The 136,806-nt window shown below is 42.1% G+C and overlaps 2 protein-coding genes across 2 annotated transcripts in view; one reads left to right on the forward strand and one right to left on the reverse strand.

Annotated features, from left to right (window-relative positions):
- The window catches only part of LOC308299728 (transmembrane protein 132C), a gene marked incomplete at both ends in the record, with an annotated part of 240,674 nt that extends 239,363 nt beyond the window's left edge, over positions 1-1,311 (forward strand). Inside the window, one exon of the mRNA XM_080743518.1 lies at positions 229-1,311. Within this exon, the coding sequence (XP_080599644.1) occupies positions 229-1,311 (1,083 nt within the window). The remainder of the gene's footprint in view (positions 1-228) is intronic.
- A 69,845-nt stretch (positions 1,312-71,156) lies between these two features.
- On the reverse strand, positions 71,157-110,311 carry LOC308299729 (transmembrane protein 132D; the record flags this gene model as incomplete). The annotated part of the gene is made up of 10 exons (XM_080743519.1): positions 71,157-72,674; positions 74,782-74,973; positions 75,414-75,527; positions 76,911-77,091; positions 80,937-81,145; positions 86,031-86,174; positions 91,179-91,350; positions 95,629-95,772; positions 105,926-106,850; positions 110,236-110,311. 10 exons carry the CDS (start codon positions 110,309-110,311, stop codon positions 71,157-71,159), a joined length of 3,675 nt encoding a protein of 1,224 aa, XP_080599645.1.
- Positions 110,312-136,806: the final 26,495 nt, after the last annotated feature.

Raw genomic sequence — 136,806 nt, forward strand, 5'->3', positions numbered from 1 at the left:
CTGGTACCCCCCGTCACTTTGTCTCAGACGTATTGGATCGTTAGTGCAACGTAGGTGTGGACCTCTAGCATACAGTATAGAGCATAAGAATATTATTTATTTTATATTATTGCTATTTATATATATATATGCTATTTATTTGTATTCATCCGTACAGGAGGAATACAAATAAATAGCAGGCGCAACAATCATAACTTCTTTGTGTTTGTGTGTTTCTTGTTTACTTAGGAGTCCCTCCTCAGTGCATGGCTCCAGTTCAGTGATGGCTCTATGACTCCTCTGGACAGTTACAACCCGGCCCACTTTGTTCTCTCAGCAACGTCGTTGGATGAGCAGGTGGTGGTGGTGCGACGTGACATGGCGTGGAAGTGGCCCGTCATCGTCGCCAAGGGAGAAGGTCAGGGACTGCTGGTCCGCGTGGAGATGAGTCAGTCTGAGGTGTGTCAGAAGGGAAAGCGCCGAACTGTCTTGGCTGCCGGTGTAGGGAACGTACGGGTGAGGGTCGGCCGACACGAGGAGCCTTTCAAGCGGCCGGGAGACCGCCAAACTCACCCTGACTCCCCTTACTATGGTGGATCTTTCTCTGACATGGAAGCGGGAATAATGAACCGGGGGGCCACAACCGTCAAGGGCCACATGCCAGTGAGGCCTAATGGGGGCCGCCTCTCGGCTGACAGTGGGGTCGGGGTCCCAGGGGAATTCTCTGAATACCCAAAGCAGGCAGAGGTCCCTCCGGGTCAGAGTACCGAGGAGGACGTGTCGTCCCGCCGGGGCCTGACAGACCTGGAGATCGGCATGTATGCCCTGCTCGGCGTCTTCTGCCTGGCCATCCTAGTCTTTCTCATAAACTGTATCTCCTATGCCTATAAATACAGGAGCAAGCATCTTTCCATAGAGACCCCTGAGGCTATGCCACATGCCCATGACTGGGTTTGGTTGGGTCAGGAAGAGGGTTTATGCCTCCAGCAGCAACAGCAAGATGAGCTGGGTGGCTCTTTGGAAGAAGGCAGCCAACTACTCAATGGCGGGGGCCTGCGCAGCAACGCCAGCGGCCAGGGAGGCTGCAGCTCAGCGGGAAGGGATCATAGGAATGAGACGCTTAACTCGCCCACCACCAAGAGGAAGAGGGTCAAGTTCAGCACCTTTGCTAATGTCAAGCCCAGCAATGGATGCCCCGTACTGAGCCCACTAGCACTGGTGCAGACCAGTGATATAAAATGGGTGTGTCCGGATATCCAGCTGGGGGACTCACAGGAGCTCCGGAATTACATGGAGAGACTGAATGAGAATGCTACCAAGAACATTGTGTAGGGAGAAGTGTATATTATGCGTTTTCACTGAACTAAAGAGAAACTCACCTGAATGCCTTCAGAGTACGAAGGGAATGAGGAAGGAGGGGGGATGATGATGATGTGTGGAGTAAAATGGATGGAACATGTAGCCTGGAGCTGGTTGCAAACTGTACCTTGACAACAGACCATGACAACAGGATAGAACATTCTGCCTATGTTGTTTCCATGGAAATTGTCATAAAAGGATGAGCATCAGACTTAAAGTAATTTGCCATGACACCACTTCATACACAGTAAGATGGGGGAATGTGAACTTGATATCGTTGCTTAACTTAAATGTATGTTCCTTGTGTTTAAGTTGACTATTCTTTGTTACGCTCCATTACATTGATATGTTTCCTTCTCTGTATCATCATGTTTTGCTGTTTCATTATTTATATGATATTGTTTGCTTTTCTAGAATTACAGTATGCCCTGTGCCACCCTAAAGCAATTATAGATTCTAGGAGTGTTGAAAGCAAACTGTATATAAAATGCACAGAGCTTGATTTGGAGATACTATATGTATAGTGGTATTTTGTAGTGTTTTTTGCTTTTCCAAGACCAGATCCATGCATGCTGTTACTGAAGACGAGACACGTGTGTCTGATCTGGTACCTTGAAAAGAAAGCGTGTAGATATTGCAAATGCCCACTTAAGCCTGATTTATACCTGTCTTGTACTAAAAATAGCAGATCTGCAAGCTCAAGTGAGCTTGTAGATGTACTATTTTCAAAGCAGGACACCGTCATCGATGGCGAATAAATTAGGCATTAGAGTCATTGTGGATCTGAGCTTTGGGTTGTTTTCTGTTGTTTTATATTGGTGAAGGAATATTCTATTGTTTCATCCTGAAGAAACGCCCTCGTAACTTGAATGTTAACATCTGTTATGTGGACCCCCACCCATCGACTCTGCATTTGATTTGATCAGATTACGTTAAATAGAATTTCTGCCATTCTGATGACATACTGGTTATTGCAAAACATGGGTGACAAGATGCATTTGACTACACAAAGAAATTATCATCATCAAGAGAATTAATAGACAATCGCCTTTCATTTAAAATGTGCTATAGACCTCAGACCTCAGATATTTTGGTATTGGTATGGCTTGTTTTAGGATGCTGATTGTTTCTTTATTGAACCAAATTAAACATTTTAAGTAATGTATATGGATTTATGATTTTCAACAAAGTGTCACAACAGATTACTGATTACTTGAAAACAATTACAGTGTGAGCCACAACTAACAAAAAAATTAAAACCTAAATTCTGACTTCCTCATTCTTCATGCTATTTGTCAATATGAGTCACACCCACCCCTCTCTATGCCTCTTTTTTTTAACTGGTCATTGACGTAATTAAACCTGAAGGTGACACTTCTCCATCTTGCTGCAGTGTGATTCATCTGCCTGACTGTTCTATTTATTTCCCAGTCTTGATTTGCCCGTCTAACCTGTAGTGTGAGCAAAGAGAGAGAGAGGTTTCATAAAACATAAGAATGGGCCACCTGTCATCTGTAGTTGTCTTTGTCCTGGGCGACGGACAAACAAGTCATAATTTAATCCTGGTCTCTATAATGCCTCCCCCTGGGGGAAGCAACTTGGACTCCTCATCCATAGAAGGAAGCATGAGGTCAGTCCGTTGTCTCCCCAGGCGGCAGAGGTAGAGCAAAGCCCAGGATTACATAGGCAATTGGCACTGGGTGAAAATGGGTTACAAAATCGTGGGATAAAAAATCATATAATTTACATCCTACCACTGTGTGCATTGCATTCATTTCAGACCTACACAGAACAGATTATGTTACATAATACTGTTTTATTATGTTTACAGTTTAACAACACATTGGACGCCAATATTAAATGCATTAAACTTACCGGCGAGCGTGCATGTGCATTGTGCTCGCGAACAGTGGTGTGCATGACGGGCGGACATGTGATCTTTAGTGCGGTGAAGTAAAATCCCGACCGGGAGCAAAAATGCCAGTCCCACGGCGCTATAAGATGGTTCCTGTTTACAACGGAGCATCTATGGAGGTTTGAACCAGTGCAGTGTATCGTGCGCAGAACCACCGATCTGAATGAGTAAATGCACTCGGCTGGATTGGCCGCTAAAGTTGATGGGAAATGTAGTGTTTTGCTCACCTGTTGCCAAAACAGCCCCTATTTGGCATCCTATTTCAGTTAACCTGGTAACCATGGCAGGCAGAAACTACATCTGGGGAAGTCTTAAGGATTGTATGGCGCTCATTCTGTTTTAATAACCACTGACTATTTGGGGAAGTCAATTACGGGCAAACAGTATGGAATATCGAAAAGCTGGTTGAAGCTCATTGTCACATGTCTCCCGAGGAGATCATGAGTAACTCATTTTGTAAAAGAAAAAGAAAAGCCAGTTGCATTGCAAACAAATTGAGACACACACTCACTCCCTCATCAATAAATGGTTGCTTTTACACTTACAGCTACATAACTGAGATGTGTTCATTTCATAAGCTTTTGTTAGCTTGGTTTGTACAGTCAGGTTAATTGTTTCCCCAATTTCCAATCACAATCAATTATGTGATATTCAGTCTCTCAAGAACAGCCTAACTGAGCTCGAGTTACAACTGAGCTCCAGTCAAGTGTAAAGGATCGACCTTTTCTTTGACGATGGCTAGTCAGATTGTGTGATAGTTAACTGGCTCCTGGCTTTAGTTTGCCCACATCTTAAAGTTAACATCTTAGGCTGTTTGTGGTAGAGATGCAGGAGGCCGAGGAAACAGGGGGTAATAGCTGGAAAGTTGCAACATCACATAATGTATTACATTTTTGTAAAATGACACGAGGGACCCCTAAAAAAGTTCCCCATCAAAAATCTGCACACACGCTTTCTGTGTCGTGGGTGTATTTGTGTGTGCGTACTTTCTGCATGGTGAAAAATCATTGGTTAATCAAAACATGCATAAAGTACATGTTTTTAACTGCCTGGTAGTATTTAGATTACAAATGCTGGATTTGAACAAACAGAAGGTTTGGGGTTCAAGAGCATCTTTAGACATGTTTTATATATATATATATATATATATATATATATATATATATATATATAATCTATTCAGCGGTTTCCAAAATTGGCCCTACAGACCCATCCTTTGGCCTGGCAGAGATCTGATAAAACAGATCATCCATGTGTACTACTACTACTACTACTGATGGTGGACCCTGTGCCCCCAAAAACATAAAAACAACTCTTGTAATCCCATTTAACCGTTACCATGTCCACCATCACAGTGGAGAGATGAGGTGTGTGAGAGAGTGATATAGTTTAGGCCAATTACTCAACCCTAAAAATCAAGGAGAGGGGGAGGGGCATAATGTGTAAGGATAATAAGAAAACACCAGTCATTATTGCAAGCATGAAGCACATAGTAGTACAGTAATTACAACATAGCAATGGACATTTTGAGGCCACGTTGGTTACACAGTGCAAAAGGTGATCACTTGTACGATTCTCATATAGTCTATCTTCGGGATAGGACCAACAGTGCTCTCCTTTGTAAAAGGGCAACCCAATTAATGATTGCTGAGATGAATTTCATTACATGTTAATGTGACATTTTCTATGCAGCCTTTACAAGTCAAATTATTGTACCCATTTAACCACCTAGATGTCAGCGATGTCCTAATTAAAGGCTAGTTGAAACACCTGTAGATACAGTCCCTTACAGGAAATAGGGTCGCCACAGGTATCTGTAGGTACCTCTGGATACCCACCGGTCTCTCTGGAGATGGGTGTGTCTAAAAATAGGAGGCCGTCCTTTCAGCTTATCTTCTGCAATACAGTCAAGTGACACTAGATGGCATAGCAGAGCAATTAGTTTAACTATTTTGCTGGGGATTGAAATGAACCACAGAAGAGACTACTGTAGATACTAGAGAGTAATTATACTTTAAATGGTGTAAAAATACATTTTGGCATAGGACTTTTTCATTAAATGTTAATTAAATATCTCATTTGTATTTGTAAGGGTCCATTTAAAAATAAACACTGGGTAATTTTTGTTCTACACAAATTCAAATCATTACCAATAATTTCATGAAGAAACTAAGATTTTATTATATTTTAACTCTTGCTTGGCAATGTAAAAATATGTTTTCTCATGTCAATAAGCCAATAAATCACCTTTGAATTGAAATTAAATTGTGTGCCATTACTTTTTGCATAGCTTTTCGGTGTAAGCCTTTCTCAGCGTGGGAGGAACTTATCAAGATAATATCAAATATAATAATAAAACAAAGCTTTCGATTGTTTTGCTAATATTCAGGGAATTTTAATAAAACCCTGGGAATAAATTCCTTACCATACAATGTCTTCACCAATGTGTTCGTAAAGGTGTCTTGTAGGGCTGTCACGATATGACATTTTACAAGACGATTAATTGTCACTCAAATAATTGGCGACTAACGATTTAATTGTGTATTTGTCGTTGACAATTACATTTCTGTTTGGATTTTAGGCTTTGAAGTTGCATATGGTATATGACACATAACCTAAATATACAAATACATTACTGACATATTTGACAACTTACTACTTAAAAATAACATTGATAGTGGAAATAACCGATCTACAAGCTCACAACGCGTCGCGATGCGACGCGTTGTGAGCTTGTAGATCTGCTATTTCCACTATTTCTGACATTTTTCAACATTCACGATTATGACGATTATGACAAAATAATTGCGATAATGTCAAATAATCACGATTAGACGATTATGTAATAATTGTGACAGCCCTAGTGTCTTGTAACATATCTAACAAAGATTGAAATTCAACATCCCTAGCAAAATGTTTGACAGCTAGGGTAATTCTGTTACATCTCACTGGCGGCCCTGAATGGAATTTACTTACTTACTCTATAATGTTTCATGAAACATGATTATAGAAGTTTATAATTGAAAACTGGCTATGGGACTAAAACGGATAATTATAATCAAAGAGAGCATGTTTCATTATGGAAAAGCTCTGCTGTTCGCTTGTCTGTCTTTGTTTCCTTGTTGGTTATGATGGCACTGGCCAAACTGCATTCCTGGCACTCAGCCGATATCACACGTCGGCTTTGTCCCTTTCAATGTGAGCAGGGCGTCACCCAGCGTCAAAGCCCGCCTCCACATCCTGGCTGTATGCAAAGGCTGTCTACTCTGTGTGTGATGTAGCTCAGTATTCTACCCCCACCTCCAAAATAATAAAAAAAAAAATCTCAACTGAACTGTTGTTATTGTATTTTATCATGCCAGTAAAGCTCCTTTGAATTAAATATAATTGATGTAGCCTCTAAAGCCTAGCTTTTCCTTTTTGTAGGCTTTTTATTTTATACCAATACTTTTGGACTTTTACTCAAGTAAGCATGCCAGCATTTTTAATTCAGGACTTATATTTGTAACAGAGTATTTCTATATTGTAACTGAGTAAATGTACTTGAGTACTTTTACTTTTTTTTGTACTTCAAGTAGCTTAAAAGCATGTACAGTGTGGTAAATAATAGTTTGACATTTTAACTTGACCTTTCACTCTGTAATTAGAAAGGGACCCTTTCGCAAAAGCGATTGGTCATGTCAGAGGCTTGGTTCTCAAAAACCTCCTCGCTGTCACATGTTCTTCTGAGACGTTGAAATTTACCAGAAGAGGAGGAATGGAGACAGGCATTAGGCCTACATTTATGACCATGATGCCATTACATTATTATTATTAAACCACAATCAAATGTTTGTCCAGGTGTCTGGGACAACTAATACATCTTTATGAACAACTTTATGAGGCTATTGGAAAAATGTTGCCTACTGCCTTGTTTCCAAATAAAGAACAAATTCAATTGAACATGTGAACAAAAGTTGTGTCTTTTTCGTTTCCTTATATTTAGCTTATTATTATGTCACGTTTGTGTTGTTTTGGGACAGTGTGTGAACCAATTATTTTGTAATTGTTTGTGTCACAACGTTCTGTCATTTGATGAGACTTCTCCGCCTCTCTCTCTCTCTCTCTCTCTCTCTCTCTCTCTCTCTCTCTCTCTCTCTGCAGCTGAGTGCAGTGCACGCATGCACGTTTCTCTCTGTGTGTGTGTCATTTATCGTTGCAGGATTAGTAACTATAGGTCAGTCCATGAGCAGCTCCTGTCTCACACTGCACCGGTAACACAGGGAACATTTCTTCCTCCTCTGCCTCCTCCCAGGGGTCTTCAACGTTGTCAGGCCGAGGACCCCTTAGCTGAGAGAGAGAGATGAAGCAGGGAGGGAGCCCTCCACACTCTTATCATAGATTTCATATAGTTTCATTGTTTGAAAAAGTGAAAGCAAAAGCCACAAGTACATTTTAAATGTTCCTGAGGCACAAACTATATTTATAGACTTTAGGCTTGTCCTGGTGTCTGGGACAACTAATAAATCTTTATGAACAAGTTAATTAAAAATTGACTTGACACTGGGTGAAAAATGGGTTATAAAATCATGGGATAAAGGTGGGATAAAGGCTGATTCAATTCTGACAATCCCTCCCCCGCGCATAAGTGAAACCGGTTTTACCAAGTATTTGCATTTACTGGTGTGACTACAAGCCGCTTTGTATTTTCACAAGTGGCACATGAAACATCTGGTAGAATATAAATAATTTTAGGAGCACAATGAAACGTTATCAAATAATGTTTTCTTTAATCAAGTGATAAGAGGAGACTATACAAAAAATGTATACTAAGTCTTATTTGCACTGCATTTTTTATTAATTATGTTCTACAGTAGTGCTTCTCAAACTTCCAAATGTCAAGGTCTCTCTCCCCTTAACTCTGACTGTGTACAAATGACCACCCCCCTAAATGAACCCACAGAGTCTCTGGAAATTAGACATTTTCCCAGGAAACAAACTGGTGAAAACAGCTGATCTACAAGCTCACAAAACTGAACCAAAATAGGAGTATAGGCTACGGTTGACCTGAAAGTTCTCTTAAAGTTTATAAAGAAAAGTGTATGTGCTCAGAGACTAAAAGCAAACATGATATCTGTGGTGAGACATGAGCCTTTTAAAGTGAAATAGCGATTTAACAGTGTTGTTTGACACAGATAGACAGCGTGTTGTGTTCTGAAGCAAATGATTCAATGCAAAGAGAGACCCAGCTATGAGGTGTGAAGAGGGGGAAGGGTAGTCTCGGGAGACACCTTAAGCTACTGTGGAATCATGTGGGGAAAAAAAGTTCAATAAGAAAAATACACTAATACAGGGGTCTTCAACGTTTTCAGATCAAGGACCTCTTAGTTGAGAGAGAGATGAAGCAGGGGCCCCCACAACCTTTTGTACCTCAACCTCTGTGCTTACTGCTTAGTATGCTCTTTTTTCCCCTCCACACCTAAAGTATTTGCCGAAAATAGCCAATCTGCAAGCTCACAACACTTTGCAGTGTGAGGTGTTGTGAGCTTGTAGATCTGCTATTTTTGACCAAAGTTCTCAGAATATGGATGCTAGGATTCAAGTGGTTAATATAAAGTTTTCTATCACACAAAGATTTAGAGGACCCCTTAGAGTAACTCTGAGGACCCCGGGACCCCCTGTTGAAGACCCCTGCACTAATACAAGTTAACAAGGGGAGCAGCTGTCCAAAAAAAGGAGAAAAAACAGGCTATTTCACTTCACTGGCTCACTATCTGAAATACAAAGGTGTCCACTGCAATCCCCTCCCCCCAACTCTCTTCTCTCCTTTTCTGTCAAACTAAGCGGACATAGACACATGATAACTTAAGTAAAATACAAACATCTCTCTCTCTCTCTCTCTCTCTCTCTCTCTCTCTCTCTCTCTCTCTCTCTCTCTCTCTCTCTCTCTCTCTCTCTCTCTCTCAAACTTGAGACTTTAAGAGACACATGTTTACTTGTACTTTTACTCAAGTACATTTTTAATTCCAGAATTCTACTTGTAACAGAGTGTTTCTGTTTCATTGTGGTATTGATACTTTTATTTAAGTAATACATTTGATTACTTTTTCCACCACTGATTTTAAGAGATGTTTACTTTGAACTAATTTAGCCTCAGTAAAAGTAGCGTTTTGACCGCAAAAAGTATCATTGGATTATCATGACCTATGGTGATATACTGTGGACTCTGTGGCCTAGTGGATAATGTTTTGTCTTTTCAATCCATGCGCCCCGGGTTCGCGTCCCGCTTAGCCACTACTTTCTGCCACCACAGACAAGATAACCTCAAGACAACAATACTGATGTAAAATCACCCAGTGGATAGCGGTAGCCTATAACATGATCCTATAATCCTTTTTTGCGGTCAAACGCTACTTTTACTGAGGATAAGGTTAGGAATAACTATAAGTTTAGGTTTTAATTTAGGCATAATTTTACTGTAGTAAATGTCATGTTTTTAGGGGAGGGTAAATATATTTTTTTATGCTTTTACTCCACTATTTGTACAACTTAAGTTACTAGTTACTTTGTAGATTTAGAATATTATCATAAAACATAGGCCTACATTAATCTATTCAGCCCTGTCAAACTAAGCGGACAAGATAACATAAGAATAAAATACACAACATTTTCTTTCTCTTTCTCTCTCAAAATTGATACTACAGGAACAGTTTATAATGTATTTTATATTTGTGGCCTGTGGAAATGGAAATACTTATAATATAATACTTACATTATACGGGGGCCAGGGCTCATCCCTTTATTTTAAGTTCAGTTGATTTTGAGGGTTGTGGATTCATTTGGCTCTGATTTCAACAATATATACAAACAATCTCCATTTAAGCAAGGCAATTTTATTAACATTTAACTCTCAAATACCTGGAACGCGCCCAAGTCGCGTTAGCTTTGAACCACTTTAACCATTATTTCATGCTTTAACTTTAGAAAAATAGCAGATATACAAGCTCACAACGCGGCACAGAGTGCCGCGCTGCGAGCTTGTAGATCTGCTATTTTTGAAAAATTGTGAAAATGAGTGCAAGTCTTTGAATATCTTTGACCCGATCTTTGACCCGATTTCTAAATCCTTCCTCTAAAATCGAAATCATGCTGTTCTCAAACCTTTTCATGTGAAGGACCCCCAAAATTACAGGTATTTGGCCACGGACCCCCCATCTCAAAATATGTTGTTCCAGGGACCCCCCAGAAGCAAATATTTGAGTTACAAATGTTCGCTTTTAAGTAGATATATTCAAAGACTTGCAAAAAAAAAAATAGCAGATCTACATGTGAGCTTGTATATTTGCTATTTTTCAATAGTTAAAGCAGTCACTAATCCTAGGCCTAAATGGGTTAAACAAATAATTACAATTTGAGTGCAAAAATAACTCATAGAAAAGAAAAGAAACTATTTACAAGCTCACAATGCAGGTAGAGATAACAAGTAACCAACAAGTAATAGACTGGAATAGTCGACTCATATTGAAGAATCGCCACCCCGTGGCTGAACAGCCACACTACACGTTGAAATAAAATATCACATTTCTAGGGGGCGCGGTTAAGAATTTGGAGGCGTGTTTGACAGAGGTACCTCTAGGTGTCTAGAGGTGTCTACTGGTGTCATTTTAGACTTGGCGACGCTAAATGTTGTAACCCACTGTAGGAGCTGGGCCCTATTGTTTTTTTTTCACTTGTGATAAATCTTTATAAAAGAGATTAGAATTTGCAAAACGTTACAGAGAACTATAGTGACTAACTTGCCCGCTGCTTACCAATATGGTGAAAATGATAAAGACCTGTACCCACGCATGAACCCATATTATACAAAAAAATATGGGAACAATGCTGATTTTAAGATTTGCTCTTCTATCTGCACACCACCCATGACAATTCCAAAGATTGGTGTTTTAATTTACCAAAACCAATGCTTACAAGCAGGTCTGGATATAGAGACCAATATATAGCCTGGCATTTGTGGTCCCAATTGAGGGTATGCTCATGCATAAAGTGAATGGCATATCGAGTGGCAAAGTGAGTGGTGAAGTGAGTTTAACGTCATTTAACGTTGTTTAATGCAATCAGATAGGACTTTTCTTTTCTGTTTGGATGTGTGGCCTGTCAAGGCCAGAAAGTAGTTTTTTGCCACTCGGCGTTCCCGCATAACTTCTGGGTATGAGGCTATATATGTGCGTATCACGCACATATATAGCCTCTATTGAGTCATGACTTTACTATATAACCACACACCCATGAATTGAAAATAAAAAATAAATCCCCATTAACATTTTCCATAGGCTTATGTTATGGACATTGTTTAAATCACTTAAATGAGAACTATCCAAATGTAAAAACATAATAATAATAACGTGGGTTAGTTTTAGGTTTAGGGTTAGGGTTAGTTTTTAGTTATCAGTTATTCGAGTGGGAAAGTTACCTCGATTGAGGGAGAGCAAATGAGAACGCGTCTGTCTCAGACATTGCCTCAGTCATCCCGGAAGTCCAAGTTTATACATTTAAAATAGGATGGTGAGTATGTAAATGAATTGACAGCATGTTTTTAAAATACAGTATAAAACACAGCAAAAAAGGATCAAGAATGCCACCGGAAAGTGTGACTAGATGCATTTAGGTTGTGTGGTAAAACGCATAACCTCTGTGGTGGAAAAAGTGCTCAAATGTTTTGCTTAAAGTTATACTGTGTAAGTTGCTAAACTAGTGGTCAGTCGCGGTATTGCTTTTTACGGCCGTTTTTCGCCCGGAGTCGCCGCGGACCACCGCCGCGGCGGACCACCGGAGCGGCGCCGCAACCGATACGAATCCGTGGAGGGGTATAACGTAATTTTCCAAGAGCGTATGTATGCATTTGGAGAGTGAGAGGTTAAGAATCCTTCACCATCGTAAACACTGGTTGCTGAGGGAAGCTACTTCCTGAAGAGACGCGGATTGGCCAGTAGTGTATCACGTGTGTATGATCTGCGATGTGATTGGCCAACGTATACACAACGTATACAGATGATGCAAATGACGTAATTTTGCCGGGAAAGCCCGCCCCTGTCACGGTTAGGTAGAAAACATATAAAGAAAAGGCTTTTGGGGCTGAAATGAACGGAGTGGGGGTTCTAAAACTTTAGCGATTTAATAGTTAGGACAATTTTAAGATATGTTTTATAAAAAAAGTTACATAGTATAACTTTAAGTAAAAGTATCAATACTGCAATGTAGAAATACTCTGTTACAAGCAGAAGTACTGAATTCAAAATGTACTTGAGTAAAAGTACAAAGGTATTAGTATCAAAACGTACGTAAAGTACAAAAATTTAAAGTATACTCATTATGCAGAATGTCCCATTTCAAGTTTTCAAATGTGTGCAAATATTTTGAAAATGACAGATCTACAAGCTCACAATGTGTCACATCGCGACGCATTGTGAGCTTGTTGATCAGTTATTTTCAAATGGCTGAATTGTACAGTATATATAGGGTTGAAGTTGTTAATGTAAGTTTTGTAATAATAATCCAAATCTACAAAGTAACTACAGTATAATAACCTGACTGCTCCAGATGGTGGCAGCAGTGCGTATGCCTGCATAACGCTCTGCCTTACAATCTGGGATCGCTCGGGGAGACCCGATGTAAGGGGCGGGCCATTTTTTCAAGGAATCTGACCATGCCTTTACCATCTGAGGAATCTCAGATGGTAAAGGCAGAGCGTTATCCAGGCATACGCACTGCTGCCACCATCTGGCGCAGTCAGGTTAACAGAATAACTAACACTGGGCAAAAAGACCAAGAATCCCTAGATATCGTTGCCCGAATATTACCAGATACAAGTCATGTATGATGATATCCGGATTGGATACTCTCCGAACAGCAAGTGAAATACATTTCATGTTCGGAGCATATCGAACCCCCATTATGGGACCACTTTATTCTTGCTAGAATATGGAGTTAATCTTTATCCCGGATACTGTATACGACCACATGCCATATTCGGAAAATAACTCTAATCCCTGTCTAAAATATCTCATCAGAAATGGACAGCTGTCATTTCTGGAAATGATTCTTAACTCATATCCAATGTCAAGATATTGTACATATATGACCACTATCCATATTTCAAGTCCAAACACCAGAAGTATCTTAAATCCATATATTGTATTGATATGACCTGTAACTATATATGTGCTGATATCCAGATTGGATACTCTCCGAACAGCAAGTGAAATACATTTCATGTTCGGAGCATATCGAACCCCCGATATGGGACCACTTTATTCTTGCTAGAATATGGAGTTAATCTTTTCCCAGATACTGTATACGACCACATGCCATATTCTGAAAATAACTCCAGGCAGTGTCTAAAATATCTCATCAGAAATGGACAGTTGTCATTTCTGGAGATGAGTCATAACTCATATCCAATGTATTGATACAACCTCTAACCATATTTTAAGTTCAAACGCCAGGTGTATTTTAGCTCAGGATACTGTATTGATACGACCTGTGACCATGTTTCAAGTCCAAACACTGGGTGTATTTTAGCTCAGGATACTGTCTTGATACGACCTGTGACCATATTTCAAGTCCAAACACCAGATATATTTTAGCTCAGGATACTGTATTGATATGACCTGTGACCATATTTCAAATCCAAACACTTGGTGTATTTTAGCTCAGGATTCTGTATTGATACAACCTGTAACCATATATGAAGTCCAAACACAGGGTGTATTTTAGCTCAGGATACTTTATTGATACGGCCTGTAACCATATATGAAGTCCAAACACAGGGTGTATTTTAGCTCAGGATTCTGTACTGATACGACCTATAACCATATATGACGTCCAAACACAGGGTGTATTTTAGCTCAGGATACTTTATTGATACGGCCAGTAACCATATATGAAGTCCAAACACAGGGTGTATTTTAGCTCAGGATTCTGTACTGATACGACCTATAACCATATATGAAGTACAAACACAGGGTGTATTTTAGCTCAGGATACTTTATTGATACGGCTTGTAACCATATATGAAGTCCAAACACAGGGTGTATTTTAGCTCAGGATTCTGTACTGATACGACCTATAACCATATATGAAGTCCAAACACGGGGTGTATTTTAGCTCAGGATTCTGTACTGATACGGCCTATAACCATACATGAAGTCCAAACACGGGGTGTATTTTAGCTCAGGATTCTGTACTGATACGGCCTATAACCATACATGAAGTCCAAACACGGGGTGTATTTTAGCTCAGGATTCTGTACTGATACGGCCTGTGACCATATATGAAGTCCAAACACGGGGTGTATTTATCTCAGGATTCTGTACTGATACGACCTGTAACCATATATTAAGTCCTCTTCAAATATAAAATAGGGGCTAAAACCCTCCTAAGAGCACCTAAATTATGGAAAAACAAGTGTACAAATGGTAAAAGTAAAATGAGCTAAAACCTCCTTAAAAGAAACATTTCTCAATTACTGAAAAACAAGGGTGCATGTGGTAAAACTTTTGAACACTGGTGGTTGAAAGAGTGGAAAAAAGAAAAAGGACGAGGAGAACAAAAAATAAAATAATAAAAATAAAAAACACCAGAACACCCTTGATTGGCTGTGTTCAAAACTGCAATCCCAGGTTTTTCATTTACTCTGGCAGCCAAATCCAGCATGAATCAGATCTGGGCCACATCCAGATTGGAATCCAATTGGTTTTAATGGTCACATGATGTTAATACCGATTGGATTCCAATCTGGATGTGGCACAGATCTGATTAAGGACAGTGTAAAACAAAAGGGTACAGGTGGTAAATACTGTAAAATAAATAGAACACATCCAATTCTTACTTAACACACTCCAGGTAGGTAAGAACACTATTTGAAACAGGTCAGTGTTGGACAGAATAAACATATCAGAACCAAAAGCATGAACAGAACACCACCGTTAATTGGCACTGTGCAAACTATAATCCCATGTTTCCAGAAGATGGCATGAATGGTTCCCGTTCTTCCATAGCTTGTTCTGGTTATTCTGGTTCAAATCTGCTGCTGAGCCAATGAAACAAAGCCATGGGAATCTGAACAGGAAACATTTATGCCCCTTCTAAAAACCCAAGAGTACAGTTGTACACAGAGCCTATAACAAGCCTTACTAAGTCCCAGAGGTGTCCTCCTCACTCTGCTGCAGGTAGATCTGCTTGCCCTCGGCAGGAGGGGGGCTCTTCTTGTGAACTGTCCACGATAGGTGTGAACATGGGTGGACCTGGGCTGCACAACCTTCTTCCCATTGTCATCCAGGACCTTCTGACAGTCCGCCATTTTTGGACAGCCGTGATGAGCGCCACTTTTGTGATTTGATTTTGAAAACAGTTTTGTCCTTGTCACTGACGAAATTGGCGACTGCACCGCTGAGGTATAGCTGGTCCTCTTTGGACAGTATCTTCTGTCCAACACCGACCTGTTTCTTGAAGAGCTGTGTAACAGATGGGAAGAGGAGGTTAGACTCAACATGTTCTATTCACCCATTCTGGTCAAAAGGAAAACCTTTGATATGGGGCCCCCAGTTTTGCCTTGTCTGCTTATGATAAGCAATTTTAGGCTTGTTGCCTCAACCAGGCCGAAGGCATAGGGAGACAATGTTTTTGCTACTGGTTGTCCGTTTTCACTATAACTCCACTGAATAAACATTGTTCAAACATACTACCTAGAGGCCAAGGAAAAACCCTTGCCCTGGATTGTGTAAAATATTTGCCATTGATTTCTGTCTAGACCAGAGCTCCATTCTAAAGTTAGTTGGTGTTACAAAAAACATTGTGCAGCAGGTTGTACATGTAAAGACAAAACAGACCTACAATGAAAATAATTTTACTTGGCAAAAACTATATATTTTTTTTAAATTTGCATACTGTGTGTGTTTGTGCCATCGTGTGACCTTCATGCGTGACAGCATATTGGGTTGTGCATATATTTTACAGTAGTCTCTGAACATCAAAACCACTGAGGACATCCCTAAAGCCCCTTTTCCCACCAAACATATTTTAAAACGCAGCGTTGGAACAAGTGGAAAAGCGCCAAAAAGCTGCCTTTGGGAGCCTTTCAGCAATGAGGAAGTATATACTCTAGTTCTGTGGACCTCTAGTCTGCAACAGAAACAAGCCTAAATAAGCCAGGGACATTTTCCCATTGCACATTTGAACCAATACCATATTACTGTATCTATTTCAACATAAATCGATCAATTCCTAAGCAAAGCTTGAATAATAAAATGTGGGTTTGATTGTTTGGTGTTGCCACATATATTCTGTGAGTGAAACATGGGGAACAGGTCTATGTACTTAAAAGCAAGCCCAAATAAGCAACCACACTTAAGAAAACAAGTCCAAACTAAGCAACCCGCAACTATGAATATTTACAAGCGACTATACAGGAAAACAAGTCCAAAGTCTCTTATTATGAGCAGACCTGGCAACACACATCAGTACAAAAACATGTTCTTTCAGACGACTAAAGTTTGTGCTTAGTCTGTGCAAACTAAAGCGACAGACTGCCAGTCTGAAGGAGCTGGAAAGAGTCTCTTGTAGTCTGTTTGGTGGAAAGTTACCTTAATGATGTGACTTGGCCTACATCATTGAGCACCATGTCGGCCAGATAAAGAGGGGAATGCTGCCTTTCCATCCTCATTTGTTAAAATCAACTTAATATATATCAAACAGCTAACCATATTTTGAGCACACTCTGAGCAACAGCTGTGGGCCAGCATAGATAGGAGGAGACGTGACCAGGTTAACTGCACACATAGATGGTTAACAAACCTTATAGATCTGCCATTTTCAAATAGCCGGTGTACTTTAGAGTGGTCAAACTTAGCCTAGTTCTTTTGTGCTTGTTTTACTTATACCAAGTCCCTTGTTTCTCTTGTCAAACCTGGCAATAAAGCGATTACCTGCATTAAACTTGCTGCCCACTAAGGAGGAAGTTGAATGAAACAGATAAGGGCAATAATCAATGCTGGCGACTAGAGAAGGACCAGGAACAAGTTAATGTCAACCCTTTCCAAACTCCAAACCAACTAGGATCTTAAAGAATAGGGATTATTCTGGTCCAGATGAAACACTTATTCAAGGTCACAAAATGAATCTGACCCTGTTCTTGGCAACACAATGTAACAATGAAATAGGCATTAAAGCCCTGGAAAACCAGAGATTACTTTCATCCAATATGAACTGTATGACAATACTCTACATGTTACAGATGGGAAGAAAAAGTAGTTATTAGTTACTACTTCAATTGGTTTACAGATGCATTAACTTCAGCTCAACAGCTTGTCACAGGCATCATCCAACTCACTGCTACAAGCAGCCCTTACTGCCAGCTTCCATCAAAAATGACTGTATGGGGGCTATATTATGTCTAGAAAAAAAATAACAATCATACTTGAACTGGGGATGCCCACCCTGACAAGGACTTGGACTTGCAGGAGTTGATTTATTACATTTAGTTGACTGTTCCACTGATAACTATTGTTAAAATCTACAAGCTCACAATGAAAGCAGTTAAAAAAATATGCTGAATGTTGATATGTTTACAGTTGGGTGAGAAAACAATGTTGCATTAGTTACTCATCAGTGGACCCCCATTTGGGAATCATCAACACTTGAGTAAACAGTTTGATATTTACTGACTCGAAGGCAGTTTCATGATACCATCATGAAAGCCTGTGGTAGGAAGCCTCTCAGAACCCCACCTTTTGGGTAAAATCCACCTTTGGCCAGGAAATAGAATATGCCCACCAGACAGAATCTTTGATTCACTCAAGTGTGCCACGGTCTGCCACCTATTAATTCTATTGCCCAGACCTGTAGAATAAACTTAAGATCATAAACCTGCCTTTGTTTTTGTGAGTAGTGAAACCATTTCTCAGCAATGACCACCTCACTGTTATATCCCTTACATAAGGTAATTGAAGTTACATGATCAAACAAATGCAACCATAATACAACAGGGCAATACCTCACCCGATCTCTCTTGCTGGTAATCATCTTCCTCCTCTTCACGTCCTCTATGGGCCCATCCAGCTCCATCTTCTTGCTGGCCTTTAGGTTTTCATAGCTCTATTGCAAACTTCTAGTGAATTAAACAACAAATACAACTAAATTAACTCTAAATATGAAATAAATGCATCTAAAAAGGATGATAACTCGAAGAAATAAGCAGACCAAATGTACAAATCTGCAATCTATTCTAGAGCTGCACCACTAACCATTGACAGCCCGTACATCCAAACAAACAGTCCTAACTGACAGTATAACTCACCTTTTGTTTTCTGATTTCTGTTTAGATGTATGGCCTGCCAAAGGTTTTTGTTGCAGCTCTAGATTCAACATATTTAAAAATAATCAAGTTGCAGTGATGGGAGACCCCTGTTATTTAATTTAGCAAACATTATAGAAATCACTAATGTTTGAATAGAAAACAAACCTTTTCAAACAAATCACTTGCACCAATATTACATTTTTCTTCTACTGTGTAAAATCATATTTACAATTTAGGTATTTAGCTGAAGCTTTTAATTCAGAGCAACTTACAGTGAGCAAAGTTAACACATACATAGCATGCAGAGAGACAGTGTAGTAACTCAGTAAACTAGGATCACAAGTATGCCAGGACAGCCTATAGTTAAAATTACAACCAATGTAAGGGCATATGTCCCCAAATTAATGCAATATCATACTTACTTCTGATGAGGCAGGTGGACCATTGGGAGTCGCTGTCTTTTATGGCCTGCACCTCAGCCTGCGTCACAGACTCATTGTGTGCGGTACGGAATCTATGGGGGGAAAAAAACACTTTTAAGATAGCACTCATTCAGCATAGCATTATACAAATTGACATCTCACCAAGCAAGGCATTTTCAGAAGGAAAAATAATAAAAATGTAAAAATGCCATCTAAGATCCTCTCCAAGGCCTCTGTAGATTTGCTTGACTGAGGACTGCAGGGACATTAAAACAGTGGTGTCAAATCATGTGCCATGGAGAAGGCAGAGTGCCAGAACACAGCTGTGGAGACCACCACATGCAGCTCAGCTGGTCCAGTGAAATTACTGATAGCAGAAAGGATAGAGTTGAATGCGTACTGGGGATGCAGTGATACTTAATTTATTGTGTCCTTTATTAAACATATGTGTCAGGGACGCAGGATGCAGGGCTAGCAGCATCATTGGGAGTTATCACTTTGCACAGAATGCAGCAGACATTTGACTATGTACCTGTTTCAACACTAGAGGGCACTGTTTACCAATATATGGAGTCAACATCGATGCAATTTTAGTACACAATTGTACACAATTGTATACACTACACACAATTGTATACACTATATGTAATGGGGGGTTCCTGCTTGATATTTCTCAGATAAGGGGTCCTTGGCCTGAACAATGTTAAAGTACTTACAGAAAACTCTGATGGGATTTTGGATGAGGAAGTCCTTGTGTCCACCCCATCAATATTCTCCATGATGGCATCCCATTTTGAATGTAGGTTTTCTGCCAGGTCACCAACCCTGCCTGTTATTGAGCAATTATAGTTCTCTAAAAATGTGGGAGAAAATAATATATAGTTGTGAATTTAGAATTACTGTCTTACTTGTTGGTGAACTCACTTAAGTAGCCTAATACTAGTAGATTTTCTGTTGAAATGATTTTGACTGGGCAGAAGCATAATTGCCTTGATGCAGATTCAAACTAGTGTCAGCTGGTGGCTGGACAAACACACCTGCCCTCTGCAGTGGTCTAATTTGAATGTATCTTTCTCAAAAGCCCTTGAATATGATGGAATATTATTAAGGATTACTGAGATTATGGTAAGATCACATTTCATGACACACACACACACACACACACACACACACACACACACACACACACACACACACACACGCAGTATGAACTCCTGTAAATCAGCTCCCACTCCCACTTTGAGAACCATGGCAAATCTGTGTTTGTCAACCTTTTTGATATCAATTATTTATGCATTTGAGCCATGGACCACCATTTAGTGACATTTAGCCTCTCAGTCTCATACCCAATACTTAAGGAATACAGATCATGTGTAACAATAATTTAGCTTGTCCATTTGGTTTGATTTTACAATAATTAAAAGATCTATAGGGGTCCATTTGGTTATCAACTCCCCATCATTTAGCTGGGGACCACCTGGAAGGCTGGAACCACCTCACGGACCACTTGTGCAGTGGTTCTCAACCTAACATGTTACTAAACAAATACTCTATAGCAATGATTACTGTCACAATAACGCTATTTAACTGCTGAATAAATAATTGACCTTGGAAACATTATATAATGGAAACATTTTAACAGGAATGAGGGTTCCTGTCACATATTAAAAGGGGTCTGCAGCCATAGTCTACATTTTGGATTTTGGGGTCCTTGACATGAAAAGGGCTGAAAACACTGAAGCATGAATTCTAAATAGTGAAGTTGTAAAATAAATAAAATAATAATAATGGAAGCAAAAGCAATCAATTGAAATAGCTTTACATACCATCTCCCTGCTCCAAAACTCCTTCTCTGTGTGCCAAAAGTCTCCATAATGTAGATTTTATCCCACAAATAGATTGGCAGCAACCTATCTTCCTGTTCAACAATCAACAGTGATTTTATTTAGTTTAGCTTTATCCTAAATCACTTTTACACAAGCAGCTCTCATGCTTGCTGTTGGTGACAAATGTAACTGCTGCTGGCTGTTTGGATTTCAAAGTGGGGGTGTGCTCTCAGCAGAGCCAATGGTAGCTGGCCACGTCACAGTCACATGACACACAGCTAATCAGGCATTTGCAATTGCATTGTGGGCAGTGTAGTTGACTTTCAAACTGTTTTCCATAAACACACATATACTCTGTTCCTCCCTTCATATTTCATATGTTTCCTCCAAACTATAATATCCCAAAAGATAGGCATTAAAATGTGTTTTAATCAGATTTAATTACAGATGATAATTTGCTTGTATAACCTTGTATGTTGTGTCTGTTGTATGATGATGTTTTTATTGTATTATACTCATTTCAAGCAGGATAGTTTTATATTAAGCTTCTGAAGCATTGAGGAATACAGTATGGTAGTGGAAGAAGAAACATTTCCATTAGAGAAGATTTTGAGTCTAGCAGTGATTCTCAACTATTTTAATTGCAAGAACCCCAGTTTGACATGCATTGGTCTAAGTACGGACCCCCATTTTATGGCATTCTATCTGAGACCCCAATTTATTGTAAAATCAATGTTAATGGGTCCATTTTGGTTCCATTTGTACACTCTATGAGTTACCCATAAGGGTCCATTTCATTCCTTTAGCCGGGGACTCCCTGGAACTCCCTCAAGGACCCCACTTCGAGAAATAATGCAGTTAATATCAGGTTGCCATTCCATATATCTTTACTGTTTTTTTTTAACCCATTAAGACCTAAGGTCGATACCTTCTAAAGCCTGACCTAAGTTTTCAGAAAAACAACACAACATTTTTTTCCCCACCTGAGGGATAAAACAGGGGTTCCCGTCCACAATGGGTTGTGTACATGTATGTTGGGCTGAGTTGTACACTTTGTAACAAGTTCTATGTCAAATCTATAATGTTTTACATTGATAAACCTCATAGTTAATAGTATGCAGTATTAAACTGTGGATATACCCCAGGCAGGGTTCATCGTCATGCTGGCTTGGGGTGGACATTTTTGTCTGAACGATATTTTTGCCATGGAGTGAACAATAATGTTACCAGAAGCACACAAAGTGCCAGTCTCAAATGTATACTAGCACAGTGGTTCTCAAAGCGGGTTGAGAGGGACCTCAAAGTTCCTTGAATGTGGTCCAAATCGAACATTACAGGTAACTCTGAGAGTGTATGGAACCAAATGGACCCATAAACACTCTCAGAGTTATGGGTCCTTAACAATAATAATAATAATACAAATAAATTGAGAACCACTGTACTAGTGGACTATAGTGTCATACATATCCTGAAGAAACCCTGGAGACTTGGACAGAAATTTAGTCTCATGATCAAAATGTCAACATTGTTAAGTAAAATCTAAAATCTACCATGGACAAAGACAAGTCTCGCCACGTGTCAATGTACAGACATTGATGATCCCTGTGCCAGGAGATATGATGGGATATGTTGTTTTTGTGTGAGTTTTATTTTTTATTTATTTTTTTATCTTTAAATGGGTATACCCCATTTGATGGTGTCCCATAGATGTTCAACAATGACCTATGACAGCTGAGGTCAAGACCTTTCCATTAACAGTTAGCCATTTCTAGCCTATGTACTGTAAGCCCTTCTGTGGCTGAATGATATGCCTTTAATCATGGACTCTAGGGTTCAAGATTCAGAGGTCATTATCAAAGCAGTGCTGCTGTGTACTGTTAGATAAGCATCATTGTGTGCCTGTCTGTCTGTCTGTCTGTCTGTCTGTCTGTCTGTCTGTCTGTCTGTCTGTCTGTCTGTCTGTCTGTCTGTCTGTCTGTCTGTCTGTTTGTCTGTCTGTCTGTCTCTCTTTATCGCCCGAGTTCAGGCCACAATGCATTTTGTTATACCCTCACTGAAGAAATATAGGCCTACTTGTCCTCTAAGTTCCTGTCATTTCAGATTAGATAGACTAGCTCTTATTTAGGATTCAAAACATTGAAATTTAAATGGTCTTGGACTTTAAGGACAACCCACATTCGTTTATAATCGGCATTGTTGCGGCCTATCTTTAGTTTTTTTGTTGAGCCAATGTAATGGTATGCTGGACCAATGAAGTGGCTAGTGTCCTCAGGGGTTGCTTATCAAGGAACTTTGACATTCTTGCTAGATACCTTGTTCACTATGTCAATGCCAATAAACTCCCCAGTTATACTCGTCTTGTTCACTTCCAAGATTAACGTAATGCTCATGCTTACCTGTAACTACCATTACATTCAAGAGAGACGCTGATAGTCCAATGAATGCTATGATCCTAATTAATTTAATTTCATAAACATTCAGATGTCCCTAACTGTAATGACACCTTACTGTCCCTTAAACTGCATACTTTATGTGGTCTTTACCCAGACATGTTCTGTTTTTATCCCCAGCAAAGCATAATCCTTTGCAATGCATACAGAAATAAGGACATTTACAAGCTGACTCAATTTGTTTATTAAAGGTATAAAAACAGACTGATTATGCTTAGCTTCTCTGGTAAGGTCTTTGGAATCTATAGGCCCAATCCCATTTTGACCTGTGAGACAGTCTGTATCCACTTAAAGCTCTTGAGCTCGACCCATTTCTTTTGTAACTTGCATCAGTTAGATATTTTACATAATATGAACCCAAGATAGACTGTAATTGTGACACACAAAGATATGCCATAGATGTAATCGGTATTATACAATACTGATACATATGAGCACTCTTTGGGTTATGCACTCACTGTGTGCACAGTATATGATTAGTTAAACTTCAGGAGTGGAGGCTGATCATTTGATCATGGCTGTGTGTCATTTACCTGATGTTGAGTAAGTCGTTACCACAACCATGAATAGTGCATGATTTTGCTCTATAAATTCACAGTTCAGAATGAAAGAGAGGAGCAGAGAAGTCAGTTTGGGAAATATATAATAGTTTATCAATTGCTTGTACTAGACAAAGTTTAAAATCTATTTAGCATGAACACCTGCAGATCATGTCTGTCTGTCTGTCTGTCTGTCTGTCTGTCTGTCTGTCTGTCTGTCCGTCTGTGCGTGTGTCAGTTATGCCTTATATCAATCTCCATATATTGCCAAGATCCCTGTTGTCATAAATATTGTGTCAGTCTCACGATAACCAGTGTGGTCGATCCCTGAGTGATCAATATTAAGCCCATATCTGGGAATGCCAATATGGACATGAACTTGTGACCGGGGAAATCACGCTCTTTCGAACGACCATCATTTCGACCGAAGGGTTAGCGACTCACTCCACGGAGGTTAGCGTTAGGGTGAGGGTTAGAGTCGGGTGTCGAAAAGATGACATGTAGTAACAGCGACACGCTCCCCCTGTGACCTAACATACCACCAGATAAACCCAAGCCAGCCATCTACTATGATGGCCTGGTGTGTTTCATTTTTATTAAACTAGCAGTCATCTGTGTCTCACCTGTCTTGATTAGGGGTGATTAGGGAGCATCACATAATTAAGGATTGCCTACAGGAAAGGTCAACCCACTACACTTACATTGTTTTGGGCTGCTAGGTTATACCGGTATGTGCAAACAACAATGTGCAAATAACAAGGTTTAACATTGCTCCTGTGAATAAACATTGTTCTATGGACATGCTATCCAAAGCTATGCTCATAAATGCGGTCTTGTGTGGACACAGCTCCACAAGTCCTTTATAAGACCTTTTAGTAGCTGTCGCTACTGCTTTCTTGTCTGTTTCTTGTCTGTGTGACAGACTCGATTGTGTGTACTGCATCCTGTAGCTATAATTCCATCCACTGCATGGGGCTGTATCTGTGACAACAGAGCTGATCCCATAACCTGGGGGACATAACCTTGATAACAGAACCTGTGGCCGCATTTGCTAATAACTTCCAAACTTCACAAAACGCTAATACAGTGAAAAATGACATATGTCACTGTCTTCCAAGGTTCCAAGGTAATAGAAAACTAAGAATAAGAAATGGTCCGTATTCCATAGAAACGTTGAGGAATTCACCCAGTAAAAATGACCAGATTCAGTCACTTTTCATGAAATATCAGTTTGGACTGTCACCCAAAACTCTCACCCTAAACAGGCCCAATATATGGCAAAAGGTGATCATATGCTACATACAGTATAGGCCCTATTGTCATCTTCTCAAAATAGGTTATCAACATTCCAGACAGTATACTGCATTAAGCCATATTCATACTTCATCCATATTTGATTAGATATGGGTTATGCCAAGAAAATCGAACCATCGAAAATGGGACACCTTCAGATATGCCATAGATTTGATCTGTATTCTAGAAAAGGATAGTGCTCGTCAGAATGTCCAGATAGGACATACGGTCATATTTGAAATACACATGACAAAAATAAGATATAAAGTGATATTTAGAACACACACAACAAAGATAAGATGTAACTGGTTTCCGTATATAATATCCTCATGATGTATATTGGGTTCATATTTGACCAAATATGAAACACCAATGACACTGGTCTGTTTTGCCCAGTATAAATCACCCAATTCTGTGAATTTCCATGACCTATTAATATCATTTAAATGCCTCACCCAAAACAGGCCCAATGGCAAAATCTGTAGTAGCAATACTCCAATACCTCATATTCATACTTCTTATATGAGAAGGAGATGAATACTTCCATATTCCATATTTGATTAGATATGGGATGGGCCAAGTGAATATTGAATATCGGAATTGGTAGTAATTCTAGTGTCAATTCCAGAGTAAATATATGACTTTAAGTGATATATGAATGTAATATAGGCTGTATTTGTGACACATTCATATACATACCATAGATTTGATGCGTATTCTAGAAAAGTTGTTGAGCTCAGATATGTCCAGATAGGACATAAGGTGATATTTGGAACATACACATGACAGAAGAAAGATGTAACTGTATCCTTCTATAAAATATGTCCTCATGATGTATATTAGGTTCATATTTGACCAGATATGACATATCAATGAAATGTAGGATATATATCAGAAATGTTCTGTTTTGTGACCTATCAATATCAGTTAAAAATCTCACCCAAAACAGGCCCAATGGCAAAATATGTAGTTAGTATATTTCATATGAGAATATTTGATGATATATGCTACAGATATTATCATTATTCTACCCAAAATAGGTGTCAGTATATTCCTATATACTGCAATAGGTCATATTTATATGTTGTAAATGACAAGGAGATGAATACTTCATCCATATTTGATAAGATATGGTTGATGTCAACAAAACCTTAAATATGCATTAGAAATGGTCTGTATTCGGAAGTGGTTATGCTGTAAATATATGACTTTAAGTGATATATGAAGTCAAAGTCTGATACATCAAGATTTACCAGAGACTTAAAGGTATTCTAGACAAAATAATGTGATCAGATATTTTCAGATATGACCAAAGGTCATTTACGGAACACATACATGACAAAATTAAACAGCTGCTTGTATTCATGAACATTCATGATGTATATTGGGTTCACATTTGGCAATATGGTGCATATCAACAAAACTCAGGATATTTATCAGAAATGTCGGTATTCCAGAGAGAATCCAAAATCAGATATTTGGGGATTCTGGATATTTTAGCCCAAAGGTAATTTACGGACCACGTACATGACACATTTTAAATTTTGCTTGTATCCTAGTATGATATATTGTTTTCATGATGTATATTGGGTTCATGTTTGACCAGATATGTTGCATATCAACACAACTCAGGATATGCATCAGAAATGTCCGTATCTATAGGGAATCCAAAATCTGATATTTGGGGATTCTAGATCTTTTCGTCCATTGAATATGCCTCAGAAATGGTCAATATTCTCTAGCAGATCCACTGCAAAGATATGACTTGAGGTCATATATGAACTCACTATCTGACATATGAAGTATTCTAACAAAATATTGTGATCAGATATTTCCAGATATGACCTAAAGCCATTTACAGAACATATACATGACAAAAATAAAATGTTGCTTGTATCCTAGTACAACATATCGTCTTTATGATGTATATTGGGTTCATATTTGACCAGATCTAGCATTTCCATGGAACTCAGAATATGCATAAAAATGTACTGTTTCATGACCTATCAATATCAGTTAAATATCTTGTCCAAAACAGGCATAATGGTAAAATCTGTAGTACGTATATTTGATGTGTAAATCGTTGATGATATATGCTACAGATATTCTCATTATTTTAATCAAAATAGGGTGTCAGTATATTCATATATACTGCATTACGTATATTCATACTTTGTATATGGCAAGGAAATGTATACTCTGTCCATATTTGATAAGATATGGTTGATGTCAACAAAACCTTAAATATGCCTCAGAAATGGTCAGTATTCTCTAGCAGATCCACTGTAAAGATATGACTTGAGGTCATATATGAACTCACTACTTGACACAACAAATATTTTAGAAAAAATATTATGATCAGATATTTCCAGATATGACATGAGGTAATTTATGGAACATATACTTGACAAAATTAAAATTACGCCTGTATCCTAGTACAACATTTGTCTCCATGATATATATTTGGTTCATATTTGACCAGATATGGCATTTCCATGAAAGTCAGGATATGCATCAGAAATGTTCTGTTTCATGAACTATCAATATCAGTTAAATATCTCACCCAAAAAATGCCAAATGGCAAAATCTGTAGTAAGTATATTTGATATGAAAACCGTTGATGATATATGCTACAGATATTGCCATTATTCTTAACAAAATATGCTGTCAGTATATTCATATATACTGCATTACGTATATTCATACTTTGTAAATGACAAGGAGATGTATACTTTGTCCATATTTGATAAGATATGGTTGATGTCAACAAAACCTTAAACATGCCCCAGAAATGGTCATTATTCTCTAGCAGATCCACTGTAAAGATATGACTTTAGGTCATATATGAACTCAGTATTTGATACATCAAGTATTCTAGAAAAAATATTATGATCAGATATTTCCAGATATGACCTGAGGTAATTTATGGAACATATACTTGACAAAATTAAAATTACGCCTGTATCCTAGTACAACATTTGTCTCCATGATATATATTGGGTTCATATTTGACCAGATCTAGCATTTCCATGAAAGTCAGGATATGCATTAGAAATGTTCTGTTTCATGACCTATCAATATCAGTTAAATATCTCACCCAAAACATGCCAAATGGCTAAATCTGTAGTAAGTATATTTGATATGAAAATCGTTGATGATATATTGCCATTATTCTTATCAAAATATGCTGTCAGTATATTCATATACACTGCGTTGCGTATATTCATACTTTGTATATGGCAAGGAGATGTATACTTCATCCATATTTGATGAGATATGGTTGATGTCAACAAATACTTAAATATGCCTCAGAAATGGTCAGTATTCTCTAGCAGATCCACTGTAAAGATATGACTTTAGGTCATATATGAACTCACTATTTGACACATCAAGTATTCTCGAAAAAATATTATGATCAGATATTTCTAGATATGACCTGAGGTAATTTACAGGACATATACTTGACAAAATTAAAATTACGCCTGTATCTTAGTACAACATTTGTCTCCATGATATATATTTGGTTCATATTTGACCAGATATGGCATTTTTATGGAACTCATATATGCATCAGAAACGTTCTGTTTCATGACCAATCAATATCAGTTAAATATCTCACCCAAAACATGCCAAATGGCAAAATCTGTGGTAAGCATATTTGATATGAAAATCGTTGATGATATATGTGCTACAGATATTGTCATTATTCTTGTCAAAATATGACAAGGAGATGTATACTTTGTCCATATTTGATAAGATATGGTTGATGTCAACAAAACCTTAAATATGCCTCATAAATGGTCAGTATTCTCTAGCAGATCCACTGTAAAGATATGCCTTTAGGTCATATATGAATCAATATTTGACACATCAAGTATTCTAGAAAGAATATTGTGATCAGATATTTACAGATATGACCTAAGGTCATTTACGGAACATATATATGACAAAAATAAAATATTTGCTTGTATCCTAGTACACCATATTGTCTTCATGATGTATATTTGGTTCATATTTGACCAGATATGGTGCATATCAAAAAAAGTCAGGATATGTGACGGAAATGTCCGTATTCCAGAAAGAATCAAAATTCGATATTTTGGGATTCTTGCTCTTTTCGCCCAGTGTAAACCTTTCAAATAATTGTAGTGGAGTAAAAGTATAATATTTGGATCCGATATGTAGTGGAGTAGAAGTAAAAGTATTGGAAATTGGAAATAATCAAGTAAAGTACAAATACCTCAAAATTGTACAGTATTTAAAACCCATTTAGAACGGGTACACATTATTGTGTATCATTATGTTATGCTTTAACTATTGAAAAATAGCAGATATACAAGCTCACAGCGCGGCGCTGTGAGCTTGTAGATCTGCTATTTTTGAAAAATAGTGGTTCTCAAACCTTTTCATGTGAAGGACCCCCAAAATGATATTTATTTATATTTATATTATATTTATTTTTATCTCAAAATATTTCATTCTGGGGACCCCCCCCCCCCCCAGAAGCTAAATTTTAGTTACAAACTACAGCTTTGAAAAATACATATATTAAAAGATTTGCACACATTTTCACGACTTTTTCAAAAATAGCAGATCTACAAGCTCGCAGCGCGGCACTCGGTGCCGCGCTGTGAGCTTGTCTATCTGCTATTTTTCACTGGTTAAAGCATTCAATAATTCTAGGCCTAAATGGGTTAAGTAAATATACTTAGTTACTTTACACCTTTGGCCTGGTGGAGATGATCATGGGTGACAAAAGGAAGCGAGGCCTTGTTGCACGTCGGGCGATGTTTCTGCCTCTTACATGCACTTCCTATTGATCCTATGGCTCTATATTTAATGGAAGTCCAAGGACAGATTAAACTCTCTCCACTTTGACACCCCACCGGTCCATTAATTTCCAGCGCTGTGTGCAAGTGTGCGCGCGCGCGTGCGTGCGTGCGTGCGTGCGTGCGTGCGTGCGTGCGTGTTTGTGTGTGTATGTGAGAAGAAACATCACGATGAACGATTGCTGGTCTGATCTTTTTTTTCTCTTTAAGTTGATTTAAATTGCATTTCTATCAGTGGAAGGATTTGTGTTGGAAGCCACCAGAATCCAATGTGAAGATAATTGGTTCTGGCAGGCCTCTGATTCTCCGTTGTTGCTTTCTTCTGAGTGTGTGTGTGCGTGCGTGCGTGCGTGTGCGTGCGTGTGTGTGTGTGTGTGTGTGTGTTTGTGTGTGTGTGTGTGCGCGCGCGCGCATGCGCGCATGCATGCATGTGTATGGCACGTTGGGTGCTACGTCTTGCTCAACTCCCATGGCCCTTATCAAGATGAATACTTGATAGATATTAATAATGTTGCTATGAATACCGTATAATGAGCTTGGCTGGTGTAAGTCAGTCCCCTTCATGCAGTGGTGGAAGTACATTTACCTGATTACTGTTCTTCAGTAAATGTTTTGAGTATTTTTGGATACTCCACTCTCTCCACTGCATTTCAAAGACAAATGTTGTCCCTTTTGACTACAGTATATTTCAAGGAAGAGAAAAGGGCACATTATGAATTAACCACCAGATCTACAAGCTGCAACACGTTGCATTGTGACACTGACGTCCTGTGTGTGAGTGTGTGTGTGTGTGTGTGTGTGTGTGTGTGTGTGTGTGTGTGTGTGTGTGTGTGTGTGTGTGTGTGTGTGTGTGTGTGTGTGCGTGCGTGCGTGCATGTCTGCTGCACCATGATGATAATCCACCATAATTGCAGGATATGGATTTTGTCCAAATATTAATAAACAAGGAACTGGTTGGAATAACGCGTTCCTTCCACGCGCTACGTCCAACCGGGGTACCTCCCCCTGTCAGGTGATAAGAAGCGGCCTTCTCACTCTTCATGCACTGAAGGAAGCATGAGCTCAGTTCGGGACCCTCCCCAGGTTGGCAGAGGGAGAGCAGAGCCCAGGATTACAGCTTAGGCAATTGGCACTAGGTGAAAAATGGGTTACAAAATCGTGGGATAAAATTTTAAACAAAAAAAAAGTAGGCAAGATAAACGGAAGAAATCACATGTTTATTAAATTGTCTGAATAACCCCAAATGCCTTCAATAAAGGTTACCTCTCTAGTCTCTACTTAACCTCGCGTAGCCAGGCTTACTCATCTGCGAAGAGAAAAGCATGGGCGCAATACGAGGCAGAGAGTGTATAGAAAGGTGGAATTACTTTTGGCAATGGTGAGTACAGTACACTCTGTGTGTTGATGGAGGCGAGTGTGTGAAAGAATGCGACTAGGGGCGTAGCCATGCAAGGGTGGGCCACTGAGCCTGGATAGGCCTGGGCCCACCCATTTCGTTTTTGTGCCCACCCAAAAAGAACTAAAAAGGCAGCTATCTAGGAAGCAAAGAAAGACACCACAGTTTGAATTGATATACCGGTAGCTCAGTCAATTATGAAGGGTTTTCTAAAATTAAAACGTCTCCATATTGCTTGGGAAGTCCACTACTCCACTGCCATGACAAATGACTGTATTGTGTCCCTGTAAATATTTGAATGTTCGCTATTTTAAAATAGCCGATGTACAAGCTCGCATCTGTGCCCACCCACATTGTGCCAGGCCTAGCCAGTTGGTAAATCATGGCTATGCTACGACAAGGAAGGAATATCCAGTTCAGGATGTTTACCTGGCAGAACGGCAGGTTTACAGCACTCACTCTTCGACGGGTCGGCAATAATAACAGCAGTACAGGTTGGCTCTCAATAACTCACACATACCACAACACACTGTCACACAGTAGTTTGGCTGTCAGTTTGCAGTCCCTGGCACAGACGGAGGAAGGCTGAGGCTCACTCACACGTCCATACACTTTGGGATCCAGAAGATAACTAACTCACTAGGTGGGCTGAACAAAGACACATGGGAACCCGCTGTGCCCGAGAGCCAATAAGGACACATTACATTGAGTTTGTTTGGAGTAAACACACAGACAGTGACAATACTGTAGCTGGGAACAGGCGCGTCACCACCATTCATTGTGAGTACGACGGGACACCCCCACTTTCATAAAAACGTAATCTCATCCCCCCCACCTTTTTTGCCAGCCGGGGTGTTTTTTTTTCCTCCCCTGCGCTGCAAACTGGCTCATCAACACAGACGTAACCTCTCAGTGGCATGTAGGTGCTATTTGGCTACTATTTTCCAGGACAATTTCAAAATAAACATGTTAAAAATAAAATAAAGACTCTTGTTTTGAAATGCGCTTCTGTGCAGAGAGGAAATGGCTTTCATAGGAAGAGCCTTTAACTGTCGTCCACTCTGTCGTCAGTGCGTATCTTTCTTGCGTCATGATGGACTCGTGGTGAAATTAACAACGGAATATAAACAGAACACCAAGACAAGACCATGTAGGCTATAAAGGCATTAAACATCGTCCTGCTCGTCTCGTCACTCAGTCAGCCAGCCAGCAATTGGTGAGTGAGTCGTGGAGTAGAGTTGGAGTAATGATGGATGCTATGCTGCTAGCTAACACTGTTTTGGCTAGCGTTGTGGACACATTGTATGGGTCTTGAAAATAGCCGATCTAGAAGTTCACAACGCAGCGCGAAGCGACTCGTTGTGAGCTTGTAGATCGGGTAGATCGGCTATTTTCACTTCTACTTGTTTTGGGTTTCTCTTGGTTCACGGGCTAAAACGTTTGGGAACCAATACCATCATGCTTGCTGTAGTAGACAGTGTTGTAAAATTAAGTGAAAAGCTTTTGGAACTGAATGATGATATGATACTGGTGTGTGGTGTTGTCTGTCTGTTGGAGTGTTGGTACCAAGAATTCCATCTACTATAACTAGTATAGACTATCTTGCTGGCTGGTGCATGTGGAGAGAGGCAAAGGGAAAGTGTAGTGTGCCGTTCCCGATTGTTTAGCAAAAAATAAACCGCGGAAATCCGAATAAAACGCGATCAAAACCGCGAAAAACCGCCAATGGCATTTGTTCAAACGATACAATACAGAATACAATGCTATGATCTAAATACACAATACTATATTACCTCAACAGTCCAGGACAGGTCTGTGTGTGGAGTGGAGAGGCACCTGACACCTTCCACAATGGCAGGAGTACACAAGCCTAGAAGTAGAATTCTGTTAGAATATTTACAAAGACAACATTATTACATGTACCTCGGGTTAGGTGAGGTTTGGCCTTAACATATGGCCTACAAACAGCCACTTGGCATTGGTCACCTGAGGAACATAGGAACATTATAACTAAACACAATGGTCTAAAATGGTTCTAAAGCAAAAAACAACAATCCATTGCCTACATTGCTCAGACAAGCCAGAGCATACAGATAGGGCCAAAGCAGGAAAGAGTGAATGTGCACCAGGCTTTGTAGAGGAGGAGGGTAACAGTGACTACTTACCTTGTGTCACCTTTCCACCACACAGTTATAAGCCAGGTTCATTCTAAAACTGAGCCGTGTGATCCGGTTTCAAAAAAAGGGGGAAAAATGTTGGGTTCTGGTAGTGGATTGACGTCGCAGAATCACTACATAACCAGTGGTGTAAAGAAACTAAGTATATTTACCTAACCCTGCTTTTTCTTGAAAAACGGATGCTAAAATAAAAATAATGTTTCGAAAATATTTTATAAAAGAATATGCTTCAGATATGTGTTTTCTGTACAAAAACGTCCACAAAAAGCGTAAAATAATCATTTTGGCCTTTGTCAGACCGACACTTTGTTTACATCCTAGTCCATTCTTTTATGGATTGATAAGATGTAAACGTGTATAAGATGTATTGTTATTTTACGTTTTTTTGTGGACATTTTTGAACAGAAACACATATACGAAGCATGTTTTTTTTATAAAATAATTTCGAAATTTATTTTTAATTTAACATCCGTTTTTCAAGAAAAAGTTGACTATAGCTCCTTTAATTGCATTTTTTAGGCATTTGTTCTTTACTTGAGTATTTCCAATTTCAAATACTTTTACTTCTACTCCGCTAGGCTACATCTTGGATCCAAATATTGTACTTTTATATACCTTATACCCTAAGTCTATTTGAAAATAGACCGCCACACATTTTCAGGTGTGAGTGACATCTTTGTGCTCACTAGCTAGTGGATTTCTGATACGCAGAGATTTTTCCTGGAGAACAACTGCTGTAGCTATCAGCCGTGCTAGCTGAAATCCACAATGACTCAGCATTTAATGGACTCAGTAATTGAGGGCAGAGAGTAAATGCCTTGCCAATTCAATTAACCCTATAACAGTGGGCAAGGTGTATTTGTTGTAGTTTTTTCCCCCCTGTGTGTGTATGTGTATTGTGGGGTGGGGTTGTTAGGAATATCAAGAGTCAGCAGCACTACCATATGTCAGCTTCCCACTGAAACCCTCACAGACCTGTCATTGGCCTTGAAATTTAGATGAACCGCCATGAAAGCGGCAGCTATACTGCCACGGATGGGAAAAGTCTTTCTATCTTGAGACAGACGTTGGCTCACACAATTTTCGAATGCTTCCTAATACAGTGAAAATGAGTTGAAAATAAAGTGGAAAAGGCTTTTGTTAACTAATCCAGCCTAGTCAGTCTATCTGGCTGCATGGCCATCCAACCACCTAACTAGCTTGACCATCATCATCTTACCAGCCGAGCATTGTTGGTTAGTCCAGCAGACCAGCAGACTCTAGGTTTGCCTGCCTGGGTGACCAACTACACTGACAAACCAGCAAAACCAGCCTGGCCCCAGTGGCCCAGCTTGTACCACCTGGTAAAAAAAATAAAAGAAAAGAGAAAAGAAAAGAACATTACATCAGCTAAAATCAGCAACCATCTTAAGCTATTCTATGTTGTTTTTCTTTTCTTCGTATCAGCAGGGAGAACAGCAGGCATCTCTTAAACTCATACAGTGCCGCCGGCCACAAGGGGCGCTAGAGTGCCAGAAATTTCTCTATAGACCTTCGCTCTAGCTTCCGTCGACACTGTCCCAAGTGCCTTGGGATTTCACTCCAGCCAATGCTATGGGTGACTAGAGGAGGAAGCTAGCTGACACGTAGCCAAAATGCTAACCCATTTAGAAGCTATTTCAGTCGCAAAAAACGTTCTCTTTGGGTCTGGGAACACAATCCGGAGAAAATCCTGTCTAAAGATGTGATTTATTATTGGAGTGGGCGGCGCGATCCGGCGCGACTACGGCCCGTGGATGGCCGAGTCTAAGTCCCGGCCATGGATGGACGTTTAGACCGGGGCTTCGTTGAGGCCTCCGATTAAATAATTCATTTTATTAAATATCCCGGACTAGTTCGGGATAGGCACCCTGGAATACGTCGCGCCGCCGACAGTATAGATTGAGTTTTTTTGGGGGGGCTCTAAACTTTATTTTAAACCATTTTCAATGGAATAAATCGTCGGACCATCTAGCGTCTCTCGTTGGCAAGTGCTGGACGAGCAAGGACCACCCACGTTGCTCCAAGCAGCTCGGGGTAAGTAAAATAGCAAATAAAATATTGTATTGGATTGAAATAAAGACGAATTTGTTCGGGATAGGCACTAATAGGGTTATAGGTGGTGTATATAGCAGCAAATTGCAAGAAGGTAGAAGTACATAAATAAAATTAAAAAAAACAGTTTCCTGTTCTAAATCTTTACAGGGCAGAATTACAGACATTTCTGTATCCATTCAATGATTATGGAAGAGATAGTCTGGCTTGAGAGACTATGGAGCACTTCGCTGCTCAAGCGCAAAATGTGGAGATAATTCTCAGTGCCATTTCACTAGATGCCTTGGGGAAAGCAGCGGTGGAGAAATGTCATTTTACTAATACAGCTAATGAGAGTGCGAGTGTCTCAAGAGACTCAAGAGGCCATAACAAACCAGTGTCTACTGTCTAGTCTGCTGAACAAAACAATCAGAAGACCCATAATGGCTCTAAGAGCCCTATTTCCTATTAGTGATATTTAGCGCCGCACTCTTGAAGTACTTAATAACTAGGCTGCATTGCTATGGATATTAATGCTAGAGTCCTAAGTACTTGTAGACTGTAACTGTAACTCCTTTGGAAAGTATATGATATGCCCACTCCACATTTCTCTGGCTGTTCTGGAGGGATTTATTTGTGGGTTCAGACCAGAGTTACTTAAGGCTCGTGAACACATTCAGCACGTAAGACTTTGTTTTGCGTCTCATATAAATAGCCCTCACACCACTGTCCATGTTAGGGGCAAATAACCAATCAGAACAGGGAGCAGAGCTACTGTAAGTAACTCAAGGATCAACTGAGACTCGGTTGTTACAGAGTCCACTGAGGCGACTCATGATTCTGTATGACAAACTGTTCCAAAGTTATGGCAAAAATAGGAACTATAAGAGAAGGTCAGGATAGAGTCCGCAACACTGGTAATACTCAGCTCTGTTTTATTGCTTCAACGTTTCGATCCGTTTGGATCTTCTTCAGGAATAATGATTCCTGAAGAAGATTATTCCTGAAGAAGATCCAAACGGATCGAAACGTTGAAGCAATAAAACAGAGCTGAGTATTACCAGCGTTGCGGACTCTATCCTTCTCTTGTATTGCCGTTTGTCCAGCACCTGGGCTAGAGTGGATTTGTGCATGCACTATCACCCCTAAAAATAGGAACTATCAAATGTCAACCAATGAAGAACAAGGACTGGGATCTGAGTCCAATGACATCACCCACATTAGTCTGTATGGCAATCAGCTCAAAGGTTACATGGAAAAGGGAAGAAACCTCACTCTGTAGTTCGGCTATTTTTACTTCCTGTTTAGCTGTGAAACATGGAAGTTTAACATTCGCCATGGTCACCTCGTTTAACCTCACGCTTTTGATAACATATCATCGTTAAGATCTTTTGTAAATGCTGAGCAAGTCTGAGGTGGATTTCACCATCCCGTGACACCCCACAATAAATGCCAAAATAAACTCAAAATGGCTGACCTCCTGTTGGGTTTAGGTCATGGCTCCAGGAGACCTTTTAGTAAGTCGGGACATGATACAGGTGTGTACCAATTTATTATACATCTAGGTGAAACCGTATTGTGGGGCTTCAACTTTGACATTTTGTAGGGGCGCTACTGAGCCAATAGGCTAAGCCCCTTTTTGAGACCATTAAAATGCGTAATTGTTCGTCGTTTAGGCCTTCAAAAACGCGTTTCAAGAATCTTGCACTGCACTGGTGCAGTGCTCTGATCAGCTGACCAGTCGCCCTGGTTGTGCCCACAACTACAGAGGTGACTGAATCATGCAGCAGCCTGCAAGGGACACTTTTCCCCTAGACATTTGTTCTGTTCATTCATTAGAGGTTTTTTAAATCTTTACTAAAGGCAAAAAAAAAATCTCCCCGGGATTTAAGTAGGTTAAACTGTGTAAACCCTAGCCCTTGCTTTAATAATTCTATAAGGGTGTTTTAGCCCTATTATTTTTGTCCTGTTGTGTAATGTGTTATTTGTTTTGCCTATTTAATTCTTGTTTTAATCTTTTTTTCATTTTTTTTTTGACCTTGTATAGCACTTTGGTCGACCTTTGGTCGTTGTAAATGTGCTTTATAAATAACATTTGAGTATCCCTAGGGAGATGCCAGCCTGTGTGTTGCTCTTTTACCTTTACTTGTTCTTTAAACTTTAAAAGGACTTGGTAACCTTGTTTGGAAAAGTGCTATACAAATGAATTAATTATAATTATATTCATTACCCTCCTGAGAAAACTAGTTTCGGCCACTGTATATCTTGTTCTTTCGGTCATGACCCACATTTCCATAGCTGAGAGTAGGGATGAAGTAGGGATAATTTTGCTTTAAGGCATACCTTCAATGTATTGAATGTGTTAAAAACGTAAGGTAAGTGGAGAGGGTGCAGCGTTGTTAAATGCATAAGCATGTGTCCATTGACACAGATGAACTGGGGTTGCTTCTTCCAGCCTGAAAGCCAGTAGCTTTACTGCAAGTGCAAATGCTGTGTTTTTAAATCACAGGATTTCAACCTGCAAGCAAGCCGTAACACCAGAGATTAATCTCCCTCTCTCTCTCTCTTTCTTGTGTGCTCTCTCTCTCTCTCTCTCTCTTTCTCTCTCTCTCTCTCTCTCTCTCTCTCTCTCTCTCTCTCTCTCTCTCTCTCTCTCTCTGTTTTTTCATCTACCATCTTTCCTCTCTCTCTCCCGGCTCCAGGAGAAATCTGCCTCAAACCATCTGTCTCCCAGTCCAACACATGACCATGGTAGTCAGCAGAGAGGAGAAGAGCATGCAGGGACAAAATAGGCCCATTACAAGAGTATAGGCCTACATTCTCCTCCCCTCTCTCTCTCTCTCTCTCTCTCTCTCTCTCTCTCTCTAGCCGATCTAGAAGCTCACAATGCAGCGCACAACCAAACATAAACCTTTATTTTTTGCTTAAGTTGGTTTAGTTGGTTTATCTTATATACAGCAGTCGTTCTCAACCTGTGGGTCGGGACCCCCAGGGGGGTCCCCAGATGATTAACTTAATGTGTAACATTGTTCGCTCACTCAACAGTGAACAAACCAACATGAAGTTTATGTGTATAGAGCATACATGGGCAACTGGCGGCCCGGGGGCCACATGCGGCCCCAACCTTCACTTAATGCGGCCCTCAGGTTAATATCGGAATACTGATATATTATTGATTTCAGCTGTTACAATTCCAAACATGACCTGCTTTAATTCCATCAGTCTATATTAATAATAGCTTAATGACTAGTATAGTAGTATTAAAATGTATTTTTGTCCAATGTATTTGTATTTAGGTTCATAAAGTTAACATGAGTAAATGCATTTGAAATTAGATAAAAATGTTACATTTCAGGATTCCAATTAAAAAATAACAAAATAATTCACGATTCCAATTCAAAACTGCGATGCGTTTTGAGCTTGTAGATCTGCTATTTTTGCTTCTTTTGTATGAGATATGACAAAGTAGGACGTAGCAATATGCAATGTGGCCCTCTGGAGTGAAGGTGGAAATATAGTGGCCCTCGCCATCATCAAAGTTGCCCACCCCTGGTATAGAGGGTATCTGCACATTTCTAAAGTGACAATTTTAGGACTTTTGAATACATCTAAAATGACAAATTATACATCAAACGTCAAATTGTCAAGTATTAGAGGCTGAAATTGTGAAAATAGCCGATCTACATGCTCACAACGCCTCGCAACGCAAGGCGTCGTGAGCATGTAGATCGGCTATTTTCACAATAGAACAACCGTGTTATACAAAATGTAATGCCTCAACTCTTAGTGCTCGTGAAGGTTGGGGGTCCCCAGTTAAAATATGATAATTTTGGGGGTCGCGGACTGAAAAGGTTGAGGACCACTGATAGACAAAACATAGCTCAGTCAACCCAGTCCTCTCCATCCTTCCCTCGGCTTCATTTAGCCCGACAGGCGGCGGGTTCAAATGCTGGGCAGAGCGGCAGCATCATACCAGGAGAGGTGCAGTGGTGGTGGGCATGCAGGTACACACAAGGAAACTAAGAACATCAGAGAGAAAACTGAGAATTAGGAGCTGGAGGGAGAGGTGTGCGTGTGTGTGTGTGTGTGTGTGCGTGTGCGTGTGCGTGTGCGTGTGCGTGTGCGCGTGCGCGTGTGTGCGCGTGTGCGTGCGTGTGTGTGTGTGTGCAACTGTGCATGCGTGCGTTCAAATGTGTTTTTTTGTTTTTGTTTTTGTCTTTTTCTGTTTTTTGTGGAGTTTCTGTGTTTTTACTTCTTTATTGCACAGCTGCTCTGACATAACTTATATATTGTATTTGTTCCTAGTGAACTTGATTTGTTAAATGAATGACCTTTCATTAAGGAAAGGATTCTAAATAAGCCTTTTGGCTTCTTCCTCTCCTTGCACAGTATTTTGTATCCTCAATATGTATTGTTCTATTTTTTATAATGTGCTAATAAACTAAACTAAACTAAACTGTACGTGCGTGCGTGCGTGCGTGCGTGCGTGCGTGCGTGCGTGCGTGCGTGCGTGTGTGTGCAATGCATGCATTTAAGGTCAGGAAAAGGCATAAATCAATAGCTTGTGCATGTAGGTACAATAATATATTGGTAGAATCATTACACAGGTGAAGCATGTGTCCCGGGTGTATCAGTCTTATGCAATAGCTGTAGTTGCTATGGGTCATCATAGACCTCTACGTGCTTTGGCTGTGAGTGCCCCCACTCAGTCCGTTCTCTACTGCATTTAATTGACTGGCAAATGAAACTTGTGAGATATTAGACGCATGAGTGAGCTCCACTTCTTCACTCAAGTGTGCGTGCGTGCGTGCGTGCGTGCGTGCGTGCGTGCGTGCGCCATACACATGCATTGCATTATGTGATTAAAGAGCAAGCCTTCGTTCTCTGCAGTGTGGAGGAGCAGTCGGTGAGACAGAATGAGAGCAAAGGAGAGACGGCAAATTAGTTCGACAACTTCTCCCCAGAAGGCCTAATGAGCCCAAAACAACAGCAGATAAAACAAAGTATTTGGGGGTCATTCAACCCACTCTGTGCAAAGGCCTCAGGCTACCAATTACAAACAACTTAGCCAGCAAAACATTCATGAATGTATCCTCATGAATAAGTGATCCTCAGTTTGACAATTTTAACAAGACACACACTGAGGTCCCCTTCAATGGCTCTCCACCTCCACAGGGGTGTTGCTCCCCACAAAGATAATAAGTCTCTCTCATTTCTCTCTCTCTCTGCCTTTTCTTTCCTGTCTGTCTGTTTCCTGCCTAATATTTCAGGCTGCACAATGCAAGAAAATGTCCCAGTAGTAAAGAGCGTTATTGATTCCGTAACCCATAACCCAGACTCCCTGTGTTTGTGAAGACATTAGACTCTGACTGTGTCAGCCCACACGCACCCCGCTGATTCCTCCAACACATGTCAATCCTTGATCTATAAATCCAGTCCCATATATTTGACATGTAGAAATATAGACAATCAAAGCCCCATATATATTTTTCCCCCCATAAATTAACACGCCATTTTATACGTTATATCACATTAGTTGTACTGAAGAAAAGGGGGGAGGGTAGAGTAAAGGCCTTATCATAGTACAGTCTGGGGTGATAAGCTTTCAGCACCGCAGTGTAGTATTTTAAAGTCAGAAAACTACAACATTACGTAATTCGCCACGGTGAAGGGCTATTACCGTGACTATGATGGCCTCCACTTGTTGTCTAATTTTTAGGTGATAACGTATCACCTAAAAGTTGAGGTGATCACCCTTCACCTCGGACTCTGATAAAGCCTTAAGGTGGGTGGGGCTAGCCTCGCATAGCTAGACTGTATCAATGTGTGAATATGATCACTTCTCAATAACTTGACTGCTCGTATTTTATTTTATTCCCCCCCCCCACACACACACACACACACCCCTTTTTCAGGGTCATAGCTGCACTGCGGTATAGAATAAATGGAGCTATGGACCCAGAAAAAAAGGCACTGCTGGTCTGGACTGTGGCCAAGAGCCAGGCTTCTTCCCTAGGGAAAACATTTATTGAAATGTGAGTGTAATTTTCATAACTTCTTTCACTTCTACTGGAGCACATTATCTCGCTGCAAACTTTGAATATACCCAAATACTACTTTACTTTTACTGCAGATCCATAGTCAATACCCTGCCTAATGAGCAAGAGTCTCATATTAGGGATGGGCATTATACCAATCCCTTCAAACATTTGACTTGATGGGTCACCATACATAGGGTTAGGGTTAGGGTTAGGGTTATCTCCCGATTAGGGAGTCTTACTGGTATCTGCTATCCAGACCAGGAGCTGATGGCTGCAAAAGCTCAGACAATGCTAAACATATCAACATCACTTCAAAAGCTTTGGCCCCTAGATCTTGTCAGCTGGAAAAAAAAAAGATTTCTTTTAACTCTCTTTCTATCTTCAGCACACACAAATGTGCATGGCACATGTAAATGCACACCTACGCCTCCCGCCCCCCGCTGAGAGAAAAAACCCTGCACAGTGGGTGGCTCCATTTCACATGACACTTTTGCAGACACCTTGGCTCGCTTGTGGTGCAACACCTGTTTCTCTTATGGAACCTTGTAGTCCTGTAGACACATGAACGGAGAAAAGCTGCTGTGGTAAACACACTAGTGCTGCTTATCAACACAGCAAAATCCCAGTATTCATTTAAAGGTCCTGTAAGTGTTTTGTATTTTTCTTTTTTTCTTTTTTGTAAATAGCTATACAGTATATACTCATAAAGAGTTCGGTAAGAGAGGTCTCCCCATTTCTCCTATTGGTATCCAGGTCAGGATACCAATTTCATTCAAACAGGAGCGAGAACCCATACAGGAGGGGGAAAAAACACTTAGAGCTATTCACACCCTCCAAAGATTGTAACTTACATTCAGGGACGTGCTGGCCATTGGGAAAAGCGGGACAACTCCCGAACGGCCGGTTCATTCCCGGCCGGTCCAGGCCGGCCATTATGAAAAAAATTAAAATAAAATGTCGGCCTTCGTTACATTTTGGGGGCTGGGCGGCGAACAAAGTAAATTGTCACTGTCGGCCAGAAACCTCGTATCTCCAAGTTTTCAAATTGATAATTTTTTTCGCAAAGCAAAGCCCTGCTTCATCATACAAGGCCATTGCACAAAAGTGGTGAAAACAAGCATGTCCCTGCTTACATTACTTAGTTATTATAACTTTTATTAACCCCAAGGACTTTACTCTGTAAGCAGCACATTATTTTCTTGTTTGTGAAAAGCGTTTAGCGGTATACAAAGGCCCCCAGCTGTGCCAGAGAGAGAGAGAGAGAGACCTCATGTCCCTCAAGAACATGTTTATCTGATTATCTACAAGATGTGAGAGAGCAGAGGGTGCTACAGTGTTAATTCAACTGAGAGTGTAAAAATTGACTCTTCCAGGTAGACATCAATACAACTCATGTATACTAGTGAATCGAAGGACAATGTAGAAGGAAGAATTGGATCCAATCTTGCAACAAATTCTATAATGAATTGATCTGATTCCAACTAAAGAAAGAGCGGGAGTGGGAGTTAACGCTAACCAACCAGAGTGTAGGGGGCGTCGCTCCAACTGATGTCGGGGCATAGGACAGGATCAAAGAAAGTATCAGCAAGAAGGGACACCGACGTGTTTTTGGCGTCCACTGCGCCACTCTCGGTGGCAAAACTACCACCGGAAGTTTGGTGAATAACATTGCGTCTATGAGCTTCGGCTGGGACAGCTCATGAACAAAAAATAATTCTGAACGATAGAGACCTTTATAAAACACTCAGCTCAGGAATATAAAAGACAACATGTCACACATTGTTTTGTGCTGTGTTGCTTTTCGGTGAGTACACTGTATAACATTATAGAGGCATCTAAAGAGCACAATTTACGTTTCTGAGCTAGATAGTATCGCGAGACTCTCCACCATTCCCTGTCTGGAATCCAAATCTCGCGATAGCTCCGAGACAGAAACGGCCGCCGCCGCTGTTTAGCTGCCTCAATAACATTATGTACCGTGCACATCGAAAAGCAAGTGATTGTAAAAATACCTGTTATATGTCTTCTTTTATATTCCTGGAGCGATTATACAACAAAGGTCTCAATCGTTTAGAATTATTTTTTGTTCATGAGCTGTCCCAGCTGAAGCTCATAGACGCAATGTTATTCATCGAGCTTCCGTTGCCACTTCCGCCACCCAAAGTGTCATGGCGACGATGGCGTATGGCCCCATGGTAACTGACCACGCCCATGCGTCCCTTCCTGCCTAACCTTCCTTGGACAGGATGGGAGCGGAGGGGGGTGGGACTGGGGACGGGTGCGCATATTTGTGAACCAATAGAATCTCCCGGTTGTATTCAGCTGGGAGATTTTAATCCGCTCCTCTAGAGCATACATGGGCAACTGCCAGCCCGGGGGCCACATGCGGCCCCCACCTTCACTTCATGCGGCCCTCAGGTTAATACCGGAATACTGATATATTATTATATTTCAGCTGTTACAATTCCAAACATTAATTCCGTTAGTCTATATTAGTATATGGGTATTAGTATATGAATGTTTTTTTTTTCTTTTTGAAGCGGTGAAAACCGCTTCCAATGAGTGGCTTTGTGTGTCCCACGCCCATATATGGTCACTCCAGTCCAGAATGAACAGGTTTTTTCTGTCCCGTACGTCCAGAATATCAGTCCAGAATGAATAGGCTTTTTCAAAAAGCAAAATGTGTGTCCCATGTCCATATATGGCCATTTCAGTTCAGAATGAACAGGTTTTATCTGTCCTGTACGTCCAGAATACGTATGTGTGTAGTGTCCCTCCCGGTTCACATGATAATTCGGCCCTCCATTCTTTATATATTCATTCAGAATATATAAAGAATGCAGAATTCAGAATATATAAAGAATGAATAGATCACAGAGTCTATAACTGTATAGATGTATAGATCACAGAGTTCATAGCTCTAGAACACATAGAATAAAAGTTCACCTCTTCACTTCAAACCGAGGTTTGATTTTTTTTTATGTCCAATGTATTTGTATTTAGATACATAAAGTTAACATGAGTATATAACTAAATGCATTTCAGGATTCCAATTAAAAAATAACAAAAAATAATTCAGGATTCCAATTCAAAAGAAGCAAAAATAGCCGATCTACAAGCTCAAAACACATCGCACTATTTTTTATTCTTTTGTGATGAGATACTACTAGAATGACAAAGTAGGACGTAGCAATATGCAATGTGGCCCTCTGGAGTGAAGGTGGAAATATAGTGGCCCTCGCCATCATCAAAGAACACAGGTCACATTTGAAAGTCAAATGTCAATCAGCAAAATCTTTTCATCCTTCTTTAAATTCACAGTGAAAAGCAACTTTCAAGAAGTAAGAATTTGTCCCAGTTTCTGTCAGTGTGTGTGTGCGTGTGTGTGTGTGTGTGTGTGTGTGTGTGTGTGTGTGTGTGTGTGTGTGTGTGTGTGTGTGTGTGTGTGTGTGTGTGTGTGTGTGTGTGTCTTTGTGAGTGGGTGTGTGTTTTGGGGCGTGGCTTGGCTCCAGCTTCCAGCAGGCACACCTGTTTCCAGTTCCCTCACCTGCCTGCCATCAGCTCATCACCGGGAGTCTATAAATGTTTGGTCTGCTCTCCCTGTGATGCCAGATCGTTGCACAAGCTCCCGTGTGTGGTAACGCAACTAGCCAGTTTAGCTCTAGTGTATCTCAGTGGTCCGTCGACGGGAGGGTGTCCCCCATCATCGGTCCCGGTATCCTCCATCGGTTCCACGACGAAGTGAGGGGGGCTTGCCATGACGACATCCAAGGGTTGCCGTTGTGCGTCGGCGTCGCTCACCGCCTCCTCCCCGCCACGCTCCTGGGGTGCTTGGGGGGAATATAGCGGCGAGCATGGAGAGTGCGAAACCGAGCGCGGAGCCTGGCTGGAGCTGGGTTTCGGGGTGGGGGGGCAAGCACCTAACTCGAACATGGACGCGTCGCGAGCTGTGTCGTGGTGGATGTTCCCTGGCCCTCTCGCACCACCGGACGCGGTAGCTGGGAGGGCCGAGGTGGGAGTACTGCGTTGGACGAGCCGGGGCCGTGGCCCCTCGGCCGGAGACAGGAACCCAAGGCGGACGCCATTGTCCAAACCAGCAAGGGAACGGCTCACCTCGAGGCAATGGCGGAGATGGTCTTCCCGCCACCTGGAGCAGATGGGACAGTCGAATGCTGGAGGTCTGAACACCGCATCCTGGGCGTGCTCCAGGCCGAGGCACGCGATGCACCGCTGATAAGGGTCGTCTTGGAGCATGGTGAGTACCCACGAACTTAGCAGGCTAAGCTGGGGAAATCTCGCTCTTTCGAACGACCATCATTTCGACAACGAAGCGTCGGGAGGGTTAACGACTAACCCCACAGAGGTTAAGGTTAGGGTGAGAGTTAGGTTTGGGTGTCAAAAAGATGACACATAGAAACAGCGAAACGCTCCCGGCTAAGCTAACTTGGGCTAGCAGGCCGCAGTGAACTTGGCGCGCTTAGGCGGTCTCACCATGGAACAAAGCGAAGAAAAACAATAAAAAGACAGGAGATTAGATTAACTGAAAACTAAAACACTCTTGGGTGACTGGGTCCAGTCGCTGCTTCAAGTTTTGTAGATTTCTAGGAACAGTTAACAAGTAATTTTGAATGAAGGATGGAGTTGGAGCTTTCGCTGTTGTCTCTCGAGCAGAAGAGCATAAAAGAGGAAATTCTACGTCTGTCAAGGTGCTTTATACTCGTGGGTGGTCCCAACTGCGTGACCTTGATTGACAGACCCGTCAACCATTTGACGGGAGATTATAGGAGTTGCTTTTGTTTGTCATCTCCAGAGGCGTTGTTCCCATTGTGAGAATTATTTTGAGACAAGTGAAATAAAACCTCAATGTCAAGGGGGGCAAAAAAACGTTATGAGAACAAATATCAATAGCAAAGATAACTACTCTTAAGTTAACTGTGGCATTCGGTGAGATTGATGGTGGGCGAGTGGAGGTGGAGATACCTTGTTCAAGACTGTAACTTTGACAGGGCAGCTGATGCTGCAAGGAAGAAAGCAGGTGGGTGAAGGGCCAGGGAGACACAGAGAGAGAGAGAGAGAGAGAGAGAGAGAGAGAGAGAGAGAGAGAAATAATGGTTGTCAAGTGGATAGCAAACACAGGCTCTGTTTGCAATATGTGAGCCAGGGGCAGATTTACAAACAAAGGGTCTTGGCTGCTGCCGGAAATTTGTCCAAAATGTTCGGCAGCCGTGAAGAAGAGACAAAACTCAAGCATCTCTTGGACTTAAGCGATGCTTAACAGTACCTCGCGCCACCGACCCAACACTCCTTCATTCATTTCCCATATTCCTCCTGCCTCTGACAGGCCAGTTCACTCTCCACGCTTTCCACCTCAGCCCACACAGTTACAGGCATTCACTGTCACACACTGAGACACACTTATTGAGAAATATATACAGAACACACACATGCACGCGAGCATGTGCACGCATGGTCGCACACACATACACTCCCCCCCTCTCTCTCTCCTGGATATCCGAAATGAGGTGGAAAAGAGTAAGTGCAGTGCTTGAGTGATGCCTGCAGACTTCAGGATGAATGCTGGCATTCCAGTACAAATACCTTTAATGTTGCATACTTGCATTGCCAGGGAACTTTTAGCTCGCTTTGCAGTCATATTATTCTATTTTCTGGAAACATACTGAAGAATATTGCTTCTGGTTCCAATTTTATGGCACACTTCACTCACAAAACGAAGCCAGAGAGAAATGAACCGTTATGTTCCTGTAACAAGTGGGCTATAGAAATAGTGTAGCAGTAGTAGCATAGAGTAAATATGCCCTGATTGGAAGGAAGGAGGCCCTAATAGAGAATTTTGCAGGATATGGAGGAATTTAATCATGACACTCGAGTGCATTTATTTAATTGGATTGTTATCGCAGTTAACCACTACTACTACTTATTTCCCTCTTCACCAGGGGTCTTTATTCAGGGCCAGTATAAGTTAAACATAAAAAAACATGTTAAATGTTTCACATTATATTCTTTTAACATGTTTTTTTGGATGACCCTAAGAATCATGAAAAACCTTGAACCATTACTATTGCAATTTATTTTGGTTCAAACCTCAGATTGACTGGCCTAGAGAGAGATACAATCTGGGATCCCTCTATATTGTATACATTTGTGTGTGCGTGCAGGGACGTGCTGGGCCCCTGATTCAGCCCGGGAAAAAGAGTTGGAGAGGCCCTCATTGCGGGCCTTAGAGAGAGATCTCTCTCTATAGCGCTGCTGCTACTCAAAGATTTGCCATTTCAGATCATGACAAGTGACAAGCCAGTGGGCCAATTACTGTACATGAGTTATATTTTGTCGTTGTCGGGTGAAAACCTTGTATGTCCAAAACCGTTTGTTTTGTATTTATCATTTTAAAAATGATTTAAACTAGTGAAAACAGCCGATCTACAAGCACACAACGCCTCGCACCGCGAGGTGTTGTGTGCTTTTAGATCTGCTGTTTTCACTACTTTTGTGCAACAGCCTTGTATGATGAAGCAGTGCTTTGCTTTGCGAAAAAATGTATATTTGAAACTTGGAGATACGAGGTTGACAGTGACGATTTACTTTGTTGGCCGCCCAGCCCCCAAAATGGAACGAAGGCCGACATTTTATTTAGATTTTTTGAAGCGGTGAAAGCCGCTTCCTATGAGTGGCTTTGTGTGTCCCACGCCCATATATGGTTATTTTAGTCCAGAATGAACAGGCTTTTTCAAAAACAGAATGTCCGTTTAATTACCATATATGGTGATCTCAGTCCAGAATGAACAGGGTTTTTCAAAAACACAATGTATGTCACCTCATGTCCATATATGGTCACTCCAGGCCAGAATGAACAGGTTTTTTCTGTCCCGTACGTGCAGAATATCAGTCCAGAATGAATAGGCTTTTTCAAAAAGCAAAATGTGTGTCCCATGTCCATATATGGTCATTTCAGTTCAGAATGAATAGGCTTTATCTGTCCTGTACGTCCAGAATATGTGTGCGGTGTCCCTCCCGGTCAGATGAATGGATACTTTGAGGATTGGTCAAGCTTCACATGATAATTTGGCCTTCAGGTTTTATCTGTCTTGTACACAGAGGAAGCAGCAAGAAACAGAAAAATGAAACAGTTGTACGACACCACCAGAAGGATGTCGGGCAAATATAGTAGGCCACAAACGATATTTTTTTTAAACCTATTATACCGGCTGTCATACCGGCTCTCCAGACAATTCTATACTAAGATTCACCGCTTCACTTCGAACCGAGATTTGATTTTTTCCTAATGGCCGGCCTGCCAGCTTGGGATTCCACAGGTTTTTAATTTTAAATGCCTATGGGTTCCCTCCAAGTAATGTCAGCACTTTCATCAGTCTTGTGCAACATAAATGTTTTTGTTTGTTTGTTTGAATATATATATATTTTGCTAATATGTTGAATTTATGTTAATGTGTATTTTCTGACGTTAATATATTTTTATGAGAAAAAAAAAAGTTGAAAACCCATACACTAAATGCTTTTGCAGGAAAACAGCCGATCTACAAGCTCACACTGTTTCTGGACACACCTTGTTGTGAGCTTGTAGATGTAGACCGCCAATATTCGCCTAGTGTCTATTATGACATGCCCAGAATCAAATAGGGATGCTGTAACGATCACTCTAAATTACTTGAATATAAGCAATTTATGATGACACACGCTCAATGAGAAGCACTGCGTTTTTATAACAGTGGTGAACTATGGCTGACGGTCAGTCGACTCCAAAGAAGAGATACAGTACAGAGAGCTCCCATGTCGATTCATGGCCATTGTGTATATTGCTTATAAGCACTCTGGATCCAGGCAATACAAGCCTGGTCTCAGTAAAACTCTTCGGTATAAAAGCACAAAAGCACTAGTGACAGATGGATACCCACATTGATTAGTTAGGAAACGTAACTTCTAAATGAAATGCTCACATGATCCACCACCACTCATACTTCAAACGTGATTTTTTTTTGTTTTGTTTTTTTTGAGCGGTGGTAGACCGCTCCTATACGTGGCTGTGCGTGTGTCTGTAGCCTTTTTCCTCAGCGTTTTGCCATAGCAAAATGTGTGTACGTAGCATCATGTTTGTCTAGTGATGTCATATGTCGTATGTCTGTAGCCTTTTTCCTCAGCGTTTTGCCATAGCAAAATGTGTGTGTGTGTAGCATAGCCTGTACATCCTAGACTCAAATCCTAGTCTGAAGACGTTATGCAAGCACGACCACCGCTCACTTCACATTGGGTGTGATTTTTTTTACCAAGGATAGTGTCAGGAAAGATCAATAATCTCGTATTTTTACAATGCTCCTCTTGTAACCATGATATATACTGTATAGCACATCCCTTTGTATGGATTTCCACTGTGGGTATATGAGTAGAGAGACCGAGACTGTTACAAAAAGGTGAAGGGTCTTCACACTAAAAATAAGTCATTACAGCTTGTTTGACTGGTGACAGTATGTCTGTCCATTAGCAATCTCAACCCATCTGCAAATAACACAGTGCCCTCTGCTGTTGTTTTCCTTTGATTTGCCTCTGGGGGCACTACCCAATAGAACAGTGGTTCTCTACCTGTGGGTTAAATTATGTTGGGGGGTCCCCAGACGATTAACCTAATGTGCAACATTGTTTTCTCACTCAACAGTAAACAAACCAACATAAAGTTTAAGTCTGTAGAGGGTATCTGCACATTTTTTAAGTGACAATGTAGGACTTTTTATCCAAAATGACAAATTAAACCTTGTCCAAATTGTCAAATATTAGAGGCAGAAATTGTGAAAATAGACGATCTACATGCTCACAACACCTCGCAACGCGAGGCGTTGTGAGCATGTAGATCTGCTATTTTCACAATAGAATTGTGTTATACAACATGTAATGCCTCAACTCTTGTTGTGCTGGTCAGGGTGGTGGGGGGGGTCCCCAGTTAAAATATGATTATTTTGGGGGTCGTGGCCTGAAAAGGTTGAGAACCACTGCAATAGAATGTGGATGACAGGATTGTTGGCCCGTTTGGTCTGCCCCACCCCCAGCCCTCCACCTCCGGTCCATGTGTCTTTCTGGACACGTTTTAACTTGAGCATCAGGTTCAGAGCTCTGAATCTGTCGGAACTGAGATGTGTTCATTAGTATCCTATTGTCCTAAGAAGGGTGTTTTCAGATCCTACAAGTTCTGTATCTTCGGCACATCACAAATTGTAATTGCTGGTGTCAAGCACAGCTCACAACTGGAAATGTGTCAGTTTTTCACGCTTGCCACACATTCTAACATCCTGAATATTATATCGCTGTTCTGGTGGTGGGAAGATTTGCACATGGGGAGAAGTTGCTTCTTAGAGAAGCTGAGGCTTGTGGAAGAAGAAACAAAGGCATTATGTTTCATGAGCAATAGGTTGTCAAATAAAAAATCAAGCTGTGCTTCAAGCTCATAAATATTGTTTGGTTACATTTCTCGAATTCCAAATAGTTTTCAGTCGGATTCGCAATTGTGCCCCATGTTTTTCACTCCTGACTCCTTTATGTATAGTAATAGCATAGATTAGAGCCGGCATTGTAAACAGGCCAGCTGGTGCACACTGAGGATTACTGAAAGGAGAATTGCATATTGTCCTCTGTTTCATTAATCCTCAGTACGCACCCGAATTTTGAGTGAAATGACAGAATACAAACAGAATAATGCAACAGGTTGCGTATACTGTGTGTAATTACTAAACAAGCAAAGAGATGTTTTAAAGAGACGCTGCAATGTTCACAAATACTATGCAAATCAGCTTGTGAAACTGAAACTATAGGTTCATGCCAGGGCATTGTTGTCTCTCTTTAATATATCTATTTTTGTCAGTCATGTCAGTCCTACATTCGCCATAGAGTTCAAAGACCACTTTTTTTTGTGCTAAGTTTAGCCTACTACAAGTAGCCTGATTTCAGACTCTGCGCTGGAGCTTGAGTCTGAAGTTGTCCCTATTCTATTTGATTTAAAAGGGGAGGGGATTTAAAATGTGAAATTCCCAATCACAAGAGATCTGGTGGGAGGGGTAACAAGCTATTTACACTTGTATGGCTCAATCAATGACTGCAGTTCAAAACCCCTTCAAAGGGAGCAATTAATAGCTCTGGTGAGCCACCCCTCCCTCCACTGTTTCTGTTGATTTTCAAAAGTTAGACCCACCCCTCCTCCGTCTTGCATTTATTTCATTGGTCGGTGCGCCAAGACACCGACAGAAAGAGGCGCGTCATATGCCACTTACAGACCAAGAGAAGCAGTTCACTCAGAGAGTGGGCGGGTCTATTGGCTGGAGCCAGGCAATAAATACTACAAGGGTTGTACTAAACATGGCAGAAAATGCCAAGAAAATCACCAGCTTATCAACCAACTAAACTAATCACCATGGCAACATGACATGAATAAATCGCACCCCCAACCATGCCGATGATGTCACACTACACCATAGATTACATTTATAAGGTTCACTGAATGTTATTATCCATTCAATATTTAGATATCAAATTTGAAAGTCTTTACAGCAAGCTTCAGCAAGATGACATTCAATGAATTCATCCACAAGTACCTTGTGTTTAGCATTATTGCCATTGTCCTTTTGGCAGGCACTACCAGCCTAGGTCTTGGTATCTGGATGAAGGTGGACGGTGACAGTGTCAATGGATACATCAGAGACATTGCAGGAAAGACTCACAAGGAATATGATCACCTCCTGGATTTGAGCTACTTGCTGCTGGTTTTGGGTGCGGTCCTGCTCATTATTGGTTTCCTGGGCTGTTTTGGAGCTATCAAAGAATGCCGTTTTACGCTTCTCATATTCAGTGCCATGGTGTCGGTGCTGTTCGTAGTCCAGGTAGGCGGAATAGTGGCCATAGAGTTGTACAAACCAAAAGACGACACCGGGTTACTTCGCGACTTAAACGACATAGTATTGAAAAGACTGGTAGGCCAAGATATGTATGTTTTCAATGAAAATAAATCACACTTTACCAAAACGTGGAACCTTGTTATGAAAGACCTAGAGTGTTGTGGATTCAGGAACTACACGGACTTCAATCGCACAGCATTTTACAACTATACTCGAAATGAGTCTAATGCAACTGAAGAAGAACATTTCCCAGAGTTTTGTTGCGGCGAACCCGTTTCGGGTTCATGGAATGAATTGGTAGCAACTTGTCCACTCGATAAGTGTGAGCATAATGGAGATGAAACTGAATTTTGGTTTCCAGACTACGATTTAGGGTGTGATGATTTATTTGATGACGAGACTTGTCCTGAAGATTGTACAAATAACAGTGACAATTTATCAAAATGTGATGAGTATTGCAAACAATTAATGATTTACTGTAATGAAACCGAAGACACTCAAGACACATACAGGGCTACACCACAGGTAAATGGCTGCAGTCAATCGATACAAGGAAAGATTGCATATAACTTTAACTTTGTTAAATACGTGGCCATAGGCATCACACTTCTGGAGCTTTGTGCCATGGCTGTCTCCATGAAGCTCTATCTCCAAATAAGAGCAAAGAGAAAAGAGATGGGCTAATAAAACAAACAGAGGATTACCATTCTTTGGAAGCATGCAGGACCGGTACCTACTTTATACTGGATGGCTGGAAGAGGACTCTGAAGAAAGTTATCATTTGGCTGGGACATTTTGTGGAATCATCGGAAATGAATTACACAATTATTCGATTCTATTTTTATTGAAGCGTTGTCAATATCTCTTTAATACAAAGGAAACAATAGTGCTCAACAGTGGGATGGGTTAATTTGGTAGCCTAAATTGACTGATTCAGGTCTTTTTCACGCTGAGACTGATACAGGTGTGTCAGTCGCAGAGATAGGCGAAAATATATAAAAAAGTATTTTGACACAAATAAAAATACTGTAACCAGACCAGGATAGTATCCATCCTGGTGACAGTATTTGACCAAGTACTGACCAAGTATTTATAATTATTTAAAAAAATTCTTTTTATTGCACATTATGAAAAGGCACAGGGAAATTTAATAAAGGACTATTACATCAATATGGTTCAACCAGATTAACAGGCTGTGTGGTAGAAATATTGAAATGGCAAAATATCACGAAAATACTATGGGATGTCAAACAACTGTGGACTGTCCTGAGAGGACCGTAGGCAACACGAGAAGGTGGGCTTACCTCTAAATAGTAGGGCAGGAGAGAGGGGTCTACCAGCACCCCAATGACATGTTTTCGAAACCTGTTTTTTTTGGACCGTTATGATGTCTAGTTATGATTTCTGCTTGTTGCCGTCGCCAACTAATACCCCATGGGGTTCATTTTTAACCTTTTCTCACAACTATTCCCAATCTGAACCATACAATGGTCATAACAGAAAATGCCATAACGCTTGATGTAAACAACCTACAGGGACAAATGAACACACCTTTCTATATGATTTTGACCCAGGGAATTCATTAAAGTGGTTATTTTTAACATTTAAGCACATCTTGACCCTATTTCAGGACAGAAACTGCGAAAAATAACCCAAAATTGTTCAAAACACATCTATACTTCTCTTTGTACAGATAAATTAAGGTGTATTCTTTTTATACCACAGGTTTTTTAGGACCCTTATGATGTCTAGTTATGATTTCTGCTTGTTGCCGTGGTCAACTAATGTCCCATGGGGTTAATTTTTAACCTTTTCTCACAACTATCCCCAATCTCAACCATACAATGGACATAACAGAAAATGCCATCACTCTTGATGTAAACAACCTACAGGGACAAATGAACACACTTTTCTATATGATTTTGACACAAGGAATTCATTTCCGGCATAATTTTTAACATTAAAGCACATCTTGACCCTATTTCAGGACAGAAACAACAAAAAACGACCAGAAATGTTCAAAACACATCTATATTTCTCTTTGTACAAATACATTAACGTGTATTCTTTTTATACCACATGTTTTTTAGGACCCTTATGGTGTCTAGTTATGATTTCTTCTTGTTGCCGTGGTCAACTAATGTCCCATGGGGTTCATTTTTAACCTTTTTACATCTATCCCCAATCTGGACCATACAATGGACATAACAAAATGCCTTAACTCTTGAAGTAAACAACCTACAGGGACAAATGAACACATTTTTCTATATGATTTTGACACAAGGAATTTATTTACGTCATCATTTTTAACATTCAAGCACATCTTGACCCTATTTCAGGGCAGAAACAGCATAAAACGACCAGAAAATGTTCAAAAACATCTATATTTCTCTTTGTACATATAAATATTAAGGTGTATTCTTTTTATACCACTTGTTTTTTGAACCCTAATGGTGTCTAGACAATATTGCTTCTTGTTGCCGTGGTCAATCAACGTGGCTTGGGGTTCATTTTAACCCTTTCTTACACCTATCCCCAAAACAAAACATAAGATGGAGATAATAGAAAATACCATAACTCTTGAAGTAAACAACATACAGAGACAAATCAACACATTTTCCCACATAATGTGCACCCAAGGAACTCATTAACGTGGTTATTATTAAGATTCAAGCACATTTTGACACTACTTCATGGCAGAAACTGCAAAAGATTTAAAGAAAATATTCAAATCACATCTTTATCTCTATATCTATATTCTCTTTGTACAACATTTCTAAGGTCACACGTCATGTTTCTTAGTACCCTAATGGTGTCTAGTGTCAAGATTTAGTAGTGTTGCCCAACTCATGTCCCATGGGGTTCATGTTTTTTCCCCAGATATGTTTTTGGGCTTTTATGCCTTTATTGACAGGACAGTAGACTGACAGGAAACAGGGAGAGAGAGTGACACGCAGCAAATCTGGACGGGCTCGGGGATCGAAACAGCGACCCACCGCAGGCTACACAAAGCCTACTGTATGTGGGATGCGGCCCAGACCATTTTGAATCGATGTCCGTAAGTTATCAAAGAACAATTTCACTGGTCAGTGTCTTCCATCTCATCAAACTCCACGTTATCCTCTTCCGATATCATCATCATTATCATCACTGAGGACAGCCAACAGGTCAATGAGAGATTGGGGAAGAATTGGCCCACAAGACCAGAAAGGCTTCAAAGTCCATCCTTCCGTCTTCTGCCACCCCTGACCTTCGTCATAGGTTTAGGCCCCCACAAGATTGGCTCAGCTGCTGGCTTGTAACAGGCCACTCACTCTATAGTTCACCCGCCGGATGTGGGGGATGAGCATATTGGCAGAGGGGCAGGTGGGCAAAATGCACTCTAGACCTGCTGAAGAGGGTCTCGTCTTCTCCCACCAGTTTATTCAGCATCTTGCTCCTACCATAGTTCACTGATGTATCACGTGCTTGATTTTACATCACACACGCGAAGGCTTCCAGCTGCTCCTGCACTTCCGGCTTCAACTTACACTCATCGCCAAGCATTTCTCTCAAAATGTTGCATTATGTATAATGCAACATTTTGAGAGACCATATTTAGCAATAATCGAAACAATCATTCTACAGCCGGCTGGGCAATGAGTGTAAGTTGAAGCCGGAAGTGCAGGAACAGCTGGAAGCCTTCACGTGTGTGATGTAAAATCAAGCACGCGAGACATCAGTCGACCAGGCTAGGAGCAAGATGCTGAATGAACTGGTGGGTGAAGACGAGACCCTCTGCAGCAGGTCTAGAGTGCATTTTGCCTGCCTGCCCCTCTGCCAATATGCTCATCCCCCACATCCAGCGGGTGAACTATAGAGTGAGTGGCCTGTTACAAGCCAGCAGCTGAGCCAATCTTGTGGGGGCCTAAACCTATGACGAAGGTCAGGGGTGGCAGAAGACGGAAGGATGGACTTTGGAGCCTGTCTGGTCTTGTGGGCCAATTCTTCCCCAATCTCTCATTGACCTGTTGGCTGTCCTCAGTGATGATAATGATGATGATATCGGAAGAGGATGAGGTGGAGTTTGATGAGATGGAAGACACTGACCAGTGAAATTGTTCTTTGATAACTTACGGACATCGATTCAAAATGGCCCGGGTGCGCATCCCACATACAGTAGGCTTTGTGTAGCCTGCGGTGGGTCGCTGTTTCGATCCCCGAGCCCGTCCAGATTTGCTGCGTGTCACTCTCTCTCCCTGTTTCCTGTCAGTCTACTGTCCTGTCAATAAAGGCATAAAAGCCCAAAAACATATCTGGGGAAAAAACATGAACCCCATGGGACATGAGTTGGGCAACACTACTAAATCTTGACACTAGACACCATTAGGGTACTAAGAAACATGACGTGTGACCTTAGAAATGTTGTACAAAGAGAATATAGATATAGAGATAAAGATGTGATTTGAATATTTTCTGCAAATCTTTTGCAGTTTCTGCCATGAAGTAGTGTCAAAATGTGCTTGAATCTTAATAATAACCACGTTAATGAGTTCCTTGGGTGCAAATTATGTGGGAAAATGTGTTGATTTGTTTGTATGTTGTTTACTTCAAGAGTTATGGTATTTTCTATTATCTCCATCTTATGTTTTGTTTTGGGGATAGGTGTAAGAAAGGGTTAAAATGAACCCCAAGCCACGTTGATTGACCACGGCAACAAGAAGCAATATTGTCTAGACACCATTAGGGTTCAAAAAACAAGTGGTATAAAAAGAATACATCTTAATATTTATATGTACAAAGAGAAATATAGATGTTTTTGAACATTTTCTGGTCGTTTTACGCTGTTTCTGCCCTGAAATAGGGTCAAGATGTGCTTGAATGTTAAAAATGATGACGTAAATAATTTCCTTGTGTCAAAATCATATAGAAAAATGTGTTCATTTGTCCCTGTAGGTTGTTTACTTCAAGAGTTAAGGCATTTTGTTATGTCCATTGTATGGTCCAGATTGGGGATAGATGTAAAAAGGTTAAAAATGAACCCCATGGGACATTAGTTGACCACGGCAACAAGAAGAAATCATAACTAGACACCATAAGGGTCCTAAAAAACATGTGGTATAAAAAGAATACACGTTAATGTATTTGTACAAAGAGAAATATAATGTGTTTTGAACATTTCTGGTCGTTTTTCGCTGTTTCTGTCCTGAAATAGGGTCAAGATGTGCTTTAATGTTAAAAATGATACCGGAAATGAATTCCTTGTGTCAAAATCATATAGAAAAGTGTGTTCATTTGTCCCTGTAGGTTGTTTACATCAAGAGTGATGGCATTTTCTGTTATGTCCATTGTATGGTTGAGATTGGTGATAGTTGTGAGAAAAGGTTAAAAATTAACCCCATGGGAAATTAGTTGACCACGGCAACAAGCAGAAATCATAACTAGACATCATAAGGGTCCTAAAAAACCTGTGGTATAAAAATAATACACCTTAATTTATCTGTACAAAGAGAAGTATAGACGTGTTTTGATCATTTTTGGGTTATTTTTCGCCGTTTCTGTCCTGAAATAGGGTCAAGATGTGCTTAAATGTTAAAAATAACCACTTTAATGAATTCCCTGGGTCAAAATCATATAGAAAAGTGTGTTCATTTGTCCCTGTAGGTTGTTTACATCAAGAGTTATGGCATTTTCTGTTATGACCATTGTATGGTTCAGATTGGGAATAGTTGTGAGAAAAGGTTAAAAATGAACCCCATGGGGTATTAGTTGGCGACGGCAACAAGCAGAAATCATAACTAGACATCATAACGGTCCAAAAAAAACAGGTTTCGAAAACATGTCATTGGGGTGCTGGTAGACCCCTCTCTCCTGCCCTACTAAAATGGACAGCAGTCTTCATAAACCTCACCATCAGAAACAAAACTGTTTTGTTGTGACTAAAGATGTGTTCATACAGGAGGCACAGATATCTTTCTGTGCAGCGTGATTACATACAAAGTCAGTGGTCGGAATGAGGCGAACAGACCGGACACCTGGCCTGTTGGAGATATGCTGTCCCCCAGGGACATGCTGGCCATTGGGAAAAGCGGGACAACTCCCGAACGGCCGGTTCATTCCCGGCCGGTCCAGGCCGGCCATAGGGAAAAAATTTAACTGTTTGCACAAAAGTAGTGAAAACAGCAGTTCTACAAGCACACAACGCCTCGCATTGTGTCACGTTGTGTCACTTATTTCACTAATAATTTAAAACTAATTTTTAAAATGATAAATACAAAACAAACGGTTTTGGACATACAAGGTTTCCACCCGACAACGACGAAATATAACTCATGTAATTGGCCCATTGGCTTGTCACTTGTCATGATCTGAAATGGCAAATCTTTGAGTAGCAGCAGCGCTATAGAGAGAGATCTTTCTCTATAGCGTGCAATGAGGGCCTCTACAACTCTTTTTCCCGGGCTGAATTAGGGGCCCAGCACGTCCCTGCTGTCCACTGACTGCATGAACCTCTCTTGATGCTTGATAATGTTGATGTATTGACGTATTACCATGGGCTGTCCTTACTTATTGTAAATCGCTCTGGATTAAGAGCGTCTGCTAAATGTCTAAATTGTAAATTGTCTAATGTGTCATATTGATCACTGCAGTGAAGGAGGCCTGGAGGCTCAGCTTAGGCCAGGTTGGTTGCTGGTTGGAATTTGCATAGCAGTTCAGTTCAGTAAATCTCTGACATTAATCTTCAAGTGTCAATGCCCATAACGCACCACCAGTAACTGTTTTAGGGCAGCTGTTGGTAGCTATTAGGGCATTCACCAAATATTCGAATATCAAAGTCACTATTCGACGTTGTTCACCAAAGTTGAATATTCTTTAAAAAAATCGCACCCGTGCGAAGTGAGCGGTGCAAAAATATTTAGGGAGTATGATATATTGTGGACTTCGATTTTCAAGCCTTTTCTTTAAGTAATCATAAATGCTTTTCCCTTTTAAATTGAAGATATTAAATAATATCTTTATTATTACACACAGCACATATAAATTGTGTGTGTGTGTGTGTGTGTGTGTGTGTGTGTGTGTGTGTGTGTGTGTGTGTGTGTGTGTGTGTGTGTGTGTGTGTGTGTGTGTGTGTGTGTGTGTGTGTGTGTGTGTGTGTGTGTGTGTGTGTGTGTGTGTGTGTGTGTGTGTGTGTGTGTGTGTGTGTGTGTGTGTGTGTGTGTGTGTGTGTGGCCATGATCAATCAATAGCTACCGTTGTCTCTGGTTGACTTTGTCACATTTCACTCAGGTTTTTTCATCTCACTTACTTCACACGGTCTACTGCCTTCACACACTTATGTCTTGCAATGTAGTTTCAAATACAGCCATGGGGTGGCACTTAGGAGTCAGCAAACATCAGCAGGATATATAATGTCTCATACAAGAAATGTATTTATCCATGGCATGTTATGGAAAGTAAATACAAATGTTAATCAGAAACAGATTGGTTTGTTCTTTCCCCACCACAGTCATGCAATTTAGCTAAATTATGTTTTAATTAAAGTTATACCATGTAACTTTTTTTATAAAACAAATCTTAAAATTGTCCTAACTGTTAAATCGCTAAAGTTTTAGAACCCCCACTCCGTTATTTTCAGCTTCTGAAGCCTTCTCTTTGTATGTTTTCTACTTAGCCGTGACAGGGGCGGGATTTCCCGGCAAAATTACGTCATCACACTACCGGCCAATCACAGCGAGGGTTATACACTGCCGGCCAATCACAGCGCATCTTGAAGTGGGGTCGCCATATTTGTAGTCGCCCGTGTGTCTCTATACTCAAAAGGTAATCTCGCCTACCAGGCAGGGTGAAGGAGTCCGTTTCTCCGGAATGCCTGAACGCACAGGAACCAGGGACCCCTCTAAAGATAGCTCTCGGCGAGGTGGAGGCAGACGCGGGGGTGTGAAGGTACGAAAAACGTCCGAAAGACGCGGACGCGTGTAGTCGCCCGTGTGTCTCTATACTCAAAAGGTAATCTCGCCTACCAGGCAGGGTGAAGGAGTCCGTTTCTCCGGAATGCCTGAACGCACAGGAACCAGGGACCCCTCTAAAGATAGCTCTCGGCGAGGTGGAGGCAGACGCGGGGGTGTGAAGGTACGGAAAACGTCCGAAAGACGCGGACGCGACCGCGGTTTGCTATAGGGCTAATGACCACTAGTTGAGCATCTTACACAGTATAGCTTTAAGATTAAAGAAAATATTCTGTCTAAAAATGTCAAAACTCTTTCATATTCTTATGTTCAATCACAATCAGAACTGGTCTCTTACCTATATCAGAGTGTCAACTACATTTGAATAATAATAGTTACCTACTCCTTGCACGAGGGAAATTCAGTATTTTCAGCCCAACCGATTTGCTGCCCACAAGGAGCACGTGAGCAATTAGCAGTTAAGAGTCTTACACAGGGACACACATCAACATTGCTACCATGGTCTGGAATTGAACCAGGGACAACTAGGAGCTCTGGTTCCCCAAGCGGGCTCCCTAACCATTCAGCTATGGCAGCCCCTTTTTAAGCTTCTGATGATAGAGTTGCTAAAGACTTTTAACTGTAGGCTGTTATTGCTGCACACATCAGTCGGAGCTGCCGCTGAGCAATTCATAATGTTGGACTTTGCAGAAGTAAATTATAATATTACAAAACTAACATTAACCACTTTAATCCTATTTTATACCTTGGCTTTTTGAAAATGGACGATCTACGCTTTACATAGATTGTGCATTACATTCACACCAATCTCGCGAGACAAGAGTCAATGATGGCTATGAAAGGGACGAGTGGGCGGTCCCTTTTCTTGACGATGGCTTGCCAGATTGCATTCACACACACAGATGGCAGGAAACCATGCAAGGCACCAACCTGCTCACCGGTAGCAACTAGGAGTTGAGACTTCAGAGTCTTGCACAAGGATTCTTAAACACTATCTCTGGGGTAGCCCAGAATCGAACTGAAAACCTTTCGAGAAACCTCCGTGTACTATGCCAGTTTCTCTACCCCTGAGACACCATCACACCTAATAAGATCCTTTACTCTAGCCTACCTATCTATCTAACATTATATTGATCAATTAATCGATAGCTTATTGGCTGTCTTTGCCACGAACACATAATAGGCAAAACTCAAATTGAAAAACTAATTTACATGATGATCTTCTTCCCGGATTCAAACTGCCTTACCCAAGGATCAAGACATTACAACACATTGATTCTACCACCAAGCCATGGTAACTCTATGGTCATTTGTAAAACACACACATACATCCTTCTGAGTACATTTGCAGAGCATCAGTCTGTCTTATCAAAACTCCTTTTAATAAAATGTAGTCAGTCACCCATATAACACTATAAACATTTTAGTTAGTTTTGCTATTTGATATATTAAATAAATAAAAAACTAAGCTGAAATAAATAGGGTAGCATAGCTGAATGGATAGGGAGCCTGCCTGGGAAACCAGAGCCTCTGGTTGGCCCTGGTTTGATTCCAGGCCAAGGTAGCAATGTCAATGTGTGTTCGTGAGCAAGACTCTTAGCCCCTAATTTCTCACACGCTCCTTGTGGGCGGCAAATCAGCTAGGTTGGGAAAATACTTAATTTCCTGACGAAATAAATGTAGGCCTATATAATATATTACTGCTCAAAGAAATGAAAGGAACAAAATGTTTCCTTAATTCTTTGAGCACTACTACAGTATACTATACTCAAATAAATTCAAATAAATTAAGGGAACATTGTGTTCACTTCATTTCTTTGAGCAGTATATATATATATATATATATATATATATATAAATTAAGGAAACAAACACATTATTATTATTTTATTTTTTCTCCCTTTTCTCAATTCAAATGAGCTGTCTTGAGAAAATATGCATACACCTAAATGGTGCATTTATCCAAGGCGCTTTACATAGATTGTGCATTACATTCACCCATACATTCATACACCGGTGGCAGAGGAAACCATGCAAGGCACCAACCTACTCACCGGGAGCAATTAGGGGTTCAGAGTCTTGCTCAAGGACCCTTCGACATTAACTCAGGGGGAGCCCGGATTCGAACTGGGAACCCTTCGTGCTCTAATAACGGTTTCTCTACCCCTGAGCTATGCCGCCCCAATAATCATTGACAGAAAGTATGTAGTCTAGTATTTACCACTGACCATTTGAAATACAAACATTAACAAGGCAGCAGATCACCACTGCCCCTTAGTGGCGGACAGTTGAAAATCACATGACGTGCATGACCTGCCTGACATGCCTGATCTGGGCAAATTGCCCCAGGAAATGTGACAAGGTCAACCAGAGACAACACTAGCAGTTTAGTATTCACAATCACCAAGTCAGCATTTATCAGCATCGACAAGTTAGCATTCACAATCACTAGGTTAACATTCACAATATACATCATCAATATAAACCAATTATATTCAAATCATGTACATGATGTCATGTCTACATCACAATAGATGGTATAGTACTTTGACTGATAGTGTTCCCTTAGTTTTTCCAGGAAGTCCGGACTAGACCTTTTGCACATCGCTCCAATTAACTGTAGAGGCGAACGAGGCATCTAGCTCTTTATATCTGTGGTAGTTACTGGGAGAGGAAACCAAAGGACAAGGTGACCATGTGGAGCCTTGGAGCAGAGGGGAAGCATGTGGATACTTATCTTTTCCAAAATAAGTAGAGCTACAGAGAGTCGATCTCCAGAGAGGCGAGAAGAGGCCAGAAGATGAATATTTTAGTTTTTCAAAGTCTGTTAATTTGTATTTTAAACTTCTATTAGCTGCCTGTCATTTATAACCTGTGAAATTATCCACAGTCTGTCTAAAAGTGTGGTTATTTTATCGCTTATCAGTGATATTTATCTAATACAATTTTGAAATTCAAATTCAATGGCCTAAATAACCAATCGGGTGCCTCTGTGCCTATGACATAGTTTTTTATGACGTATTTTCTGCGGCCTAAACGCGTTCTAAATCAGGGTGAACCAATCGGGTGCCTCTGTGCCTATGACATCATGGACAAATCAACAGAATCGAAGTGTTTCATTGGTCTAGCTAACTCATGTCATCATCATTAGTGACATCATAATTTTGGTAAAAAAGTGGTCTATAGGAGCGGTTTGCACCGCTCAAAAATGTATTTAAAACATATATACTTTATAAAACTTGGCTAGATAGGAAGTCATAAGAATGAGTTGTCAATGGCCCTGGTGGATGAATTTGTTAATGCTCTATACCAGGGGTTCTCAAACCTTTTTAGGCTGTGACCCCCAAAATAAACATATTTGAACTGAGGACCCCCACCCTGACAAGCACTTGGAATTGTAGGTATTACATTTAATGTGACTCGGTTCTGCAGATAAATATTGTGAAAATAGCAGATCTACATGTAGATCGGCTATTTTCACAATGTTCGCCTCTTGTACTTAATATTTGACAGTTTGGCCAGTCCTGTCGAGTATTCGACTATTCGAATACTTTGAGGTCGAATAATTTGAATACTAAAAATCACTAGCTATAGTCACATAAAACTGTAGCGGGTCCAGGCAGTGGCGCAGCATAATTATGGTGTTCCCCAGTGCAGGCAGTTTAAACCCTTTACAGACTCTCGGTCAGGTTATTTTTTTACTCAGGGCACCCCTGGCTGTAAATAGCCTTTTTATCCATACACCCCTGAATTACACTGTTATCTTTTAGATTCTTATATATGATGTTACGCTATGTAAATATGCTTATCTTTCCACCTGAGATACGGAATGTCACTGAGAAATAACCGTTTCCATCAGAACTTACTGAAAATAACCGTATACTTGACGTTTAACCACTTGAACCGCAGCATCCTTATTCTCGGGGGGGGGTCTACAGTAGATTTACAAGCCGATCTCCAAGCTCACAACGCGTCACAACGCGTTACATGCGCTGTACATGCGCTGTGTAATGGCTCACAACTGCGAGCTATATGCACTAATAGATGCAGTCACGTTTCACAAGTTTTCAAAAGTATACAAAATCCTTTGAAAATAGCAGATCTACAAGCTCACAATACATTGTGTAAATTTTGTATAGGGTTGAAATGGTTAAATTATGTTTTGTAATAATAATCAAAAACAAATAAGTAACTAGTAACTAAAGTTTTCAAATAATTGTATTGGAGTAAAAGTAAAATGTTTGCCCCTGAGATGTAGTGGAATTATTGAAAGCTGGAAATACTTCAGTAAAGTAAAACCTGTACCTCAAAAGTGTACTATAAGAGGCGCCCGCTGGCCTACTGGTCCAGACGCATACCACATAGGCATTGATGCCTGACGGTGTTGCCGGTTTGATTCACGATCTGGACGACCTTTGCCGCATGTCATCTCTCCTGTCAGTCTACTGTCCTATCAATAAAGGCATAAAAGCCCAAAACAAATCTTAAGAAGAGTGTACTTAGGTAAATGTACTTATTACTTACTTGCATAAAACACACCATGCATAAAATTCTATTTTTAGTCAAAACAAATGAAAACCATGACTGTGTGGTTTTATGTTTTCTAGGGTAGGCCCAGTAATGGGCAGTAGCTAGCTACAAGTAGCTTAGCTACATAGCTTAACTACATTTCTAAGTAGCGTAACGGAAACTAGCTACATTTCTCTGGGGATAGCTTGTAGTGTAGTTGAGCTATATTTAATCAAGAGTAACTAGTAATGTAGCTTACTAAATTTTCCAAGTAACTGGGCCATCACGGTCGGGATGAATAAATACATTAATAGAACAGTCATTACAATAGTGTCCCCAATAGTGAGGGATATACATTTAATTTAAAGCCAGACAGAAGGTTTCCAGTTTCAGTCTGTTTTATAATAAACATTTTTTGCGAGCATTTTATGCCTGCATGCCCATTTGTTTGGTGGAAAAAAGAAGAAAGAAAAAGTAGTGTTGATGTAGCTAGCTATTTTGTCCTGTAGCTTGTAGTGTAACTTGCTACATTTCTCTGGGGATAGCTTGTAGTGTAGTTGAGCTATATTTAATCAAGAGTAACTAGTAGTGTAGCTCACTATATTTTCCAAGTAGCTTGCCCATCACCGTAGGCCTATACTGTATATAGCAAATGGGAACAGGACTGTGATTGTATTTTAATGTGAGTTATTAACATTTTGAATGTACTTTCAAGGTGGCAATCCGAATCACTTGCAAAGGGACCATTCTCCATCCAACATACTGCAGGTGTGCACACTGCACAGGCCCCCCATTCCACAGGCCCCGGTCCGACCGATCTGGCTGCACAGTCTGTAACTATATGCCACTGCTCCCAGGTGTGAATATGAAATGGGATATGAAAGTGAAGGAGGGTACAACTAAAAAAGATCATGCATGCTCAGCAAACCTTCCCTGGTAAAATGAATTATGACCATTATGCGTTAAAATTTACCTTTTCCCTTGACAGAACAATAGGAATATTCAGGTATCTTCCGCCTCCTTCCTTGCTGATGAAGATCAGGCATCACATTTCGGTCAAGTCAATGAAGCTAATTAATAGTTAATAATAATGTCAGTGTTTTTCCCATGATGTTAGGTGATACTGTTGAGTTTCCGATTTGAGCTGCATGTTGACATATCAGTTTATTATCTTATTTTCTTTTACAGTATGTTGTCAACGGATGTCATTTGGGTTGGGTATTCTTTTTTTCAACACCACAAATCAGTTGTGCATTCTATAAAAAGTATTTGACTCTTTGTTACCATTGATGTTTTCTTTCCAGCTTTTTAAAATTTAAATGTATCTGTATGATGATGGACTTAATATTTAGTGTTTGTGAGGCTATGGTGGTTCTGCTGTGATGCACGGCAGCAAGAGCTGGGATTGTCTGCTTTTGAGGGTACAATACCAAGAGACAGTAAAAATGAGGCCAACTGTGGGCTAATTATTTAACATGCTGTATAATGCTGGAAAGATTGAGGTTTACATAGTTCTAAAACCTATGGCGTTGTAATGTTTTGTAATAGTGAATTATCTAGTCCAGACCCAGGGGTATGCAGTATGCACACCCAAATTACACAACTGGCACAACAGATGTCATAGCCTGCAGCAAAACTGTGTAACCGATCATTAGGTCACAGACTCTTGAGTGCTACTGTGGTTTCTTGCAGACACAATTGACGGACCATTTGTAATTAAAGCTTCTGCTTTTTATTGACCACGCTACCAGCATAGGCTACTGCAGGCTATCAACATTGATGGGACATGCATTCAAGACAAAGTCCTTTCATTGCATTATATGGTCTCTATCTGGCATTGTCGGCAAAAGTGATTTCACTGCTCATGGGCACCACAGTTGCACCGCATGTCATAGAAATTCTATTTCCCCTCCTCACGTCCTGAAGACTATAACCCGCAAACAGCCCTGGCTTGGCAACCCAACCTGGCGTAGATATGCATTCCGCAGAGCGACCTTGTCTATTTTATTATTTTCTTTTCTTTCCTAGACAGACCAACAGTGACTGTCTTTATTCCCTTCAATATAAGATGTATTCACACTTCAATCGCATCTGTTTCACTGGATCCTGCACACACTACGTTACTCTGCTGTTAGATCCCTGCCCTTTTCTTTGTGAAACTGGTGATGTTATCTCAAGACACATAAGGACTGTCACTGATTCATGCAATGACAATAACAAGTGCACTCAATGTCTTAACAAGTTGCCATTGCAGGCATGATGACTGATGAGTTGCATTACCCTCCACCTTAAACACTGCTCTGATCTTATCTCACATTCAACTTGAGAGAGAGAGAGTTGCAGTAGGGAAACCACTGTTCACCTCTTTAACAAAGAATGTTTTTGTATGAATTACCTTCAGAATTTCACTCTCTAGATGAATGTCTAGCTCAGGGTTTCCCAAACCTTTTCAGCTTGAGACCCAAAAGACAAATTTGGTGTCTCCCCGGGACGCAAACCTACAATTATTAAGCACTTAAGCCCTATTTCAATATAGAGAAAATAGCAGATCTATAGCGCTTAACATTTGCAATGAAACATGTTATTACTTACACATTTAAAATACATTTATGGATTAAAAAATATATGGGTCTATGGTGTGATGTAATATATATATAAGTATAACAGTGGTGGAATTTTAAATGTAAGAATCATATTATTATTATCAAAATAATATGTTTCTTACATACACTATATTTACAGTATGCTGGCAAGTCATAAAAAAAAAAGCTTTGTGTGACCCAAAAATGTGTCCTGACCCATTGTTTGGGAACCACTGCTGTAGCTCAACCTTGTCTGTTTTGTCCCACATTAATGGGAATGTGCCACGGAGAGGGTCCACTAATGCACACTAATCCTCCAACACAATGACCCCAATCCCTTAAATCTGTCAATAGGGAAGCTGATGCTCCAGATTAAAAGTCTGCTGTTATGATACTGAGAGGCTCTCCTCCTGTAATGTTGTTCATAATAAGACAAACAGATTTTTGATTGAAAGGCTTCACTATTATGTGCAGAGTAGCCTGAAGTCCACTACGACTATATGATTATTTGACTTGATCAGCGACAGCGTAATAATTGCTCAAAACAAACCCAGCCTTTGATTAAAGTCAATTCTGTGTTGTTGACGAGCTCTGCCTGCCCTGAACCATACTAAGCCCATATAGGCTAGCTTATGCATAATACACTAAGACAATGTTTCCCAAACAGTGGGTCGGGACCCATCTGTGGGTGGCAGACACGTTTTTATGCATGGGTCGCCAGCAAATGTCCCTTAATGTAATAATATAAATTAAATAATGTAAAGAAAATAAGGAAATATCTTCATGAAATAAAAACAAACTTCAATGATTAAAAAAAATAGATAAATACATATAATATTCTGTTAATTAGAAAACAAATGTTTAAGAAGTTGTGCAAATAGCCGATCTACAGTACAACATTTGTAGATGATTATTTTCACTAGTTTGGGTCCCGGGGAGACATCCAATTTCTCTTTTGGGTCTTGAGCTAAAAGGTTTGGGAACCACTGAACTAAGGGAACATACAATATTTGCCTGTTGGTTTGAGGCTTGGTGGATATAATATTTAAACATCTTAATATGACATTTTGTTCTGTTCATATTTCAGTAAAACAAAAAAGAAAGAAAAAAGGTTATGCATTCAATTTCCACAGTAATAATACAGCATCTGCAATCCAAATATGCTGGACCACAATGCACTGGGGAGACTGCAAAGGAGAGAGTTTATCCGTATAACAATGAATTTTGAGACAAGCTATTAAAATGCTTTTATCAACCTTCCAAATCCACCTGATGCTGTTGTGCATCATGGAGTGGTAATGCAAGCTGCCAGTTGCTGAAGTGCTAGATTATTAGATTATCTGGGTTAGTTTGAACTCAGTACCATGTTTATGCATTACATCTTCTCAAATGTATTTTAGTGTGGCTGTGTTCCGGTCAGAGACAGACAAAACAAAGTGGACATGCAGACCGATGCGATGACAGAGACAAAGCTTATCATTAGTGCCTTCACCTCAGTGTTGAATGACTAAAACTATGTCTAAAAATTGTCATCGACTACCCTTTTTCACTGACGAAAACTAAATAAAAAACGAATTAAAACTAAGCTATAATGACTAAATATATTGTCATTTCGTCAACAAATAAAAACTAGACTGAAATGTTATAGGGACTAGTAGTGGAGAAGAGATCCAGTAGATCTAAAATACATACAAGTCATTTTATGTTCGGTTGTGCTCTGAAAATAGCAGATCTAGAAGCTCACAACGCGTTAAGCTGCGACTCGAAACTAAAACATTTCAAATGACTAAAATATGACTAAAACTATACATTTTACTCAAAAGACTATGACTAAAACTACATAAAAAATGTGGTGTCAAAATCCACCCTGCTTCACCTGTATGCAGTTCCTGTAAGCACCCTTACCGGTACATGTACAACATGAGGATCACTTGTTGTCTTTTTTGTTGCCTTTCTCTAAAGACTTCTTTATTTGTGCAAGAAATGCCAGCAGAAGCACAGCATCCCTCACATTACTGCTATAAAACAAACTATAAAAACGTATTGATGCATATATTGGGTTTATGCTCTACCACAACCTCAAAGCTAGGTTCTATATTAGTTTATCGTTTTATGTTTTGAAAACAATATAAGTAGAATCAGTGGAAATTGAGAGAACTCAACTGAATTGTATTCCCACTACAAAGAAATTATTCATTAGTTCTTTATTGATAGAATATAGGAATTGTTTACAACTTAGTTTAAAAAAGGAGGCTGCTGCATAGACAAGGCATCATCCATCTTCATTTGCACATGAAAATCCCTCTGTTTAATATGCATTGCTGTGTCAAGAAACCTAGATTAGACATTTTGCAAATTGGGAAACGATGCCTCAAGCCAAAGGTAACTCCATAGCCGAGTCTGAGGAAATATTGACTTTATTTTCTGCATGGACTGCTTGCATAGCACACTTGTTCCAGAAAAATATTTAGTCAAGCCAGTGGTGGAAGACATAATATATTGTCGCTGTCGGGCGGAAACACTGAATGTCCAAAAATGTTACTTTTCAGATACTTTTCCAATGTAATTATTTAGCCAGAAGTTCGAGTTAATACTTTTCGTTGGTTAAATACTTATAAAACCCAGAGACAGACCTAACCACTTTAAACCTGGCATCTCTAATTTGCACATGACATTACAGGCGAAAAGTGTGTTTTCTAAAATAGCAAAAAGTAGCAGATCTACAGGCTCACAATGTGTTGCAATGTGACCCGCTGTGAGGGTGTAGATCGGCTATTTTCACTACTTGTGTGCAACACTGACTGACATACTACAAAGTATAAAAAAAGGGAATGCTTTATGAAAAAAAGCTGATGTATGGATATATTTCTGCCTGACAGCGATGACATACAGTTAATAAAATGTCGGATTTGTCTGTACAACTCTTAAACTATTCTCCAGAGGAATCATACAAATGTATAAAAGTCTGGAAACATAAAATCACTTACAGTACAAGAAATAATCTCTGCATTTAACATGAAAACTTGCTAAATATCAATTTCTAAAGGAGCAATAGCAACGTAAAAACTAAAGGGGATTTTAAGAAGTGATAAAGTATAGGCCTAATTATTTAGAGATAGAAATGTGTAAATAATAAATAATATAAATAATGTGTATTTACAACACCATTTCCATAGAACAATATTGTTTTCCATAGAGCAATTTCTTTATCATATAAACATTCTCCATCTAGCTTATTATTTTTTGGTTTGAACCAGTTTGAAACAATGCAATTTACGTATTCATCAATATATATATATAGTTCATTTACATAAACTGCAATTGAAAACTAATTTAATTTATATATATAAAACCCCTCTGAAATATATTTCCATCTCCATCTCAGTTATTACACCCTATTCATATAAGACTGTACACATAAAAACACAAGCACTTGCATACACGCACACACACGCACACGCACACGCACACACGCACACGCGCACGCACACACACACACACACACACACACACACACACACACACACACACACACACACACACACACACACACACACACACACACACACACACATGCATGCCATCAAACAGACAAATTCACTGGGGCCCCCCATAGGGTGTGACCACAGGCCAGGGCATGTCAGGTAATGCTCTTAGGGGCTCCGCAGGGTTCTGCTGCAGCTGCTGCAGCTGCAGCTGTTGCTGTTGCTGAGAAGCCCAGTTAAAGTCCACACCGTGCTTCTTCAGTGCATTCAGGTGCTTGATGTCCAGGGTGGTGAAGGTGGTGAACTGCACCTGGTTCCTCTTGCTGGTGGGAGAGTGGAGGGGCTCGTTGCGCTGCGGCTTGGCCAGCAGGGTGGCTGAGCGGTTGACCATGGGGTCTACGAGCTTGGTCTGAACGTACTGCTGGGAGCTGCTCCTGCTACGGCCCAGCGTGGCCGTTCTCTCGGGAACGGCAGTCGCAATCATAGGAGGCGGGCCGCTCTCCAAGTTGTGGTGACCCATGGAGTCTACAGAATGGCGTGGCTCCAGGGATCTGTGACTTTCCCGTTTCAAGGTGGAAACCTGGGCTGGGGGGTCTGGCGGCGGAGGGCCGTGGTTGTTGGAGCCCAACCACACCCAGTCATGCTTATGATTGGGATCTCCAGGCGGGGGTGGGCCTGCCTGTATGGGAGTCTTGTGATTCCGGAAGCAGAGGTTATATGATGCACAGTTGAGCAAGAAAGCCAGTATTGCCAAACATGAAACCCCCACCAAGGCATACATGCCAACCTCCAGGTCTGACATGGCTCGGAATGTCCTGATAAGGTCACTCTCAATGACTTTGGTTTTGGACTTCGGGGGCTCCCTCTTGGGTGTCACCTTGGCTTTAGGAAGGTCTTTCTTAGGGGGTGCATTGGGCTGGTCCAACATGTTCCCATAGCTTTTCTTCTGCCCATCTACTTTACCCAACACACCCACGTTTTTGTCTGAACCCGGACCGCCACTACCCACTGTTATGTCTGTGTTCGATTTACCAGTAGTTGTGATCCCAGTAGTTGTAGTGGAGGGATTGTTCCTTGTCATATAGGTGCTGCTGCTTGCAGCTTTGGAAGTAGATGTACCGGTATCAACCCATACCACTTGTGGCTGAACCAACCTGGTGGTTGAGGTAATGGTTGCGGTGGTGCTTTCTACGAAGGTGGTCTCTTGCCGGTCAGGAGCAGTGCTCCTGAACAACCGTCTATCCCCATCCCCCTCTGTCGGAGTATCTTGCGGTGTCGCTATCAACATGGGCTCTGCTGTCAGTTCGGACTCATTGCCGCGTACTACTCCGCCACTGGCTATGGTGTCAGACTGAAAGTTGATCCTAAGAAGCCCAGCACCCACTGCTAGCTTGCTCTTCCTCTTAGATTTCTGACATTCCTCACAGATCCTCAGCTCCACCCGTACAAGTGCCCCCTGGCCTTCGCCCTTGCCCTGTGCAACCACAAATGTGGACTGTGGCGTATATCGCACAGTCGCTACCGCCTCATCTGGGGTGGAGACGGTCAAGGAATAAACACTTCGGTCAAACAGTTCCAAAGGAGTCACAGATCCATCGCTGAACTGGACCCAGCAGCTGACCACTGCCTCCTGCACAGGGTGGGTGTAGGGAGGGGGGATGGTAGGAGGGAGGGAGAAAGAAAGAAAGAAAGAAAGAAAGATACAGTTTATGAGAACAGTAAGAAAGAAAGAAAGAAAGAAAGAAAGAAAGAAAGAAAGAAAAGAAAGATACAGTATGAGAACAGTGCAGTGTACTACATTTTCCTCAATATTCATATGGATAAATACATTGTTAGAGTAACATGTTACTCTAACTGTTGTTACCACAGCACTAATAACGTTAGTGAGTCAGGAATGTTGCCAAGTTAGGAATGCAAGCCCCACCCATTTATGCTATATCTGTTGAACTTGTTACTTGTTACTTGCGCTAGAAGAGTGTGCAAGTACTGTGTTCAGTGCTCTCTGTATGGGCACCAATTAGCCAATGAGAGAGCAGCATTGGCACAATTAGCCAATGAGGGAGCAGGACCTTTGAACTCAACCAGTCTGTATATGGCACCAATTAGCCAATGAGGAAGCAGGGCCTTTGAACTCAACCTGTCAGTATGTGGCACAAATTAGCCAAAGAGGGGGCAGTGTTGGCACCAACAGGCCAACACAACATAGGCCGGCAGGGCTAATTGGTGGTGCATACAGACAGCACCGAACACAGTACTTGTGCGCTCTGCTGCCACACATATTTGGCCATATTTTGATACGAGTGCAACAGGCGCAAGTTGGCACCTCGAGAGGGCAGTCTAGTTGTACTTTTTTCATTTTTCAACAAATTTGTTGGTCCGACTAAATTCCCACTTGGCACTGCACACCCCCGGGTCATCGCCGAAACACACGCCAAGTTTAAAGTCAATCCACCGGATGGTGTCTGAGTTATGCCCAGGACAGACACACATATAGCACACGCGCACGCACGCACACACGCACGCACGCACGCACGCACACACGCACACACACACAGACTGACTGACATACACTGGTTTTGTGAATTTATAGATAAGATAGATGAGCCATGAGCCTAACCTATATAATGTACGTATACTGAGTTAGAATACATTATGAATAGCCCTGGGCAGTACATTAACAGTGGGGAGTCAGAGTAACAAATGACAAGCCATGTGCATTGGCATGGTTCTAATAGTTCACTATTGACGGGGCCATGCAGGCCAGCCACTGTGAAAGGCTAGATAAAGAATACTGTTGTTCCGACAGCTATGGACTGCCTAATGGTTGGCTGCCCCCCTGCCACACTTTGGGGAGGTGGTGGAGGGCATGCTGCCATGGTCAAATGTGTGAGTGGGCTTTTAAAAACATCAGTCATCAAAACAATCATTTCGGCTCCATGTCTGCCTTGCCCTCTCTCTCTCTCTCTCTCTCGCACAGAGTGGCAAATCAAATCAAATCTAAATTTATTTACAAAGCACATTTAAAAACAATTCTCGATGACCAAAGTGCTGTACAGAAAATGAGGTAATAACCATAGACATAAATACTGAGACATACAACTCAGACGCACAAATAATAACACACAAACATCCATCATTAAAAACTAAACAAAAAGACCAACCAAATCAGGGGGATTTGAATGCTAGAGAATAAAAGAGAGCCTGGACAGGGACTCACTGGCAACTCTAAATGACGTTCCCAGTTATTGTATGATCACAATGACTTCATGTTCTGGGATACACATGATAATGGTGTGTATAAATGTTGTTTTTTGTTGCAACTTTAGTAGGGTTAAACCTGGTCAGTCAGGTTTGGTAACTCAATACTTTTTCAGACAAAATAGAAACCTGTTGTTTCCCTTCGACCCAAACGTACAAGTAGGTGGGAGGGGTTTATTGTCTGTATGAGCCAGTTTCACAATGCGCTAGACTGCTTGATAATGGATTAGTGAGGTTGAGCACAACACCTACAATCAGCTCCATATTTGCCACACCCAGGCCATGTTACTCGTATGCTAAGTTGACGGTGCCTGGGATCAAACCCATGGCCTTGTGGTCGAAAGGCGAGTGCTCTACCGACTGAGCGACCGGGAGTCAGAATCGGCTTTATTGTCACATCACAGGTTTACAGGTGTTAAACAGTGGGTGAAATTAGGAAACAGTTTTACTATAATCTTTGCGGTGCCTACAGTAGGTACCTGTTTGAGCTGTGTGATGACTTCCTGCGTGGTAGCAGTGGCCAGGACGGCCCTGTTGCTCCCTGGGCTGAGTTGAAGAGACAAGGAGAGACCAGACACCAGCTGAACTCCCAGCTCTGTCACGCTGACTTTATCATCCACCACCCTGATGCTCTTCTCAGCCAGGACCGATGACGACAGAGGGGACAGCACCTGCAACACATACATGCACACACACACACGCACGCACGCATGCACGCACGCACGCACGCACGCACGCACGCACACACAGACATTGTACATACAAATTAGTTAGCCAAGCCATCCCCGCAAAAAATGGTTTGAAGTCAAACATTTGTGATAGGAAATACACAGTGTGTGTGCGCGCGCACACACACACACACACACACACACACACACACACACATACACACACACACACACACACACACACACACACACACACACACACACACACACACACAGGTTGCAGTGTGACACTTTGTGAGCTTTAGATCAGCTATTTTCAATGAGAGAGAAGTAAATCCAGCCCTTAGAACACACACTTCTGTAGACTCTTCCATTGCCCACTGCGTCATCTGTTGTACACAAGCATGAACCACAACCTCATTATTAAGCTCATTATTGCTCACCTGTACTGTGGTGGTGCCAGGAGCCCTTCCTTGAAGCACCACTCCCGACTGCAGCCTGACAACATCAGGATCTACCACCCTCAGAGAGTAGCGCACCAGATTGGTCACGTCCACCTTTAGCAAAGAACAAGTGGAAGATGCTTTAGAACAGATGAAGAGAGCACATCATCGCTGTTGGGTGGAAACCTTATTTGTATATTGTATGTATCAGGTGGTTCCAATGTTGTTATTATTTAGTCAGAAACTCTTGTTAATACTTTGTATTGGTTAGTATATGTTTATAAAATCCACAGACAGACTTAACCCTAATCACTTTCAAACGCTGTCGGAATGCATTGTGAGCTTGTGCAGTAGATCAGCTATTTTCACGACTTTTGCGACACTCTTGTACAGCTGTGCCATTTAAAAACTTCACACCTCCTGCCATTGGCAAGACAGTAGATTTTCCAGGAGATTGCAGAACATTGAGCTTGTAGATCAGCAATCTTTGCAATTTTTATGACCTTCTATGACTTCGAAGATGTAATCTACCTATAAAGGTAGATTCTGCTTTTCAATGGGAATGGAGTGGTTTCTTGCCATTTGCGAGTTTCTGCAACAACAAAAAAAAAAAACTACACTCCATTCTCCTTTCTCAAGTAGAAGTAGAAAGGCAAAACAGGGAAAGAAACCTGTGAAAAAAAAAGCATTTGCAGGACATTTTCAGGCAAAGAGAAGTAAAGACTGAAGAATTGAAACGGCACATCTGTATGATGAGAGATATAAGGAGATATAACGTTCCGGCAACAATGTGTATCAAGTGTATCAATACTTTGAACATACAGTACTGTAGAAAAACGAAATCATGAACCGCTGAAGGCATAACATGTGCCTGTGCATCACGTCCTGGCCCATTAGATATGGGTGAAATACAGGGTCGTGCTGGCCATTGGGAAAAGCAGGACAACTCCCGAACGGCCGGTTCATTCCCGGCCGGTCACTGTCGGGAAACCTCGTATCTCCAAGTTTCAAATGTATACATTTATTCGCAAGGCCGTTGCACAAAAGTAGTGAAAACAGCAGATCTACAAGCACACAACGCTGTTGTGTGCTTGTAGATCGGCTGTTTTCACATTCAGGCCGGGAACACATTTTGCTGTTTGGGAGGGGTTACAGTACATGTACAGTATGTAGCAACATATTTGTTTTGTAGGCTAATTTCTGATTTAGCCCTATTCTATACGTTAGGCCTAAATGGGTTAAATCATTTTTTAAATGACACATACAAAACAAACGGTTTTGGACATACCGGTACAAGGTTTTCACCCGACAACGACGAAATATAAATCATGTACAGTAATTGGCCCACTGGCTTGTCACTTGTCATCTTTGAGTAGCAGCAGCGCTATAGAGAGATCTCTCTCTCTCTCTATAGCGCGCAATGAGGGCCTCTCCAACTCTTTTTCCCAGGCTGAATCAGGGGCCCAGCACGTCCCTGGTGAAATAAAAGCCCTTTACCAGCCAATCGGAACCCAGGAAGTAGTCGAGCGGTACTTTCCCAGTGAGGGGGTCTGGGAACATCTCCGATGAGGACTGGGCCATGAACGGTGTGAGAGCCCTGACCACGGAGGACTGGTACTGAAGCATGCATCCTCTGCCCTTCCTCGCCTCCTCGTCCTCCTCACTGTCCCACGCTGACCTGTGGCACACAGGGACACACGTTCTTATAGGAGAGGCGTTGTGCTCCTGACATATATAGCTTTAATTGGAAGTGGTTGCAACATTATAATAAATAAAATAAATTATAGTGAGTAAGAACAACATATTGCAACAAGATATAAAAGATAAGAGCTGAGACCAAGCCACTATAAAAATATGAATACAATTAAAATGTCACATCAAATCTGTCAATTAAAAATGGTGTTTACCAAGTTGCATGGAAAACAAAAAAGGTGGGGCATTCAAACATTCTCATGCTTTTATGTTTGTTCATTTATCATTTCAAACTGAGGGTCAGTGAATACAATTAAGATGTCACATCAAATCTGTCATTAAAAATGGTGTTTACCAAGTTGTATGGAAAAAAAGGCGGGGCATTCAAACATTCACATGCTTTGATGTCTGTTCATTTATCATTTCAAACTGAGGGTCAGCTAGGTAGCTCTTTGGGGATTAAAGGATCTATGATATAGCATAGCATGGGGACAGGCATAAACAGGCTAGGGACAACTATCAATAAAATCTTACAACCTGCTATAAAGCTAACAGGCAACTCTTTGAGAGCTGTCTAAATTGGAGTCATGATACAGTATGTTTCTGTTTGTGTCTTGAAAGATCTGTTGTGTGTTACCTAGAGACAATAGTTTTCGTAGTCTAAAATAGTAGTTTAAAATTGCATGAATGAATTCCTTCTGTTGAACGATAAAGATGGTATCAGCTGAAGGAAGCAAGGGGCCCTCCAATCCATTCACCTGTTCATCAAAGCGTGATAGAAGCTGGCTTGAGTGCCTGCGTCATTGTCTGGGTCATTGCCAAATATACTGTATTTCAGATTATTTATTTATGTATTTATTTTCTGAAAATGAAATCCAGAACTAAGTTATCAATGTGGCCGGCTGAGTCACTGGGGTTAAATCTTGATAAATTAAATAAGTTCATTTCTTGAATGTACTGACAATGAAAGTTGAAATATGCATGGGTTGTTTTAATTTTCACTGTTTTAAACTGGGTCACAAATTCATTGAGGTCAAGTATTCATTAATTCAAACAAATATAATTTTCTTTGATGCACAAATAATAGTAGCACAAGTGCTACCAGGGGCGTCACAAGGGGTAGGAAAGTGGGACTGAGTTACTGGGGCCCAAGGTGGAGGGGCCCTAGTAACTTTAGCTACTGAAAAATAGCAGATATACAAGCTCACAGCGCTGCACCGAGTGCCGCGCTGTGAGCTTGTAGATCTGCTATTTTTGAAAAGTTGTGAAAATGTGTGAAAATCTTTGAATATATGTATTTTTTAAGCGAACATTTCTAACTCAAATTTTGCTTCTGGGGGTCCCTGGAACTAAATATTTTGAGATCGGGGGTCCGTGGCCAAATACATATCATCTTGGGGGTCCTTGACATAGGTTTCTTGTACACATTTTCAAGATCTTTCAAAAATAGCAGATATACAAGCTTGCAGCGCTGCACTCGGTGCCGCGCTGTGAGCTTGTATATCTGCTATTTTTCAATAGTTAACATTCATGGGGGGCCCGCAGTGAATCCTTGTACCCAGGGCCCAGAATTTGGTGTGACGCCCCTGTGCATGGACAAGTGTACTGTATGTCCAGCTAGTACAACTGGAGTGGCATGTGGCAGTGTAATGATGAGACAGTAACAAGGACAGTAACAAGGAAATACACAGTTATTTGTAACCAATTAGGGTGTATCTGTCTACAGGGGCGTCACACCAAATTCTGGGCCCTGGGTACAAGGATTCACTGCGGGCCCCCCATGAATGTTAACTATTGAAAAATAGCAGATATACAAGCTCACAGCGCGGCACCGAGTGCAGCGCTGCGAGCTTGTATATCTGCTATTTTTGAAAAATCGTGAAAATGTGTGCAAGAAACCTATGTCAAGGACTCCCAACATGATATGTATTTGGCCACGGACCCCGATCTCAAAATATTTAGTTCCAGGGACCCCCAGAAGCAAAATTTGAGTTAGAAATGTTCGCTTAAAAAATACATATATTCAAAGATTTTCACACATTTTCCACAACTTTTCAAAAATAGCAGATCTACAAGCTCGCTTGAGCTTGTATATCTGCTATTTTTCAATAGATAAAGTTATTAGGGCCCCTCCACCTTGGGCCCCAGTAACTCAGTCCCACTTTCCTACCCCTTGTGACGCCCCTGTCTGTCTACGGTGAATCTTCAGAGGTTTTTGGAGAAAGCAGGGCTGTATTAACCACTGGGCCGGTGGGGCCGTTGCCAGGGGCCCCTTAGCTCTCAGGGGCCCTTGGGGAAACTGGCCCGCGTGGTCATTGACAATTTACAAAAATTAAATGTATATTTTAATCAAAAATCAAATGTGTGGGCCCCTCCTCTGTTGTCTACAGGTGCTTTCTTGGTCCATATATGATCATCATGGCTTAAAATCCAAGCTGGGTAGTGCGCGTCGGGAGGGAGGAGGGGTTATTGTGGGGGGTGGGGCGGCCCTAAAAAATGATCAGCCAGGGGCCCTCGCAGGGGTTAATCCGTCCATGGGAGAAAGCAAAGCTCCAAAGACATGTTTTGTTGACGTTTACACTGGAAAACAAATAATGCCCCATCACTATGTCGTTTCCATTAACATTGAGTGAAAAATAATGACTGTACTGTAAGTATTGAACAAAATCCCAGTAACCTTCATCCCGGGGGGCATCTGTGTTGCCTCTATACTGTTACATACTGTATGTTCCCTCCATGGAGAATACCAATACACTAATGTAACCACCATAGATGTGATTATTGTTTATGACTAATAACATACTTATATCCATCTCTTTAATATACATTAAGGCACTGGTAGGGCTGCTAATCTGGAGGGATTTGATGTTCCTATAGGCCTACTGTATAGTATATCCTTCTGCACAGTGGTAACCTACATACCGCTGTCAATTTTGTTTTGTTATTTATTCAACACTCTCTTGTCCTACTGTTTCTGTGGGTAAACACTAAAAAAAGGTTATGTCCTGTTACGGCTTTCCTTATGGAGCTATCCAATTTCATTCCTTGTCAACATGCAGTGGATCTCAAGGATTTTCTGCTCAGTTTTGACAAGCCATCAACGTGATTTGGCTTTGAAGGCAGCTTAGCAAATCTTCCATCAACAAAATCAATTCCTGTGAATTTAGAATAGTATAGAAGCAAGCAAGATTGACATTAGTTCCTTCTTATTTGGCTCAGTGTCTGATATAAGTTCTGGCTGTTGATTTAGACCGCAAATGAAGGACTTGAGAATGGGGAAGTTGACTAGGACCAGGGGTGTCACAAGGGGGGGGGGACTGAGTTACTAGGGCCCAAGGTGGAGGGGCCCTAGGCACCGAGTGCCACGCTGCGAGCATGTAGATCTGCTATTTTTGAAAATCTTTCAATATATGTATTTTTTTAAGCGAACATTTGTAACTCAAATTTTGCTTCTGGGAGGTCCCTGGAACGAAATATTTTGAGATGGGAGTCCGTGGCCAAATACATATCATCTTGGGAGTCCTTGACATGAAAAAGTTTGAGCACCACTGACATGGAAACATATAGGTTTCTTGCACACATTTTCACGATTTTTAAAAAATAGCAGATATACAAGCTCGCAGCGCGGCACTCGGTGCCGCGCTGTGAGCTTGTATATCTGCTATTTTTCAATAGTTAACATTCATGGGGGGCCCGCAGTGAATCCTTGTACCCAGGGCCCAGAATTTGGTGTGACGCCCCTGACTAGGACTGACAGAGTTGACACAGGGTGACACAGACCTCACAGAGCAGCAACAACAACTGTCAACGTGTCAATTGTTGGTGCCATACCTTCTGCTGCCTGTAGTGACAGGGACCCTCCATCCTTTGATCTGGCTGAGCTCTGAGTCAGACACATCGATTTGCAGAGGCAAGCGGGGCATCCATACACTTATCTCCAGCTGGGCACTCAGGAAGCTGTAGGTGAAGTTGAGCAACACCTTGGTTCTCCCTCTGGTCTCTTTGCCATTCACATAGACATAGTCACAGCGCTCAGATACCTGGACCAGAGACAGACAGAGAGAGAGAGAGAGAGACAACGAGACATGAATACAGAAACAGAAACAAAACTGATGAAGTGACAGAGAGCACAATGCACATTATGTTCCCGGAAGAAAGTTTTTTATATTGTTCATGAGAAATGAGCATTGAAGCTATTTTAAACAAAAGTGAAGAACTGACAGAAGTGAGAAGTGAGGAACCAATGAAAAAATAAATTGGTCCTGAAACAAAAAGAGAAAACGAATAATAATACATTTTGTTTGCAAAGTACCATTCTGTCAGAGTCTGGTCAGGGAATCCAGGCCTGTGTTCCTGTTTATGTCATGTAAATTTATGACCCTGGTCTTTGGGCAACTGTTGCTGAATACTAATGAGTACTACCCTATAACTGCTCCTGTGCTGCTGTATGGAAGAGCATAGCAATCCCTGCCAGCTGGGCCAATGTGGGGAGAAACAGCAGTTGGTGTGTCTTATTTAACACTGGGGGCCTATCTCCACAACCGCCTCACTTATCTTAACAAACCGCCAGCTCCACAGAGGTACAGTAATTGGAGAGCACTAGACTGGAGAACAGAGAGGATCACAGAATAGAGAGGAAATAGAGGGGGTAATGGGGAGGTGAAAAGAGAGGGAGCGAAGGAAGGCGTCCCTACATTATTTCTCTTTTTGGGGGGGTCAAGTATAATAGTCACTGTCATTGCTAAACTTTTCACTGGGAAAGCGTAACATGTGAGGAACACACCGTCCATCCCAGCCTAGTCTCGCGTGGCCAGACTGTTGCCTCCGCGATTTGGTCAAATGCTCCCAGCATACAGTCTGGCAGACCGGGGAAGAAATGATGAGTGCGAGATGAGAGCGGAAGTGAAGCCCCCACGTCACTTCCGTTTCCGTCTCACATCACACACATTTATCATTATATAAATAAAAATCATATAAGCATGTTTAGCGTGCTGCTTAGCAGAAATGACATTTTAAAATGTATTTTTTTGAACGGTAATGCCCGTTTTCGATACTCGCCGTTCGGGAGCTGCTGTTCCAGACTCTATATAGCATTCAGAGATTGTGGAATAGTTGTCTGGCTACGCGAGACTAATCCCAGCCCAACAAGTGCCCAGACGAACGTCACCTGCCGGCTTCCCATTACAACTCTGCTTCTTCACACACATAATAGTAGGCTAATCAAGTACGTGTGTGTACTGTAAGTAAGGTATAAAGTCAAAGATGAATTGTGCAGTTATTGAAAAATAATGCATGATACAAGGCTAAGCAGTGAGCAGTTTTACCTCATAGTGAATTCTTTTCCGATAACCACTCAGTTTAAGAATGTATTCTTCTTCCTGCTCCTTTTCGTTCATGGGTGTATTATATAGCCTACAGTATATTAATTGAATTATCCTTGTAAAGGATTTGAATTGTACACTACCATGTGCGAAACAAAATGAAATGAAAAGTTTAGAGTTGACTATTCTGCTGATATCATCACTTACCAACAACTAAAATAGAAGTAACCTCGCGTTGCCAGACTTCCCACATCGGAGGAAAGCCTGGCATTCGTTCTAAAACTATTCGTGTGATCCGGTTTAGAAAATAGGTTCCTGTTGGCGACGCATTGTCTTTGTTCCCCACATAATGCGAATCAATTAGTTTAGTCTTGCTAGTCGTGCTACGAGTTAGAACAGGGGGGCCCAAAAGGTAGATCGTGATCTACCAGTAGATCACCAAGGGTGTGCAGGTAGACCACATGACATGCCTCTAAAAATATATCATTAAAATAAAAATCAAACCTCGGTTCGAAGTGGAGCGGTGAATTTGAGCAGCTGTACCCTATGTGAGTGAGTGAGTGAGTGTAAACTGTGCCTGTGAGTGAGTGGTGAGTGTGCCTGGCCTGCACAAAACAGCGCCCCTCCTTTAACTAGTGTGTTGTGTGTGGCCACTCAAGGTATTGCCCAGGCTACGGACACGGCCAGCCAGCCAGCCAGCCACCCAGCCAGCCACCCAGCCAGCCACCCAGCCACATACCCACGGATATACCTGTTCATTGGGAGCGCTTTCACCGCTCCAAAAAAATAAAAAATGTCAATATGACATCAAGAAGGGCCTGTCAGCTCCCTTCATGGCTTCTAAAGTAGGCAAACCTCCAAAGCAATACTTTGTTCAAGAGTCTGTAGCATTACAAAGAACCCCAAAACCTACCACTTCCATACAGAATGGGATGAAGACATTTCCCCCAATATTTCCCATTTATTTCCCCCTTACAGTAAGTGTGTTTGTCTAAAATGTAACGCCAGTGCTGCTATTCCAAAGCCTCCCTCAGGCCCTCAGAAAACATTTTGGATGGGTAGATCATGTTGAGCTAGTCATTTTAAAAGTAGATCTCACGTCAAAAAAGTGTGGGCACCCCTGAGTTAGAATAACATATCGTCGTTGTCGGGTGAAAACCTTGTAGGCCTATGTCCAAAACCGTTTGTTTTGCATTTATCATTTTAAAAATGATTTAAACTAGTGAAAACAGCCGATCTGCTGTTTTCACTACTTTTGTGTGATGCCCTTGTATGATGAAGCAGGGCTTTATTGCGAAAGAACATACACATTTGAAACTTGGAGATACGAGGTTTCCACCCGACAGCGACGATATGGACATACCAAACAATTATTATACCATAAGAAACAAAATGATTATACCAAACTAAACATGTTTTAAACTAGTGGAATCATTTGGAGGTGCACAGTGCTGGTGCTTCCAGTATTGGTTCCAGTCACGTGTGATGATGTAAAGTTATTTCTGCTCCAACCGAATTAGAAACCCGAAAATGGTATTGATCCCAGGCTAAACTAGAAGTAGCAGCATCTTCATCAAGCTGGGAGTCAATATTACTTTCCTACTCTAGAAAGTGGGAGAGGCCATGGCCACTGACCTAAAAATTAGGACCACCCGAGTGATTCAGCATCTACACCTAGACTTTACAGTTTAGGCATTTATCCAGACTAAAGGCTCTATCAGAGTCCAGGGTGAAGAGCTATCCACTTCACCGCGGTGTAGTTTTCTAGCTATCACCTAAAAATACATAACAAAGCCTAGGTGATAGCTAGGAAACTACAACGCGGTGAAGTGAATAGCTCTTCACCCTGGACTCTGTTAGAGCCTTTACAAGTGCGCGGGAACAATACTCAAAAATTACTAAATTGTCAGTCAACATGTTTTATGTCCCCCCCCAAATGGAAGTTGTTTTTAAGGATAGTTTAGCTGATGTTAGCTTAAATAACCATTAATACAGTATCATTTGTAGTATTCATATTTTGGTGATGAGTCTGCTATCTGATAGTCTGATATGTGCAGTTATCTTAAAAGAATGCACACCCTCCAACCAAGACTTGAATATTCTATGATGTGGACATGGTACGTATGATACGTCCTGTTGTGTCATTATGTAAGGCATGGTTATCAACCATAATGCATCCCTCAATCCTTCCTTCACTCACTTGCTGTCTCTTTGTCTCTCTCTCTCTCTCTCTCTCTCTCTCTCTCTCTCTCTCTCTCTCTCTCTCTCACATGGGCTTAAACTCACAAACACTCAGAGCCAGTGGCCGACGCAGCTTCTGATGGAAAGTAAAATAATTCCCCATCCCTCAGTAGTTTTTTCTCTCCCCATTCTGCCATCTGTCCTAATTTCCTGAGTTTCTATTTTTCTCCCACTCTCTCTCCCCCTCCCTCTCTTTCAAGCACTTTCCCACGCAATCCTTGTTTTCTGTGCCACGGCAACATCCTTTCCTACTGTCCTAGTAACATGGATCCATTACACAGAGGTCACAACACTATGCTTAGAGCTTGTGCAGTGGGATCATGAGATCAGTCTCCAGTGCCATATGTGAGTCTGCTTTTATCCGTGATACTTTGACTTCACACAGACATTTAACACGTTGCAAGCCGCGGCAGAACCCTCTGAACAGAGGTAGCGCCGAAGAAATAAGCCATTTATTTACAAACATGTTTTAAAAAAACAAAGCCCACATGATAACAACACGTACTGGAGTGCTCGACACAGCGTACATATTCATCCTGCAGAGGTCGGCGATCTTACTTTGGCGAGGCGGAGGGGAGATCAATTCCATTCGTTTACGTGCGGCGAAGCAGGGAAAGGAGCGATAGAGAAGCGGCGCCCGAACGTGATTGAAACCGCGATCCACGAACAGAGACAAAGACCAGCCATCTTGTTTGAGCTTCTTGCTGAGTTTCAACACTGGGGAGAGGATGAGGCTCCTCCTGGCCAGCCATCCATCCAGAATGTGAGTCAACGGCGTGGCCTGCTGGATATTAGGAGTATCACACCCAGCACCAGAAAATGACTGTCAGAGCATATTAACCCTTTCAGATCGCTCCAAAAAGACACAGAGAAGAATTTCCGATGTTTTTTTTTTTTTTATTATAATTTATATCAAAAGTCCGGGAATAGACGGCGTGGCTGATGGGACCCAGTAGGAAGTCCGAGGGAGTACGGCCAGGCTTAGAAGGTGTTAAGAGTGACCCGGTGAGTTGGATGATGCTTGCATCTAAATGCATCTGAGCGGTATGAAATACACAGACTCCCTGTTTAGCTTGTGGGGCAGCATAATGTCATAATGAATCTTGTTTTTAAGGTCTTCTGTAAAAGAAAAGAAAAGGCAAACACATAAGCAAACTTGCGAATGAATCCATTGTGTCTGTTGGGTATGTGCAGCGTATAAATCCTCAAGCTGGAGACCTAAAAGGGTATCTTTGGTGTTATTAGATGGTGTAACAATAGTGAAACAGTATCTCCCTTTTAATCTCCAATGTAATAGATAACACAAGATAAGCTGTTCACCTATCATAATGTCAAGTAGTTAAGAACACTTGATGCGACTGACCTTGAGTACATCCTCCTCGGTAGACCTGCAGTTGGTGTAGTTGGTGACCTCGGTAACTGACCCATCAGCTTCCACGGCCAAGGTCTTCACAGGGACAGACACCGTTTTTCCAGTCAACACTGCTGTGTTGAGGATATCACTGTACTGTTTAGGAGGAGAAGACAGGGAGATATTTAGCCAGTGAGGTAGACACACTATGGCAGATATCAGAAGAACCGGCACAATGCAAGCACTGATGTCTATAATAATGATGTTGCAACCTGGCATGTTACAGTAAGCAAATTAAAGTTCCGATATATCCACCAAATAATGATGTGAGGACTGGGTCATCTCTGCCAATGGCTTCTCTTTCTCGTTCATGATTGAATAGTCCAATTTCTGCATGGTGTCTAATTGAAAGTAGTATTGGATCATCTGGCTAAAGTAAGACTATTTTCAAACAAATTTACGGACGGTTGAGTTAATTGGCTTTAATAAAATGAACTGCTTTGATCAAATCGTTGCTCTTGTTGTCAACTGTAATAGAGAATATTTTTCTTTTAGTTTAGTATCTCCTGCAAGGTGCCCGATTCTCTATGCCTCACAGTCATCAATGCAGAGCTGAGCTCAAGGGTGAGACAATGTAAACAGGTCCCTCATGTGAGGTGCTTACACACAGCGGGTGTTACCGGCTGCCTCCATTGTTCCGCCAGCTTTGCCAGTACTGTAGCGGTAAGGAGAGGAAAGCCAGCAGCTGCCGCATACAGATGGATGAACTGGGATGTGAATATTTTAATGAAACACATTTTGTAGACTGATAAATACATTGTATATAATGTATGTCTTATTCTTTGTACTTTCTTTTTCCTTTACACCAACTCAACCCATGGCCAAATTAGACCCCTTTGCAGGCCACATCTGGCCAGCGGGCCTTCAGTTTGATACCCCTACTCAGGTAGAACTCTGCAAGGGATTGTTTTCTTAGTCCCTCTCCCTCCAACGCTCCCATTGGATTTCTGTCTTTTTTCACTTTTGCCCAAAATGGCTTAATTTCAGACTGCCCACTCCTGCCCGCAGTAACATTTAAGAACCATTTAGTCCTGCATAATCCTGCAATATTACGGTCTAGTCTTGCATAATCCCACAATATTGAGAGAGAGAGAGAGAGAGAGAGAGGGGGCATTACAGCACAATACACAATATTGGACAGCGACAGTCTGGGTAGGGCTGGACTGACTAGGTTATCAATGGATAGATACCTTAACAATATTTTGAAATGACGTTCTCCTCTCCATTTAGCCATAAGATGAATGTGTTAATATCAGAATGCCATGCTTTGCTTTTACTTTGTGAGTTCCTGCTTTGATTTTCTTTTCAACTTCGCTTGTCAACTGCATGCTGTGCTCCTCCGTGCTGCAAGTGCAACTGTGCTCCACTTACACTGTTGCATGCTTCAGGTGTGCTGCATCCGGTCATTGATTGTATTCTTTTCTTTATTTTTTTAATTTAGTTTTACTGTCCATTCCCCCCAGAGTTATTTAATAACCTCCCGCTACCACAAGATTTGCATTGGGTGCTGCAAATGAAGTATAGGGACCCCTACCTCAATAATAACAAGTTATATTCATTATTGCGACCGTCAGGGAGCAGTTTACTATGAAAACCTCCGCCGTCCGTCCGTCCGTCACACGTCACACGTCACACCTTTGCCCTGCTCATATCTCCGCATCAGTATGACATCACACCATATGTGTACACAAACCTTTGTGTACGTTGCTGTGGCAACAGTCTGTTGTTGCTGGTCTGTTAGTGTACGTTAGCAACCACCTTAGCAACCATGGTTTTACCCTAGCAACCAACTGTTTACCCTAGCAACCAACTGTTTACCATAGCAACCATGTTTTTTTACCCTAGCAACCAACTGTTTACCATAGCAACCAGATACGCAGAGCAGGGATCTCCATATATGGGCATAAACAGGTGACATCACACTTATGTCAGATACTCAGAGCAGGGATTTCTCCATAATATATGGGCATAAAAGGGATTCTGTTAGGGATCTCCATATATGGGCATAAAAGGGATTCTGTTAGGGATCTCCATATATGGGCATAAAAGGGATTCTGTTAGGGATCTCCATATATGGGCATAAAAGGGATTCTGTTAGGGATCTCCATATATGGGCATAAAAGGGATTCTGTTAGCTGTTAGTGATCTCCATATATGGGCATAAAAGGGATGCTGTTAGGGATCTCCATATATGGGCATAAAAGGGATTCTGTTAGGGATCTCCATATATGGGCATGAAAGGGATTCTGTTAGGGATCTCCATATATGGGCATAAAAGGGATTGTATCCCAGATGATGCCCTGTTAGGAGATCCACACTAACAGAATCCATATATGGTCCTACCGACAGCTGCTATAAGCCAACCCTGGCGATAAGGTCTGAGTCGAAGAAATGCTTCTTTCCTGGCAAGAATTGCCCCTTTATACTGTAGGGCTCGTTTGTGTATTGTATGACATCACGCCACTGTGTGTGTGTGAGGACTGTGTGATGTCATCATATCTCCATATATGGAGACATAAGTTGCTCATGCCCAAATATGGGCTGGTGAAGTCAGACTTAGTGTGATGCGTAGGTTATCTCCATATATGGAGATTCAACTTCAATGAGTAACCATGGCAAACTGTCAACTGCCCGTATGTCTTGATAATTGGTAAAACAAACTTTTGGCCTATTTGTGGAGATAAGCGACCAACGGTCGCTTATCTCCCGATTAGGGAGTCTTACTGGTAGAGTTCCCTACTTAAATAACAAGGTATAGTCGTTATAGATAGTTATAGAGTTAAACACATACAACATACACACTTGACAAATGCCCCGAAACACACATGACATATGACCTGCAAAAGTGCATCACATCATATTTCACATCACATCATACCTTCCTAGATGACACACAACCACTGGCTAGTGACCAGGTCAGGAGTGTATACACACACGCGCATGGACCGCGATCATCTTAATGAATTCCTGCCAGTATTGGATGTAATCTTGTTTTGTGTTGAACCACCCACATAAACCTGTGATATTTTCTAGTGAAGCTTACCGGAATCCACACGACCCGTGTGACCTGAGTGTTACAGGTCAACATGTGCATCACTAGCCTGTGGCTAGGCAAAGTAAGTCCAAGCTAGACATAGAATTTCAGTTTAACTTTAGAGCCGTGCAAGACAGTTAGAGCTATGTAAGACACTGAATTTCAGTTACGTTTTAGAGCCATGCAAGACAGGGAATTTCAGTTTAACTTTAGAGCCATGTTAAGGCAGGTTATGGGGGACTATGAACACAGGCGTTCTCGCTTGGATCAGCGGGGATCATGCCGCGGTCTCATCAGAGCCTCATGTGTAGACGCGTAGCGTGAACAAAAAGCTGACCACAATCCAGCTCTTGCCCGCGGGGCGTGTGCATGAAACGAGCGTCCCAAATAATCGTCCGCCTGTCATTTAAAATGAATTACTAAGGCGCGTCACTCGCGCCCAGTCTGAAACGGCCTTTAGACTCTAAGTTAGAAATGTGAAGTCTGAGGTAGTGGAGGAAAAGCTTTCCCACCAGGGTTAGGGTTAGAGACCAAGTGCATGAGTGAGCCATATTTAAATGGACTGCCTTGTTGTGAGAATGGGTTTTGATTGCCATGTAGAAACGCTATAGAAAAGCTGATTCAATCAGCAGACTGACAGCTGATTACAGCTGGGCCGTATGTCTTCTGTGTCCTGCATGAACTGTACGCAGTATAATGTGTGTTAATGCATTAAAGATGTGTGTGTGTGTGCGTGTGCGTGTGTGTGCGTGTGCGTGTGCGTGTGCGTGTGTGTGTGTGTGTGTGTGTGTGTGTGTGGTCTGTGCATGCATTTCTGTGTATGTGCCTGAATGTCTGGGCAGAATCTCAAGTTTTCTTTTTTTATGTTATTCTCTGCTGTTGTTTGCAGACATAGTAGCATCTAGGGATGGGACGATATCAAAATGTCATATCACGATTATTGTGACAAAAGAAATCACGATTTACGATATTATCGTGATAATCACAATCCATTATCCTTGGGTGGAACATTAGATAGAGAGTGGAAAAAAAGACAAGTGCGTGATATATATAAGTACTTTTACCAATTATAGATGGTTTAAGTGGTACCGGATATGCAGCTCGGCAAATAAAAGGGGAATTGATCACGGTACATGGCGGAGGACGATATCACGATAACTTAAATCTCCACGATGCGATTATCGTGAGTGTTTTTTATCGCGATAAACGATAATATCGCTTATCGCCCCATCCCTAGTAGCATCAGGCAGCGCTTGGCAGATGCTCCCTGGCTGCCTTGACATTCTAAACTCTATTGGCTTGACAGATGCTGACCGCAATTCCAAAAGGACATGCTCTAGATCATGCTTCAACTGTGACCCAATCATAAGCCATCGAATCAGGGTAGAGCAGTATTGGAGGGCAAACCTCAGGCCTGTCGGATCCTAGCACTAATGATACAGAGAAATCTGGCTGCTTATGTTTTGACATTTTCACACAGGCTTTGCAAGGGCTTCGGCAGTGATCAAGTGCAGTTCACCACTTCCAATGCATTATTCAGAGGTTTTCTTTTTTTATCTTCTCCTTTTTTTTTTTAAGGTCTGCTTTTTCAAAAAATATGCCCTTGTAGTCCCCAGGGACGGGATTCAATATTATGTCAATGTAAAGATGCAACAAAAAGAAATGTTTCGCTTTTGCGCCTGGAAAAAGCGCAACAATGAATTAATGAATTAATTCTTTTTTGAAATGTAAGGAATAATTAATCTTCAAAGGAGAAACAAATATTGTGAGTATCTCTTACAATACATTAAATCCGAAATATCTTCAAAAGACGTCTCTGCCTTCTCCTACTTCACAAATGTTTTTTCACTTGTTTTGAGTTTTGAGATATTACAATAAATTAGTCAAATGTTTTTGAGTGTTTTTTTTATATCATGTGTTAGTTTATTATAAGCCCCATAACAATTGGTCTGTGACCCAAAGGTGGGTCCCGACCCACTGATCGGAAAACAGTGCTGTACATAGTCATGAAAATGTTCCAGCTGCCCGGCTGGTACAAGCAGAATGTAGTGTGTGTGTGTTCTCACCATGACCAGGGGCGCCAGCCCGACATAATCTCTCTGCGTGGTGTAGATCTTCATCATGCCAACGTCTTTGACATTCCCTGGCAACTCCAGGCGCCAGGTGATCATCTGGCTCTCAGTCTGCTCCGAAACATCCTTGGGGGAGAAGTCCATTTGTAGCACCTCCAGCAGACCCCTGTCCAGTGATGATACATGCTCAATACATGGTGGTTCTCAACCTTTTCAGGCCTCGCGTTGCGAGGCGTTGTGAGCATTTAGATTGGCTATTTTCGCAATTTCTGCCTCTAATATTTCACAATTTGGCCAATGTTTAATGTGTCATTTTAAAGGTATTAAAAAGGTAAGGTATTTTTACTGTTGAGTGACAAAACAATGTTGCGCATTAAGTTAATCATCTGGGGACCGCCCAAAATAATTTGGGCACCCACAGGTTTAGGACCACTGCAATATACCACTAGGGCTGTCACCATCATGACATTTTACATAATAACTGCGATGAACGATTAAATTGTCGTTGACAATTATACATATTTCTGTTGGCTATAGGCTTTGACGTTGCACTTGGCAGATATGACACATAACCCAAATATAGAAGGTCAAGACTGCCATATTTGACAACTAGCCGATCTACAAGCGATGCGACGCGTTGTGTGTTTTTAGTCTAAACCCCCAGTCTCCTTGCCTGGAGATACCAGAGACATACTGTTTGTCTGCAGTAACAGCTCTAAAGTATTCCAGGGACCAATTACTGATATTTTCACAAATTGGTACCATCCAAGGAGATCATGATATTTTGGTATTTGTGTCTTCCTGCATGTCTATACTTTATATTTTGGCATAACGCATAACTCTGCCTATCTTGCAGCTTAATGACTGAATGAATAGGGTTAGGGTCAGCACTCTGCAAACAAACCTACCTCCATACAAAACCCAGATTCAAGGTTCAAGGTTACAGGTACATATTAGCAACATGTTGTTTTTGTTTGGCTTCCATCAGACAATGCAGCAGGATTGGTCATAATAATAAAACTAAAACAAAATAGAACATCAGCGTGGTGTCTGTTTAAAGCTCCCACGTGAATTTGCCCCCTAGCATCAGAACACATTAGACAATAACAATAGACAGTAATGTAATGTAATGTGTGGCTGTCTGTGGCAATAATTACGAGTTATGGATTTGAAGGCAATCATTTTAATAGGGCTTTATGGAGACATTTTAAAAATAGAGCTACACTACTGTACAGTGCCCAGTGGGATCAGGTTACGGTAGTTGTCATATGTCATGTATAAAATAGCACATGGATCTAAATAATATGCATGGAAAATTCATCATAGCCCTCAAAGCCCAGTGGGAAATGCAAGTAATGCCATGTCAAACGTTAATGTACGTAACAAACACCAATGCAATGTTATGATAGTGGCAGGGGAATTATAATCTTCATTATGCTTTTATGAAGGCAGGAAAGGGAAATTTAAATGAAAGGATAATTATTGTCAAATATATTTTCCCTGTTAAACTGATGTCACTTTAATTGGCCGGGTGGAATGTATTAGGAAAACAAAAAGGTTTATGAGGGCTAAACGCTACTCAAGAGTTGAGTCTATGTAATAGAATAAAACAGCCTATAAGGAATCAACTAGTAGCCTATGACACAGGAGGTAATATTTTCACCTAATAAAGCAATAAACGTAATATTGAATTAGAGTCAATTATTGGCTGCAGGTATAGTAACCAGGAGAGTAGTTTGAATCAAATCAATCAAACCTACCCTAGAAAGGGAATGTGACCTGTCACCTGTCAATTGAACACAATGGATGGGGGCAGGATGGTCACTCGTTCCAAAATCCAAATACAGTCTAGTTGGCGTCCTATTCTTTGAGACACACATACGAGCTGCCATTTTTCATTCAGGTGAAAACAACAAGAGCTTTCACCATGGGATTGCATTACGGAACGTATTTAATGGGTTTGTTCGTCATAGCACAACATATGGTGAAGTTAATTATAGAGCAGGAAATTGCAACAACCACCGGCCGTGCAAAATGAAAACGGGGAAACGTATTTGATCAAATTTGAATTTGAATTCTAACTGGGATAGTCTGGAGCAGATAGATGAATCTCAGAGCACAGCCTATCTTAATAATGTTTGCATTTCCCCACATACTGTAGATACAACAGAGAAGATCACCGCTCATTTTAAACCCATATTTTATCCAGATGTGGTTCTAGTATTTGACGTTTTTGAGGGGGCCAGTCAATGGACCAGAGTCTATAATGACCAAAGTAATAAAATCTAGTGAGTAACCATTTCTGGGCATGTTACAAGATGAGAAAGTCTTGCCTACTTGCCTACACTGGTAAATTGGCTTATTAAATGTATTTTCCTAATGCAGAGTTTAATCTGGCTGAATACTGTACAATTTACTTTTAATTTAGGCATTTACTATAGAAGATACTCTTCTTATACTTCATATTAAGTAGTTAGAATCCCTGTTCAGATTCCTTATGGTTCATGCCTCACAACCTCCCGACTCAAAAGGGAAAGTATGAGTACTGTATACAGTATGTACGGTATGTGTACAGGTATATGTATGTGCTTCTACACGTGTGTGTGTGTGTGTGTGTGTGTGTGTGTGTGTGTGTGTGTGTGTGTGTGTGTGTGTGTGTGTGTGTGTGTGTGTGTGTGTGTGTGTGTGTGTGTGTGTGTGTGTGTGTGTGTGTGTGTGTGTGTGTGTGTGTGTGTGTGTGTGTGTGTGTGTGTGTGTGTGTGTGTGTGTGGGGAGGTGAGATATAGAGATACAGAGATAGAGTGAAGGCACGGGGGTAATTCCCATATATTTCCTCGAAAAACATCTATCAGGGGAGGCTTTGGGGGTTGAAGTCCATAAACCTCTGGAAGCATCATCACTTGATAGCTCAGCATGGAGCGTGTGTGTGTGTGTGTGTGTGTGTGTGTGTGTGTGTGTGTGTGTGTGTGTGTGTGTGTGTGAGAGAGAGACAGGACTTGGAATATCCGTATTTCCTAATCTCCCCTGCTGAACGTGCAAGCACTTAAGCCAGGATAACGTGGCCATGATTATAGATGATTACGGATAAGTGGGTCGGACGGGCGGTGGGTGATGCATGCCTGTGTGCGCGCGTGCGTGTGTGTGAGTCAGGTTGATTGGTAGCGATGGCTTCAAATGTGTGCCAATTCAATAGCTGAAGTGGTCTACCATAGCAGGTAGATTGTGATGTCAAATTAATAACATATTTTAAACTACTTGAGTATTGATTTTCTGGTTATCAACTTCTTAACTTGTGATTAAGCTTTTTCAATGAATGGATGTCTAGTCCAGTCTAATTCTCTCCTTGCTTTTACACAACATAATTACAGGAAAATGTTCCATTAGGTTTGTAAGTGGACTTGTGTCAAGAAATATACTGCATAAGTTGGATAGGAAGACGATACTGTATTATAGAAGATAGAAAAAGTACACGGCTACACATGTTATGGACATGCTTGTTCCCGACCCTGCTGTTAGAGAATATCCTGCTCTCATAATCTCATAAAATAAGCTCCAGTACGGGCTATTTAAAACCTTCGGTTATTAGAAGGGAATGATTAAAACGGGTTATCGATCTATCAGTATTGCTGAGACTGAATCACATATTACACTTGATTGAACAAAGAAATACTTCATTCGTCATCAGTGACATCTGCTGGAAATAATGAATGACCTTGCAGTATGTTTTACTGAATTGAAACTCATTTGGGACCATTGAAGACTTCTATATGCAATCCACATGACTGCAATCAGTAGTGGCGATGGAGACCTTTAACCCATTCAGAACGGGTACACAGTATTGTGTATTATTATTTTATGCTTTAACTATTGAAAAATAGCAGATATACAAGCTCACAGCGCGGCACCGAGTGCCGCGCTGCAAGCTTGTAGATCTGCTATTTTTGATCCGATTCTATAAGTGTCTTTTGAATCCTTCTAAGGTTTTTTGGAAGAACCTACGTTTCTATGTCAGCAATCTGGCCAGCCATCGTCAAAGAAAAGGTCCTTTTCACTTAACTGGAGCTCAGTTAGTCTGTTCTTGAGAGACTACTATGTCAGTGGTTCTCAAACTTTTTCATTTGAAGGATCCCCAAACTGATATTTATTTGGCCACGGACCCGCATCTCAAGATATCGTAGTTCCAGGGACCACCCAGAAGCAAAATTTGAGTTACAGACGTTCACTTTAAAAACACATATATTCAAAGATTTGCACACATTCTCACTACTTTTTCAAAAATAGCAGATCTACAAGCTCGCAGCGCGGCACTCGGTGCCGCGCTGTGAGCTTGTATATCTGCTATTTTTCAACAGTTAAGGCATTCAATAATCGTAGGCCTAAATGGGTCCATGATAATAGCACACGAGGACACAGCACAGACACGTTGTGCACACAGTGGACTGACCTCTTTCCCGTGACAGCCACTTTCCTTTGGCAAAGCACGGACACGGTGTTGGGAGCAGGTGTTCCGGGCTGTATGCCAATGTCCCACAGTGTGGAGTCACTGGGCCGGGCTGCACGGAATACCAGACCCTTCTTCACCATGGCCCTGCAGAACACACACACACGCACGCACGCACGCACACGCACGCGCACACACACACACACACACACACACACACACACACACACACACACACACACACACACACACACAATTAGCAAACACTTTTATTTTGCAACATACCGGTACTGTACACTTGAATAGTCTGTCTGTGAATTCGTAATAGATCATCCACCAGCTGTTAGTTATTAATGACTTGTTAAATGATATCATCAGCACTGGAAAACCAACAACAACAAGCGGGAAGATTCATGTGCAGATTTCAACAGATTTCATGTAAATTTCATGAGATATTGCGTGTCCAATGTTGACATTTTGACGTTGATATCTTTGAGGGAAGATCATGATGTTTAATGGTTACGGCTCATCCTACAGGTAGCATGAATGTGTTCAGTAAGTTTTATGGCCTTCTGTTGATTACATTTAAGAAGTATTACTTCAGGCTTTGAGGTGCAGGGATTTTCACCCATCGAAGCAGCCTACAGTACGTAACTTTGACCCAGTGGGTGTGAGTAAAGAGGAGGACCGAACAAATGTCTGACCCATCCTCTCACTAGCGTTTCTATAACAGGGAGATCTGAATCAAGGGCTGGTGTGTGTGTGTGTGTGTGTGTGTGTGTGTGTGTGTGTGTGTGTGTGTGTGTGTGTGTGTGTGTGTGTGTGTGTGTGTGTGTGTGTGTGTGTGTGTGTGTGTGTGTGTGTGTGTGTGTGTGTGTGTGTGTGTGTGTGTGTGTGTGTGTGTGTGTGTGTGTGTGTGTGTCCTAGAGAGAGTAGGAGATCTGCATCTAAAATTTGCAGGAACATTTTATGAATGATAAATGCTTTGGACATTTTTACATCTTAACCAGGCCAGAGTGTCCTGTGGAGCCACCAAACGTGTGTGCTCCTCCCTGGGTAAGTTCCAGCTGGGAGGGCCCTTCTCTTTTAGACTTTTTATAATGAAACTTACAGCAGTGGTTCTTAAATGAAATCGTGACAAGGACCCCCAGTTTGATTGGTGGCGGACCCCCAATATTGTAAATGTTTTGTGCCAGGGATCCCAAGAAAAAAAAAATAATCTAGGTTACTGTATACAATCTTTTCAAAAGTTTTCAAAAATAGCAAGCAAAAAAGACTTGCAGTGCGGCACAAAGCGACACGATGTGAGTTTTTTCTTTTTTTTTTTTAATAAAGTGTTTAAAATGATTGTGACGCTATGTTCTACTTTTTGTTGGGGACCCCCTGGAAGCCCCCCAAGGACCCCTGGGGGTCCCTAGACCCTACTTAGAAAACCATAGAACCACAGAAACCACACTGGGTAACAGTAGCCATTTCTTGAGAAGATTATTAAATAGTGATATATAACCAGAATATATAGACGGGTTTCTGGTCCACGTTACACGTTAAAACTAGATGCGTGCGCAGGGTCCGTACCAAAATTAGCCAATGAAACCAGCGCTCCCCAAAACAACAGGTTTGGGGATTGGACGGAATTGATTACATGATACAGTCAGCTGTGCATTTAGTCTCAATGTTTGTAAACAAGAAACCCGTCTATAAGAACTAAACTGATTCCCTTCATTCAGTATTTCATTCATACAGTAGGCCTACTGTAGGTGTTAAGCAAGCAACTCTCTTGGTAGTTAATTCATACAGTAGGTAGGTATTTAATTCACATACTGTAGCATTATAGGTATTTCATTAATAAAATAGGTAGTTATCTCATTCATACAGTACAGTATCAAATGCATACAGTATAGGAATTTAATTATTCATACTGTACAGTAGATATAAGATATTTAATTCATACAGTAGGTTACGCTTGGCATTTGAGTTGAGTTGAGCATTACATTCTATAATATCACAGTAACATACAAGGGACAAGACAAATGGCATCAATATCATGTGGATGTAGCATTTATGTTTGTGCGTGTGTGTGCGTTTATATGCATGTATGTGGGTTGTGGGTACACCTACAGTATGTAGATTTATTCCCCAGGGGGCGTCACAAGGGGGGGAAAGTGGGACTGAGTTACTAGGGCCCAACGTGGAGGGGCCTTAATTATGTTATACTTTAGCTATTCAAAAATAGCAGATATACAAGCTCACAGCGCAGCACTGAGTGCCGCGCTGCGAGCTTGTAGATCTGCTATTTTTGAAAAGTCATGAAAATGTGTGCAAATCTTTGAATATATGTATTTAAGCGAACATTTGTAACTAAAATGTTGCTTCTGGGGGGGTCCCTGGAACAACATATGTAATTTTGGGGGCACTCAAAAAACGTTTTCACAATTTTGTATATCTGCTATTTTTCTATAGTTAAATGATGCGCAATAATGCGTTCCCAGTCTAATGAAATATATTCATGGGGGGGTCCGCAGTGAATCCTTGTACCCCGGGCCCAGAAATTGGTGCGACACCCCTGTTATTACCTGCACCCAAGAGACTGGGTATATGTACTGTAATCAGTAATCACTGACCTCTCTTTGACTGTATGTCTGTCACAGACATATGCACGCACGCACACACACACACACTTGAAATGTGTATTTATGTCCACATAAACAGAAGTACAAACGACATAAACACTGCCAGTGCAGTCAGACAATAGGATATAACAGCCAGTTACAAAGTGCATAGACGGCAAAACATTGTTACATACAATATAGTTGGCAAGCTTGTCAGACACATAAATCATGGATAAAGGGAACAACACATACTCCAAATTGAGCGGCTTCCTATAATGACTGATGCTGAGCAGTAGGCCTTCCTTGCTAACTGCTTTGGAGAGGCCGGGCCATTTGTAAGCCCCTCACAACCAACTTGTGCACATGCCCAAGGCTAAGATAAAAACTAAAAGTTAACATCTGTAGCCTAGCTAGTTTATGTGAGAAATGCTATATTAATTTCCTTGATTATTCACTGATGTAGTGATGTCACAGGAAACATCTTCCTAACATTTGAGTAAAAACGGCCACTTCTCTCACCTCCAGCCTTTTCAAACTAGAAAGAAGCAATTCTGGGAAATTGCAATTGCGTATTACCATTTGAATTTTCCCCATTCAATTCAATGGGAAAATTAATTCACTAATAAATTAATGGCATAATATATGGAGATCTCTGTGTCGGTCCTTGTCTCATTCATGCCCAGATATGGAGATCCCTGATGTCATCAATATTAAGCCCATATCCTGGAATGCCCATATATGGACATACTGGTTGAATATGGACTTTCTCATTTGGCTTCCATGTCAGTCTCATGTGATATGACATCAGACATAGACCACATGCCAAGCATTGTATTGAGATGACCATACACTATCTTCCTGGTCACACACAATACATGAGTTTCCATTGTGTTTTACAATGACCACTGACATACAGTATTTCAAGTCATTCACACATAGATTCACGCGCAAGTGCGCGTGCACGCACGCACGCACGCACGCACACGCACACGCACACACACACATACACACACACACACACACACACACACACACACACACACACACACACACACACACACACACACACACACACACAGCTGAGAGTTTTAGGGCACAAAAAAAAACAGTTCAATGTGGCACACCAACACAGTGTTTCTGGGTCAGTGTACACATTGTCACGCACACAGACCAACATGCATACACTTAACAACACTGACATCATCCAACGCCAGCCAGACTGATCAATAATATACAGGATCAAAGATAGGGTCAGTGGCCGGGCAGAAAGACAGACAGACATAGGCCTACACATAGGCTCACACCAGTCCAGCAGGCCACTTATTATCACACTAAGACCACCAAATGTCTTTTCTGGCTCAAGGCACAAACACAAAAGTATTTATAGGAATGAATGTAATGTATGAAAATTTTGAGTACAAATTTCAGACATACAGAGAACATTTCAATTCAACCACAAATACTGTACATAACCACATGCACACCACACGCACGCACACACGCACGCGCGCACACACAGAAATCCTGCAGCTTCAACAGTAAACGGCAGTCAGCACGGATCGACCATGTCCCAAAGGGTTAACCCTGGAGTCATTTTCAATCAGGCCCACAGATTATCGGGCCTAACCGAGATTGGTCTCAATCTTGGGCCCAAGAGTGAAGTGGAGCAGGGATTTCTCCCAGGAAGAATCAATCGCTTAGCCAGGCTCCTTGGAGCCAGCTAGCTATACTTGGGAGTTATAACCACTGGCCGTTCACTTCACCAAATCTCATTCTGGCTTTGTGGGACTGAAGCAGCAGAAGTAAAGTCATTGAGGAATTTAAGGAGCCCGCTCTACTACCGCAACGTGAGGTGGGACTACGGCTGCTATGACGCAATCGCCGTTGCGGTCCAACTCGTTAAGCAAAGAGCCGTCGGCGGCGGGGTCCCACCTCTTTCACTGCACGCTTTGGTTCCCATGGCGATGAGTCTATAAAGCAGACGTTTTAGGCGCAACGTGGAAAGGGACCTTCTGGTGTAGTACAGACGGCTGCTACGGCGGCAGGTTGATCTATCGAGCGCTGATCATTTCTGGTTGCTGTTGTCATCTGCCGTCGCTGTACAATGCTTAAATAGCCTATTGACAGGTATGGGTGGCTCCAGCAGTGGGAAGTCTGTTAGTCTGTCTACCTAAATCTACTGTTCATATCAATCCCCTAAAAACATACTGTAGGTGTCAGCCTGTCGGTGTGTGTGTGTGTGTGTGTGTGTGTGTGTGTGTGTGTGTGTGTGTGTGTGTGTGTGTGTGTGTGTGTGTGTGTGTGTGTGTGTGTGTGTGTGTGTGTGTGTGTGTGTGTGTGTGTGTGTGTGTGTGTGTGTGTGTGTGTGTGTGTGTGTGTGTGTGTGTGTGTGCGTGCGTGCGTGCGTGCGTGCGTGCGTGCGTGCGTGCGTGCGTGCGTGCGTGCGTGCGTGCGTGTTTGTGCGTGTGAGCATGCTTGAGTGCGTGCATGCGTACTACGTATCTGTGTGTGAATGACTTGCCTTGCCTGGTACTACAGTAAAATACTGTATGTTTATGTTTATGTTTATTAAAGGATCCCCATTAGAGACACATGGATGAGTCTCTAGTCTTCCTGGGGTCCTGAGCATAGCAAATACAATAGAGGGTATGCGCATGCACAAAGTGAATGGCAAATCGAGTGGCAAAGTGAGTGGCAAAGTGAGTTTAATGTCGTTTAACGTTGTTTAATGCAATCAGATAGGACTTTTCTGTTAGGATGTATGGGCTGTCAAGGCCAGAAAGTAGTTTTTTGCCACTCAGTAGGCGTTCCCACATAACTTCCGGGTATGATGATGATGTCACGTGCATACCCTCTATACAGATAGATGTACAACTACAAATACAAATTAAAGTAAAAAAATAAGATAGATTTCAAATCAATACAAAAAGACAAATTAACATTGTAAAATCAAATCCAACAGTCCAGTCAAATTAAACAAATACACAAATAACAGTTACATAGTTATGTTACTTGGCAAGATATCTCTTGATATGTTTTGTTAAGTAATTTTGTTATGGATTGTAGATGTTTTTGGGCAGAGCATTCTAGCGTTCTATTGACCTAGTGAGTTTGAGGGAAAGTAAATGCTGATATTTTTGTTCTTATGTTGTACCCATGCTCAGAAGTCATTTGTAACTGGTGAGCCAAGCTATATGGCTTATTGGTGCTAATAATGTTATGCAGTAGCATTAAAAGACTCACAGATAATTTCTGTTCAACTTTGTAAGTGAAGACAGTGTGCCTCTATTCCTTTACTAACTGAGGATTCTTGCCCAACATGTGTCTAGATCCAAGCACAATGTCGTATTCAATATCAACTTGTTGCACCCTATCCATTCATAAATGTCTTTGTTCAGGCACTGCTTAACCCATTCAGGCCGGGAACACATTTTAGTGTATGGGAGGGGCTTACAGTACATGTACAGTATGTACCAACATATTTGTTTTTGTAGGCTAATTTCTGATTTAGGGGGGTGGGACACTTTGATGATGGAGAGGGTCACTATATTTCCACACTCACTCCAGAGGGCCACATAGCATACTGTCCTCTTATCTTAAAAAAATTAAATAATAATACTAAGCATTTAGTTATACTTATGTTAACTTTATGAACTTTTGTCGGTAGTTAGTGAGAAGTGTCAGTTTTCACTCAAATGTTAGGAAGATGTTTGCTGTGACTATACATCAGTAAATAACGAAGGACATTAATATAGCATTACTCACACAAACCATGAAGCTCAGTGAAGACTGGAAATGTAATAGTATAAAAGGAAGGTGACTCAGTGAATCGAGAGCAGCATGTACCGTAGCAACTTTGTGTGTTTTGGCATGGTACTGTAGAGCCGCTTCGTAATAAGTTAATTCTCACCCAGTTCACCCACTTGTTACACTGCAGTTATTTGTAGTCTTGCACCATTAAATACCTGCATTATTTAATAAGTTGAATATCCAGAGAACCTTGTTCCTAAGCTAATGGCATGTCAAGATATGAATACTGGCGAATCATTTGGCAATTATTTCCTTGTCTGTGGAACAGCGCACTCCATAATTTGGCCAGTAACAGAGAAGTTGAAGTACAAACAGCCAGTAGACTGGATATAGCATGTGCAGATTACAGTTTACTGTATGTAAGCTGAATAGCCACTGGAACTTGTAGAGAGACTACACAAGTCACATCACCATTCAAGCATTTAACAGCGTGGCCTTGGAATCATGCCCCATACTGTAGCTATTCAAGTGGCCTTAAGTAACCATTTAAATGCATGGAAACTTATCCTTCAAGAAGACACTGAATGTATGTATACATCCCAATGATTATTTTTTTTCCTTCCCTCTTTTACAGCCACAAGTGCTCGAAAATTCCTGTTAGTTTCTTATAAGTTTCCATAATTTAGAAAATATACTTTAAATAGCCTCACGAAGTCCAAGTGAATGTCATTTCTTTTTTGCAATGTCTTCTATTCGATTCATTTTTATTTATGTCCTACTTCTGTGTGGATTTAAATGTATGTTGGTTACAACATAGGTTCGGGAGTAGAGACCTCACACTGAATATCACAGCCACTCCCCTGCTCATTCATCTCATGAGTCCACGCACCAACTATCACAGCCACTCCCCCGCTCTCAATCATCTTATCAAAGTTACCTGACTCCTCTTATCGGCCAGCCAATCCCGCCGTAATCACCACAGTATTAATACACCCGTGAGCTATCACTCGTTCCTACTAGTAACGTGGTCTCGAACAAACCCTCCATCCACCCCAACAAAAAAATAAACACATGTGTGGCAAACTGTGGTGGGGTTAAGCCAGGAGATCCCACATTTTGAGAAATGTGGTGTCTTCCTGGTACCCAACTTACAAAAATACATTATGAATGAATGACTCAAGACCTATTTAAAAAAATCTACAAGCTCACAACATGCTGCGGTGCAACGCATTGTGAGCTTGTAGATGTGGCTGTTTTTCTTACTTTAAAAAATGCACTTATTTCTGAAAGAGTTTTGGAAATACGGTTGGCCTGTTTATATAAATAATACTGTACATGCATATAGTTTAAAAAACGGGTATTTACTCAGGACCCATAAAAACAGGTATGTGACCCAAAATGGATCACAACCCTACGTTTGAGCAACACTTAGTTAAATTGGTTCACTGAAATATCAATTTGCCCTCTATATAGATTTCAGCCACTGCCCACGGGGCAGACACATACTATAGTATTGACCTAGGGAACATTGTCAATAATCATCAAACCCTATCAACAAGAGTGCTTTTCTGCAGGCACATTTTACAGCTCAACGTTGTGCTTTTAAACGTGTCCAAATGCAGCAATCAGTTCAGATGGCCATTGAAGATGGCTTGCATTCTTGTAGGAGAGGATCAGAGCAACACTTGATTAGATGGACCACGATTCTTATATGAGACGATTTTAAGATGATCTTATTCTCTCCAGAGAAATTACTTCTGGGAACATGGGGATGAACAAGTGGCGTCAGGACTTTGCTACTCTATAGGAAATTATTAGGAATATGAAACTTGACACAAATATAGTTTATATCAGTCTCCTAATAGAAACAATGCACAACGTGAACACTAGAACAGTAATATCCTGTTTAAAACCACTGCACAATAGAAACCCTTGTGTCTGTTCTAGTGTAAACTGGAATGATCGTCAGCCACAAACGTTAATATCAAGTGATGGACAATTTGACAAATGCCAAACTATTTCTTTACATACTTTTTTATACATACTTTGGCTTGTGATAGGCCCCTGATCATTGTAGTCCCAGAGTTGAAGCCCCTGTAATGCTTTAAAGCGACCTTAAGATGCAGGTATTGATGTGACAATGGGGGAAGGGATACTGCGGCTCCTTTATGAATTTCCTATACAGTATAATAGTGCAGTATAATCTGTCACTTGTCTACTTTCACTGTGCTGTGAAATGCTATATTTCTACTTCACAAATTACATTTTAGGTGTAGTTAAAAACAGGTATCCCAAAATGTATGTACGGTATGACTATATGAAGTATTCTTGTTCAGATATTTCTAAATGTCCCTCTGAAAGGGACGCCTCGATCTGATACTTAACTAAATAATAACTCGCTCAATGTCTTTATGGATTTTTATTGATATAAAACAAACTATTGAAAACCTGGCTGTTACAAACAAGGCTTAGTTCGTAGGTAATAATAAAAAGAAGAATAGTAAAAAACAAACTATTTAAACCTTGAGGTTGCAACCAAAGTCTAGTTTGTGTAATAATAAAAAAAAGGGTTACAGTCACAGTAAAAACGAGAGGTTATTTTACCTGAAATAGAAGCAGAAACACAAAATACAGGGGTTTTAGAAACTACAACACGCTAAACACTTGAAATGAATTTGTTAACTAATAGTTCTATTGGTCATACTTACAATAGCCATATCAGATCGTTGCAAATAAAATCCGAACGCACAGTACGCTCGTACTGTGCGGCACACGGCTTAAACTGACCTCGCTCTAGATGGGGGATGATATCTTATTCGTAACAAAGACAGGAAGCCCCGTCTGAACCGGAAGTATTATGAGTTGTAAATGACTGAGGAGTTCACGGTAATCTTTTAACTAAGGGAATCACTTAACTGAACGTTATGGTTAACAGGACTATGTATATATGTTTTATAGATCTTGACTACACAAGTTATGAGTGACATTGCTCTTTCTAAGTGTGGTAATTAATGATATATAAATCTTTTAGCGATCTATTCTCTATGATATTTAATATGTCAGATGAACCCCTAGGTGGCGCCAGGAGACTCAAATACAGTTCATGCAGATTTAACCATGCAGGGAGTAAATAGTTTTGACAATTCTAGTATTTGAAGATTCTGATTGTTTAACCAATTTCATTCTGACCAAAATCAAGTTGGTCAAGGTTTTTGAGCTCTCCTATAAATTGTATCATTAATTACTTTGCTATGCTGGGGCACTAGTATCCTGCTTAGAGTAAGAAACAAAGATAGACAAATATCAACACGTGTCACATCTATAAAAAATCACACCCGTGTGAACTGAGCGGTGGAGTCTGTGCGCGCGCGCGTGTGTGTGTGTGTGTGTGTGTGTGTGTGTGTGTGTGTGTGTGTGTGTGTGTGTGTGTGTGTGCACGTGCGTGCGTGCGTGCGTGCGTGCGTGCGTGAGTGTGAGTGTGAGTGTGCCTTGCCTGTTCTGGCCTGGCCTGAACAACAGCGCCCCTCCCTTAACATGTGTGGTCAGAAAAGGTACTACACCACAGGCTTGAGGCTACATACAGACCCACCCACATACATACATACAAACAAACATACATACCTACACACACGGCCACGCTATGGAGACGGTGTGACCACCGCTCAAAAAACACAGCCCTGTTCAGCATTGATTGACTAGCACAGGCCAGAAACACGTTGGATTGACCTGCAGCTAAAACAGTGGTCTAGCTAGCATAATGCATTCTCAGATGTTCATGTGGGCGCTAATGAAATCTGCCATCAGTGCTGTGATTCCCTTGCATGTTGGCGCCAGCTGTACCATCTGTGCTGCTGTGTGTCAAACACGTGAACCCATAAATTGTACCGCTGATAAACGTTAACTTGAATTGCAATTATGTTACCTGTCCGTTAATATATTACCTGAGTGTGAAGCTCTCCAGGGTCGATGCACTGGACAGGAAAACATAGAAAGTTGCCACGTCTGTGGACTTCAGGGGCCTGGAAGAGGTCTGGACCACCACAGCACCCCCCAGCCTCAGCCGGAGAAAGGTGGGGTTCCCCGGTGGACTTCGAAGTAGGTTGACACTCCCGATCCTCCGCATGGGTGTCCCTGAGCCCACAGGATTAGCTCCTCTACCCACTCCCACACGCTGCAGGCTGTCCTGGGGTGTACACTGGCCTGTCTGGTCCCTTCTGCTCTGAAAATAAACCTCAACGGGGTTACCCTGTTGCCTTCTTCCTCCTTCAGCCCCTCCTGCTTCCTTGCTGGAGCTGCCAGGAGGGCTACCTGAGCTAAACCAAACTGATTCTGGCTTCAGCTGGGCAACACAGAATCCCCCCGGAGCCACCAAGCATGCCCCACGGACCTCCCGCGTTTCCCAGAAGGCATACGCCGTCACACAGTAAGCTCCATTCTCTGCCTTGTCTTCGCCCTCTTTCACCGAGTTATCCTCGTCATATGACATTCTTCCCCGAGCCTTGGCTATGTCTGATTCTGTAGGCATGTGGAAGAGGATTTTGATGATGGGGGCTGACGAGCGGACCTGGCGGGCCAGGATGACGGGCAGGATCCTGCGATCACTTAGAAGAAGGTCCGGCGAGATTGGAGCATCTACAGTCAGGGGGCCATAGGAGGCGTTGACAGCTGGTGACCCACTTCCCGGCCCGGAGATGAAAAAAGTCTGCTTGTGAACCCTATTCAAGCTTCCGTTCCCTGGCTGCTCCAGGCCGCCCTGCCACAGATACACGTGGTCCATGTTAAGGACCTGGAATCCCACTGAGGGGTAGACAGGGGAGGATGAGGAGGTGGTCCCAACGCCTTCAGACGCCTCCTGGCCATCAGCACCTAGAGGGGTATAAATCACAGAGAGAGGTTAGCACTATGGGCGGCACACTGCCAATTCCTGCAAGCAGCTATACTTTATGATTCAGTTCAAAGTTTGCCTCAGGCTAAAACTCCTTGAACCCTGTTCTGGAATTAGTAACAGATATATTATATACTGTGTGTATATATATATATATATATATATATATATATATATATATATATATATATACAGTATATATAGTGCGTGCGTGCGTGCGTGCGTGCGTGTGCGCATGTCTGTGTTGCTTGCTTTTACAGTACTTGAGCTGTACAGTATTTTCATTATTCTATGTTAGAATAACCAAGAGAATACACTTCAGAATGGTAATGAATTGTGTGTATTAATTTAATTATAAGCATCTATAAAGCCTTCGTTAAATGGCTATACTTTGTCCTTAAAAAGTACAGCCATTTAAGAGAATAGAGGTTCAGCCGACCAGTCCACCCACACATTAGGCAATTTTAATATAGGATGTAAAAAGCTTTACTTCTCTCTCCAAGGAGAGAGGAAACCATGCATTTCGAGCCATGATCAAGTTACTAAGCTGGAGAGACGATCGCTCTTGTGACCTGACAGTATGTAGACCACTGACATTAACACAATCCTCCTCTGTTGTACAGTACATATTACAAAGAGAGGCTTAGCAGCTTAACAGTAGTACATAGTTGGAGTGTAAGTGTAAACTAAGGACAGAGGACTATTTCATCTACATTTAGTTCTACCAGACAGTAATACAACTGTGTTCTTATATTCTAAGGATTCTATAAGGAATTTCAAATTGTCATACCACTGCTGTTATCGAATTGATATAACTATTGAATGGAGTTCACGTGATGATAGAAATCAATATGTTGCCTCTGTGCTTTACGGATATCACATATTTTCCAAAACCACAGACAGGAATATGTAAATACAATAGTGTACCTACAGTATAGGCCACAAACCTTCAATGGAAAATGTGTTTATTTATTTATTTATTACAGTCAACTAAGACCAAGCTTACTTCTCAGTAGAGGTGTGTAAAGGATGTGTAATATTTTGTATTGTCTTGCAACTCAGAATATAAGTTTATGTACAAATACCTTGTCTTGTATCTGACATTCCAAATCAATATGTCACTGTCTTCAAATATGATCAGTGGAAAAGTTTAAAATGACGTCAAAGGTTTCATACAGGAAATACAGGTTGTGTAAAAGATTTTCTAGGAAAGATATCCTAGGGGCTTTGCATGTTCTTTGTTAAATAATTACGTATTTGTAGAAATCTGAATAAAAGGTTGTAATTTATTCTTTAGACTTGTATTCTTTAGACTCTCAAATGACTCCATCATTCCTCCATCGGAAGATGTGTTTATGCTGATGGCTTTACTGTATAATTTAAATCATCACAAAAATAGATTTGCATATTATGTTGTTTCACGTATACACTATAAGGTTTATACAGTGCATGTATTGTATGTGAAACAACATAAAATGCAAAGCTGTGTGTGGAAAAAAGCATCTGTGGCGAAGACGCTCATCCAAACACGTCACTGTATAATCAGCTACAATTTACTTCCTATAAAGACATTTATCGGTAAGCCTGATTTAGACTTTGTTACGCCTATAATGGTGTCCCGTACAAAAGATACCAGATAAACAGTACAAGCCCACAATGGATTCCATCACTATATGTGGTAAGCTAGTATGATTGATTCTCAAAGTTTGGTCTGGTGACCCCCAATGGTCCATGCAAGGCACCAACTTGCTCATCGGGAGCAACTATAATAATACAGGAAAAAAAATGCTTTAAGTAACATCTGAGGGGTCAAACTAGGTGTTTTTCAGGATTCTGAATCCAATGCAAGCAATCGTTTTGCACGAAAAACATTCCTTGTGATAAAAACGGTCCCCATAATACTATGGTTTAGTGATGAGTCATCACTTTTCACAGTTTTGTCAGGGCCGTTTTTCAGAAAGGAACGTTTTTTTTTGTGCTTGCATTCTTCTTGCATTGGATTCAGAATCCCGAAATACCCCTATAGTTTGACCCCTCACATGCTACTTAAAGCATATTTATTTTTTGTAAGACAATTCTGCGATGTCCCTATAGCCTAGTCAAAAATGTTCCATATGTCATGTTCTAGGTGTGCCAAATTTCATGCTTCTTTCATAAACGATTTTTGCTTGAAATGCTCAGACTAATCCCTATCTTCTGCTCTTTGACACTGACGCTGTCCATGGTTCTGAATGGTGCATATCAGAGAGTAAAAGGGTGAGGGTGCCATTCACTTCATTAGCCAGGGATCCAAAACATTATTGTTAGACAGGTGGTGCGATAGTTTTGTACTTTTTCTGTTTTGTATGTGTCTATGGAGTCAACATTACTCTAATAGATACATCCCCTAATAGATCCCCAGATGTGGTTATAAAATGCATGTCCTCCCGGTGTGTTTTTGGTTTCTTTCTGAAAGCTCAAAGTCTCTAAGTCAAAAGGCCAAATCGAAATACACCGCTTTAGTGACACAATAGAATCATCCCCTCCCTTTTTTTTGCATGTTTTAGGGGGTAAAAATGTGGTGGTATGTACTGTATTTATGTTCCCCATCTACACTGAGATAAACCGGGCTCCATAACTAGGCAATTTCAAAAGATAATGCTGCTGACATGCATATTCATACACGATACTATAGTACCAAGCACAGAGGATACCAGTTATATTAAGAACACAGCTGCACACTCAGGCCCCAGCACAGAGGGACAAATGAGCCATTCAAAGGCACAAAAATACACGCACTTGCACAGGCAATGTCATTTCTCACACGCACGCACGCACACACGCACTCACACACAGCACGCGCATGCGCACACACACACACACACACACACACACACACACACACACACACACACACACGCTTCTGTTCACTAATTCACTTCTGAATATCTTTATGGTTATGATGACTGAGTAAGCTGAGTAAGCATAATCACCAATGATGCCATTTTGTGATAACAATAAATAAATAAATCAAATCAAAGTATGAACAAAGACTAGGCCTACATGTTCAACTTGTCTGAATAGTTTAACATGTAGCCTAGTTTGCGGTAGCAAATCCTAATTGATCTCAGTCAACTTTTGCACTTTTCTAATTTGTAGGCTAATTTGTGTTTGGTAGAAATTAATTGTAAAGCTGTCAATATGACAAATATGCTTTATATGCTGTAAATGGCACCCTTTAAAATGGTAATAAACTAATCTTTCCGACTAACATAGGCTATTGCCAAGAAACATTGTTGACATAATGTGCACAAATTTCCGAACTTTTTAACTAACTGCATGGATACCACCTTTGGAAAGCCCAGCAACTTCGTCTTTAAGCCTCACCTCTGTTAATGGCAGCGATAACAACCACTGCGACAACTGGGAATATTCGGCGGAGAGGACTGATGATGGGCATCATCTTGGTGAATAGGGAGCTTCAGTTCATGCACGTAGTTGTCCTTAAGCGCCACCAATTGAGCCCCTGCTCTCAATTGTGAGAAAAATAATGGAAACAAACCATTAGGCTACATGGTCTCGTGTCCTGTAAAAAGTAAAGGCTGTATCCTACAAGTTCTGTAAAACAAAAAATGCCGTCAAAGTGGTCCTTTTCGTTGACTTCTTTATCTTCATTACGCATCCCCTCGGCTTTGTTGCATCAAGAGTTGATTGTTTTAATGAGGTCACTCCGCATGCTTGCTTTGAAGTATTTTGGAGAAGGTTGAAAAGCGTTATTTCCCTCCTGTAGGCTCTGCCTCTGACAGAACGCTCTAACAGCTAGACAGACACGGGCATGAAAGACAATCTGTAAACAAGTGTGAGTGAGCCCGTCCATCTGTCAGATTAGACTCTAATCATTAGAGGACCCCACGTGCGTAATCGCTGAGCAGCGAGGAAATTAAATGCGCAGGGGGTCCAGTCAGAGATCGGTGATGTGTCACTCACTGTCATTTCGGTTTTTGATTTGCCAAAGGTCACGCTGAACCCATGTGAATTTAGCCTTTATGACTGACTCTATGACGCATATGGCCTATATGAAAGTTTATGAACATGAGCATGATGTCACTTCGATGAGTGCTCATCGATGTGACATGGCCACTACATGGTTTTTCTTCTGTTGGGATTGGGAATTAATAAATAGGCACATAAACTCAGATTTTCCATTGTATGTAGGCTATTGTATGTATGGCCTATATATAGCCTAGTCTACTGTATGTATGTAGACCTCTGTATGTATGTGTGTGTGTGTGTGTGTGTGTGTGTGTGTGTGTGTGTGTGTGTGTGTGTGTGTGTGTGTAGTGTCATGTGTATGATTTTAATTATTTACTTACAAGTACCGGTATGTATTTGTTTGTTTGTTTTTCAACATAGGTAGGTACATTAGGGCTATTTATTTTTAGAAAGAAATTTGCAAAAATATAGATTTTCATCAAGCTGTAATCTAGAAATAATTGTAATTAATAAAGCATTTAACCCTATATGCTAGATACAAAATAAGAAGTAGGCCTGCTATTCTGCAGTTGTTTGGAGGTGGTCTACCCTTCTCTTCCATTGAGAACTGTCGGGTAGACCACCTCCATGGTTAACTAGTTGTATAGGCCTACTTCCCAAAGCTCACAAGCCCAAATCTACACAACAGGGATTCCATATGTTGCAGGAGTGGTGAAAAGTTAGACCTTCATGCCAGGTTTGAACCCAGGGTGGGACATGAAATGTATCAGATTTCTTTTTTTAATCTAACTAATCCAAACATATCAGCTTCCGGCTATAGGCAGCTTAGTCTGGTCTACAATCCATAGGACTGAGTACATGCTCTACATAAACCTCTGTGGTATCTGGGTGAGTGGGTGACTCATTTGCCCTCCCAGTGGTCGTGAAAAAGAGGCTTTGTAGATCAGCTTTTACATAGCATAGGCTACACAGCACAGATAGAACCTCTGCTAAAAGTCGCCATCATCACCTAGGATCTCCATATATGGAGCTGACCTCTACGGCTGATTCCCAGATTACGTCTGAAGGCAAAATCAAATGAGTAAAATACATTGGAAATGTCGTTTTATTCTCTGCTACTGGTACTACTACTATAGGCCCTTAGGTCTCATTTAACCTCAATTGCTCTCACAGTAATTATGTTTTCCGTTTTTTTTATTTATTTTTTTTATGTCACTTAATCTCACTCTTGGACTGAAATTTCACCCACTCACGGTATGATGTGGTCTACTGAGTGTCAGCATGGGAGTGAAGTCTGAATTGAAATAGCACGGCGTCCCGTGGCAATGTGCCGTAGGCCTACTTCCGGGGAAGGGGCTGAAGAGACCATGAGATGAGCCAGGGGTTATGGCTCATCAACGCTGTGTCATCAGTTCTAGTCTACACTAAAGCACCCATGTGGTGTAAAGTAACTTTTTCTTGATTCTTTAATCTATACTTTATAAGCTACATTTATGAGGCAAATATTGTACTTCAGTTCTTACTTCACAAGAAATAAGTTACTAGTTGCATTGTAGATTACCAAACATACAGTCATAACTGCGTATATGCTCTTTTATACTCCAGCTATTCTGGAAGCCTATAACGCTTAATTTAACCATCACGATATAATATATTCCATAAAAAATATTTCTCATCAAAATCAATATATTAAAATACAACAATACATGGCAATTTGAGGTACTCTTCTTTAATATGTCAACATGAAATAAAAAATAATAATAATACATATATCATGGGGGCAAAATCAGTGAAATAATTGGGTATTGTTTTAAAAATAATAATCCTGGGACGTGAGAATGGTCCAGTGAAGGCACAGTCAACTGCCAATTGTGGGAGTACTGTATATTCTTTTCCCCCTCTATCACTAACGCTGGGTGAAATTCACCCGGACACCTGCCTGTACAGAAAAAAACATGACATCTATGATGTCACTTCTGATGCTACCCAAGGACCCACCCACCTCAGCCTACTTCAGTATTTCTACATTGTGGCATTGCTGCTTTTATTGAAGTAAAACATGTGAGTACTTCTTCCACTCACTACTGAAGGCACCAGGCTAACTGCTGACATCAGATTTACGGTACAGAACACCTACAGGATTTAATGAGCCAGTAAGTCAACAGTCACACTTGTCCCTCTTGTCATACTCCCTGACAGTGTTCTCTCTGAATTGTGTTCAGTCTACCTTTGCTGTTTGATGACCTTTGCTGGTGTGTGTGTGTGTGTGTGTGTGTGTGTGTGTGTGTGTGTGTGTGTGTGTGTGTGTGTGTGTGTGTGTGTGTGTGTGTGTGTGTGTGTGTGTGTGTGTGTGTGTGTGTGTGTGTGTGTGTGTGTGTGTGTGTGTGTGTGTGTGTGTGTGCGTTTGTCTAGCTATACTTATGGGGACCCAATCTGAGTTCCCAGAGGTTCTTTTTTTCGCCACTAGGGGGGCGAGAAGAACCTCTGGGCCAAAACTATGATATTCCTGGCCAGGAAGTTGTCCCAGGCTCAGAATCTGAGCTGGGACAATACAGGAAGTAGAGCCCTGTGCAAACCTTCAAAACATTCAGAATAGAAACCAACCAAAAACACTACAACAATATGCAGCCCATGTTTCAAGGTGAATCCTACCAGACTAATGGGGACCATACGCATGTTCACACACTCACATGCTGGGGACGTCTGACACAGTGGGGACAAAATCGTAGGTCCCCATAATGTTATCATTCAGGAAGATAGGGGGCAGTGTTGCTAAGTGTCTGGTGTTTTTTTTAAGCAAGTCCCTCAATTCGCGTTTTCATGTCATATGACACACACACACAACAGTGGGGACAGCCCCCAACAGACGATAGTTGGTACTGCAGTTTGTGTGTGAGTGTCAGCATGCGCCGTTGAGTGTGTGAGAGAATGGGAGAATGAGAGATTCACACACTACTAGCCAATCACAGGTCAGATATTTGCATACAATGACGTTGGCTTCAAGTCAGCCCATATGGTGGACTTTCTTTCAAGGACTTGGTCCCCGGTTGGTCCCCGTAATGCATGCATACATCCGTGCGTGTGTGCGTTTGTGGTTGGTCCCCGTAATGCATGCATACAAACGTGTGTGTGTGTGTGTGTGTGTGCGCGCGTGTGTGTGTGTGTGTGTGCGCATGCGTGCGTATGTGTATGGGTGCGTGCGTGCGTGCGTGTGCGTACGCGTTTGCATGTGCAAGAACCATTTTATGCCTGAAACTGTAAATCAGCATTGCTGAACATGGCTGCCAACCAAACGCTACAACATCCTATATTTCAACGCGTTCTGTTTTTAATGGGAGGTTGCTTCACTGCAAAGGTGACAGCATTATACACGCAGGCATTGGCAGATAAACTTTTCTTCCCTGATGGTAGACACTGATTAAAATAAATACGTGCCTGTAGAGACATTTAAGAATCTCTGAATGGCAATATAACTGCAGAACTAATGGAGCTCATAAGGGGTAAGGAGCAGACCGTGTAATTCACTGCATACCACCTGCTGTGCTTGGATCACAGTCTTATCACTTAAAAGTGCCACCAATCAAGCCAAATTGAGATGTTTTTCTTTTCTTCCCATTACGAGTACCCTTATAACATGCATGCATACTGTACATACCGGTACATACATACATACATACACACACACACACACACACACACACACACACACTCACACACACACACACACACACACACACACACACACACACACACACACACATATACCGTATATACGGTATATGGCAGAGGCCACTGAGTCTGGGATCGCTTCCAAATCACGGCTGTTTTCTGGACACTGTTGCTGCTATTAGGTGATGGGATTCACCCAGTTCCACCCTGGGTTACTCTGACCTGGATAAAAAAGCTGCCACCAGGTGTGTGAAAGGTTTTCTGAGGTTATATCAGTTGGTTCATGCTTTCAAAGCTCATTATTCTGAAAGCCTGCATGGTGTTCTGTTCGCCCAGCCATTCAGATGTGTATAGAGGAGATAATTGTCACAGTAATTTGGCCAAGAGCCGGTGAAAGGTAAGGTAATACAGTAGTTCTCAAACTTTGAAATGTAAGGTCCCCGCTTAACTTGTGACAGTGTACAAATGGAACCAAATGGACCCTAACAGGTCCATTTGGTTCCATTTGTACATTGTCAAAGTTACAGACTTGTAAGGGTCAATTTAGACCCCCATAAAGGAACCTAGAGAGTCCATGAAATTCACTTTGAGAATCACTGAGGTAATAGAATCCAAGAAGTATAATGGGCTGGGCTGCCTTGCCTTCCGTCTTGTGATTTTGCATATCTAAAATAATAATTTTCCAGGCAGAAAGAAGCATGATCTCTTGTTAAAAAAAATCTGAAAACAAAGGACAAGTGCAGTATTAATCTATCCTTCCTCACTGGTGATGTTAGAATACCACCACAAACTTTACTTCATTTTATACACGAGGACAATACTGCCATCAATATATGTGTATACTGTTTATTCACAGCATCAGCCATATTGCACATAAACATAGCCTTTTTTTTCCTGTGCATGGCTTTTTTATTTAATTACATTTTTAGGTTCTAAACCTTTACAGAACTTGCCTGAATAGAGTACCTTGCACAATGTCAGTAAAACATCATTGCATGGTTAATAAGTCATGGCTATTTGAAAGTTGTATTTTCTTTTCATGGACTAATTTCATGCAATCTTTTCAAATAAATCATTAAATAACTGACAAAAAAGCCCAACTTGAAATCTTTCAGGTGTAGCAGTGTAACCAGGACTGCACAGGGACTGTTTCAGAGTTAAATAGAAAAATTGAAAAACATGATTTTGCTGTGTAGCTCTAACCTTTACTGACAGTAATCAAGGTCAGAGATGGATATTGAACAACAACAATGCTCCATCTTAAGCTTTCTTTAACCTCTCTTATTCTCCATTAGCTAAATGATTGATGAGATAGACTTAGTCCCATCCATCAAACCTGCAGGAATAAGGATTAGATGAACCTGACTCGATTTCTTTATGTCAGTGCTGCAAACGACAGGCAGGGGATCTTGTGAATAGATTGGCTAATATGTATACAGAAGTGGTTCAACAACACTCAAGACAATAAGAGCCATAAAAGCATTTAGGTAACCCTCTGAACTGGTATTGTTGCAGACTGCTTTCCCATTTTCCTGATCTCTAGGGAGTGCTTGATTCCAAGGCCTCATAAAGCAGCTTTTATACCTGTGTAATAATAATATTATAATAGTATTGTAGCCAGGCGGGGAGTTGGCCAGCCAGCAGTGCAGCCGCGCTCACAGTGCAAACGCCGCCTGAGAGCTCTCATCGTGGTGCAGGGAAAGCCATGCCCTGTGGACGTCTCCCACTCCAAGCAGTCTCAGACAGAGATGAATGGCCAAGGCTGAGTTTCAGCCCCTGCTCCTCTCGTTTGCCGGTGTCAGCCAACGTTCCACTGCCGATGACGAATGAATGTGCTCCTTGGAGCGTGGCTCACATCACATCATTCCTCCTCCCCGCGGGACGCACAACATGAGTTACTGACCAGGTGGAATTTCCTCCCACCAACAATCAGCCTACAGAGAGCAATGACGGACATGTTAGAGGCTCAACTCCTACCACCTGCTGGGAAACACGTTTATGGAGGAGTGGATGAATGGGTGGATGGACACACAGGAAGGGTATTCAATGTGATCACGGTTTTTGTGTGCTTTTCTCACCTGTGCTGAGTGCTGACAAAGGTATTATGTGTGGTGCCGAGAGCACTACTAGGTCATGACAACACAAGGTCATTTCACAGCATCTAATCATATAGTTGTCAGCGATTGTGTTCTACTGATTTGTGTGAGTTTTGGAAAGAATCTGTTGGGGTAGTAGCAAAAAAGAGTGTTAGGCAAAAATAGGTGTAGACTATATGGGGATTTGCGATTTTGTTAGTTAGATTAGTGCCGAGCTGGGATCGAAACCTAGTCTCCCACACAGCAAACCAATGCACAACTTTACTGTGCCAATAAAGCTGAGCCCGATAGGCAGAGTTGTTCTGGCTGGGTCTTGTCTGGGGCACTGCATGATTTCTTTTCGTAGCTACATCCGGGCAAGCGCCGCACCCCCTGCGTTATCATTGGCTGAATGCAACACAAAACATGGAGACCAACATTACTTTTCCAACAAAAGCGACGGAAGTGCACTCAGGCGACCTTGAGCCACGTGAGACACCACCGAGTCGCCGCGTCGAGCGTTGCGAAGGTCGCATGAGCCGACTCAGCTGTCCGAGTTACTTATACTGGGGGACAGAATAGTAAATAATATTTGGGGGGAAGCGTCACTCAAAGTGCCTCTGGCAAATCACAGCGTGTCTTTTACGGCACTTGCCTGACTGTCGCTATATATCTTTCACTATCACGCTGTCATGCACGCTTTGCACTACATGCTACACCGCTCACGATACACGCTCAATGATGCAAGTCTTAAGCAAGAAGAATGTCCAGCTGCTGACAACACCAAATGTAGATACTTGTGCCGAGTTGGGATCGAATCCCAGTCTCCGACTCTGCAAACCAACACATAACCTACCGTGCCAATAGAGCCAAGCCCGATTGGCAGGGTTTGTTGTGGCCGGGTCTTGTCTGGGGCACTACACAAGGAATCCAAGTGAATCTTTTCTTTATTGAGTTAAAACATAAACAGGCTTGCTGCCTGGTATGCCACCATGAGGCCGATTTGAAAAGGTTCTTAGAGAAGTGAGCATGCAGACTTGCAGAGTTACACACTGATGATCGGCCTAAGCTGTGTTTGCTGTACACAGACACACGGATTGATGGACAGATGGACGGTCAGAGACAAAAACACTATCTCCGCCTCCCGGCATTTAGGCCTATCTGAGATAATATCCATGTTTCATGCCGTTGCCCAATTCCAAAATAAAATCTTCCTTTAAAAGTGTTCAGTCCCATTTGTGATCAACTGCGCAAAACACCAATGATGATGACATTCACATTAAGAGGTAAATGTCGTCATCATCATCATAATCATTCAACATACGGCACTTTCCACTCCGGGACTCAAACAGTAATTAGTCTTTAAGTGTTTCAAACGGTCTCCAGGGCTACCCTTGCATAAAACGTAGGCTACTTGTACTTTAACAACCTGTATCAGTGGATTTTCTTTTACCAGTTTACAGCTTACAGCACCAGTTAGTCTTTATGTTTTTAATAGTAGCCTCAGTGGCCTCAATTTACAAAGTAAATAGTAACTAATGTTTTCCAATAATTGTAGTGGAGTAAAAGTACAATATTTTGGATCTGTAGTGGAGTAGAAGTAAAGGTATTTGAAATACTCCAGTAAAGTACAAATACCTCACAATTGTACTTAGTGCACCCCTGGTTATGTGAGTTATAGTAGGTTCCATAGAGTACCCAAGTTGTTGTTTTTTGCTATTTTAGCTTGTCTTGCACATTGGAAAGCATTTATTATTGATTATGTTTTGACTCTAACGTTTCATTTTTTTTTTTATATCTCATATGATATGCATACAGCTCACGCACTCGATTAAAAGACCTACAGTATAGGATATGTTTGGACTGTTTGAAAATAGACTATTTCTCTCTATATTGTGTTACTATTAGGCACTGTGAAATATTCATCAGAAAAGCCAGCAGAAGATGGAATGCCCCCTCACATGCCCCTCCAGCGGAGACTATAGCGGCAGGCAGGCAGGATGAGAGACAGTGATATAAAGGTCACTATTGGTAAGAATTCTAAACATCCATTGGCCCTCAGGTGCCCCAGAGACTTCCAGGCAGCTCTCCTGTGGGTCTGCATGGGGGGAAAGTAAGGTGAGGAATAGAGAAGTGCAATGGACAGAAGAGATGGGGAAACACACAGAGAGAGAGAGAGAGAGAGAGAGAGAGAGAGAGAGAGAGAGAGAGAGAGAGAGATAGTGATTGGAGGAGAGGAGAAGTGGAGAGAAGTGGAGAGATGGTGTGGGCAGATAAAGAAAGGAGGGAGCAGAAAGGTGAAGGAGGACAGAAGCAGGTAGAGTGGAAGCTATAGGAGGGTGAATATACTGGAGGTAATGGAACAAACATGCACTGATTTATGAGCCCAATCCCCCTTTCTTACCCTCCCTGTAACAGTTTTCTATGAATGTGTGGTTCTGGACAGAGGGATGACAATTCAAGGTTTAACCTTAATCCATTAGAAAATATTATTCACATACTGTATGTTGTCTATGGGGGGGTCTTCAACAGGGGGTCCGGGACGCCTATAGGGGGTCCTCAGAGTTACTACAGGGGGTCCTCCAAATCTTTGTGTGACTTTTTTTTATATTAACCACTTGAACCTATAGTGTCCATATTCTGAGAACTTTGGCCAAAAATAGCAGATCTACAAGCTCACAGTGAACTTTGTAGATTGTCTATTTTCGGCTATTAAAGAGGTTTGGTATGGAGGAGAAAAGGGCAGACTAAGTACAGAGTGAAAGGTCAAGTTTGTTAAGTATTAAGTGGTTAAATATCTGAAAACACTGATGGTGCTGTCAAACAATGAAACTATGGAATCTATGAAAAGGTATGGGGGTCCCTGCTTCATCTCTCTCACAACTAAGGGGTCCTGGGCTGAAAACGTTGATGTCCCCTGGTCTATATAGATTAGCATGGTATAGCTCTGTTGTGAATTTGAGCCCATGGCAATGGCATCATATTCAATATTCATGCAAGCGTTTTCCAGGTTTCCTGTATCAAATAGCCTACATTTTATAGATTAGTCTTTGCCAAAAAGTGAGAAGAAACATTTGAAAATAACTTAGCTTGACAGACAGTTTTTAGATAGGCCTAGCTAGGCCTATATGCCTTCTTTCCTCATGCAGGTTTGAAACGGCTGCTCAAGTAAAGACCACTGCTGCCCTCCTGTGGATCATGCAATAACAACCTGGACACTGGAGCATATCATAGGCTATATTGGTAGTGTCGCTACAACAATATATTCTTATGAAAATAATGTTTCCTTGGTCATAAGCTTGAATCAATTGACTGAAAACAGTTGTGCAGCTTCTTAAATGTATGTTTTTCTTACTATACAAATAGCTCCTTTCGGAACCACTCACTCCACTGCTACGCAGCTCCGAGATGGGGTTCCTACTGGTAGCATGCCGGAATCCTGCGGCTGGATCGCCGATCCGCCGTTAGGGAACACTTCTTACCTTTGGTGCACACTCTATCCAAAAAGTGACGGGTCTCTGTTAATCTATAATCGTTTTACTTCTTTAAGTTGGAAGAAACTCGAAGCAAGGGGGTGAAATAAAGTTTTTATATCGCTCAGAAGGTCAGCCGGCTCTGTGTTTTTAGACATTCCGGAAGTTGTGGCCGCATAGGGAAACATTACTGCCTCCCCTGGTCACGTGGTATATACACAAGTTACACAACGGGGAAAACACGGGAAAACACAGAGCCGGCTGACCTTCTGAGCGATATAAAAACTTTATTTCACCCCCTTGCTTCGAGTTTCTTCCACCTTAAAGAAGTAAAACGATTATAAATTAACAGAGACCCGTCACTTTTTGGATAGAGTGTTCACCAAAGGTAAGAAGTGTTCGCTAACGGCGGATCGGCGATCCAGCCGCAGGATTCCGGCATGCTCCAGTAGGAACCCCATCTCCGAGCTGCGTAGCAGTGGAGTGAGGGGTTCCGAAAGGAGCTAGGCTACTATACAAACCTTGTGAGTAAATGGGAAGGACACACACACACACACACACACACACACACACACACACACACACAGTGATGATGATGTTGAATTAGGCTATCAGTGGATAGTATGCCTATCTATTATTTTACCGCTAGCCTCGGAAACGCAGACTTTTATTTATTTTACCGCAAGCACTCGAAAAGAATGTGCCTCTGCTGCTAGAAGGCCTAATTAACAATAATACATTGCACCTTTGCTGACCTCCTGAACTGGGGAAAAGTGTTGTGGAGAATAGGCCTACCTTGTGTAAGCAAGTTTAAAGTAAGTTAATAACAGAAAATGTAACACAGATAGTAGAGACATTCGTGAATTAGGTTATTTTTTTTCTTCCCTGGAGAATCTCAGTTACAAAGGCATAGGCTAGTAGGCTAGTTTATCATACTGTGAATCAGTTACTTACAGACAGTATACACGCACACATGTGCATGCATGTTCTATACAAAAACGACACCTTTACCTTACAATACATTACATTATATGGAATCCTTTTTATTTTCATATAATATTTGATCATGTACATAGCCTACCGTTGTTGAGCTTGGCACATTTCTTGGGGCAGTTAAGCTTCCCAGCTCACACATGTCACACGTGTCTTCTTATTTTTTCACTTTCAAAAAGAGCCTGCAATGTTGTGCATTTGAAACTAGGCCTACATTGCAGTGCACATCATGGGGTGATGACTGCTTGCCTCCTGTGAATTGTTTTATTTTTGTTTATTTTCTGTTTATTTCGTTTCTGAATGAGGTCAGCAGACAAAGTGATGTCACGTGAGAGAGATGATTATTTGTCAGCCACTCATAAGTAGGCTACTTGGGAATTTCATCTCTAGATTGTGTGAGAGATTTCTTTTTGACAAAATATGAATAATAAGGAAGGTATATGGACAGAGTTGTTTGTCATTGTCAGTAAGATGTAATAGTGTGATATCAATTGAGTCTATAATTGAGTATATTCATATCCATTTACTCCTCCCTGTAAGCAGTTGCTTAGATGACTATCTGTGGACTTCAGGCTCTGGTGGGTAAAACATACTGTAGCAGAAAAGTAAATTCAGAGAGAGAGAGAGAGAGAGAGAGAGAGAGAGAGACACAGACAGACAGACAGACAGACAGACAGACAGACAGACAGACAGACAGACAGACAGACAGACAGACAGACAGACAAGCAGTGCCCCTCTATCCCTCCCTCCCTCCTACCAATCAGCCAATAGTGGCTTGGTCTTCTTGAATGTGTGCTATAAATCAGCTTGTCATGTCTGTGTATAGAATGTTTTGGAAATCATAACATTGTATGTTAATCCCCCTCTCCCCATCTCCATCTCCAGAGTCCAATATCAGTGAATGTGTTTGGTCATTGAAGACCACAGCAAGAATCTACAGCACTCGTGAAAAAAATAAAATGCGAAGTCGTGACAGGGCCGGATCTAGCCCGTACTGGGGGGGGGGGGGGGGGGGGGGGGGCAAGAAGAAACAGAAGGTGGGCGACCTTCCTGGCCGCACAGCCCCCCCCAAAAAAAACAAAAAACAGGTCTTACACCGGGCTGCATCAGGCTACTGCATGGTTGTAACAAGTTCTATTCATACCATAATGCCCCAAAAAAAACGAAATTATAATTTATTTTATTTTTTTCATAACTTTTCAGTGGGTGGGCAGGGTGCATTTTTGTGTGGGCTTTGCCCACCCCTGCCACCCCTAGAACCATGCCCTGGGTCATGGCAATGTTAAATAAAAGATAAACCGTGTTGAATTAATGAAGTCTGTGAAGCATTCGTAAATATAGCATATATAATACCTTGAGCTCTAGCTGAGCTTCAAGTTCAGCGATCAGATTGTCCTTATCTAGTATCCAGGGGCGTCACACCAAATTCTGGGCCCTGGGTACAAGGATTCACTGCGGGCCCCCCATGAATGTTAACTATTGAAAAATAGCAGATATACAAGCTCACAGCGCGGCACAGAGTGCCGCGCTGCGAGCTTGTAGATCTGCTATTTTTGAAAAATCGTGAAAATGTGTGCAAGAAACCTATGTCAAGGACCCCCAAGATGATATGTATTTGGCCACGGACCCCGATCTCAAAATATTTAGTTCCAGGGACCCCCAGAAGCAAAATTTGAGTTAGAAATGTTCGCTTAAAAAAATACATATATTCAAAGATTTTCACACATTCGGTGCCACGCTGTGAGCTTGTATATCTGCTATTTTTCAATATCTAAAGTTACTAGGGCCCCTCCACCTTGGGCCCTGGTAACGCAGTCCCACTTTCCTACCCCTTGTGACGCCCCTGTCTGTATCAGTGTCCTCTACACAGGGTGTGCTATGCCTTGTTCTACAATCAGACAAGGGGAGAGTGCAGCGACAGCTTCAGCATGGCTGTGTTGGATGGTATCTCTGGTGCATCTTTAGCTGTGGTTGTTTCCTCTCCACAGGTTATTCCACCCCTTGTTTTGCTATCAGTATCAGTCAAGGGGGCTCTGAGCCTCAGCATGGCTGTGTTGCTCGTTCACATCTTGCTACTCCTTTTCCCAGTTCCCATACTGTGCCTCCAAATGCATTGTAGGCCTGGCCTAATAAGAATGCAGTTTGTTAGAATTATGCATATTTGTACCCAGAATCACAGATACTGTAAAATAAGAGTAAGGTAAACCCTACTGGAAATTTTGACCATGCAAATGCATCGCTGCTAGTCCCATGCAGGCCCAGTGCATATTAAACTGGGTGTAAATAAAACATAATCTTGGGGGTTCCTGGCATATCTTTTCAATTGGGGTCTGTGGACTATTTATAAATGTAGGGGTCCTTGTCTTTGACATAACCGCGATCATCTGTAGTTATTAAGCCCGTAGAAAAGGGCTTGTTTTGACAAAGAACGCGATCTGGAGATAGATTCCGAGATACATCAATTTTTGTGAATTTCATAACTTGTGTTTTTTGTTTTCTTTTTTTTTTTCAGATGGAAAGAGAAACCACAATGGTGGAAAAGGGGAATGCCCGGATGATGTCATCATCTCCCAATGGATCATGTGAATTTGAGTTTTTGCATCAGTCCCGGGTGCGTCAGACCGCAGTCTTTACAACAGGAAACGCTATAACCCGACTTAATTTGGGTTAGACAGCGAACGGTTGGATTTGAAAACCCGACTTTAGTCTGGTTTTGCAGTAAATGTGTTGTAAAAGATGGCCTGTGAATTACCTCTCATGATCAGGTGTGTAGTCTATAGGCAAACATGAATCAGAACTCCAAAGATCAAGCTGTGCTTGATTTAGATCCAATACTATTGGCATGATCAGTGTTAATTTTGACAGTAAATGTTGATTTTGATTTCAGATTTTTTTCTCTATTTCTTTATTTTCTTTTTTTTATTCCATTTAGTTTTAGTCATATTTAGTTAATTTGAAATGTTTTAGTCCACATTTGCTTTAGTTTAGTTCTTTTTGGCAGGTCTTGATGGCATCGTAATGCCTCATTTATACTTAGCAGTATGCCGAAAATAGCCGATCTACTGTTGCCTACAAGGTACAGCTATTTTCGGAGCGTGACACCCGCATACGCACGTCACGCAGCCAAAAATAAAATGACTCGTCTTCTGACTAGTCCCTCCCTCACATTTTAGTCGAGCTTTTATTTGTTGACAAAATGAACAATATATTTAGTCAATAAATATATTTTATTTAGTTTTCGTCATTGAAAAAAGGTAGTTTTAGTTAAATTTTGTCCATAGTTTTAGTCGACAAAATGAACACTGCAGTCTACATTCTGCATGCCATATGGTCACACAGCAGGCAGACCTGAGGTATAAAGCCCGCTTCATACTTCGTCTCTCTAAATTGCAGAGCTATAGGCTCACAGTGCAACGTGCCGTAGGTGTCGTGGGTTTTGTAGGTCTGCTATTTTCAACATGCGACACTGTCGTGCAAAAGAGCAAATTGTTGTCAGGGAAATGCCAGGCACAAACGTGCATACTGTAAGTGCATATATTTGGATACGCACGCACACGCACACACACACACACACACACACACACACACACACACACACACACACACACACACACACACTGTGCATACCCACAGTGTGCATGTACACAGTGTGCATGCACACCCATTTTCATATACACAAGCGCCATTTGGAACCATGGAAACGACTGAATCTGAACTGAAGTGTCATCTTGGGAGATGCCGCACATTCACACACCCACAAAAACACAAGTACAGAACTTTGGAATACACATGGAGATCATCATCAGCACATTTGTTTTTGAATCCTATCATAGGTGCCTTTTACAGAAGATTACAAGAGCAGCATATGGCTCTGCATGTCTCTGTGGACAGCCTGCCATTTAAAGGCGAGAAACCATGAAAGGTAGCATGAAGATGATGGGAGCTCAGCTGACAATACTCAATTAAATGGGTAAGAACAAAATAATCCCTCCTTTCAAATCTAACCTCGTTTGAAATGTACATGATTTGTCCCATGTTTACCATACCATTAGCTTTTGATTGACTGACTGAAGACTATATTAGAAGTGTGCATAGTAAAAGGTACACTATAGTTTTCATGACAAGAGTGGTGGCACTAATATTTGACCAATTTTGATTCGCAGATTATGCAACTGAATTATACTACTGTATGGTGGTGCATGCATCACATTATCCAAACAGGAAAATCCACAATGGCTTATTCAACTCAAAAAGGTATGTCACACAGCTGAACCTCTTTTCCCCCAGCTATTATGCATGTGCCAATTTAATTAAATTAAAATTGAAAACATATTATGTTCTTGTTTTTGTTAATTAATGTATCAACTTCTGGCTCATTATGCTCAAGTATAATACACATAGTATAATGTAAATGATAGTGTATGTACACATGGATTTATCTTTGGGACCCCAATCTACACAAGCTGGCAGGCCATGCCTCATCATGCCTCATACTGCATTCACTCATTCCTCCTTCCCACAGTATGAGGTCTGGACTTCAGCAGATAGGCACAGAGTTTCAACTGCTGTCCGCACAACAAGTGAAAAGCTTCCCCTGATTGGTCCATGTGGTACAACAATTAAAAAGGAACGGTAGGTTCCGTACGGAACCATTGTTTACTTAGATATGGAAGGATGACCTCCCACTTGGGTAATGACGCCCCCTGGCGATCATTCAGAGAAACTACTTCAGCTCCCGTACTAACGTAGGTAGGAAGGGCCTGTCACTCAAACCGGAGTGACCCGCCTCCAGGCTATATAAACCCCCGGAGGCGGAAGTAACATCCTCTTAATACCACTCTCTGCCACATTCAGTGAAACAGAGGGGCATTACGTGGGAGGTCATCCTTCCATATCTAAGTAAACAATGGTTCCGTACGGAACCTACCGTTTACTGTCAATATTCCAGGATGACCTCCCACTTGGGATTCTTAAACTCCCCTCTAAGCCACAACCTACTCTCATACCCCCACACACCCCTCATACGGGTGAGCACAGCCCAAACGGGCGTGACCCATCACCCAGAAGGTCCCAGGCCCACCGGACCTGGGTGTGAAGGCATGAGAAAATAAAGAGAGACCCTGACAGACCGAAGTCCGCCTCATTCAACTAAATGAAAAGGACAAGTCCGCCTTATAAGTAAGACACACTATATAAGGAAAACACAGGGTCCCCCCAAAGTACCCCAGGTGGCTACATGCCCACCTGTGGGAGGGGAAGATCCGACTCCTCTATGACGTAGAGGAGGCAACTGCACCCAGAACCGAATGCGCTAGCGAAGAGGATTCGATATCCAGGTGATAGTAGGCTGCAAAGGTAGAAGGCGAAGACCAATTCGCCGAAACACAAATCTCCTGAACGGAGACTCCCTTTGCCAGTGCCCACGAAGTAGCCACACCTCTAGTGCTATGGGCTTTAAGTGCCGCCGGCACTTCCACACCCGCACTAGAGTAAGCCAGCCTAATAGCATCCACAATCCACCTCGAAAGAGTGGGTCTAGACACCGGCTTTCTGACAAGAACATTGCCCATTTCTACAAAGAGCTGAGAAGAAGCTCTAGAACCAGCAGTCCTGTCACAGTAGGCCTTCAATGCCCTGACAGGACAAAGGCAATTCAGCCGTTCATCCTCCACCGAGACAAACGGAGGAGGATGAAAAGCCAGAAGAACAACAGGCTCCTTAGGAACCACCATGTTCTTAGGAACAAACTTAAGATGAGGCTTGAGCAACACCTTGAGATCATTGTTCATAAACTGCATGCACTCCGCAGACACCGAGAGAGCTTGCAGGTCACCAACTCTTTTAGCCGTGGCCAAAGCCAGCAAAAGAGCCGTCTTGAAACTCAAAAGTTTCAAAGGCATCCCTACAAGCGGCTCAAAGGGAGCCCGACATAGGCCCCCTAGAACCACCTGCAGATCCCAAACTGGGAACAAAGACCTAGTCACCGGCCTCAAACGTTCAACTCCTTGCATGAACTTGATGACCTCCGGGACTTTAGAAGGTGCCTTGCCCGCCACCCCCAGGTGACAGGCATTAATAGCCGCCAAATACCCCCTAAGGGTAGAAAATGCTAGACCACTTCTCAAGCGGTTCTGCATAAATTCCAGAATTTCCTGGGCTGACGCCACATGAGCCACCACAGGTGGAACACGCGACTCACACCAGTCCTCAAAGGCATTCCACCTTCCATCATAAGACGCCCTCGTAGAGGGCGCCTTAGCACTCTGAATGGTAGCAACCACTTCAGAAGAAAAACCGGCTGCCAGCAGGTTTAACCTTTCACGTGCCAAACCCACAGGTCTAGGACCTGCAGGTCTTGGTGGAAGATCTCCCCCCTGGCCTGACTCAACAGGTCCCTGCACTGAGGCAGCTGCCAACCCGGTTCGCAAAGGAGAGGGGCGATCGCCGATCTCCACGTGCCCTTGTAGGGGGCCACCAGGAGCATCTCCAGACCGAACCTCCTGACTCTCTCCAGAGTGGGTCGGATTAAGTCGAAGGGGGGAAACGCGTACAGTAGACCTCTCGGCCACGTGTGCGCTAAGGCGTCCAACCCCAAGGGAGGACTGCCCTTCACCGCGAAGAACAACGGACACTTCGTATTCTCCGCTGACGCAAACAGGTCCGCCACTGGCTGACCAAACTTGCGAAAAATCTGGCTCACCACCCTGGGGTGGAGAGACCAATCCTCGTAGCGAGGACCTCCCCTGGACAGGAGATCTGCTCCGCTGTTGAGGAGACCTGGGACGTGTAAGGCCCTGATCGACTTGAGGCGCGACAAGCACCAAACCGTCAATTCTCGAGCCAGACGGTCCAGTGGCAACGACGACAGGCCCCCCTGTTTGTTGACATAAAACATGGCCGTCGTATTGTCTGTCCTGACCAGGACGTGACAATGCAAAATCCAAGGCTCGAAATGCTTGAGCGCCAGGAGTATAGCCATCAACTCCAAATAGTTGATGTGACGACCCCTCATCTCCAGAGGCCAAAGCCCCTGCGCTGTGCGCCCCTCGAAAGTGGCTCCCCATCCACTGAGACTGGCGTCTGTCGTGATCGACTTGCGGGAAACCACCTCGCCAATCGAGACTCCGCTGGTGAGGAACCCCTCCACCAGCCACGGAGACAGGGCGATCGCGCAGGAAGGGGAAACCGTAACCTTCTTGTACTTCAAGGAGGGCGGGATCCCGAGGGATAACATCCATCTTTGAAAAGGTCTCATATGAAACCTGCCCAAACGCAACAGATGTACTGCGGAAGCCATCATTCCCGTCAGTACCATGCAACTCCTGTAAGTGACCTCCTGGCCCACTTGAAAGGAGTCGAGACATTCCCGAAACCTGTCCACCCTCTCCTCTGAGAGACGGGCCGACATGTCGGATGAGTCCAGAAGGACCCCAATGAATGTAAGACGACTTGCTGGAGTCAGCATGCTCTTGCCGTGGTTGACTATGAAACCTAAGGCCTTCAGGTGAGCCAAAACCACTTGTGTGTGACGCGCCACTTCGTGGGCGGAGCTCGCTGAAATCATCCAATCGTCGATGTACGTCGCCAACCTGACGCCCTGCTGTCTCAGCGGGGCGATGGCTGCTTCGGTCACTTTCACGAAAACCCTCGGGCTCAGTGACAGACCGAAAGGGAGTACTGTATACTCGTACAGGCGACCCTCGAAGGCGAACCGAAGGAATTTCCTGTGTGGGGGATAAATCTGGACGTGCTGATAAGCATCCTTCAGATCCACTGAACAGTGGAAATCCCCTTGCCTGACCGACCGTAACATGGTGGGTACTGTTAGCATCCTGAAAACGTACTTCTTCAGGTACACGTTTAGTGCCTTTAGGTCCAGGATGGGACGTAGCCCCCCCCCCTTTTTGGGCACCAGGAAATAACGGCTCCAAAATCCCATGCGGGATTGGGTCCTGTCCAGCTCCACTATAGCACCCTTGCTTAGCAATGAGCTGATCTCTTCTCTCAAAAGACTTGCTTTTAAACCACGTGCTCTGGTATGAATAACCCTGCTCGAAAGCGGGGGTATATCTGCGAACTGTAACCTGTAACCCCTGGTTATCGTTCGAAATACCCAATGGCTCGGGTTGCATAACTTCCACTGGCGCGCACAGCGTGCTAGCGTGTTTTGAGCGAGAGAAACCCCACCACTGTGCTTCCGTGACGGCGGAGCTTTTTGGCGGCCGGACCGGAAGTGGGGAACCTGCGTATCCGTATCCGGAACGACCGGATGCGGAGCGCAAGGGTTCAATAGGCCGCATGGCGGAAACACCTTCTGGTTGTACCGCTTGACTAGCGGAGCTATTTTGCGGCGGGACCGGAAGTGGGGAACCTGCGTATCCGTATCCGGAACACCCGGATGCGGAGCGCGGGGGTTCAATAGGCCGCAAGGTGGGAACACCTTCTGATTGTACCGCTTGACTAGCGGAGCTCTTTTGCGGCCGGACCGGAAGCGGGGAGCTAGCGAATCCGTATCCGGTGAAACCGGAAGCGTTCGGTTTTCGCTCGATAGAGCGACAGGAAGAGCAAAGCGATTCGACTGATAAACAGACTCGCCCACAACTAAAGCATTCTCCCCTGACAGGAGAGGAACTTTTACGTTTAATACCTGCTCTAAGGCCTTTATGCTTGTCCCTTGACCCGGGCTCATAGTAGGCCGACAGAATTTCTGACTCAAGGTTAAATTCATAGCATCGCTCACGCGAGGGAAAATCCACTCGCGCGCATGAGGAACCATATAATTGTTTGACGTTAACATTACTGGTTGCTGATAAAACCTCTGACTGATTAAAGAGTCCTGACGGGACTCCATCATTCTTACAGGAGGCATGCATAAAGGATTCATATTGTCGACGCGAGGGATATCCCACTCGCGCGCTTGAGGAACCACATAATTGTTTGACATTAACATTACTGGATTCTGATAAAACCTGTGATTGATTATCGAGTCCTGACAGGACTTCATCATTACTACAGGAGGCATGCACGATGGGGTCGTCTGTGCTAGTGCGAGAGAGTTGGACAGAGACAGACTTTGCTCTTTCAACATGTTTATTGTCGACACAGGAGGCATCAAAATCAACATTTTCATTTCCCCGACACGGGGTACCGAAAAACGCCCTCGTTTGGGGGGAGGGGGACCGAGAGACACCTCGGACCCCCGCCCCAGCACAATTCCCCTCTTCAAAGTGTCATTTGCGCTGTCCCCTACCGCGGCCACCGCGGTATGAAGACTGCTGCCTGCCATCCTTGGACGGGCGGCGCGGCTGAGCGCGCTCGGGAACCACAGCCTTGCTGCGGGGCCTGTCAGGCGCCCTGGCTGCAGAGGCTCCCCTGGAGGAAGACGAGTGCTTCTTAAAAGAAGCAGAGCGGCCCCTTTCCTTGGCGCGGGAGGAGCGGGACGTCCTCCTAGCTTGCTGCGGTTCATCCTGTGGCACTGTGGTGGACTCGACGATGTCCTTAGCCGCCTTGAAGAAGGTAACTCTACCCTGCAGCAGCTCCAAGCCCCCACCCATGAGGGTGGTGGGACTGTTCTCCATGTTTATGAGAGACTTGTACATCTCCCCGCGAGGACCTAGAGGCTTCTCGCCCACGTCCCTCTTAGGCTCGAGGTCGACATAGTCGAGCCAGCGGGCTCTCTCAGACTGGAGGTTGTAGTCCATGGACCTGCCCATCCACTTAACCGCATGCCAATTGACCTTCAGCATGATGTCAAATAGAGTGTTCAGTTCAGCTGTGTGCTCCCCCGTGGGCAGACCTTTGACCAGGTCCTTGGTGGAAGCGAGCAAGAGCTGGATCAGATTCAGGTCCTTAGCGGCCAGAGCAGCGGACCGGTAGGCGTTACGAGCCCTGTCCGACTGCAGCTTGTCCTCCAGGACAGTGAACCCCGGCGGGTTGGTGCCGACGGGGCCAACAAACGGCCCGTTTTTAGCTGTGCCTACATCTTTGTACTGGGGTCTGACGGAACTCAGAAAAGATTGTGCCAACAGGTGGTCCAGGTTAGGGCAGGTGGACATGCCTGCCTCCGCACCGCCCACCAAATCCAACACAGAAAAAGGCAGCTTCCTGGGGTCTTTATGTGTCTTCCATGAGGAATGGAGGGCCTTGGTGAAACCTTTCACCAGCGGCAGCCTGGAGAGGACATACGGGGCGGGAACCGAAGGCTCCTGCCCGGGCATTTCGTCATCATCCTCGGCCTCTTCAGAGGGGAGAGGAGGTGGCAACTCCTCTCCAACTCTGGCCAGAGCTCTCATGTAGACTGTGAGATGATCCAGCATTTCTGCTGCAGAATCGACGTCCTCTGCTCCCGCTTCACTCGCTTGACTGGCGGGTGGAGGGGCAGTGGTGCCTGAGGAGGCCTGGGAGCTCCCTGCGGCGTCCAGTTGACGTGCTGGAGCCGCAGGGGCATTACCTTTCACAGTGACCGTGAGTCGAGAACCCTCGTCCTCGACGGAGTCCTCCTCCTCCTCGGCCGTGTATCCAGAGTATTCAGAACCAGAACCCTCGCTCTGACAGGAGCTCAGGTCCGACTCTCGCCTGAAGGTCTGGACTGTTTTGGTGATGCTCACGTCGAGGGGGACGTCCCCGACGGTCACATCCAAGCGTTTCTTTTTGGGCACCGCGCCCGAAGGGGAAAAGGCTACCGGAGATTTCGTCATCTGGATGTTAGCCTTCTTGGTCGCCTTCTTAGCGGCGACTTCACCAGACCCGCCAGCTCCAGTGACAGTGGAGCTAGCTGCGGTCGGTTGCGCGGCAGGCGGTGTCTCATGTAGCACGGCGCCATCTTGACTTGGAATGGCGCGCTGATTGCCAAGCGGATCTCCGGAAGGCAGCGCCGCACCTTGACCAACGGTGCGGGCCGCCTGGGGAAGGAAAGACTGGGCTGTGGGGTTGAGAGCAGTGGACCCACCTGGTGGAGCGCAGGCCCCGAGGCCTGCCCTGGCTAGGTAGAACCGGTGTATCAGTACATCGTGGTCGTAGGCCACGCAGCAGTCACAGAAAGGTCCTGCTCTCCCCTGAGGACTCAGTGCAGAGAAGGCGTGTGCAACGCCCATGCAGCCGACACAGAGATGGTGAAGATCCTGTCCGTCGATGAGTCCTGGACAGCCTGGACATTGCCTCGGCAGGAAAGCCAGAGGATCCATGGCGAAGCACTGTAGATAGAGTTAACCAGAAGCAGACGAGCTAACAAGCTAACGGCTAAGGCTAGGCCACGCTTGATTCGGGCAGGGCCTGAACAAGCGGTAAGCAGTGTAGCTAACGTTAACAATAGCAGACGAGCTAACAAGCTAACGGCTAATGCTATGCCACGCTTGCTTCGGCGGAGGCCTGAACAAGCAGTAATAATCCTTTGTTATAAAAGGAAATAACCGTCGATTTAGGACGGAACAAGAATAAGTATTCTTAAGTACGGGTTAATTCAACACTCGCCGGTGGGCGACTCCAATGCCACCGCTTTAGGCTAATGCGCGAAGAATAATAATACAAAGGCTGAGTTTCAACTTATCTGAATGTGATATCGCAGAGAGTGAAAAGAGGATGTTACTTCCGCCTCCGGGGGTTTATATAGCCTGGAGGCGGGTCACTCCGGTTTGAGTGACAGGCCCTTCCTACCTACGTTAGTACGGGAGCTGAAGTAGTTTCTCTGAATGATCGCCAGGGGGCGTCATTACCCAAGTGGGAGGTCATCCTGGAATATTGACAGTAAACATGGGTATGCGCCAGCGGAGTTCATAGGCTGAAAAGACGTGTTTGTTTGCCGTTCTTCCGACTGGCTGAGATATGTTTTGCTACCGTGATTGGTTAGAGGAATCTGTCTGTCAAGGCAAGTACTCCCACCCACCTTTCAAGCTACCTATAGCCCAAAGTCCAGACTTATATTGTGGGAAGGAACGAATGAATGCACAGTATGAAGCTGGCTGGCCAGGCTACAAAAAAATATCAGTGTTAACTGATCCAAAGGGTCCATTAAGAAGACAACCAGTGTTTGTGATAGTCATCTGTTGAGCATCAAGGGAACAAGTGCAAGGAATGGTTGTGGTAGGACTTGGTTGATTAACATATCTAGGACCACATGAAAAAGAAAAAAGAAACATATACAAATTCTCTCTTCTGGGAGTCTATGGCACAAAACATTTGGGGTTCCGCAGCCAAATACATATTGGGGGGTCCATGACATGAAAAAGTTTGAGAACCACTGCTCTGAGAGATGAATAATTTGGCAAACATTTGGCTTCACACGGGGATTGGTGTCATGAGGCTTTTCTGCATACGTCCACAGGATGCCGGAGCTTGGTGGTGCCTTGTTTGTCTTGCCGTCCTCCACCGCAGTTCACTGCAGGGAAACTGTCCATGGTGAGTCAGCAAAACAAGGTGTGTGAGAAGGAGTGAGTCTGCACTTAACTGAGACTTGTAAACATACAGTACAGTATGAAAGCCTGCTCACCTTTTCTTTATTATGGATAAGGAGCTGAGCGGACTCCTTGCTGAGGAATCCACCGTTTGTCAGCCTTCTGATTGGTCCCTGAGACTCCCTGACTGGCCAACCAGAAAAAATCATTCACTTTTTGCTATCGGGGTTGGAGTTGGGCAGTGGGAGAATGTTGCTTCAGCTCTTCCACCACGGTGCGCACTGTGGAACACGGCGAGCGTGCAGTACGGCCCCGCGAGGTGATAGCGATTTCGCTCATTATAATGAATAAGCTTCAACAGACTAGTTCACATGGACCTTATCAATGTAACTAAGAGTTTCGAGTTGGTACATATATTTTAAATGGGCAGAATTACGAAAGCCAGACTATTTTGTGTGTAGAACTATAGGCTGGCTGTCATCTTCCTACCCAAGATGCACTGCGCTTTCTCTTTCTATTTCTCTCCTCTGCCTGATCCAGAGGATTAAACTAATTAAAACATATATTTTCGGGGGAAAACTACTGTTAATTGCTATGTAACTACTGTACTTTTTGAGCGGTGGTCACACCGTCTCCATAGCGTGGCCGTGTGTGTATCCGTGTGTGTGTGTCTGTCTGTCTGTATGTAGCCTGTGGTGTATGTAGCCTGCTATACCTTTTGTGACCACACATGTTAAAGGAGGGGCGCTGTTCTTCAGGCCAGGCACACTCACATTCACACACACACACACACACACACACACACAAATACACACACACAGGCATGCACACACACGCACACACACACGCAGCCTCCACCGCTCAGTTCACACGAGTGTGATTTTTTCTTCCCTTTTTATTAATATCACGTAGATGTGTTTTTTTTTTTTGTACTTTATATAGCTGTAATGAGGCTATGAAAAATCTTTTTCCCCCATCCACTTCCACTATAAAAGAATCTGCCTTGGTGATTCTGTCCCACTGGGATTAAACAAATTAAAACATATATTTTCGGGGGAAACCCCCTGTTTTGCAATGTAACTACTGTACCTTTGTCTTCCCTTTTTATTAATATCACCTAGATGTTTTTCCTTTGGTACTTTAAATAGCACTAATGAGGCAATGAAAATACCCCCTCCCCCCATTCACTGCCACTATAAAAACAATCTGCCCAGGGTCATTTGTACTACTTAGTAACAGAGCAGAATGGGGCGGGATTTGACAAACAGTGAATTGGATTTGATTCTCCGGATGCGGTCTACATGGTTGGAATGATCACCAGTTCACCACAGTGTGTGCCTTGAAGGACAGCTGACTGTCAGGGCACACTCTTGGCAGTTGGAACAGGAGACACCTTATCATTGTTGTAGGGTGGAAACCTTGTATGTCCAAAACCATTCATTTTATATTTATCATTTTAAAAATATTGAAACTAGTGAAAGCAACCAATCTAAAGCACACAACGCCTCGCACCGCAACACACAACACAGGCGTTGTGTGCTTGTAGATCTGCTGTTTTCACTACTTTTGTGCGACGGCTTTGTATGATGAAGCAGGGCTTTACTTCGCAAAAAAACATACATTTGAAACTTGGAGATACAAGGTTTCTGCCGGACGGTAATGATATGTGTTGTTGCTGGGAATAGAAAGATCCTGCAGAGGGCAGGACTTTCCAGGGAAGAACTAAAGATCAGTCGTGTCTGAGTTGAGCTGTTGGGAAGTAGGGATGGGATGATAATCGTTATTATCGATAAAACAATAATCATATCGTGGAGATTTGAATTATCGTGAATTTATCCTCCGCCATGCACTGGGATCAATTCACTTTTATTTAACAAGCTGCATATCCGGTAACATTTTTACATAATTGATAGTCTTTTTTTTCTCCCTTTGACAAAAGATAGCAGATCTACAACGCGTCGCATTTTCGATGCATTGTGAGCTTGTAGATCTGCTATTTCTTGACAAATGTTCTGCCCCAGGATAGGATATTTTGATTATCGTGATAATTTAGTAAGTCGCAATTTCTTTGGTCACAATAATCGTGACATGAAATTATCGTATCGGAGGGACAGCGAGTGCATTTTCCGGCAGCAGGGGAAATGCATTCGGTCTTTCTGTCATATCGTCCCATGCCTATATTGGGAAGACATCCACTGTGAGACATCAGCCAGACATTCTGCAGTTTGCTCTTCAACCCACGTGGCAGTAACCTGACTTTCGCCAGATGGTGACAGCATTGCGTTGCATTGCTTACCATCTGGGCTCGCTCCGGCAGAACCGATGTAAGGGGCGGGCCATTTTTTCAAATTCTATAGCAGGTGATTGGATATGGCCGTCTCTCTGTCACAGTCTGGGAGTGCCAACTCCAACCACTCATATTGGCCTGTCTGCATGACGTTGCACCCAGAATCTGCCTCCTGGGTTTCCACGTGGTCTGCAATCAGACTCTATTGGCTCAGAGCCGCTCAGAGCCCGCCCATAGCTGCCGCTGATTGGTCCGGCCCGGGACTTTACGAGTGTTATCAACTCTGCCGGACCGAGCCCAGATGGTAAAGCAATGCAACGCAATGCTGCCACCATCTGGCGAAAGTCAGGTTAACGTGGCAGAGGGAGGGAAGGAGAAAAACTGTTTAGTCTCTCCTACCATTGATAAGAGAGCTTGTGAGCAGAGATGACAGAGTCAATGGAGGGGGGGGGGGGGGGGGGGGGGGGGGTCAAGGACAGAGTGCTGGAGGACAGTCAACAGAGATGAAATCAAGTATGTCCATAACCTGCATGGTCTGACAGTTGGGAGGAGAACCTCTTGTTGGGTGGTTTAGGGTTTAGCATTGACTGATACAAGCCGATGTAGAATTGCAGGCTCCCTCTGTCATTGTAATGCTGTGATACCGTAATCCCTCTTGCTCTCACTCTCTCTTATGTAACTGAGCAGAGGGGTCACACACACACACACACACACACACACACACACACACACACACACACACACACACACACACACACACACACACACACACACACACACACATACTAGTTTTTGCTACATACTGAGGACATTACATACAGAAGACTGTAGACTGTAGACTTCCATTCATTTTTATGCAAGTCCTGTGGCCTAACCCTAACCCCTAACCCTAACCCTAAACCTAACCCTAACCCTAAACCTAACCCTTAACACAACCCCTAAACTTTGTGAGGACCCAGCAAATGTCCTCACTTTCCAAAAATGTCCTCACTCTGTTGGTTAACATTAATCCCAGTCTGCCTCCTGTGTAGACACAGCCTAGCTTGTGCAAGGGAGCAACAGTGAGAAGTTGGGAAATT

This window comes from Nannobrachium achirus, assembly GCF_963921795.1.
Source record: "Nannobrachium achirus genome assembly, chromosome: 15".
Classification (NCBI taxonomy): Eukaryota; Metazoa; Chordata; class Actinopteri; order Myctophiformes; family Myctophidae; genus Nannobrachium; species Nannobrachium achirus.